Raw genomic sequence first — 144,179 nt, 5'->3', positions numbered from 1 at the left:
TTTTAATCTGTACATTCAGGGTGCGATTTGCCGGGCGGGGGGTGCATGGGATTTCCCCCTTTCTGGTCTACATATCCATGCCTCTGCTGAATTATTTTATCCCTGGTGGAGACAAAATGTATCAATTTATCAAAGTGATCAATGCTACTTCTCCAATACACCATATGTTACATACCTAAAATAGCAGTATTTTAAAGTAGAGCGTGAACAGTCTATAGTGCGATAGAACGATAAAATCCGAGTGGCAGTTGGTAGTTGTGTTTACAGAGCTCCGTCAGAGCTCCGTCCTATCAGCGGCAGTTGGTAGATGTGTTTCGCCGCTACAGAGCTCCGTGACACCGGCTACAGAGCTCCGTCGTATCAGCGGCTGTTGGTAGATGTGTTTAACCGCCAATACGTGACCATGAGCCATCCACAGGCACCGCCAGATGACGGTCTGTTCAGAGGGCCATGATAGATGAGTTTAGCCGAGAAAAAGTGAGCGTCATGCGACGACGACAGCTACGTTTAGGCACCAAAACAACTAGTTTTGGATTAAAACACTCCCAAGGAACGAACATGCGTTTCCTGGGTGAAAGTGTTTTGTTTTTTTCCCCGGGATGTGAGCAAACTGAGCAAGAATATTGAGATTGGCTGTACATTTAGACTCATTTTCGATTAACATCCATTTTTACTGCAACTATATTAGAACAAAATTTATAATTAAACATTATAAATAGCATAAGCACCGCACTTGGCACAAGAGGTATTTTGTAAACTGCTCAGTGAAAACAGCTGGTTTGGTAGTGCACCAACGCATTCCTCTGACCCCCCCTATCTTGTCTTCTCGGGCAGACATGCTAAGAAAACAGGTGTGAGCCTATTGCCTGCACACATGCACGCAGCTGGGATTGGGATTTCAATAATGTCATTCACTGGAGCTGAATAGGAGTCAGTAGGGGCCCCGCTCTGTCCTGCCCCTCTAGTTGACAGACGAGCAGCCGTGTCTTTGTGCTGAGCCGAGGGGCCCCGGATCACTCAGCAGAAAGGAGGAGGTGGAGGAGGAGACGGTTGGTGGGTTTATGGGGGTTTTAGCAATGGCAATCAACGGAGTCTGTAGTCACTTAGTGAAGACAGGAGGAGCAGGAGGAGGAGGGAAAAGAGGAGGAGCAGTGGCGGTTACGGTTTCGTAGGGCTGAAATAGTGGCAGCCGTCGAGCCTTAAGGTCATGTGTCAACTCAATGTTCGCCGCTTTCGTCATAGCAGATGGAGTTTTTGTGTGCCTCCTTTTTTTTCTATTTATTATCTGTTTCTGCTGTGCACCCAACTGTACTGTTAATACCGTACATCTTTACTGTTCCCATGTACATACGGTGAGCCTGTTTAAAATAAGCTTGTTTGCTGGCATCCATGCAAATGTATATGTGTACCAGTGTCTGTTTTTGTGCAGGGCAGGGGTGGGGGTGTGGGTAGTTGGGTGGCTCTGGCTGATCCCACCTGCTGAGGTCCATACAAAGCTTTGCAGTGTCGACTTGCCACAATGCTCCTGCTGCTGCTGCCCCTGCTGCTGCCTTGCCGCCTGCTCTCCAAGGATCTTTTTTTCTTTCAGTCTATCTGCTGCGACCATGATAAACACTTCTCTAAAAGGATCTCTACATCCAGTCTACCAGAGGTCATATGAATATTAATGCATGGCACACGCAACTGCTGCAGCTTGAACTGCTCCAATGCATCCCCCTTTACAAAGCTTAGTCTGGTTTTCCAAATCATTTACAGCTTGAAGCACAGCCACCTATCTAGTTAAAAGGTCAGACTATTGAAATCACAACAGCCCCAGTAGTCGCCAGTGCTTTCTGAGAGAATGTTAAATGAGCTAATGTTGCTACGCATGCATACTAGGGCTGTCAAACGATTAATTTTTTTAATCGCGATTAATCGCTGAATCCTGAATCCTGAATCCTGAATCCTGAATCCTGAATCCTCTCCTGGAACCATCACCTTATCGTGGTGGAGAGGTTTGTGTGTCCCTATGAACCTGAGGGCTGTGTTGTCTGGAGCTTTGTGCTCCTGGTAGGGTCTCCCAAGGCAAAGTGGTCTCAGGGGAGGGGCCAGACAAAGAATGGTTCAAAAACCCTATGAAAAAACGAGGTAGAGATGGAGTGACCCTGCCCGGAGGAAGCCCGGGGCCCCCGTCTGGAGCCAGGCCCAGATGGAGGGCCCGTCAGCGAGCGCCTGGTGGCCGGGTTTGCCACGGAGCCCGGCCGGGCACAGCCCGAAAAAGCTACGTGGCACCTCTCTCTCCAACCCATGGGCCCACCACCTGTGGGAGGAACCGCTGGGGTCGGGTGCGCTGCCACATGGGTGGCAGTGAAGGTCAGGGGCCTCGACGGACCAGACCCGGGCAGCAGACGCTGGCTCTGGGGACGTGGAACGTCACCTCTCTTTGGGGAAAGGAGCCGGAACTTGTGCGGGAGGTGGAGCGCTACCAGTTGGATCTGGTGGGGCTTACCTCTACGCACAGTCTCGGTTCTGGAACCATACTCCTGGATAGGGGTTGGACTCTTTTCTTCTCCGGAGCTGCCCAGGGTGTGAGGCGCCGGGCGGGTGTAGGGATACTCACAAGCCCCCGGCTGAGCGCCGCTACGTTGGATTTTACCCCGGTGGACGAGAGGGTTGCCTCCCTACGCCTGCGGGTTGTGGGGGGGAAAACTCTGACTGTTGTTTGTGCGTATGCACCAAACAAGAGCTCGGAGTATTTGGCCTTCTTGGAGACCTTGAATGGAGTCCTGTATGGGGCTCCAGTGGGGGACTCCATAGTCCTGCTGGGGGACTTCAACGCGCACGTGGGAAATGATGGAGACACATGGAGAGGCGTGATTGGGAGGAACGGCCTCCCTGATCTAAACCAGAGTGGTTGTTTGTTGTTGGACTTCTGTGCTAGTCATGGATTGTCTATAACGAACACCATGTTCAAACATAGGGATGCTCATAAGTGTACTTGGTACCAGAGCACCCTAGGCCAAAGGTCAATGATCGATTTTATAATCGTTTCATCTGATCTGATGCCGTATGTTTTGGACACTCGGGTGAAGAGAGGGGCAGAGCTGTCAACTGATCACCATCTGGTGGTGAGTTGGGTCAGAGGGTGTGGGAAGACTCTGGACAGACCTGGTAAGCCCAAACGGGTAGTGCGGGTAAATTGGGAACGTCTGGAGGAGGCCCCTGTCCGACAGACTTTCAACTCACACCTCCGGCGGAGCTTTTCGTGCATCCCTGTGGAGGCTGGGGGCATTGAACCCGAGTGGACAATGTTCAAAGTTTCCATTGCTGAAGCTGCGGCGGGGAGCTGTGGTCTTAGGGTCTTAGGTGCCTCAAGGGGCGGTAACCCACGAACACCGTGGTGGACACCGGTGGTCAGGGAAGCCGTCCGACTGAAGAAGGAGTCTTTCCGGGATATGTTATCCCAGAGGACTCCGGAGGCAGTTGCAAGGTACCGAAGGGCCCGAAGGGCTGCAGCCTCTGCCGTGAAAGAGGCAAAGCAGCGGGTGTGGGAGAAGTTCGGAGAAGACATGGAGAAGGACTTTCGGTCGGCACCAAGGTGCTTCTGGAAAACCGTTCGCCACCTCAGGAGGGGGAAGTGGGGAACCATCCAAGCTGTGTACAGTAAGGATGGGACACTGTTGACCTCAACTGAGGAGGTCATAGGGCGGTGGAAGGAGCACTTTGAGGAACCCCTAAATCCGACTAATACGCCCTCTATGGTAGAGGCAGAGCTGGAGGATGATGGGGGATTGTCGTCAGTTTCCCTGGTGGAAATTGCTGAGGTAGTTAAACAACTCCACAGTGGCAAAGCCCCAGGGATTGATGAGATCCGTCCAGAAATGCTTAAAGCTCTGGGTGTGGAGGGGTTGTCTTGGTTGACACGCCTCTTCAACATTGCGTGGAAGTCGGGGACGGTGCCTAAGGAGTGGCAGACCGGGGTGGTGGTTCCCATTTTCAAAAAGGGGGACCAGAGGGTGTGTGCCAATTACAGGGGTATCACACTTCTCAGCCTCCCCGGTAAAGTCTACTCCAAGGTGCTGGAAAGGAGGGTTCGGTCGATAGTTGAACCTCAGGTTGAAGAGGAACAATGCGGATTCCGTCCTGGTCGTGGAACAACGGACCAGATCTTTACTCTCGCAAGGATCCTGGAGGGAGCCTGGGAGTATGCCCAACCGGTCTACATGTGCTTTGTGGATCTGGAGAAGGCGTATGACCGGGTCCCCCGGGAGATACTGTGGGAGGTGCTGCGGGAGTATGGGGTGAGGGGGTCCCTTCTCAGGGCCATCCAATCTCTGTACGACCAAAGCGAGAGCTGTGTCCGGGTTCTCGGCAGTAAGTCGGACTCGTTTCAGGTGAGAGTTGGCCTCCGCCAGGGCTGCGCTTTGTCATCAATCCTGTTTGTAGTATTTATGGACAGGATATCGAGGCGTAGTCGGGGTGGAGAGGGGTTGCAGTTTGGTGAGCTCATCGCTGCTTTTTGCGGATGATGTGGTCCTGATGGCATCGTCGGCCTGTGACCTTCAGCACTCAGTGGTTGAAGGTCACACACTCGCAGCCGAGTGTGAAGCGGCTGGGATGAGGATCAGCACCTCTAAATCTGAGGCCATGGTTCTCAGCAGGAAACCGATGGAGTGCCTTCTCCAGGTAGGGAATGAGTCTTTACCCCAAGTGAAGGAGTTCAAGTACCTTGGGGTATTGTTCGCGAGTGAGGGGACAATGGAGCGGGAGATTGGTCGGAGAATCGGCGCAGCGGGTGCGGTATTACACTCAATTTATCGCACCGTTGTGACGAAAAGAGAGCTGAGCCAGAAGGCAAAGCTCTCAATCTACCGGTCAGTTTTCGTTCCTACCCTCACCTATGGTCATGAAGGCTGGGTCATGACCGAAAGAACGAGATCCAGGGTACAAGCGGCCGAAATGGGTTTCCTCAGGAGGGTGGCTGGTGTCTCCCTTAGGGATAGGGTGAGAAGCTCAGTCATCCGTGAGGAGCTCGGAGTAGAGCCGCTGCCAGTTGAGGTGGTTCGGGCATCTGGTAAGGATGCCCCCTGGGCGCCTCCCTAGGGAGGTGTTCCAGGCACGTCCAGCTGGGAGGAGGCCTCGGGGAAGACCCAGGACTAGGTGGAGGGATTATATCTCCAACCTGGCCTGGGAACGCCTCGGGATCCCCCAGTCGGAGCTGGTTAATGTGGCTCGGGAAAGGGAAGTTTGGGGTCCCCTGCTGGAGCTGCTACCCCCGCGACCCGTTACCGGATAAGCGGAAGAAGATGGATGGATAATCGCTTAATTTCTATAGTTAATTGCGATTAATCGCATATTTTATCACATGATTACAATTCTATTATTTTGCATTTCAGAAACGTTTTTAAGTACATATTAACAATCGAAAGCAATTCTTACCAGTGTATCTTGATTGGGAATCAAATGAATGCAAAGAATTAATCTAAACAAAGATTAATGCGATTAAAAAAAATTAACGCGTTATACTCGGCCCTTAATCGCATCGCGATTAACGCATTAATGCTGACAGCCCTAATGCATACAATGCCAGCTAGACATTTTTAGCATATATTGACAACCTATAAAAATTGGTTCAAACCTAAAACTATGCATGTCTCTTATGCTGGCCTAATCTCACATGTCCTCTCTAATCTAGCACGCGTGTCCCTGTGACGCACATTGCAATCAATATTGTCTTTTAATCTTCACTCATCTCTTTTTTTTTACTCTGCTATTCTTTCTGTGCTTAGTCTAGCATTACCTAATATTAGATTAGCTACCTAGAAACAATGCTAGTGTTAGAAGGTAGCCTTTGTTAGTTTAACGCAGGGGTCAGGAACCTTTTTAATATGAAGTGCCATTTTACAGTGTTCTTGTTAATCAGTGTGCCATATCAGCGTTACAGTTAGACTATCTGTTTAATCAGAGTTTTTTGTTGCACGACAAAAACAACCTTTGAATGTACACACGTTCCACCAAAACAATTTCCTTCCCTATTTTGCAGAGGCACCATTGCTCCGTCCAGTGCTTAGTGCCACCAAAGACAATTGTGATTGGTTCAAAGAAATGCCAATAAACCAGAGCACGTTTTTCTCCCATCCCGGAATGCTGTGTGGACTAGCCAGACCCTCCTTCGCAGCGCTGTAGAGGAGGGTCTGGCAATGCAAGACTATCTATCGTACTACTAGCTTGCGCTCAAGCAAACTTTATCCCAAGGCTTGATGGCAGGGCTGTTAGCAGAAGCCCTAGCATAGCTTCCTCGGCAGATGAGCAAGAAAAAACAACTGGTTGAGTGGCCAGGTCTGCAATCACCCCTCCTGACTGCAAACCGGTTTTCGATCCATTCCAGCTTCTTTGGTAGTCTCTGTTTCTCCATATTGTAATTTCACTATATGTATGTCTACTCTGTAAACATGTCATCTACTGCATGTCAGTTCATCCTGGAAGAGGGATCCCTCCTCTGTTGCTCTTCTTCAAGTGTATTCATTCTTCATATTTCTATTTTTGGGAGTTTTTACTTTACCTGAACTGAGGGTCTAAGGGTGTCACATTCTGTGCAGATGTAAAGCCTTCAGGCAAATTTGTGATTTGAGATTTGGGGGTATATGAAAAAAAAACTGACTTTACTTGACTTGTCGTCTAATGATGAGCATTTCCTAATGTTGAAATGCCCCATGCATTTAGTTTTATAATGAGTTAGCATCTTATTGCAATACCAGAAAGATGTGTAATGAGAGAAAGACCTAATCTAAAGGTGAGACTTTGGGGAATGTTAGCTGATAGCTGAAATAGTTTGATGTATCACACAGACACATTCACACATACATAAGGCCATCTAATCACCAGTTATGCTCCAGGCCAACTAACTAAACCACATTTCTAAACCTAATTTGAGCACAAGAATTCACAGCATCTCACACAGGCTTGGATGAGTCACTGTTGTTGCAGGGAGTGACTAAAAGCAATGAAACACGCCAGCTGCAGAGGTCTCACGTAGCAGAGTTTATTTTATAGATATGAAATATTTAGACTCCCTGTGTTATCGCTTACACAAAGAGAAGAAGACAAAGATGACGATGCAATGCATTAATATGCATAGGCAGAAAGCTATAATATAATGATTATATTCCCATTCATGATTATTTTCTACAAGGTATTACTTTATCTAAAGCATAAATGAATCGAACACGTTAAAAATGCACTGATTCATTAACCAGAGGATGAGTAAGGATGACAGGTGAGGTGGTAACCTGGTTATGTAGGCAGATCATGTCTGAGCCGTGACATCATTGCGCTGTGTGCTCTCTCTCTCTCTTTCTCTCTCTCTCTCTCTCTCTCTCTCTCTCTCTCTCTCTCTCTCTCTCTCACTCTCTTTTTCTGTCTCCATGTCTTGCTCTCTATTTGGTATTCTGCTGCAGCTTGGTTTGAAGTACGAGCAAGGGAGGGAATGAAGAAAGAGAGAGACAACGAGTGGAAGTGCATAATTAAAGAATTTGGGGGTGGGATAAAGGTCAAAGCAAGATATTAAAGAGGGAGAAAAAAAGTGATAAATGATGAAGATGAAGGAAGGAGAGGCAGAGAGAGGTGGACAAGGGAATGCAAAGACAGAAAGAGAGGAGATGAGCGAGACAAAGGGAGGGCTTAGGATGAGAGACAGAAAATTGTGCACCTTGGCCTCCCATTTTTATTCACCAAGGAGTACCTCTGGGAACCACCTGTCTGTGTCTAAATGCATGGATGGTCGGCTGGCTCTGTGTAGAGGAAGCTATTATACTGGTGTCTTCCTCTCTCTTGCTCTCACTCGTTGGCAAGGCAGATCCTCTGTGCTGAGAGAGGCACGATGCACACTGTCATACTGCCCTACTCCATCATTTATGCACTCCTTTTTGGTCTCTCCCCTTCTAAACCAGTCTGTTTTCACAAGTGTACTAACAGTTTCAGCCCTGTAGACCAAATGCAGGCTCGCAAAAGCCCCTCCACTATTCAATTAGATTTAATTGACCTCAGTGTGAATAAATGCCAATCTCAGTTCACCTCAAGGCACAAAATGCATAGCATATTTATTTGATTGCAACCCCAGGGCAAGGACATATGCATGCATTCACAAAAGCAAGGATAATCTGTGGCAATATCTATTCATTCAGCAATGAGAGGCCACTCTGCCTAAATATGTGTTTGTTCAGAAATGCAAGGACACTATTATACCTTTTCCTTTCAGAGTGGAGAGAAACACTGCTGTGCTGTTTCCAGTGAATGAATGCATATTGGCAGTCATGATTCATTCCTACCTAATTTCCCTCCTGCGTAGATCCGCTCTGATAACAGATGCATGACATACTCCCTCTGGAGCTTGTATTGATGACATTGGTCTCCCAGACTATTGATCTGGGTGGGGAACCTCATGGCCTTGTTAAATTAACATGTATTTTTGGGAATTAAACTCAAAATGTTTTATTCGATTAACATTTGGAATGCAGGTTACTTAAAGCAACTATAATAAAAAAAATTCATGACAATGGATTACATTTTTGTTTAAAACATAAGGAGTTAGGAAATCACAGAGAATTATCATCCGACAAATCAGTTATTGCAGGTTTACCACAACAATAAAGAGGTTAATGACAATACAGGGATTATTGCAAACCATATAGTAGCCTGTGGCTGGGTTGGTTCAGTGGGTAGAGCAGGCGCACATATACTGAGAGGTTTATGCCTCGACGCAGAGGTCCAGGTTTCGAATCTGACCTGTGACGATTTCCTGCATGTCTTCCCCCTCTCTCTCCCCTTTCTCGCCTAGCTGTCCTATCAAATAAAGGCGGAAAAACCCCAAAAATAATCTTTAAAAAAAAATATATATATATATATATATATATATATATATATATATATATATATATATATATATATATATAGTAGCCTAAGACATTATCGATGACAAACTACCATACATTGTCAAATGTAAGACACAAAGTAAATGGTACAAGTCTGGAATTCTTCTGTGCTTTCTGAATTGAAGCTAAAATGAATTTCTTGCAGTGGATTTCTAAATACAGTCACGACGTGTGAAGTAAGATTAAGGATTAAAAATTTAGCTCTGTGCTTCATTGGGGTCAAAATGTGAGGAATGGTTTGATCACTCAAGCAAAGCTAACAGAGGTATAGACTATAAAACAATTGGTGATTCATAATGAATTAACCTAAATGGCACGCCAGGTTGGAGATTAATTAAACATTCCTCAAATGCAATGAAATCAGCTGAACTTGATTGTACAGTGGCTACCTCTTTTGTTCTCTAAATCTAAAATATGTGCATGCTGACTCACTCTGCTGTGCCCTGTTCATGTCAGTTTTTATTTGAGGAACATGATGATAGTTTACAACTAAAACTGAAAATATGTCACTGATGAACATGCAAACATATGCCCAATATGTTAATCATTGCATCCTGCATCGCATACTTCAGAAGTGTTTTCCCTCTCTTTTCATTTGATGCTAAAATAACTAAATGATTGATCAATGTGAGTCAGGTTTCATCTACAAAGTACCTCAAGGCAAAAAGGTAATGCACTTCAGTTCATTGGCCTATACTGATGTCCAAGCTATATACAGTATATATGTGATGATTAACAGTGCATGGCAACGTTTACATACAGTGCCTATACGTAAGTTGGGTTTGGATGCATTATGTAGAGTCATGCTGCACACACACTCGCATCCTATTGACCAAGTTACAGCTGCTATGGCAACGGTATCATAATCCTCTTTTTCTTGTTGACTTTTTCTATGAATGAGCTGTAGGTTCAAAGAACTAAAGCAGCAATTGTTCAGATACATTTTCCTAACTTTCACATCTGCCTTCCATTGAGTTTCTACAGTACATTGAGTATTTTGTTTGGCATGCCATCCTGTTTTCATACAAGGGTTTCTGTCTAGTTAAAATTAAGTAATTTACTTTAATCAGTTCTGTCGTTCAGCCTCCTTTCCTCATTCCTGGTTAAGTTTTGAGATACAAGAGATACAGGAGTGGTGTTATTTACACGGACATCCACCACAGCTAGTGTGATATTGTAGTGCGGAGGACTCAATTTGTCAAAGGAATTTCATAAATTCAGTTACTTTATGTTTGTCTTTGCCAGTCACATGATACGCACGTCTTGTGATTTAAATGCAGGATGGCCAGCTAAAATAACAAGAAGGATAAAGACGGCCAAGTCAAACACCAGTGGGGCAGACCAAGCTAAAAGTGAAACCCTGTTAAATTCTGCTAAAGTTGAACTCAAAGGAAATGAAGTGAACCCCTGGCCATATTTGAGCGACCACTTCAGCTTCAAGTGCAAGAAAGCCAACAGCTTTATTATGCAGTGTAAGCTGTGTTTGCCAAGAGAGACCGAACTAGCAGCTTATAAAAACTCAACATCAAACCTGCAAAAGCATGGGTAACATTAAGTTAAATAATACTTGTACCATTCCATTGGTAGTTAAAAAGAAGTTTTCATAGTTTAGTAAGAGGCTTTGCTCAAATTAGCCAACAAGATCAGTGCATGACATCTCTAATGTTGGTGGACACTACATAAATTACATGTCAGTCATTCACCACTTTGTTTCTTTAGTGAGAAAGCCCATTCACTGCGCCATAAAAAAAACAGGCACTTGCAGTGACATTGTGACAGTTAGTCACAAGACAACTGCAGCAGCTGTCACAGCTGGAGTCTAAAATCCCCACTCCCAAACCTGGCTGAGGAATTCAATGTAACCGTTTGCCGACCGTTTTCCCCACTGTGCTGAATGGCCTTTGACATTATCTGAAATGTGGAGCTGAGCCAGAAATGCCATTTATAGACATAACTTTAACATGTAAATGTAATTTCCACCACAGACCCCCCAGCATCACATGTTTAGAGTTGCCTGAGAGAGTCGCTGGGAAGAGTTCACACCAGCCCGTCATAGATCACCAGCCCTGCATGAGGCCCATGATTCACCCAGGAAGTGTTAAACACAAACACACAGATAACACAAATCCCAGCAACACACACACACACACACACACATATCCCCCTCCTTCAATAATAAAACAGTATGGGGTATAGTGAACTGTGACGTGTGATGTGCTGCAGGGGTCTGGTCTTTGAGTATTGCACTGCTATTGTGCTATTTAAATAATTGAACGCTAAATTGCAACAATATAATTGGTCAAATTAAAACCACAGGATTAGACTAAGCACATAGATCAGAAAATTAATTGTTTTCTAGACTGTGAGCCTTTATTTTAAAGGCTAAAACAATTACATTGTTACGTTTAGTTGACCAGTGTACTTGTATAATGTGTCTGTTAATGCACGAGCTCCATTGTTTTTGTGTCGAGCTGCTTAATTATGTTACATTCAGGTCAATATGCCAACCTGTTGCGTGATGGGCTTGAGTTTGCCATATTATGCTTTCAGCACAAATTTACTTCTAAAGATTTAGATGTTTTAATTTTAGATACTTAAATTGTCTAAATACATTGTGTTACATTGTGGTACCATGTTTTCTAAAACTCTTAAAAGGTGAAACAAGACACACATTTTTTATCTCTCTGTTTATACAGTACAACGTTGTGCTGTAGTAACCTGTACATTAATTAGACAGCATTCTATTCAGAGTTGAGCTGTGGTTAAAGTACTACAAAAATGTTAAAGGTCCGCACAGTTATATTGCCTTACCATTCAAATGTGAGACAGGTATGTAAAATTACCAACATATTTACGTAACAAAGTGCATGTTTGAAAGGGGGGGTTTTGATTGCACTGTGGAACCAAAAACAGGATCTTCCAAAGTACTGTGTTTAGCTTTGCACCTGGGACTATAGAAGACTCAGCAAGGGGGAGGATCCTGGATGAAAAATTGAGGACCTAGTTTCTGGAAAATACAACAGAGAGAGAGAGAGAGAGAGAGAGAGAGAGAGAGAGAGAGAGAGAGAGAGAGAGAGAGAGAGAGAGAGAGAGAGTGAGTTATAACAAGAATGATGTAGAGAGAGAGGAGCAGGTGCTCACTGGAGAAAAAAACATTAGATACACTTCTCAGCAAAGTAACTATCCCATATCCCATCCTGTCTCTCTCTTTCTCTCTCTCACACACACACACACACACACACACACACACATAAATCACTGACACATTAATCCATGAGCTAAATGGAAGAAACGCAGTTATCTGTTGTCCAAATACTGACAAATAAACTTCAATGATTCAATTCAGAAAATACTTCAATACAAATATGATCATTGACAATATATGTTAACATACAAATCCACAGGACTGCACACATATAGGCACATATAAGGCAAATAAGTACTCAGAGGACATGAATATGGATTAAGACTGGGTGACTCACCAAGACACACACTCACAGTGTGATTATGGGTTGTCGCATTACCATGGCAACACATCCGGTAATGTGCTAATGCCTCATTTCTGTGAGTGTGTGTGTATGTCTGTTTGTGTGTTAGTGGGTGGAAGGTGACAGTTATGCCACACTTGCCCTTAATTGCAGAGTCAAACAGCACAGATATTTTCAATGTGACACGGGGGCTGCAATGTGAGAGGTTCATTGGAAAGAATAAAGTACATGTGGGCTACAGTGTGTTACTAGTTTTGTTAGTTGATACTGACTGTCAAAGTTTTCTGATGAAAACATGTATTCATATTTGAATATGGGCCTAAATATGTAGACATGCAAACGTGCAGCTCTGGGGCTACAATCACACTGGACTTCCATTTTGTGTCACCCTGTGTTTATGTTCAGTAATGAAAAACGTGGATGCCACGAGCCGTTAACTTAACGTTTCACATTGGTCAAAGAAATATGTCACTTTCAAAGTTGTTGTATCTGACTTACAAATTTTTTTCACAGTTGGGCACCCCCATTCTTAAACCAGCCTACTAAGCTCTGATTGGTCAATTGTTTCTCTAACAGCCGTCAGAGGGCACAACAACCAATAGCAGATGTTGCTGCTGATTCAGAGGTCTGGAACCAGATTCAGTGACAATATTAGCATTCCCTTCCTGTTGAATGGGTCAATTCATATTCTCACACCAGACACTGTTGTTGTCACTGTGTGTGCAACTTTTACGTCAGCGAATGAAAAATGTTAAAAGATAAAACGATGACACAATGTACTGTAGCATGGAACCCGGGCTTGATGGTACATACTGATATGCCTGTGTGTGTGTGTGTGTGTGTGTGTGTGTGTGTGTGTGTGTGTGTGTGTGTGTGTGTGTGTGTGTGTGGATGTGTTTGTTTGTTTGTTGCAAGATTGTGCATCCAATGCTTGTGCACTGATGTTTGCACTGTGCAATATGTGTTTGTCAATGTCTGTATCTGTCTGTGATCTCTGTCTCGTTCTCAGGCACAACTGTTGCAAAAGCAGACAGTGTGTGTGTGTGTGTGTGTGTGTGTGTGTGTGTGTGTGTGTGTGTGTGTGTGTGTGTGTGTGTGTGTGTGTGTGTGTGTGTGTGTCTCATACTGTATCAGTAAAGACTTGTGATTTACAAAGGCTTAGCTGACACTATATGGAGCAATATAACTTCCACAAGAGTTACTTCTAACTAACCTTAAAACAGGCAGGCACTTTCAAATACCTGGCAAGTGATTGGATGAACAATTTGTCTATCAAGTCACACACACCTAAACCATGCCCGCTGTGGCTGATAGCTCCTCACCGGACACTGATTGGTTCGGGGAGCTGGTAGATCAGGCACAAATGCATTACTTGAAGCCTAGTCTTTATCCTTGACGTTCCACTTCCGGGATTGCTTTGTTCCCGCCAGAAAATCCGCCAGATTTTACTCATTTAGGCCGGATATCCGTTGCCTTGGGCTTCCTTTGTGTTGGCATTTTAAACTCCGGTCGATTTATGGAGACTATGGTTAACCTTTTCTCAGCTCTCTGCAGGGTAAATCCAGACAGCTAGCTAGACTATCTCTCCAATCTGAGTTTTCTGTTGCACGACTAAAACAACTTTTAAACGCACATGGTCCACTAAAACAAGTTCCTTACGAGTCTATTTTGCAGCGGCTCTACGGCTTTTCTCCGGTGCTTTGCACCGCCCATGACGATTGTGATTGGTTTAAAGAAATGCCAATAAACCAGAGCACGTTTTCCTCCCATCTCCGAATGCTATGTGGAGTAGCCAGACTCTCCTCCAGTGTGCTTTGGAGGGGGGTCTGGCAAAGCGAGACTACTTGAAGCCTGACAACATGGATTTTGTGTGAAATGTGATCCCGCGACCCTTGCGCGATCTCATGATAGAGCGAGAATCCAGCTGCCGTGCAAGGTAAACTTCTAACTACCGTGCTGCTGAGAACAGATTAATTGATGACCACCTCTACTGACACCAGACCCACACACATATAACAGATGTATACAAGTACTAAAGACGGATAAAAATATTAACAACAGATCAGATCAGTCTTTCATGCAGGACTGAGTTTCGTATCCATCTAAGATTGGCTTGGAATTTCTGCTGCCTCTCAGAGTGGGAGTGCTGACTGCTGACAGGAAACAGTGCAAGAGAACATTTACAGCATGACACAGACTGATACAAACTCCCTGAACTGAACTTGATCCAAATCTACATTCGGGCTCAGGGTTAATTTATAACACTTTTATAGAGAGATACGTATCTGTATGCCTGTAAATAGCCTACCTTTCTTTGCGGACGAACAAAAAAGAAGTATAATTAACATGATTTAATAGTCCTTTCAGTTTTCATAAAAGCAGTTGCCATGACATTCTCTTTCAATGTTGTGTGAACAACAATGTGATAATAATTGTGTAATCCATTGTGTGCTTACAAAGACACTCCCAGGAAAAATCAAAGATAGAAAATAACCCATTAAACTATGGGAATGAGAGCTCCATAAAGTGTTTATTAGTGACAGCAAATATAATACGCTCCTGATATTTTGCTGGCTATTTGCGACCTACTGAATTATTGTGTAAAACACCTTTGAATTGTAGGCCTATACTTGTACAATTGTACTTGTGTTGTAAATTATTGTTTTACATTTATCTTATAATAATGATGTTCTGGCATATAATGCTGCATTATTATTATCTCTCATTTCCTTCATGCCTTGCCTGAGGACAGGTGTTTGTTGGATGGTCAAACAGCATAGGAAACCCCCCCTCCTTCCAGACATTTCAGACCTCAGAATGTGGAGTCTGCGTGTGGGAATTTCTTCAACTTTTCAAAACCAACAATCCGAGGTAAGAAAATAAGCAGGGTTTGAACTTCTCTCTCTAGATATCTGTTTTCCGTTTGTTACACAACTATTTCTTCCACTTTTTGTATGTACAAATGAGTACAATGCTATAAACAACATGACATCATGACTTCGCGTAAACATACACGGCCACTATCTGTACGCTTTTTGAGCTATCCGCATGTATGTCTACGCTGTATACAGCAGACATAAACATACACGCCACTTGGCGTGTTATCGCGTAACAGACACGCCACTTTCTAAAGCCAAGTGCCGTGTTATCTGTATGCATTTTGAGGGCCGTATACAGCGGACAGGTTGGGTTTAGGAAAAGAGTAACCGGTTGGGTTTAGTAAAAGAAGAAAGCAACTGTTGGGTTTAGGAAACGTGACACGCGGGTTGGGTTTAGGAAAAGAAGAACCGGTTGGGACACGCAGGAAACGTGACACGCGGGACACGATCCCCAGTCTCCTGGGTGAAAGTCCTGTGTTTTACCCATCCTCCACCTCGACCAAACCTCCCTATGAAGATTTTCGCCCTTTCATATTACTTGCTACGGTGTAAATTCACAGGTAGCAATTCACACGCAATCGCAAGGTAATGTAAGTCAATGGAGGCCAAACGGCATTGATAAACATGCTAAAAAGCGAGTATGCGTCTTGATAACATGCCAAAAATGGCATACGAATTGCCGTGTCATACATACGCCATTTCATGAGATCAGTCTGCTATAAATGTCTTCCAGGAGAGACTGTCAGATAAAGTGCACCATTATCCACATGTTCAATCGACTATTGCTTCTTGCCCATCTCTATGTTGGCCAGTTTTTCTCCCCATCGTTATGCCATTCGGAACACCTTTTGCCTTCAGTTCCTACAAACTACGTGGGTTTGAGCATACCTCGCTAAGAGATCTCTGACTCTCGGGTAAAGGTACTTTTCCATTGAATTCACATATGTTACTGGTGAAAACAGAATTTAGTCTAAGTAAATATATAAAGCTAATATAAAATATACTCATGGCCAAAATCATTTCATAGGATCTATCCCTCCTCTGGTCACAAGTTCAACTGAGGTCCCTCTGATTCACAAAAGTAAAACAAATTAAAGCTTGTGTGGAATGTTTGTGGTGGTGTTTATAGCGAATACTGTAATTTCAGTGCAGATTTTGTGCTGGGGAGCTAATTTAGATTTGCTAACATTCATACTTCCCTTAAAGTTGTGATACTTTTACTGTGTGACTAACTCAGTCTTTTCCTACCCACTCACTGTCCTTTCACTTCCCTTTTTTCATTCCCTGGAATCTCTTTTATCTGAAAAAGGTCACTAGTGAAGAGTGGAGTGTACGCCACATAAAAAACTATGAACCAGAAATGTAAAGCTTAATGAAAAATGGCCAAAAATCTAACATCTAACATTATTTGACCACACTTTCATGAGATACAGACCATAGAGTTTCATGAGCAAACAACATCAGCAGACCTTTATAAAATGAAATACCAGCCTTATCTGGCAGCTATCATAAAATACACTCCTGCCAACTTCAGCTATTTACAGTCGGCTGTATTTAAGTCTGACGCCAAGATAAGTGATGGGTTATATGAGCTGTTTTGATTGCCTTTATGTTTTTTTTTCTGGTGGTGCTAATTGTCCTTTCAATGTTATTTCCTACCATGATGTTGCAGTATTTATCCTTGAGGCCCACTGTTTTGTTTAAATAGGGAAATGCATGCTGGTAAAACCTGAAGAGAGATTACAGGGAAAGAGGTAAACCCCACAACGTCAAGCAGAGAAACCTTTTCTTTCAAGCAAAAACTTTCAAGATAAACTTCTCACTTCGGTTTTACCCACACGCCAACACACACACCTTCACAAACACATACGCACAGCTCAGATGTGGAAGATGGTTTTCTAGGATCCCCTTATTGAGAGATTGGTTATGAATACTCAAAGTGGGTTGTTCTGATGAAGGTGGCACCCGTGGGACAGCCCCGCAGTTTATTGAAATACATTGAAGGCTGTTAAGAAAAGTAGTGGAGGCTGTGATGGGGAGATCCAGAGCTGGGTAGCTGGGTGTTTTGCTGACTAATAGAACTATTGTTGTCCCTCCTCCACATTCACTGTTTGTGACAACTGTTTACCATGTTATTAAATGACAGAGTGACTGTCAGAATGTCCCTGTTTCAATAGTACTGGTGCTGTTACAAATAAAGTCAAATAAGTTACAGAAACTAAAACACACAATGGAAAATGCCTTCAGCTTTTAGACAAATTGTATTTACCAAAAATAACATTAAAAAACAACTACAGGTAAGGTTTTTGTTTTGTACACCACCCCCTTACTAAAACTAAAACTATGCTACTCGCTCATGTGATGGCCATGGAATATTGATCCTTGTAAAGATCTATAGCAACCTGTTTCTCATATACTGTACAATGAGCTCGGGATGGGATCCAAAATGGGCGGTAGACAGAAAAATAATTCATAGTGGTTTCCAAGCCAGTTTCAGCTCTAGGGGCTCATGGGTTCCAAGACCTCTCTTGTAGTAAAGAAAGTCATACAACTGTTCTAGCTGTCGGCACAGGACAGCTTGAAATATAGCACAATAATCCCATTATCACAGCTCGCTGAGTTTGCTTCCAGCCAATCAGTCAGGTTTTGGGTTTTCCCCCACATTCCTCCTGGATTAGATTAAACTTGTTATCTCTTTATGTGAATAGTTGTCAGCTTGCCTTGGGGTTTTATTTGTAGACAGTTGTATGTTGTACCGATGGCCACCAAATGCCATTTTTGGCTGTACGCAATTTTGTCACAAGGTTTTAAAATGTGCTTCCCAAGTACTGTATGTCATGACATCTGAATGCTGTGCCTTATTAATAGTTGGTTTACCTTTAAAAGAGAATCGCTTCCCTATTCATATTTCTATGTCAATTCACAGAAAAATGGGGATTTTATGGGCAGAAGTTCTATCTCATAAACAAGTCTTCTTTCTTTACTCTAACTACCTGTGTATGTAGGGGAATCACATTGCAGGTACTTCCCGTGTTGTAAATCAAACATTTCCCCTTCATGTTTCCAAAAATTAAAGCTATAATGCAGAAATAAATCTTTGCTGAACTTAAAGTCTTAACATGCACTTTTCATCTGAGCTTTGACACTTTGTGTCATGGTGAACCTTGGCTCTTTTCTGTGGCTCTTTGTGTATGATTGTGTGTATGTGTGTGAACACGTGTGTGTCAAATGATCCACAGTGTGGGAATTACCCTCTTATCAGTCTGGTCTGGTCTGGAATCTCTCTTCATGTTTGTTTTGGTTTGTGGAGAGCGGAAAGAGAAGCAGTGAATGAAAAAGAGAGAGGGGAACAAAAACCGGGACTAAGACAAAAAAAAAGTAAAATGTCTCAGCAAGTCATCTTACATTTTCTCTGTGCTCTTTTTTTTTCCTTCATTGCTGCATCCAGATCATCTATCTAATAAAGTGAGACGTATCTGTATGTATGTATGTGTGTCCATGTTTGGGGGCATGTTTGGGGGGAAGGTAACCTGCACGTCACACGCAGACGTCACATGCAGAACGCTTTACAGCAGGGGGGGGTGTTACCGCCTTTGACTCTTTTCCTGCTTCCAACGTTAAAGCCAGACACTATATAGTGTTAAGCTGCTTTGAGCTGCAGTCTACATTCACTTCTAAACAGAGGCAGAATATATCGTAATCTCTGAGATTATTCCTTCACATTACATTCTGAATCTGCAACGTTCTCTGTCAGGTAAATGTAAAGGTAAATGTAGTAGTACAATGTCTTCCTCTGATGTAGACATAGCCTACTCTGTAAGTCAGTAGTAGGCTATACAGTGGAGTTGCATATTATGTGGTTTGGGGTCCTTCTGTAAGTAATTTTGGGATACAATTTGGTTTTGAAGAATTCAACAAGTAGCAATACTACAAGCCAATCAATCGGCCCGTTCCAAACAGGCACATTTTCAACGGGCGCTGTACTAGTTTTAATAAATCAATAAAGCAGTATTATTTTATAACTTTGAGACCTTTTCTTCTCTCACCAGTTGTATTTTTCTACCAAAGTCTTGACTTTGATTTAGGAGCTAATGAAGCCTCCTGGGGGAGTTTTCAGACAACCCCCATATAGAAATGGACACAGCACAAAGTGTCCTATTGAGATGTGTGAGAGGGCACAGGGTGCCTTGTCCTACAACAAGCGCTTATTCTACAACAGATGGAGTTGTAGCTCAAACATACTTGTAGTAGGAGGCTTTTCAGTGTCTACATTGTCAAACAAAGTAAGCAGCCTTCAGAGATTGTAGGGTGAAAAGGAAAAAAAAAGCTTGTCTTGAGGCTTACAAAAACACTTCTCAGTGAAAAGGAGAAACATTTAGTTGAAAGAGGCTGGGCCCATGAATCTGACTTAATGATCTTGTGATCTGCTGGATCAAAGGAGTAATTATGCTTATACAGAGATTAAAATTGAGATTTTGTTTTAGAAAAATTCCAGGCACAAAATTCCCATGTGATTTTATGTTTGACACTTTATAACGTTTTGTCATTATTTGTCGTAGATGAAAATGTTCCAAAACCATGTTTTTCAAATTAAAACCTGTCATATTTCCCATGTGATACCACATGATCATCACATGTAGAGATTTTGACCAGGAATCGCATGGGTTTTTCCATACCGAGCTAAGCTAAATGAAACTACGCATGAAAGTTCATTTTTGATCTTGGAAACAGTAGTGTGACAAAACAATCCCAACTCAAGAGAGTTGTTTAACTTCACGTCAGGTCAACTTTTCCAGGTCAAAGGGAGCTTGTGTTCGGATTGTTTTTTTAAAGGTCCAGTGTGTAACGTGTTTAGTTGTTCATTATCAACATCTGTGTTGCCCGTTCACAAACTTGTCCTTTTTCATGAATATTTACCACCACCATCAATTCAAAGTATTGCTATTGGCTTGAAATTTTATATTTGGATTCGCATGATTCATGCGTCATCTTGAAATACGTTAGCCGGTAAGGGACATACAGGACATACTGCTCCGCCTTTCGCGTTTTCGCTGTCACATGATAAACTCACAGGTGCTGCTAATGCTGCTAATGGGTATCGTAGCTTCCCGGCCCCGGCAAGTTTGAAGAAGGAAACATGGAGGACCACACGTATTCAAAATCCAAATTTCAGGAACAGGAGTCTTCTTCTTCGCCCAGAAAAAGAAAAAGGATATTGAAAAGAGCAAGAGACCGGCTTTTTGAAGCGTGAAGGCTACCGTAGCTGTAATACGTACTTTGAACTGTGTGGTGTGAGAGAGTTGATTGCGATATATGATCTCAACGCTAGATGGGAGAAATTCCTACACATTGGACCTTTAAAGTACTATTTCCAAGATCAAGTAAAAAATAATACATGTGAAAAGTTCTATGGATGAAATTGTAAGCAGCTACTGAACTCACATATCTGTAGATCCATCTCTCAACTGATGAAAGGCTGTCAGCTGATGAAGAAAAAGGTACTTGGAATTTCTTTGTCGAAATAAACTCAATAAAGCCAAACCAATAACAACAATCTGAATTACACAAATGACAAGGGCTGGGTACCGTTCAAAGATTTTCGATACTGAGACTTCGATACCGGTTCCTGAACGATACTTTTCACCAAATTTCATAAAATCCATTTTAACAAAAAGAAATGACAACATTATAGCAAAAATCTTTTTATTTGTTTTTCAGCTCCTACTACGTGAGCCCCATCTCTGTGTGTAACGTAGAGTTTTTCCTGCGTGCCTCTACACCGTATAATGCTAGACAGCCAATCACCAGCATTATTAGATCTTAGTACATGCATGCTGCATGCTTATTGGCTCCCTGATGCTGATGAGATTTACTCCTTAGGTATTGGAATTTGGTTTTGAATGACGAGACATTTTTAAATAGTCAGTACAAAGGAGGCAATTCAATCAATGCCGAAAAAGTATAGAATTCTGTACCCAGCCAAATGACACCGAATTTATATTCTGAGGTCAAATGTGTGATTATAATTAACACATTCTATTTAAATCTATGATGAAAAACTCCCAGGCGACCTGAATGTGTCCATTGTCAGACCATTAGCATTATGATGATTATATCTGAAGGAAATCAGGTTAAAGCACACCAAAGATTATTTTGTACCTTAAAATAATGTTTCCAAAAACGTTTCAGTGGTTCATCAACTCATAACAGGGTGAACGGCACTTCTGCATCCGCTTTGCAGCCCTCTATCGGCTATAACCGCACTATGCAAGTTTGCCAGATCGGGTAGCGGATCTGTTGTTCGAATGATATTAATAATGAGACATTACGACAGCGGTAATGGACAATTCCGCTTCCAACCTGTAGGGGGACCGAAGAGGAAAAGTGCTGTTGCTTTAATGCAGACAACCTTACTGCCTCGCTTGTCTCTTTGATGACTTTGCTCATTCCTTTTATTCTGTTTTGGTGTCTGTCATGTGAGCGGTTGACCTGGCTGGTGAATGAACTTTCTCAGCTGTCATATGAGTGGAGGAGCTGCTGATCTGTCCATTCTCAATGATCTCATTCAGCCGGGGGGTGAGTTGTCCGTGCCATTATGCTTCCTATCACAAGTGTTGTTGACCACAGTGTGGTCTGAACGCTTGCTTGTGCTTCTCATGTGCTAAACTTCACTTTCAGTACATTAATTCAGTGATGATGGTGGGGGTGACGATTGATGACAAAGCACATGTCCTGAAAACAATAAAGCAGTTATTATTGGGATGAAGCACATCCATACATCAATCTCATACTCAAGCACATACTCGATAATCGATTCAAAGTGCCTATACAGATATTGTTACAGTGCAAGCCCAATAAATCCCTTTTAAAACTTAATCTGGAGACTCAGTGCATCCTCTGCATCTTCTGGCCATCTGTTTCCAGGCTGTGTGAGTTTCTGTCTTGTCAGCAGAGTCTCTTCTTAGCAAAGACATTAGTGGATTAACAGTCTCTCACACAAGGCACAAGGTGTCTCCACATTATTCAACGGTGTGGACATGCTGTTTCCAAGAAGATAAAAAAAATGCTGTCTCATGGGAAGCTGACAGAAATTGAAGGAATAATAGCAGTAGTCCAGTGACTATACAGTATAGTAAGTATATGTGCAGACGTTAACTCTTGAGTATTCACATCCTTGAGCTTGCTGATAAAAAAGATCAAATGAAAAAAGAGAAGAGGAATCAAGTTGCAGTTAACAGTGATATTCCCGGCAAACATTTGCATATAAAACCAACATACAGTATTTACATCTTGCAAAATCATTTTTCCTGAGGTGCAGCAGCAAAGTATGAAAAACAAAGTCAGACACAAAGTCAGATGCACCTCTGATTCACCTCAATGAGATAGAGATTTTGAATGAGAATAAATCTATTTGCATGTTAGATTTTTACATATTTCAATATGCAGCCAAATTCCCTGCTCAATGTGAATTCACAAGATTAGTTAATTCAGAGAGCATCAGAGGTGTTAGGGTCACACCTGTGTGAAGTAAACTGAAATCCTCTAACTGCAGCTGATTGCATCTTTGATGTTCATAACTGATGGAAAAAATCATGGAAATGTTTTTATTTAGCTCTGTCTCACAAGTTTGTTGTTGCGTGGGCGCTGTATTTGGCTTCCTCTGCACCTGACAAACAGGAAGCTGTGTGTGTGTGTGTGTGTGTGTGTGTGTGTGTGTGTGTGTGTGTGTGTGTGTGTGTGTGTGTGTGTGTGTGTGTGTGTGTGTGTGTGTGTGTGTGTGTGTGTGTGTGTGTGTGTGTGTTTACCACAGGATGTAAGATAATCATAGCTGATCTTTCCATCACACCCATTGTAGTCCCCCTCCCCCCCATGACTTTTCAACTCTATAAATATTTTTTGTCTCAGTTTCCACGTTGCCCCCCCAACACACACACACACACACACACACACACACACAGAAATGAAGGGCAGTCACAGCTCTGACTTGTGCTCAAAGGGCTGAAAGCCATCTGGACAGTTATGTTATCATTAGCAACAAACTTATAGGATATCAAAGAAGTAAAAAGCTACACTGATGTAGGCTTACTGTTTACATTCTGCTACCACTTGACTGTTTCATGCCATGTTCTGATGTTACTGTGAGCTCATAACTGCACTGAAACGTATATAGCATTTATCAAAATCTGAGTGTTTGGTTGACTTTTTAAAATGAGATTAAGTTTTATCCAAATAACTGTTAAACGTAAACTGTAATAAAAAAAAAAATGTGATTGACTGAAAGTGCATTTAACACAATTCAGACCCATTATAGAATCTGTGAAAATTGCAGAAGTGGTGAATCAGTTTGGCCACCACAGTTTTCAGCCAAGATTTATGAGATTTACTCAGTGGTGGAAAAAGTATTCAGATTCTTTTCTGAAGTAAAAGTACTAAGACCACACTGTGAAAATACTCCAAAACGAGTAAAAGTCCTGCATTCCAAACCTTACCAAAAGTACTAAAAGTAAATGTATTCATTGTGCAGCTAAATGTTCCCTGCCAGTGTTTTACTATTATATATGATGTTTTTGGATTAATATTACTACTGCATTAATGTGTATGTTGCGTTTTACTGCTGTAGATGTTTAAGGTTGTGCTAATTATCCTTTATGTACTGTTGGGTAGTTTAATCTACAGCAATGTATCATATTATATAGGCTCATTATACGTTTGTAGTGGCGCTGTCCTGTGAGAACCACGTATCTCTAAAAAGTCAGAAAAACAGCCCTGTTTCAGCTTTGTGACGATGCTTTTGTGACATTTTACCAGCTGATCCAAGAGGCTTTTTTAAATTGTTTATTTAGCTTAAGAGGTAGGATAATGTTCTCAACACATACAGGAACACTTCATCAAAATCAACACATCTGGAAATACATGGGGATGGGGAAGGGGATGAAAAACTGTAATCTGAAAAGTAACTAAAGCTGTGAGACAAATGTAGTGGAGCAAAAAGTACAATATTTGCCTCTGAGATGAAGTGGAATTGAAATATAAAGAAGTATAAAATGGAAATCCTCAAGTGAAGTACAAGTACCTCAAATGTGTACTTAAGTACAGTACTTAAATGTGCTTAGTTACATCCACCACTGGTTATGATTGACTGACAGCCATGTTGTCGGCAGAGAAGGAGGAAAGACCATCAAGCCAGCACGTGTAACTGAAAATAAGTATGGCTAAAATATCAGAAGGGATAGGATCTGCAGCACATTGTTAAAAGTACACTTTTAACGTTAAAATAAAGTTTCTGAAAAGAAAGAACAGAATAATTAAAAAGAGAGATCGAAAATGGGGAAAACAGAAGGAAACCAGGAAACTGGACACCTGAGATGCTGTGAAAGAACTGGGATTATTTTTGTGTTCCTCCTGAGGGAGACATACTTTTCTGTGTTAAGGATGTGGACGGGGAAGCCATAAACATAATAAAGCTATCTGGGAAATGAATGTGCAAGTCTGAACAATGCATTAGGATGTAACAGGTCTGAACGCAGAGTCGTGGGAAGGGAAAGGGTTTGATGAAACTGATGCAAATGATTCAGAAACGCTTGTTCCTGAGTGGAAACGAGTGTTAGCCTAAGAAACCCTTTAAAAGAAAAAAAAAAAAAAAAAAACACCCGGACACACTGACACAGGCCTTGGCTTGTGGCCTTGGCTGGAATTCATATGAGGAAAGAGCATTACAATGGCCTCACACACATTAACACACACACTGAATGGGGCTGGGGGAGAGAGAAAGCTCTCGAGAAAACAGAAGTTACTAATTAGGTAAAATTGGCCCTCAGCAGTTAGATGTCTGGCGGAATGCTTCCTCTCTCTCTCTCTCTCTCTCTCTCTCTCTCTCCCCTCATCTGTCTCCCTCCAGATGTTTGACTTCCTGGTACACTGACTTTGGTTTTAGTGCTGTTTCATGTTCTGTTGTCACAGCAGGATGTATTGTGGCTGCTCATTAGTGAGGATGAATAATGACACCAGCTGTAAGAGTAAGAAGTAGACACGGCAGAAAAACAGGACATATGGGTTAAACAGGAGACATGAGATACAGAATAGGTTTATTAAACAGATTTCAAAGGCCTCTATCTGTATATAGAATATCTTGGAACAGGAAGTCTACAAAAAAAACGGATATTTAATGTCCCTGTATGCTCTTTTCAAAAAACTTTCCTGAATGTGCAAACAACCGCAACTGACCTGTTAAATCATCAATCACTGTGTTGCTTGACCAAGTAAGGTAATTTTATTGTTAGCATCTAAACCTTTCAATATTCATGTTAAAAACAACATTGTTATCTGTAAACAAATACAGTGCTATGATACTACGGCTAAGTAGCTAGACTCTGAACAATGCTTCTTGTTTGTTTCCGTGTCCTCTATTCATCAACTGGTAAGGATGATGACTCTTTGCCATTGCATCATGCACGTAGCCATCACGTGTGAATCTATATCTTCTCGTTTTACAACGGATTAGCAGGAAACATTCACAGCCGTCGGCAAGAAATGTGAGTCTTGCTTTTGTTTGCTTCTGTGTGAAATGTTTCAGAAGTTACTTTCAACTTCGAGTGGTCGAGTCTGTCACCGGTATCATCGTAAACTGCATGGCCTATGTGCCTGCTAGAATGGACGGTGTAGAAACAGTAACTAAGGTGGGTTAGCGAGCGGTCAATTGCAGTTGCTGCATCTGCTTAAAAGCAAACAACTCTCCTTATTGATTATTTTAGGGGGAAAAGATAAAACTATAAAATACTGATGGCTGGTAGCTCATGGAAACATCAGGGATCATACAATGGAGCGGAGTTTGCAGTGAGGCATGTGTCTCCAGATCTGTCTTTTTGTTTAATATAATTTGATTTGACAAAGTGTGACAAAGACTGTAAACTGTATTTAAAGCTCCAAAAATGCTAGATTGGCTTTCTTAAAGGTCCCATGGCATGAAAATTTCACTTTATGAGGTTTTTTAACATTAATATGCGTTCCCCTAGCCTGCCTATGGTCCCCCAGTGGCTAGAAATGGTGGATAGGTGTAAACCGAGCCCTGCGTATCCTGCTCTGCCTTTGAGAAAATGAAAGCTCAGATGGGCCAATCTGGAATCTTGCTTCTTATGATGTCATAAGGAGCAAGGTTACCTCCCCTTTCTCTGCTTTGCCCGCCCAGAGAATTTGGCCCGCCCATGAGAGAGAGAGAGAGACATCATGGCTTTCAAACAAGCAAAGTGGCAGTTGGTCAAGGCCACACCCCCACCCTCCAGCTTGCCCCCCCTCTCTCCTCCTCAATAGTTACAGACACAGAAATGGCACATACTAAGGAAAGCTCGTTGTGGGACTGACTCTAGTGGCTGTAATTCTGCACCAAGGCTGAATTTTGGGAAAGAGACTTCAGATACAGTATTAGGGGACCACTGAGGCCTATATAAAAGCATCCAAAGAGCACCATGTCATGGGACCTTTAAAAAGGCCCGATTCGATTCGAAATGCTCGGAAACAACTGCACCTTCTTTGCTGAGTCACTGTGGTGTGCTCACTGATTCAGTGAAACGTGGAGAGAAAATTTCAGTCTGGCAGCACAAGAGTGGATGACATTCTCCTTTGTGCTTTTAATGTGAAACAGAGGGAGAATCGTAAAAAGGAAACACACTTCCTGTTAGACTGGTGTGTGACGTGCATAAGTGTGTGTAATGCACTCCTTGTTGCCTTAACAGGCAGGAACGTGACATCAGCAGCAGGATCCCGCATGAAGGATATGCCACAGCCAACACAAACACACACTCACATCACAGCCAGAAAAAGAAATGGCCAAGGGTCAGTGGAAGAATAACAGAGGAAGGGAAGGATGTCCCCTCCTTTGACTGCTTTTCCATGCCACCCACTTGGATTTACCTCACACTCCCGTTTTCTAAAATCTTACAGATCACAGTAAAAATGATGATTTTTTCCCCCTCCCCTTGTACATGTAAGTAAAGAAACTGTTCCACAAAGTAAGTGTAGCATTTATTAAATATCTACAATGTAGGTTATTTATCTAGACTAGGTTTCAGAAGATTTAGATAAGTAGGAGGTAGTGGAGTGAAACAATAACCGTAACGACACGATTATTAAAGAAAGAATGAAAGTATTTATATATTTGTGGGCATGAATAGTATACAGCATGAATATAAAACCCTAGGGTGCACCCTCTAAGTAGCCTAAGGTGTTCATATAGTGTATACAATGAAAATAAAATAAATAAAATACAATATTCAAAAGCCTTTCTTTACAAGGGTCTCACCCTTGCCTTTAGTCCATGGCATAAAATAAAATAAAATACCGTCCTTTAAGATTTTGTAGCTCTAGTTGGGTGGCTCGCCATCAAACTTCAAATCTTTCCAAGGAACCCAAAAAACCTGACCTGTGTAAACAAGGTCAGAATAACATAATGAAATATATGGTAACATATTATACATGAGTTAAGTACAGTGTATTAAACACATGTTACAGTACTCATTTCTTGTACAATTCTGCAATAAAATACATTTCCCATTCTAGCCATATGTCTTGATCTCTTTACACCATGCATACCAACAGTGTTAACCAGAACTGAAGCTAGATGCACGTGTTGAAAACATCCACTCAAAATATAGGAATATAGTTTACATACATACTGCAAATTACCTTCTTAATAACCCAAATGTATATTGTGAATGAACTTAGATAGACTATCTTTAATATAAAACCAAAATTGACATATTAATATGCATTAATATGGTAACATAAACTGAAATACATGATATGCTGCGTAATATCTGCATTAGCTTACTGTAGCATAGCACGCAATACTTCAATCACTTTGGCTAACTCACCAAGTTTCACGTCGGATAAAACACAACGAAAATCCCACACAACGAAAATCCCTCAAGGCTCCCTGGCAGCGGTACAGTTCCCAACGTACTTTTCCAAGTGTTTAGATGACATATGCATTTATATTTAGATGTTAATGTCCCTGTTATCTCCTCGTATCGGCCGCTAACAGGCTGGCTGTGTGCTGCGTGTGTAGTAGAGAAGCATCCGCTGTCACCTATCAATCAAGGATCAACTCTTGAACCAATGTTCTAATTGGTGCACAATGACTATATGCATTTATAATGGATTAACTAAGTTTTATTTTATTATATTATAAAAATAATATAATATATTCATATTTATTTCCATAATTTTTCTAGTGGGCTACATAAGCAATCCTCACAAAACCAACACTCGTAAGTGAAGAGTGGTACAGGATAGTGGGGGACCGGAAGAAATAGTTGGGTTTTCTGGTGAATTTTTTTACAGAGATATAAACATAACATGTTCAACAAAAGGCATCGGCAGGTCTTTCAGGTGGGTTTAGAGAATGTCAAATACAATTTTGCATTAATTTTGATTGGATTTACTGCTACCTAACTCTGCTGTTAAGGAAATGAAAAAATAAAGCCTGGGTAATGGATGACTTAGTTCCGAACCATAGACTGTATAATATTAATGGACAACGCATCCGGTTCGGCGAAGTGCTGCAAATGCGGAAGTGCCTTAAACCTGCATTCTATCTGAATTCCAGCAGGGGCGACACATGCGGTTGCAAAAGGAGGTCGGTTTCTGTAGAAGTCTATGAGAAAGTGACCCACTTCTCACTTGATTTATTACCTCAGTAAACATTTACATAATGAGTTTATGGTCTCAATCGCTAGTTTTAAAGTGCCCATATTATGAAAAAATCACTTTTTCTGGGATTTGGGGTGTTATGTTGTGTCTCTGGTGCTTCCACACACATACAAACTTTGAAAAAAATCCACCCATGCTGTTTAGAGTGAGATACGGTTTCTGAATGTGTCCTGACTTCAGTCTCTGGGTGAGCTGTTCAAAATCGGCACGGCTTGTGACGTCACAAGCCGAAACGAGCAGGCTAACCGCAACCATTAGCTCGTAGCGTTAGCATGCTAACGCTATGGCTAACGCTAGCATGCTAACGCTAGCATGCTACCTCGTTCTCAATAGCAAAGCACTGCTACAACACACACAAGTTCACCATAATCTACAAAAGAACTACTTACATGTGCGCCCTCATTTAGAAGTCTCCCAGCTAATCCTGCCTTGTAACTGACCGAAGTTGTAGAAACAGCCTTTCTTTTACTGTCTATGGAGCTAGCTAGCTGACATGATCTACATCTGAGCTACTGGGCATGTGCAGTGCAATCAAAGATAGTACAGAAGAAGAAGAAGAAAAGAGGTCTCACTCTGTAGCTAAAACAGAGACCAGCTGAAAAGAGGATCTGCAGTAGTGAGAGAGCACACTGCAGTACAACACAAATATGGTGTTTTTTGAAAATTAAACTATGTAAACCTATTCTGGTACAACCTTAAAATACAATTATGAACCTGAAAATGAGCATAATATGGCTGCTTTAAGTCTTCTGCAAAACAGAATGATGTTCATTTTTTGAATTACGGTCTCGTTGATTTTAAAATCGGCGATAAAGCAGGGGGTGTTTTAGGCCGTGGCTATGATGTGATTGCTAGTGAAAGTGTGTAACGTAACGTAGCGTGTAAGCAGCTCCTCCCTCACTACTCCCTCTCGTCTAAAATCGTCACATCTGCAACCAGGATGGCTGCGCCCGTAACGGCAAACTCGACAACTCATAGCAGATCTCCACAAACCAATGGGTGACGTCATACATGCTCTGTCCATTAATATTATACAGTCTATGTTCCGAACAGAGGCTCAGATCTTTATGCTGATTGGCTGCCGCTGTTGTCAACCACCATTCAAGACAGGCAGACAGGGGAGACGGTTTGCAGTATCATGGCTATTATAAATAAATATGAATGCAGCTATGAGAATTAGAAATAGCATCCCCACAGAACAGAATGACTTAAAAAAGGAAGCCCACACTTAAATATACGTAATAGATATTGATGATTTCTTGAAGTGACATTATGACAATTGCAGAGACTATATAATTAGTTCAGTTTTTATGCCCCACATATCTGGAACAGACTCCCAGAAAACTGCAAGTCCACTAAAGCTCTCAGATCTTTTAAATCAAGGCTAAGGACTTTTCTATTTGACACTGCATTTTATTAAATTAAGTAACTGTCCATTTCTTACACTGCACTGTAACTTTTTATCCTTGTATTTTATACCTGATGCTATTTTAGCTTGTTTTTATTTTCTGTTCTCTTGAATGAATGTTTTTAATTATTTTTAATTTCTCTTTAATGTTTTCTGTAAAGCACTTTGCATTGCCTTGTTGCTGAAATGTGCTATACAGATAAAGTTGCCGTGCCTTGCTGGCCTCGATGTTACATGTGTTTCCTTACACAGGAAATCATTTCAGACTTGGTGGTGGGTGGGTGACCTCACCATAAAAACATGATGTCATATAACATGGTAGGGGGATTTATCATCTTGTAAATGTGTGTAAGGTATGACAACAACATATTTCACAGTTTACATTGGAATAAAAGGTTAATTTGAGAATACTGTGTAAATGCTCTCCCACACGCGTATTGAGAGGACTCTCTGTGACGTCTGCTGACAGACTTTTCACCTTCCCTCATACTGTCAGTACACCTATTTCAACATCACTTCAGAAAGGATAATGGGGGTTTGCGTCTTTGGGAACTTTTAAAGGTCCCATGGCATGAAAATTTCACTTTATGAGGTTTTTTAACATTACATGTAATATGAGTTCCCTAGCCTGCCTATGGCCCCCCAGTGGCTAGAAATGGCGATGGGTGTAAACCATGGATGTATTAAGAGAACTGGATACAGTGTTCGGCGGGAAGCCCCCGTTCCAATGAGAGTGCTCAAAAGCACATAAAGCAAACATGGAGCTCGGCTCTTCCGCATTGTTGGCCCATAACGCTGGTTGGCTCACGATGGGCATGCGCACTAGCAACAATTTGTTTGCGTTGTCATAGCAACCGGTAGCAACATGCGCGTTCATGAGCTTCTCTGTCGTGTCTCTTACAAGTGGCGAACTCATGAACTCGCCGTTTTCATTGTCTAAAATATTCACTAACGTTAAACATTGTTTTCGTTGTTCCCGATCGTTTACATGCTTAGCTAAATAAACAATCGATGTATTTAGCTAGACAACCAAGGAGATTTAATAATTATGTTGTGCTACTAGCTAGCTACCTACTAACTAGCGCTAGCTAGCTGTTAGCCTGCAGTTTCGTGAACAGAGCTAATCCATGGCTTCAGCTCTCATCCACGTTACAAGCTTTACAGCATACAGCCCTCGGATGTATCATAAGAGAGAACCGGGCGATGTAATCACTACGTCTGTAGTAACGTTATGTAGGCATATAGCTAGTTATGTATAGATCTTAATACAGCCATGCTAGCTACCCCTGATGTTAGAAACTAGCTAGCTAGCCGATAGCCCGCCAGTTTGGGAAACGCTAATGACGTTACATCCACGTAGCTAACAGGCTTTACAGCAGCTACATACATACATCCCTGGGATGTATCATGACTTCATAAGATAATACCATGAACGTATTCATAGAACACATGGTGAATTACAACCATTAGCTATATCCATTATTACAGCTAGCTACATGAGCTAGGGAGAACAGTCATGTGAGCGGGCGCGCGCAGTCCTGCGGCTCTGCTCGCATCCACTATGCGCGTTCATCATGCCAAATTTAATAATTCTGGATTCGCTTCTAGTGAATGTTGAAAATGTTAAAAACGTAACATTTTAAACAAGGACCCTTTCAGTGTTCGGGCTGGTAAGTTGATATACCCAGAAACAAATGATCCGCTGAAATATAGACGTTTCTTTCGCCATGCAAAGGCTATGTGAAAAGTCTTTCTGGGCCATGGGGTGCAGTGCCACCGTTATCCGCTAAGCCCATGGTGGCTTTTAGACTCGGCGCTCTTCCTGGGGGCTTGGTGTAAACCAAGCCCTGGGTATCCTGCCCCGATGGGCCAATCTGGAATCTTCCCGCCCAGAGAATTTGGCCTGCCCATGAGAAAGAGAGAGAGACATCATGGCTTGCAAATGAGCGAAGCATGGCAGTTGGTCAAGGCCACACCCCCACCCTCCACCTTGCCCCCCCTCTCTCCTCCTCATTAGCATTTAAAGCTACAGACACAGAAATGGCACATACTAAGTGAAGCACATTGTGGGACTGGCTCTAGTGGCTGTAATTCTGCACCAAGGCTGAATTTCTGGAAAGAGACTTCAGATACAGTATTAGGGGACCACTAAGGCCTATATAAAAGCATCCAAAACGCAGCATGTCATAGGACCTTTAGTTACAGCCTTTTTGCATATGTATAACAATTTTATCATCATTTTATAAAGTTTCCTTTCTGATGAATTTTTCCTTTTGTCATCAGTCTGTGACCATTGAGTGTCACCAAGCTGACCCAGACATGTTCTGTCATGTCATAGTCTCCCTCCCCACACACTGCATAATCACTTTCCAAAGACAACATGACCTTATTTGGATAAACAGATTTAAAAAGCTGAATTTTAATCTCTCATTAGTAATACAGTAATTGATGACCCATCCAACTCTGTTAATCATGATTTTGTGAATTATTTGCAGGCATGATAATTTGACCAGAATAAAAGAGAAAGAAGGAAAGAAAGAAAGAAAGAAAGAAAGAAAGACGCTGATAATGCAGTCATATTGTTGAAGGGAGTGAGCATATTGCCATTAAGGTACAGTAGGTATTGCTGTACAGTATCTTACTGATACTGTGTTTTCTGTGATGCAGTATATTTCCAGGATGTATCCCAGAGTCCACATTCCAATTCCAATTGAATCTGATTATAACCATTTTTCAGCATCTTTTTTGCTTTCTCTTCATACACTGTGCTTTAGAAAAGCACACTTGAAATTAACATTATAACTGAAGTGGTCAACTTTAATATTACAAGATGCTCATGATATTGTTGGAGTCTGAACTGTCTATTTGTCCTGCATTTCCTAAAAATAACACTTGGAGACACCATACTGTAATATGTTTGAATCCCTGTTGATTAAGTTTGCATGGCATTTTTTTCTGTTGTCTCCTCTCCATGCTGTCTACTGAGAGCTTCTATTTAGTCCAAACAAGCTGCTGTTGTTGCTGGAAGCATAACACGCATTACTTCTTGTGAATTGGGGGATTTAAAGGCAACAAATGTAAAGGCTTTTATAAACTGAGTATGGATTATGGAAGGAAGAAGCAAAAGGAATATTTATGTCGCAGATTATGTCAAAGGTTATTAATCCTTGAAAACTGTTTTGACATGTAACAACAGTGAGTGTGGAGATGTGAGCGGAAGTCCGTAAAAAAAAGGATCTTATTTTCATTTGTTTGGCACCTGATTCATGATAATATACACCCCTAAAACGTTGCTGAGATCTAGGAGCACAACCACATTGCAAAAATGTTAGCCAAATGTATTTGAGACAAAAAGCTTTCAAAAGTGAAATTATGACCCAATTTTTCCATTGTTAACATCCATGACAGTTACAGACCAATGTAAGTACTCTACGTGCAGTAATTGTGTACACATGGATTTCCGTTGCGATGGGGGATAATCACAAATATTTTCAGTGCATTGACTTTCTTTTATCCTCAAATAAAGTGCTAGATAGAGTGGCTAAACTGTTGGCTGTGCGATCACCTGACCGCTTGTGTTTCTTGACGTGAGTAGAATGTTACCGTAACCAACAGATACAAAAGTAAGACACAAGTTAATGGGACAAATAACAGCAACTATCCTTTAATTTCACCCAAATTGGAGTTCTTTATTTTTGCTTGATTTTGGGGCACCTTTGGACCACGTATATTGAGGACTGCAGTTGTGTAGTATAGCATTGCAGAGTTAAAAAGAAGATAATGAGGCAGGCCTGGGAATATATTCAGAACATGGCAAGCTTCCCTCCTTTATTTGTACCTGCCAGTGTGAGCAGCAGATTGCATCAGTAACTTAGGACAGTTCATTTCTGTCTTCAACACTGAAACTTTCCTCACTATCTCTCGCTCTCTCACTCTCTCTAACATGGGCACAAATCAACACATCTGTTTTTGTATCTGCATGTCTCTCTGTGACGTAACGTTACTGTTTGCCCATTTGTGTAAGCATATTGCTAAATTGAAAACAGTCATACCTAGATTTGCAGTGCTGAAAGGCATACCGCGTCGAGCATAATAGCATAGACTTCAGAAATAATTTAACAGTAGAGATTCTCATTTACACCTCTGAGGTAAGTGAACAATTAAAGATGTGAAATCAGCACATTTTGGCTTCAGTTACATCAAAGGAGTCTTGTGATTTCTTGCTGCTGCTCCAGTTTCCAGCGTGCAATCCGAAAGGGATGTTTGATGATGCTTTTCTCTCTCCCTCTCTAGCTGCCAAGTGAGTCTTGACTATCTTGAGGCCGTTTTCTTTTGTATACACCTTATACAGTATATGGTATACACACAAACACACTCACACAATGCAAAACAACCCGCTAACAAGGCTGCATTGCCTCTCTGACTGTGTTCACGGTTAAAAAGAGCACTGCTGCATCATTACATCAGCTAACAGTGATGGCTGTGTGTGTGTGTGTGTGTGTGTGTGTGTGTGTGTGTGTGTGTGTGTGTGTGTGTGTGTGTGTGTGTGTGTGTGTGTGTGTGTGTGTGTGTGTGTGTGTGTGCGTGCGTGCATGTGCGCACGTGCGTGTGTGCATGTGTGATTTCTATGCGTTTGTACTGTATGTGTGTATAAGTAAATTTTGTTTATGTGCGTCCAAATGCGAAACAGTTGTGTTTATGACATGTGAAATCACAGATCTACAGTATGTCCATATTTTGGTATTCCATTTGTTAGGTGCTTGTTTTCTCATATTTCAACCTTCTCACTACCCCAGAATTCTGCCTGCAAAGAAAATCAATGATAGGAAGCCTTTCTTTTGTTTGTAATAAAAACCTGCACTTGCCTTTTGAAGGTATTCATGTCTATGGAAACTATTACCGAGAACATAGCGGAAATAAATGTGTCCCTTTCTTGCACAGATAATATAACTTGTTCAACAAGTTTGAAACAGTGACGCAAGACTCTTTGGCTACATCCACACTACTACTTTTTCTTTTTTGAACAGCGTTTTGAAACAAAAACAATGTCCATCCACACAAGCGTTTAGGCTCTGCAAACAGGAAGCAGATTGTCTAACTTTACTCTGCGTTGAAAATCATGGATTTACAACCGATTAAATACATTGGAGAAAGAACAACAATGGTGAAAAGTAAGACCAGGGATTTATTTGCTTGGACCAACGATGAGGTGGAACTGTTACTAAACGGTATGTAAGCCTAGCTAACCGATAAGACTGACTGACGTGGGATGTTGACGTGAGTAGATCTAGTACACTGTTTCATTGCAGTTAAGGGTTAAGCTACTTGCCAAGATGTCCATACTAAAGCAGGATAGTAGAGGATACAGAAGTTGGGGGAGGGAGGGGGGGGGGCATTTATTTTAATTGGTATAACTTCAATGAAAACCAGGGACAGATCATGCCGGTTTCCTTAAAACAAAAGAAGGTCATCTGCATAGTGTCCTGTAACTTAAAAAAAAAAAAAATGGCTGTAGAGCTCTGGACAGCCCTGTGCAGTACATCTGTAAGCCATTGGGAAGGCGTATACCACTGACATATCCATTTTAGGTTGTTAATTAAAAACTAGTTTTACCAAATAGGATAACGTGCATGTCATTATTTGTGTATCTTGACATAAGATAATTGACATCTTATCACCGACCACTATTTTTCTCCGAGATGAAAGGGAAAAAAAAAAAAAAAAGCTAAGTTTTAGTTGTTTCAAAGAGAAATTATGCACCAAATGTTACATAGCAAGAGGGTAGCATGATACAGTATTTGGTGTGCAAACTAAAGGCAAGACGCCAATTTCGAAAATCAATGATTTTCTCCAGTTTAAGAAATCAAAAGGTTTCAATGAAGTGCATAACATCATTTTTAATAAACTTTATTATTGTCCCATTTCCCCCCCAAATATGTTACATACAAAAAGGTGATTGGAATTAAACATTTTGTGTCAAGACCATTGCATTTACACAATAAATAAAAAACATGTATAAATAAAAAATAAATAAACAGGACATTATGTGCCAAAAAAAATACTCTTCTGAATTGGCAGATGGCTTTCACAATGTTGGTTTTTTTGAAAAGACATGTACATAATACTTGCATTCCAGGTCACAGTTTTTAGGATACAACTCTGGGTCGAGAAAGCAATGTAAACCAATAAGGATTACAGAACAACAGAGTAAAACTTTTTTTTCCCCCCCCATAGTAGATATTACTGTGATATATACTGATACCAGTTGTTCTAAAAGCTTATACCAGGTATTGAGAGTGTAGTGCTATTGGACTTACTTTTAAACTTTGCTCACAGTACAAATGTAAATCCCACCTGTAAAACCCATCTCTCAAATCGTGTTTGTATCCAGCTTGACATTCAAGGGTTGTTATTGCACAGACATCCCTCAGAAAGGCACTTTTATCCCCCCTCCCCACCCTAATTCTCCAACCAAACAAACGGTTTACCAGCATGTGTGGCACACACATTCACCTACTGCATTGTGAATTTAAAACTGATTTTTAAAGAAAATGCCTTTTGGTATCTGGTTAAAAACAAATAAAATATGACAAGTGGTAGTAAAAGGTTCTGCTTTCTAGATGAATTTATACAAAAAAAAAAAAAAAAAGTGCAAAATTGTGTTGCTCCCATAGCCCCTTTAGTATGCTGTGTACCACATCAGTGAAATGAGTTTCTAACTACAACAAACGACCAAAGTGATGGATCAGAAGAAGCAAATTATCCTTCTCCAAACCTTAGTATCACCATCATCAAATAAGGCCAGGAATGTTATTTGTGCATGTGAGGGCAAGATCGTAGTGTGATCCAATAGTTGGCTCAACTTTCTTCTTTTGTTTTAAAAAAAGAAAAAAAAAAAAAAAATTTGAATGTGCGCACCATAGTCCAAACAGGCCAGAAACCAACCGAGGTTAGGATGGTCTCTCACTCTAATCAAACCACACTTCTTCCCAAAAGCATCTCTCCTGTAAGATCACGGTTCCACTGCAAGTCAACAGTGTAAATTACCTTGCTGCTAAAATACTTCAGAAAACTGAGCCGAAAAGAATTCCAGCGGCAAGATTATCCTTGTTTCGTTGCAAGCAAATAAGACAATTTTAGTGTTTAGATACCTTTGAGAAACCATGCCTGGATTATTGGCTATCAGGGGGAAGCTGAAAGCTACAGGGTTGGTTGGTGGCTTTGAAAGATCCAGCCAAGAAGCAGTGGGTGAATGAGGAAAGGTAATTTGGAGTTTGGGTGTTCCATTTAGGCATCTGCCTGTGAGGAATCCATCCTTTCAGGACAGGTAGGAGTCTCTTATTTTAGGCATCAATACCTTCCAGGTGGATACCTTTGAGGCATAAGCTGAACAGGCACACACCCTTGAGACAGATGCTGCATTGGGCAACTTCCTGACTGCTTGATATTTATCAACGTCAATCAATTTGATAATCAGCTGCCTAAGCACCACTTTAGACAAGGATATTTACTCTTCTGAGCAGCCTTCCATCCGTCAACTCGTCCCAGCACTACCTTGAGAAATTCTATCAACCAGTCAGGCTGCCTTAGAAGAGGTGTAAACCAGTCGGGTCACCTCTATTGCATCTGCCAATCAGGTAGCCTGGGAGGCACGGAACTGTGCTATCAGGCGTCAGCATGGTGTTGGAGCAGCTGGACCACGTATCGCAGTCGGTGTCTCAGTTCCGAGGTGCAGCCCATCTCATTCAGCATGCTGAGGAGGTAAGTGTACGAGACGCGCTCCCGGCTGATGTAGGTGAGTAGGTAGGAGTCATCTGATGACTTGCACAGGATGATTTTAGTGTGGTCTGCGTAGAAGTTAACCTGGAAGGGATTAAAAACAGAGTGAATTAAGAAGAGGTTCATAATCACAAAAAAAAAAAGTGTTATCAAAGAGGGTAAATGGATTCTCTTGAAACGTACACTACTTGTTTTATAAATGGGTATCTATGACTCTAAAATTAATGAGCTTTTTCGAACCTGTAGCGTGCCATTGTTGAAGAGCATGACAAGAGCATGGTCAGTTTTCACCCACTGGAGCAGAAGAGGAGGACAACCTGATACTTGATCCTCACAATGCAGATCTCCACCCTGAAGAGGACAGAAAACATTAAGTTCAGATCATAGGTCGTCACGTTAAAATCGTCATCCAATTTGTTCTTAGACGGCTTTAAAATCTACAAAACTCAAAGTCACAAAAGCGCCTCGTCTTGAACTCGTTATGAAATCTGATGCATAAAGTAATTTAATATTTGATTATCCAAAATCTAACTAATGCAGCCTTCTAACTGCTCATACCTCCATAAGGTTCTGCTCCATGTAGTTGGCCATGAGCTCTACAATTTGTTTCTGGCTGCGAAGCTGCTCAGGTAGAGAGTCGGCAGGGAAAGTGAAGTATTTGTTGTCAGGCAAGCAGTAGTGGACTGTCCTATTAAGAGGGAAAGAAGAAAAAAACAAAACAAAAAAAACGTTAGTCATTTAATTTTAATTAATGATCAAAAGAAATTGTATAAGAATGTCTAGTTTGGCTATGTGGACACGCTATGCAAATATAGTTGGAACACCTACTCGACCCAATTCAGTTACTTGAAGTTCTAAGCACAATGTAAATGTTTACACGACACCTTAAGTAAATACTGTGGCTCTTAGCTACTTACTTGCGTTGGTCACAAAGACTGAGACGTGTTCCTTCGTTGAAGAGCACACCGATGCTTTGGTTCGAGAGCTGGTAGCCAAAACCATATTTGTTTGAGTAGTCGACCCATTTAGTCACCCACAGGAAGGACTGGGGCCTGGACAAACACGGTGGGTTTCTAGTAGCTGGAGAGATAAGGGACAAAAAAACAAACATGTTAGGGATTATGGAACAATTTCACAGCATATTAATATCAATCATGAGTAAATGGAGGACACAAATAGTAATGTTTATATTTCCAAAGTCGGCATTTTCCAAAAAAAAATGTGAAGTGAAAGCTATAAAACTTCTCGCTCTGGGCTACATGAGTCAGCAGATATTCAGAGGATGTGAAGAAATGGCTGAGGCTAGTTGATTAAAACTTGAAGAACGATTCTGCATCATTTGTAATTTAATGCAACAGAAAGAAAGCGATGGTCCATGTTGAAGAAAGCAGCCCATTTCTTTGGCGTGCCGTTTCAGTGCCCTGTGGCCAAATCTCACTGACAGCAGGTTTAAAGATGCTACTCAGAATTTCCATTTATTGTCTTGTGGTTTGACACATCATCTGACTTGCTAAACATGTCAATAATACTAATAATACCAATAATAATAAAAAACTGCCTTTGCAGTCTTTATAGCTCTGCCTGCTTTGTGCGCCATTACCTGCAGGCATGGTGGCCAGGCAGTTGTTGAGAACTTTCACAGCGGATTCAGACACAGCTGCAGGTGTCAGGGCGTCCTCACATGCTGGAGAGAAAACCAAGAATTACGTGAAACATTGATCACATAAGACAAAAAATAATTAAAAATGAAATGTATATATGTACTCAAAAGAAAAAAAGTTATTGGGGCCTACGTTCAGTGCTGCTGGCCGTGGTGCCCTTGAAGGAGCGAGAGATTGACTTCCTGGACTCCTCCTCAGCTGGAGTCGGTTCCAGAGGCACAGAGCTGACTACCTGACTGATGGGACAGGGCACCTGGGCATGACACAAAAGATATGATTAACACAGATGGTGACAACTTTTTTTTATAGTAAGAGCAGAGGACAGAAAACCTGACAAAAAAAAAAAAAAAAAAAAAAGTGACCACAGAGATAAAAAGAACTGCATGAGACTCTGGCAATGTGTTCTATTGATGCTTGTCTAAAATTAAAAAAAAAAAGTTATTTTACTGTATGCGGTTACAGTTTAAGTGTTTATTGCTGTTGAATGTGTTGTGCATCTTACTGCCATTGCGCTAGGGTGAAACTACTTTTAGCACCACAGTTTCCTTATGTGTGCATTGCAAGCATGCTGCAAGATGATATGTAGTTTCTGATGTTATGTTGCCACAAAAAGGTGTTTTTGAAATAATCTGGTATCACGTTTGTTAGCATGTCACGTTTTTCTGCGAACATGCACATTCAAAAAACTAACAGTAAATAGGTTCTTTTGACGACTACTTTGTGCAGTCAGTGTATGCTTCTTGACTAAAACCTGGTTTCTCAGCACAGGCTCATTATCAAGCGGACATAAAAACATTCACACCAAAAAGCAAACAACGTTGTTCCTATTGGGCTCTATAAATAGCAACTAGACCAGTCTGCATTAGGGATTGGCCAACTGCGCTTCCTGCTGTTGCGGCATTTGGTCTCAGCTCTGGTTCTGATCTTGTCAAAATGAATACATCCATGGGGTTAAATGTATGCAGCCGAGACTTTTGCCAAGTATGCAGTAACAGTTTTCAGATGCTTTAAAAAAAAAAAAAAACACACACACACACACACACACACACACACAACACAAACAGCTGGCCTCAATAAGTCTAATGCAGTTTCTCACTAAATAACACAAACAAACATTTTCCCTGAAAGGACTTCCGACACAATACAGAATCTTACACTGCAACGTCATGAACAAAGCTCAATAGCCAGAAAAAAAAACAAGAAATTCTAAATCCGTAAGGATGATTCCTTTGAAACGTCTGTATAATATCAGAAGCATAACTCACATGGCTGCCCCATATTCAGTTTGTATAAGCTGGTCTTCAAAGCTGGTATTTGCAATGCTACTATGAGGGGGTATTCTCCCTCAAAAACATTTATTTCATCCTATTTCCATTGCAGTGCCATTTATTTGGATGCAAAGCAATTATCTGCCATGGAAAGGTGTACTTCTGTACTACTTAGGGACTTTCATGACCGTATTAGTACCTGAATCTATCCTATTTAAGTAAACAAGGACAACATTTTTCTTCCAGACATAGGACAAAATAAAACAATGAAAAATATGTACCTCATTGGGTCCCACTGTCTTGTAGCTGATCTGCCTGCTGATGGAACATTTAACGATGCCAGACACCAGCTTGGAAATGTCTTTGTCATCTTTTTCCTCGCATGGAATCTTCTCCACTATAAACAAAAAGGTTTCTGCATTGTAGTCACAACAAATATGCTTTACCACAGGAGTGATACCTACAGTACCCGAAACTGAATACAAGCTGATTCTTAAGTTTAAACCTCAGTTTCCATGAACCAAACCAGATTAACGAGAGGATTTACAAAGACACTTGACTGTTGTGCTGCTGCCCTACCTTTCGCTTTCTTCTTGCCAAAGAAGCTTTTTGCCATTTTAGTGAAGAATTTCTTGGCAGGGCTGGGGGGGTGGAGCTCTGGCACCATCACACAGCTGCTGGGGGGAAGCTTATCAGGGGTGAAACCCTAGAGGAAGTAAAAGGGCAGACAGGGTTAGGAGGATGTAAGAGGGACAACATGATACGTCAAGCGCTGACATGCAATATTCTTTTCTAGTTTGAAGCACCATTATTGTCCCCTATCCACCGAAAAAACAAACATGATCTTAACCATTAATGGATGAAAGCTTTAAACCCCTTAATCGTTTCTTTAAACTGACTAAATTAGCATGACTTTTCCGTACTTTGGTGAAGAATTCGTGGTTGAGGATTTGATCCAGCGCGAGTCTGTCGCTGGGGTTTTTCTGCAGGATGCCTGAGATGAGTTTCTGTGCAGCGGGAGAAAGCGAGGCTGGCAAGTTGTACCGAACTTCCTTTATACACTTGTAGGTCTCCTTCAGGTCAAGAGTCTCAAAAGGAGGGTTGCCGCACATCAGTGTGTACCTGAATGGGATTAAGCAAGGCAACCGTTAATCAACTCAAAAGATACACAAATAACGATTCAGACTACAAAACAATTTTAGTGGTTAGGTACAACGTCCTCACTTCCAATTTGAGATAGGACTAAGCTAAGATAAACAAAAGATACAAAGAACATACCAATGTTACTTCACACGACTGGACAAAGCAAAATAACTCACATGACACATCCAAGGGACCAAACGTCAGACTCCGTGCCATGGCCCTGTCTGTTGAGCACCTCAGGGGCCAAGTAGTTAGGAGTCCCACAGATTGTTCTGAGAAAAACAAGTACAGGATAAACGCAATGCCTCAAACTACTTTCTGTCCTGTAGATGCATCATTGCAGAGAAGGAAGTAGTGGTTGAAGCATTTTTTTTCTGCCACTGTCATTCTTCTGGTATTCCACAGGAAGGTGTCAAACTGGTATCGAAACTATGCTCTAAGCGCTACATTCAACTGCCACTTGGAAACCGGTTTAGTTAGGTACTTTATTTTGGGGGTGGGGGTAGTAGTGGGAGGAGGAATATGCTTAGTAACTGATGTGATGTTTTAGGTCATTGTGCATTACGCAAGCCCAGAAAATGGTTAGGACTGTGATGTTCAGGTTCTTAGATGTTATGTATGTCTATACCAGACCTTTGTAATCACTTCACAAATTGTTAACTCTTTAAATTTCTATGAGATCTATCCATCCATCTTATAAATTGTTCACAAAAACTACTTCTAATTTTTAAATCTCACTCATCTAGTATTTAACAATAGTAAAAAAAAAAAAAAAACACTTTTTCCTCTGCTCGACAGTCTCCAGCTTGGCTGCGAGGCCGAAGTCTCCCAGCCGCAGCTCCATGTTCTCATTGACAAAGAAGTTGCCTGAAAGAGACAAAAACATCAGTCCAGTCAGCATTCCACGGATAACATGTGCGTGCCCCAAAGTCACAGCAGATTCCTGGGATGCTCGTTGAGTGCGAAAGCCACGTTTCGGTCACATGCTCACATACCTAGTTTGAGATCTCTGTGCAGGATCCCTCTGCTGTGGAGGTATTTGAGGCCGGAAATTATCTGTTTGAGGTAATATCGCACTTCTGGCTCTGTGAGCGTGTGTCTCGCCTTCCAAATGTGTGCCAGGGACTGCAGAGAGAAAGAGCGCAATGACTGAACTGTCAACCCTGCATCCGTCACTGTTGACAGCACAACACGTATCACACACACAGCCGCATAGAAGTTGCATGCTGCTGTAAGTCAGGTGGATGCCTCATCAATAATGAGGCTGTTAGCTTTGTATACTTTAACCATTGTAAATTAAATACATAGTGTGTATATTCTCTACTTTACCACTGAGGAGCAATACATGGCAAGCTGCATATAAGCAAGCAAAACACAGGCTGTACAGACTGTTCTAGAGATTTAAGTCTCACCTTCCGACTGCAGAGCTCGAGGAATATGTAGATGTTTTCTTGGTCTTCAAAATGATGAGAGAATTTCACCACATGCTTGTGGTGAAGGGTTTTGTGGAGCTCGATCTCATTTGTTATCTGTAAAAACAATGTGGCAATCTGTCAGTTTGTGTGCATATTTCAATCCTAACACAATTCAGATGTTGAAGTCCATGGGCCTCTCTGTGAGACATACTGGCATAATAAACATGCTTGATCTTGTACCTTGTCCCTTTGGTGTGGTTTGGACACCCTGCTCTGTGGAATCACCTTCACGGCATACATTTTGTTGCTGGAGAGGTCCGTCATCTCGTAGCATCGAGCAAAGCCACCCTTAGGGGAGACAAACAGGATGATCAGTTAAAAAAAAGCAGCAGGTTGAAACCCTGTAATGGCCATACATTATCTTGATATAAGGATTAATAGCTGTACAGCAATCCCAATGATTCAAACAATCATTTAGGCGAATTCTGAAAGGCTGCTGTGGAGATAAATTAGAGAGGAAATAACCAATCCAGGATTAAATCTATGAAGATGCATCATTGTATAATCAAGATGAGCATATTTTGTTGCCTCGGATGCTCATGCGTCTAACAACCGACAATCGACCCCTAATATGTTCACTGCCGTTTATTATTCACGCTTGTTTCTAAATGCTTTTCAAGGCTACATATGTTCCGAGGACATGAAGGCTGAGGCAGACAGAGCTGCTGCATTCATTAACCGTGAATTTGACAGACATTTCCAGCTCTGCGGCAGGCAGCGGAGGAAAAAAAAGACTTGGCTGGCTTCCCGACGCAGCGTATCGAAGACGAGCAACATGTTGATACAGCCGCTCCATTCACACATGCACTTACGGTGTCAAAAAGCATTCCATCGGCGATATTGTAAAGGAAGGGAGGCATGGCATAGTCGGGCAGACAAATCATAGGGTTAACAGTCATCTGAGATGTCAATAAAATGCGAGGATTCTTGTCTAGGCTGTAACAATTCTTCGGTTTTTATAAAAAGGTGTTGCCAATCATGTGTGAGAGCACATGAGCTGGGCACACCTTGCGCCTGATTCATTCAGCAATGACGCGCACAGCAGGGGGGAAGATTTGCCACATCCACCACGAGGTCATTCCCTTTCCCCGCATAGGTGTCACACCTGGAAAATGGCTAATAATTCATTTTAATCATAGACAGCTTCCGTATGGAACTAAAAACAGCGATTCGTAAGCTTCTATATCCATCTTTCGCCTCGAAAAAAAAAAAGAAAAAAAAAAAAAAAAAGAGCCCTGTGGTGAAGCGAGACAAGCACATGTAGAGTTAAAGCCTTCGTACCTTTCCCAAAAGCTTCCCTTTACTGTAGGATCTTCCCGTTTTGGAGTCGGTCACCACCTGGGCCAGCTCTGGTTTGATTTGTTCGGGTTTATTCCTGCTGGTTTTCACCGGGGCAGAGGACTGTTGGGGTCCACGCTCCGGAGCAGGCTTAAATAAATCCGCATTCATGGCGTGGCACGAAAGACGCTGCGCCGCGGTGAAACAACCGGTATCCATTTAACACAGCGGTATAAATAATCAGTTCGTGTAGATATCCCCTTTCGCTCGTTTTCTCAGTAGTTTGTCTAGTGCGTAACTGTGCGTCCGCCTCGTCCAACTGTATCCATCTGGCGTGTCTGAGGACGGCGTTCTCAGCTATATATATGGGCGAGCAGCGACGTCACGGAGCAGGGCGCGGAGGGCGGAGAAAGTTCAGATGATTTGCGCAGACAAAATCTCAATAATGCAACAAAAACACATCTGGAATGTAAGAAAATATGAATCAAACAGCTCATGAAAAAAGAATCGGTTTAAGTTACGTTGGTGTCAGTGCTGCTATGAGGCCAATGCCACGCTGTAACCCAAACAGTTTTTCAATGTTTGTCATCTTTAATTTACACTCATTGTTTATGAATGGGTCCATGGGACTGATGTGATGACGTAGAGCGTGACCCCTCTTTATTCTAATGCTAAATGCTCAGTAATATAAGCCTACTGTTAGGCTATAAACCTGGGCTCTCTACTGTTTGGTCTTTCATTATTTAAGGGAGATTGTAATGAGATGTAAAGCGTTCAAGAAATAATATCTTAAAGAGTCCATAACATGAATTGTGAATGATGAGTTCCAGTTTACCTCATTCACTCATGCATTGCAAGGTATAGCCTATACATGTTGCAAATTAATTAAACATATTAATTAAACAGGTCTAATGTAGACATTGCACAATACATTCCGAGCAGTCATGCGGCCATACTACCATGGAAGGTAGGAATGGTAGGTCCAAAATAATCATATGGCTCATACATTATTTAGGACCTACAAATCGTAAATATATTACAACGATTTTGATAATTTAGCAAAACTGCAGTGTTTTTTTCTTCAGGATCCTACAAAGTAAAAGCACAATCAAAAAATAAAAAAAAAAAAAAAATCTTGGTTCTGTGTGTAGGCTGTGTAAAATCTCCGAAGAAACCCATGTGAACTACTCATCACTGCTGCCACCTGGTGGACAAAACGTGACGTTGTGCTATGACTAGCTTCTTTTTTTTCTTTTAAAATGTTTTTTTTTTAATTGACATTTCGTTTAATGGGTGTAGCAGTATATCTTTAGATTGAAGCCAGCATTGAAAAGACAGCCACAATTCATTAATCGGTTCACACTGGAAGAAAATATGTTCAACCGTCTCAATATCGCTCTCACAGAAAACACAGGAGTTACTCTCCCAATTAAATTTTACATGTAGGAAGTGATTTGATGGACAAATATCATTTAATATTTTAAATGTCACTTCTTCGGCTTTTGGTGGGAGGGGATACGATAAGGATCGTTTCCTAATCTTTCTTGCCTCTTCATCACTGTAATCTTGGAGAATATATTTTCTTTTCAGTTGAAAGGGATAATATTTTATACATAACACACTCTTAACAAATTTGTTAGAGAACTGTTTGCTGTTCAAACTGACACCTTCAGCACAAAGAGGCCTCATCTCTGATATAACATTTGCATGAACCAAAAGTTGTTTGGTCATTGTTTTAAAGGGAATTGGAATGGCTTTTATTACTTTAGTGTATTCTCTAAACGAACATTGAAGACTGAATTTGTCACAGAATTCTGTATGGTTTAAAAATTCTCCAGAATCATCCATTAATTGAGACACATTCCAAATTCCTTTTTCCATCCAAGTGCCTAAAAACAATGACTTCCTATTGGATAAAATGTATCTGTTATTCCATAGGGGTGTATTCTGGGGAGTAAAATTGTGTTTATAAATCAAATTCCAATAGAGGAGAACTTGCTGGTGAAAATCTGATAACTTCGTTGGCAGTTTACATAGATCATAATCACTGTGCTATGACTATCTGTAAAAGCAAGACAGGGCCATGAACCATTGAAAGCTGTAGTGCATCACAAAAAAATCTAGGTGTTTGGACCATTGCTCATTTTATCATGTATACTATTTAAAAAAAAGGGGGTGAGCTCTGAACATAGGAATAAGTTCAGGTAGGCATGGTCTTGAAATAAAATACCAACTTTTCTACGATGCAGGCCTCTGTGAAGGCGTATCTAAATTATGATACACAAAAATGTAGCTCTTTAAGACATGACAGCATGCATAGTGGGGCCAGCAAGTCTAACGCATGGCTAGTTAAAACACAGAGTAAAATACTCTGACCTTAAAAACAGACACAGGCAAAGCAAAATCAGTTCAAGATCTATATTTGTGAGAACTTCATTAACAAATTGAGGGCAGATAACAATACATGTAAGACAATGACAAAAGCCAGGGTAAATAATCAACATAAACATACATTTTAGATATTCACAACAGCTGGAGGGAAATAGGCAACTTCAACAGTGCTGTAAATAGGAATTATAGTGGGAAACTGTCTAACACTATGAAAATCCAACAGTCATATTAAAGAATTACAAAGAATGTGTTTTAGAGCATTACACTAAGCAACAGGAATGGGTCAAATACATTAAATCTGTCAAACACAGACCTATGCAGTAATGTGAATTATTACACTGGATTGATGCATGAGCAGTAGTCTTTGCAGCTATCATTTGAGCTATTTATGGAATGACAAAAAAAAAAAAAAAAAAAAAGGCTGATATGAAGACATTAAAAGAAGCCAGAAGAGCCCTTTGGTTATCTTGGTTAAAGGAATATGAGCATGACTTTGGCAAATGTACACTTGGAAACAGCTTAAATATGAGCTTAGTTTAGTTGCACTGAATTCTGCACAGGAGCAATATTAACATGATGTCTCACATATTTAATTTACCCAGGTCCAATTTAAACTATGAATTACTAACAGACATTAATCTCAAGAAAAAAACAACTGCATTTGTGGTCCTTTAACCCATCAAATCTGACATAAAAAAAAAAAGGTGATGAAATGTGTACATCTTTTGCTGTTAGGTTGCCATCTGCTGGACACTGCCATTATGCTTGTACACATATTTTCCACGCCTTCATGGTCTATGACTCTCAGAACATCGGCAGCCTGATTTTCAAAGCAGGGGCAAAATGAGGCCTTCCGGGACTTAGACATTAATCCTGAACCTTTATTTATGAGCTGTACACTGAATTTATAGATTTTGTTGAAATATCCACGTAACATTTAATATTCAAGTCATGTCAGGTGCATCCCTGGCAGCTCTCACTTGGTCCTGCTGTGGACATGCAGCGAGGGCAGTTCAGATGTCCATCATGTCTTCTCCTCCTCGAATTTTCTTCTCTTGGGACTCTGACCAGGCTTTGTTGATGGTTCTCTTCATCTCGTCGTCTCCCTCCGAGTAAATCTTCTTCAGCATGGTCATCAGTCCATCGCTGGGGTCTGCACTCTCATCAATATTGGGCTTACTGTTGGGGTACAAAGAAAACAATTTGTATGAGTTTATCGGCTGGGATTACAGCTGGGATTCTCATTCTGTAGCATGCACCCCGGCTGCATTATATACAGTGACACCTGGCTCACAGACATGGTACTGCACTGCAATGTCTCAGGAGTGTGGTTTGGAGTGTTTGGCCAGATGTGTATGAGAAACCGGCAAGACGGTCATTATAGTATTTTTACACAACTGCTCACACCGGTTGTGTCCTTAGCTACTGACAACACATTGGCATTAGTAGTAGCAGTGGTACTAATTATACTTGTCATCATATACATTGCACAATACCTTGTACAAATAAATTCATAGGAAGCATGCAGTGGCCTTTTGAAATCCCTGTGTTGTGCAAATTACTTGAACTAGATTGAATCAGTATTTTCTTTTAACTTACTCTTTGTCTTTTGACTGCTTTTCCACTGTTGTTAGGCACTCCCACTTCTTTGTTGCCTGTTTCTTGCACATGACCAGGACCATGTCTGTTTTTATCTGTTGAAGGGAGAAAAGATGGTCACAGGCCTTTCAAAAGCCAACAAGAATCAGTTGCTCTATTTTCTCCCAGAAGTAAGCAGATTGAGCCAAGGGTACAATGCAAGTCAACACTGAGCCTGAATTCAGCAGTACTGTTGGTAAGAAAAGATTAAGAAAAAGACTACTAGATGCCCACATTTCTCAAATTTCACATCTTTAAGTTATTCGCGTAATGATATTTGCGCCGCTGCCACAAATTTGCGTCTTTGCATTTACTTTGTATGCAACGGCGCCGCCGAAAACGCGGGCGGTGTGAACGCACCACAAGAAACATTTAGCGATTGTACTTAGCCATAAGCACTTGATAAATAAATGTAGTAAATCAAGGATTATTACGGCAAGTTTGTTTTGGAGTCTTTCTGTGTAGTGGTAACAAACTGCTTAATGCACATTTCTGATACAGACAAAACAATACCAGAACAGGTTCTAGTGTGTGCTCAGGGTTTTCCCTGCCATTACACGACTTATGCGCACTGCCTAAGCATTTTTTGCACACCACCTAAGCGCATGAACGAAAAAACAATGTGGAGAGCATCTGGATGACAAGCTGACTGACGGGCCGGGCGTCTACTCGTTGTCTTCTGCACATGTGCCGATGACTCGCGTACACAGGGGCACAAACAGTGTCACAGCCACACACAAACACCATGCATGTAGCGCACACACAGCGAAAACTGCAGCCCGTTAGCGAGTGTGCGGTGGAGAGAGCGAGGGAAAAAGAGAGAGGGAGGTGGGTTTGTCGCTGAGTATGAAGTTAGCAGTAAACGCTATAGCTGTGAACGTAGCAGTGCAGCAGTCTGTGTACAGTTTGTGTCGTGAATAAATGTTAACACTTCTCATATATATATATATATATATATATATATATATATATATATATATAAATTGCCTTGCCTAAGCTTTATGCAAATAATTGCATGATGATGTCACCAATAAAAAACCCTGCTAACAATCTTTATTTAAAAATGTTTCTGAGAGAGGTGTAATGAAACTATCAAGATTCTGAAATTGATTTAAGATGCAGGCTTAAATATTGTAATTATTCTGGCCCATTTCCTGCTTCCACTTTCTATAAAAAAAAAATTAAAAAAAACCTCTCTAGTCTAAACTTTCTAGTCTCAAGTTTATTCTTTTAACTGATGAATAGGCTTTATTCACCTTTTTATAGCTGTCCTTTTCATCGATTGCATATAACAGGTTGAGAATTGTCATCTGATGGTTCTTTCCATCGAGATCCTTTACCAACACAGACAATGACCTGCAAAAGAGAGGATGACCAAATACAATTAATTGTATGGTTGGGTACATGATGAATAATAAACACTATATATATAGATAGATAGATAGATAGATAGATAGATAGATAGACAGACAGACAGACAGACAGACAGACAGACAGACAGATATATATATATATATATATATATATATATATATATATATATAATATATTGATTACCACTGTACCTTTCTGTAAAGTTGACCTCCACATTTTCTGATGGAATTTTGTGTACATCCTTCAATGTAAGGTAAATTTTGACAAATTTCTCTGACTGGTCCCACGCTAAAGAGAAGAAGGCAAAAGTGTGAACAACATTCAAATGCTTTTCAGCTCTTGCACACATCTTAACTGTACTTTCTCACAAATGACAGTGGTTGTCTTACTAAACAACGGCACCATACCATAGCTGTTGATCTTGACTGTGTACGCTGCTTTAGAGGCAGCAGGGCGGTCTGCTTCTCTCATGGCTTGTTTCTCCTTCTGTTGTCGTTTGACTGAAAGCTCCTTCTCCACCTTCTGCTGCTCCTGCTTTAGCAGCTCCTGCACTCTTTTCCTCTCTGCCTTCTCCAGGAGTGAACCCAGCTCCAGCAAATCTGCCTCCAACTGGTTGATCTGTATTGGGGAAAGAATTAGACCACTGAGAAATGCACGTTCCTAAATTCGACCATTTAAAGGCAGTTGGACAGAACATATTTTTTTAGATAATGTGTCAAAGCCCAAACAGATTATTTTACCTCATTCTACATTCCAAAACTGAAACTGTTTTGCTATTAGCTGATCAACAAGTCATGTCATATCTCAAGTTAAAAATACTAAGCTTTTGCTTCACAAAGGTCGCACATAGTGTTGACTGAATTTCATTTCAGTTACTGGTCAGAGCGATACATCAATTATATGACCCCTGTTTGGGGTAGCCTCTGGGAAGCATCAACTGATCTTTTTTGTATCAGCTAAAATAATAACTTTAGTTAGTGAAATAACATTGTTAAAAAAATTATTTAACTTAACTAGTTCCAGCCCTGCTTATAAATTATTTTTTTTGTATTTTCCTCTTTCTGCCCAGAGTCTTAGCTATCTAATGCAAATCACCCTGTAACTGGAAATGTAAAAGTATGGCTACACTCAAGCGTTTAACACACTGCCATTATTATTATTTATAGGCCTAGTGATATTTATGGCTTGTGAAATCAGTTAGCTGGAAGAAGTTCGATTACATTAACGTTATAACGTTAACTACACATGAGGGATGCTAAAGTAAATGGTAGTCATAAGATGCCAACTTACTAACTAAACTAACGTTAACTAACGTCGAGATGGATAGGATATGATTGTCCCCTATCCTTAGTTACCCGATGCACTCGTGGCTGTCACTGTATTGAATTTCAGCCAAACATTAGCTAAACGTTAGCCTCTCAGTGAATCTCTCCAAATAATGAGCTTCGACGTTAGCTAACGTTAGTTATGTTGACAGTACGTTACGTTGCTAGAATGTTCTAGAATGCTAGAATCTACTCCAGTCAATGATAGCTTACTGCTTGCAAGCAGATTCTGCTAGCTAGCTCCTGACACATGCCGCCAGACATGCACGTTATCTTTGGCAAGTAACGTTACGCGTTTAAGTACGTTCTGATTAAAAACGCGCTTTCTTCTTAACGACATAACATTAATATACTTCTTAAAAATAACGTAGCACTGCTTAGAGCGTCACTTGAATCATGTAACATATCGTTAGCTAGTTGTAGCTAAATTCAGCCACCTCAACTAACGTCAACATTAGCTAGCTAATACCATACAAACCCTAGTTTTGCCCTGTCGGCGTATATTAAACTGAATCAAAACATGCTGTTTACCTGTTCGGCAAGATCCATTCAGGCTTTATAAGTTATGTTAGCTAGCTAGATTCAGAATGTGAAATGTGATTGTGTCCTCTTCCTGAGTGAGTCTGCACGTAACGTTAACTTGCTTTCACCAAAGATGATCTCCTCCTCCTCCTCCTCCTCCTACTACTACTTCTTCTTTTGTTTCATTGGCGTGCTACAAACATGATAGGTGCATGCATGGCTGTATTAAGAGAACATGCCGCCACCTAGTGTACCGGTAACATCATGACGTGTTAAACAGTCAACAGTAATACAAATAAAACCATTGTAAATAATTCTGGTTATTAAACCTGTTTCAATTAAATAAAATCCCTTCAACCTGTACTTGTTTTCCCCTGTCTCTTAGAGTCCTTCGATGCTCCACTCCCATTCTATATCTACCACCCTGTCCTTCAATCTTTCTCTTTCTACATTGAACTTCCTACAACCTATCAGCATGTTACACCTTTCGTTTGCAGTTACAAGTCTCAATTTAGCTGACGCCATCAAGTATAAAGTAGCACTGAGTCCTGTATGTCCTTATGTCATTTTTACAGTCTATGGTCCTAATCTTAGCCTAGAACAACTGCTTCTTCTTTCCTGCATGCACCTCTATTTCTCACTTTGACAGACTTTTGAATTTTGTAATAATCTCTATCTCTATATTATAGTTATTCATGCATTTATCACCTCTCGGATTGATAATTGTATTTCGCTGTATTTTGGTTTGCTCCACTCCACCGTCTCCAGACTCCAAATGGTCCAAAATGCAGCCACTACACTTCTAACTGGTAAAAGGAAAAGACAACACATCACTCCTGTTCTGGCTTAATTACATTGGCTACCAGTGAAAAACAGAATTGATTTTAAAATCTTACTATCTGTCTTTAAAGCCTTAAATGGACTAGCTCCACAATATGTTATTGACCTGCTCACTCCATATTTTGCCCCCAGGTCACTCAGGTCATCCTCACAACAGATCCTCCTAGTCCCTCATTCACGCTGCCAAACCAAAGGTGACCGACTGGGAACAACCTCCCATCCCACATTAAGGCCTGTTCTACGATTGAAAAATGAAAAAGATGAATTTAATTTAAAGACCCACCTTTTTTTCACTTGCTTTTAGCTTTTAGCTGCTTTCTACCGCTTGACTCATCTTTTATTTCTTTATACTGATTTTTCATCTTTTGTTGATTTAATTCCCTCTCCTAACATCTTCTTTACTTGACTTTGGTGTCTTAATTAATGTCAGTTGTTTTGTATTACATTCTGTATTGTTGTTTTAATGTACTTTTTTCTATTGAAGTCTTTATTTTAGGTGATTCTTTGGTGGGGTAACTAACTTCTTTAACCACATTTGTATTAATAAGACTATAAAATATAGCTAGTCTCTGTATCAAATTCTACATTTTGCGATAAGTATAATAAATAAATAATAAGACACTTGTAAAGAAAGGCTCGTAATGTACAATAATATTTATTCATCCATTGACAGTTGCTCCTCCAAGGAGTCCCATTATCACTGCTCTTTAAATAGTATGTATTATGTTGTTTTTCATATTTAGAAGTGCCATAAGAAAGCAAAAGCAACTTACTTACTGGGACACACATAATCTACAGAATGGATATATTCATGTCATTTGCACATACAAAATTCTGAAGGTATGCTGCAGTGATCTCAGTGGATTCACTTTACACATTAACACCTTCCTGGCTTTTGAGGGTAGTGGCGGAACTGTTTCATTATAGTCAATACCACTAAAAACTCCAGACACTAAAAAGGCCAAAACAAGTCTGTATTGAATGCTGTGTCCTGCTCTCCTCATAATAACCACTGAAACAGCCTGTTTTTCATGATCCAATCCGACTGTAGTGTCCAATGGACCCCCTGTCACCACCTGGCCCTCAGAATCCCAGACATCTGGTTGTGGTCAGCTAAGTGACGGAAGACAATCCGGCTCAGGCGCCACCTCCGCTTCACTCCCCGAGGTCTTGAAGTCATAATACACCTGTTGCGTATTCTCACAGGGCAGCTGTCCCTTGGTAATGCTGCAATTTCTTTATCTGCTACCTCCTGCAAAAAATTTTTAAACAGTTTAGGAATGCAGTGTTTTTTTATATCTTGGATGTTGTTTTTTTTAATGAAACATCTCCGATAATGATCACAGAATATTTGATTATGGTGAAACTTAATAAATGATAACATTGCATTTTTTCTCAGTTCTACGAAACACTGACAAAAAAAGTTTGAGTAGAAATATTGCTTTGTACCAGAAGCTCTTTGGGTAGGATGGTGTTCTTCCGTAGTGCATTGATCCGCAGCCTCTCATCAGCATAGTCAAAAGCCATCTGTCTTCTCTTGACATCCCTCAGCATCCTCCAGTCAACGTAGTAACCCCTCACCTGCTCCACCGCCCCCCAGCAGCTCCTCAGGGCCTGCACACAGTGTTACGGCAGTTGTTATTGACAGCTAATATTAGGCCCCTGGGTACCACACAGAGTAAATAGCTCGAACTGAGTTTCTTTCAAGATCTGAGCATAACGTTGCAGGCTATTCTTAAAGCCTTTTAGTATTTAGTAGAGTGAAATCACTGGTCACTGACATATGTAGATTTACATAGAGATAATATGACTGCAGCTCCAACAAACTTATAGGAATACTAAATCCCTACCAATGTTTTTCTTGTGATCACAAGGTTAATCATTTGGATTCATCCGCACTGTTGTGCTACGGACAAGTACAAGGTCAGCAGCATGGGCTTTTGGACTCAGCTCAGCATCCCCTCGCTACTCATCCTCATTGTAGCATCAGTTTCATCAAATATACCTTCGTTCGCATTCATAAAACAGACCGCCTTTACAGAGACTGAGTGGTGTGACGTTAACCTATGGGTGTAACCATAGACTGTATATAAGAAGGGTGTAACAGAGCAGGAGGTAAGGATGTCAAGAGTCAAGACACCGTTAGCTTCAGAAATGACTTTAAATCATTTCCACTTTGCTCTCACAAGTTTTGTCTGTTGCAAAATAAAAAAAAGTTTCAATTTTAATCCAAACCGGTCAGACAATTCCCTTGCTATTAGCTATTACGCTAAATAGATAGTTAAGTTACTTAGCAACGTTTGTCACTAAGTAGGCTAACTAGCATTAGATAACGCCAGAAAGCTAGCTAGCTAGCTAGCAACTAGTAAGACCACTACCTTACACTGAAAACGCTGCTTTCGCCATTCTTCTGTCAATGATATGCAATGCAGTCTTAATGAGAAACACTTAAAACACAAAGTATCGCGTTATAATAGGTAAAGTACCTGCTTTGGGGCGCAGACGGTGGAATAAAGGGCATTTAACCCTAAACATGCTATCCTGTGGGCTGCCATATTGAATGACGTTGTGCAAAACCACCGAAGGAGGATAATAACACACTGAAACATCGCCACCTATTGACCAGGAGTGTGAAATGATGAATGGAAACACATCTTCGAGTTGTGTGGATCAATCTATCTATCTTTTCCATTCAACGTTGCAATCATCTTATTATTACGTGATTATGTTTTGCTTTATTAGAGTTTGAAATTTCAGATAATGAATAATCAAGAAACTATTTGTAGCCTAGCCTAATAAGCTCATAATACCTACTGTTGGACAAACTGATTATGTGGCTACTACAACTTTATTCTGAGACATTTGATTTAAAGATTAGATTTTGTGACGGCATACTTGAGTTCAACACCACTTTTGTGCCCTTTTGCATTTTTGACTGGCAATGCGAGACTAGTTGACTAGGTGACTTGACCAATAGGAGTCCCAGGTTGGGACTTGCAGTTTTAGACCCTTGTAGGACTACGTAAGAATCAACAGGTGGCAGTGTCGTTGCATGAGTTTAAGCTCATACTCTCTCTCACCACCCAAAAGGAGTGGGGTCTGTGGGGTCTGTGGGGTCTGTGGGGTCTTTTTGATGCTGAATCTAAACCTTATGTCTGACTGAATTTCTATTCTTCAATCATCTGAAACCCAGACACATATTTTCTCCCCTGACACCACTAACAATTAAAGTCTTGTGTTTTAAGGAAGTACATATATAAAACAGTACAGGTTGGTCTTCTTTCAACATATGGTTCAGCGGGGCATTGTCCTAAAAAGATTTTATAGAAACAATTTAACAATCGTTCCAGACTCCATTAAAGTTTTCTTAAACAATCCCCATTATTTTGGAGCCTTGAGCTAATGCCATCTTGGCTAAATATTAACACATGACAAACTGCAGGCAGTGCTTCCTCTATAAAGAGCAACATTATGAAGCAGGCTGGAAAATCTGTACAGGCTTAAATTAAATGAAAAATGATAGTCGACAAAGTGCATCTACGTAGCGTAAATAACATATAGTGCTGTTTGTAAACCTGATAAAAAAAAATATAGCATCAGACCAACACCGCAAAGTATTAAAATACATTTGTTGTTGCATGAAATAACTTGAGGTCTTTTATATTCTCAGTTAGTAGGCAACAGATATTTTCAAATCCCTGCATTGTGCAACTAGATGGTTGTCAAGCAAGAAAAAAGTTTTTGTTCAGTTTTCGAGCAGCATTGTCATTTGACAGCAGCTTGTAGTTTAACTGCTTTTTGGCCCTCAGTTGGTTTTGTATTATAGTTCAAACCCCTGAGGTGGCTGTTCCAAGATGACCGGGAAGGCAAAATCATTCCCTCTGTAATTTCTTCTACCTCCATAGCAAAGAGATGTCAAAGGCTTGAGAGGTTCTGAAAGGTGACCTTCTACATTTCTATGTATTGTAAAATGATGATAAATGCCAGGTTGGCAGGTCTTTGTGTTGCTTTGGCGAAAATACCTTTCTGCTGGAGGAGTACGTTCAAAACTGGCACATGCAGTATGGAGTACCTGTACTTGAGCAAACGTATGCATGATAATCATGCTGGTCACCTGCATTAGACAAAACAAAGACAACATGTGAAAACAATGAGAACATGTGGTATAAGCAAGCATCAGCAACTGGAACAGTATTTTTAACTGTCACCAATGCTTCTTTGAACAAGGTATCTATCCCCAGTTAGAAACAATAGAAAAGACACGCACATATCTTGTGTCCACTGAGATTGGTAATCTGCAAGTGCCTTTATCATTTCAAGTGTTACTTGGAAAAAAAAAATATTTCTACAGTAGAAAAACACAAATAGAGCCGCACACCCGTTAAAAGTATTTTAATGCTTTAAGTAGTGACGTTTCGAAGTCTGAGGAAGAGCGTGGTGGCTCTATTTATCCCCAGTTACTCAATATGAACAGCTCTGCAGTGTTACTTTTTGACAATGTAAAGAATGGGTTTATGAGGCTTACTGTGGCTCAAACTGAATTCAATGACAACGGCTATCAGAAACTTGTGTGTATCCTTGAGGGCTATGTGTTAAGGGACCAATGGAGAAAGAGCATCGAAGGAAATCCTTGATACCCGGACTTTTTACATTACGAGTGGATAAAACAAATGACAGTAGAACAACTAGTGCAGTCTCGTCAGCTGGCTTTAAAAAAGCAATTGAATACAAAGTTGTCATGTAGACAGGTGTCTTAACAGCAGTGCAGTTTCATGCCTTCCAGAGGATCAAGATCTCAGGCTGGATCATAGCAAATACTTGGGAGAATTGGAAACAAAGCCACGCAATAGAAAACTGATCTGATTCTGAGATACGATATGATACAACTTTATTGTCAGCCAAGGCTGAAATTCTTTGTGCATCATCAGATAGGTTAAGATTACTCAGGGACACAACAGACAAGTGGCCTCATCCATAAAAATGACAGCAGTGCAGTGAACAGTCAAAATGATGTAACTGAGGCTAAGACTATTAAAGAAGAAGACATGCTTTTTTTAATCCGCCAGGGGATTTGAAGTGTTTTCACTGTTATTATACAAATTACACACAGGGCCGGAACACAGGACCTATTCACATGCATCAAATGGAGAGATGTCAAAGCAGTTGGGGGGTTCAGTGGCTTGCTCAAGGGCACCTCAGCAGTGCCCATGGACGTGATCTTGCACCTCTCCAGCTACCAGTCCACACTCATGATGCACACATTGGTGTACAAGGACTTGAACTGGCGTCCCTCCGGTTCCCAAGCCAAGTCCCAACGGACTGAGCTACTGCCGCGTGCGTTGGTCACGTTTTATAGTGTAGAAGCACGAACTTGAAATGTATCATGAATTTGATTTATACTGACCTTCACTGCCTAAACCTACATACTGTATCAAAATAAAACCATGTTAAGGGGAGTCTTTATAAAGCCCTGCAGTTAGGCTCAAAGGAAAGCTCTCTGTTTCCACTAAGTTATAAGAGAGCCATTTGCAACCAGCTAACTTTTTCTGTGTTCATCAACTCCACCTTCTGCTATAATGGTTTAGGCCAGGGGTGGCCAACCAGTTAGGTATAAAGAGCCACAAAAAAAAACACACCATAGCAAAAAGCCACACAACACATGCACGTCCACACTACAACAGCAACAGTGTCTTCCAGATCTGATGACAGTCATAATACATAGCAGTTTTCATAGTTTTTTTTCTCACTTAGATTGACTCAGTGGGAAACCTGACAGTCTTTGTTATCCACAATCCTTTTCAGGTCTTGCTTGAACTCGGTTGTGGCCACTCGAAGCAACTCTCTCACTCATTTGTCACTAAAGGGGCTTTCAAACAGTCGGATTCAGCAGTGAAAGGATTAACGAGGAAGGTGATCTGTGGCCGCTGTTTTTCCTCAGGTTGCAGAATCTGTCCTCAAAATTCTGATCATTATTTTCCATTTTAAAATAACTGGCAAATGTATTGGCAGTATTGGCAGATGCATTCAAATGTGTTTTTTTTTAACTTATCTGAAATACTGTATGTTTCAGAAAAGTTAAAAACAACAATCAACCAATGACACAGCCCCCAGCCACACAGTAAGAGCCTCACAGGAGCAGGCAAAGAGCCGCATACGGCTCAAGAGCCACAGGTTCGCCACCCCTGGTTTAGGCATTCTGGCATCCCATCCTAAACAAGATGAATCCAATACACAAGGGTCTTGTGGCTGAACATACCACATGGAGATGAAAATGTGACAGGGCGGTGTGTTTTCTGTCCATTTGGTTGTTTGGGAGTGTTTGACATAATTTGGATTTCAAAGGGAGGGAAAGTGGCATATTTTGATTATTGCTAATGTTCTTATATGACTGCTGCTGAGCAGTTTGAAACAAAGACACACACATGTCAACAAACTCCAGGGTAAACATGACCGTGTCTGCCACCTCTGTTCAGGATGACATCATTATAAATACAATTCAACTTGTGAGCAATAAACAAGCTGCTGGGTGGGCTTTCCCTCTCTCGACCTAACACTGTACAACATGACCATCCTGTGAACATAAATCATGCCCACATAATTACTGTACCAGTCAGGAGCAAAAAAGTAGTGACATATGTATTAATAAAACTTAACAAAGCTTAACTTTGGCATCTGGGAGGGAATGGGATCTCACTTTAGACGGCTCAAGGCCAGATTATAGCATCACATCGCAGCATGTATTCCTCTGGTAGATCAAGTATTTGAAAGCAGTTTTGAGTGAATTCATTTTTTAGCTGCTTATATTTCTATACCATAACATAATATTATATAGGGCCATAATGTGATGGAAGTCGGCACAGAAAACAGAGGTGTCATGCCTTTTTGAAAAACTTTGGACTACCTAATCTTTGCTGTATAGCCTGGCAATGATCCTGATATTATAAAACTTATATAACCAAGTCACGATTTCTAAGACAAGCAAATGTTTGTATATTTTCATAAATGTAAATGGTTGACTATCCAGATATCATTTCTACATTAACAAAAAAAAATGTTCTTACCTTTTTTAATCTGCTGGTTGGGACAAATTACTTAAATGTGTTATTGTTTAAAGCAGGGATCTATAACATGGGGTCCGGGACCCCTAGGGGGTCCTCAGAGTCAATGCAGGGGGGGACCTCCAAATATTGTTAATTTTTGAAAGTTTTTTCAAAATTTAAAAAGTCTTAACATGAATCCAACATATTATTGGCAAATATAAATCCCCACTGATGATAGGCTCAATGGCCTATAGTCAAGGTAGTCACTAAGGCCATGCCACATGTACGTATGTTTAACATTAAAACATGATTTATAAAACCATGGCAACAATTATTAGGCTATTTGAATAGCTTAGTATTTTATGCAAAACATGTATGTATTAAGGCTTTAGGCCACCCTACATGTTATTGTAGGCCTAATTTAAACTTCATTTTATAAAATATATGTAATAGGGGGTCCTTGCTCCAGGTCTCTTACAGTTAAGGGGTCCTTGGCTTAAAAAACGTTGAAGACCCCTGGTTTAAAGGGTGAATTTCTGACTTGTTGACAGATATACTATTTAATACTGTAAATGAGCCGATTGTATTCATGTTGGATCAATCTACAAAACGTGTTTATTCTTTTTCTCACAATATTTATTTACTTTAATTCAGCGTGTGCCTATTTTTTATCTACGCCAAGCACATTATAGTCACTTAATGTCAAGAAAGTGTTATGTCTTGACAGACCAGTCTATACAAATGTGGTGAAGTGATTACAGTCCATTTTAAACATTCCACTCTTTCTATGAGACCATAATCAAATGCATACAGTACCTGGTGCAAAGAGGAAAAAAACGTAACCGTGAGACATTTCCTGTATTTCTCTCGCTGGGTAAAATAAATAACTCTCTCTGTCCTCGAGATGTCGTAAACTTCACAAGCGGAGCCACAGTTTTTTAAGCCTTCAACTGGACCGTTGTTTTATTACGGACGTCTCTGACAAACTTTTTTGCCAAATGAAAAGAAGCAAGCACATGTTACAGTATTTAAAGGTGATTTAATAAATCATTGACAAAGCAAACCATTCAGACTGGATTTTTTTAACATGGAAAACTCTTATTTAAACCCTGTATAAGTGTACCTTAGGAGAAATGGAGTCAGCAAAATTAGGGGAGAAAAAGATATTATAGGCCCTCCAGCACTTTATAACTAAACACACTACGGTATATGCAGTGTTTGACTTTTATGCTACATTTAAATATGTCTTAATGTCTTGATTTTTAAAGCTGCATCTTACACATTGACATTAGGTTACAGACACTTAATGAGTCTTTAGCCATTACGATACCTTCACTGACACGTCAGCATGGGAACTCCTTCTCCTCTTAGTAATCAGTGTCCATTTGGAGCAGATACAGCTCATTTAATGGGAGGCCATGACCTGACTGACTGGGCCGTCTCTGCTTTCCAGACCCAAGGAATGCTTCCCAGAGGAGAGAGAGAAAGAAAAGGAAAGAGAGAGCTTGGTCAAATTTATGGCACGCATGCAAGCTCACATCCTTAATGAATTCACACATACATTTAAAGGCAGAGAATCGCACATGAATACAGACCTATCACAGCTTTCAAAGAAAACCCTCTTTAGTTCACTGCATGTTTTTGCAAATGCAAATGTGCAAAGGTCACAGGGTCTTTCCTAGAGCTAGGACTGTTCTGCCTGATATAAGCAGTTTCCCCATGAATAAAAATGACATTCAGAATGATATACCAATTGAATAAATGGATACAAATGAATAATATCATCAGATCAACTGACACTTTGTATTGTGATTTAAGTAACTAATATGTACTAATTAATACTTTATAATTCTAGAGTAAATTTAGTCAATTTCTTAACATGTCTTAAAACGTACATTTTATGAAAGGACAATGAGTAAATAATGTATTTACTCATACCAATACATTTACCAATGTCAGGTGAAACTTTTAAGCAGATGAGAAAAACAAAACTGACCATCACGTTTTGTTTTTTTACTTGGTCATCACTAATGCAAAATTTGCATAGTCAAAACTTACAATTACATGTTTCTATTGAGGTTATAAGGGTTTCATAACAGCAAAGTTTGTTGGTTGTTTGGATTTAAGAATACTTATTTTCCCAGACTGCAATAATGAAACCATTTGATGAATTAGTCTGATGTTTAAAGCTGTTGTTTATGAGTTATGATGTTTTCAAAAATGCACAAATACAAAGTACATTCATTTTTAACATTTGGGAAATTGTGCCTATCAAACACATTAGATTTTAAAGTGGAATAGTGTGGCCATCAGTCGTATGGATGATTGTCTCATAGCATCTGTTTTATCATTTTCTGGCAGATATATTACCAACCTAATGTTATCAATCACAATATTGTAAGACTTGGAACTGAGTCTTTTGGGTCAAGTAAAAATGATGAGTCCCATCTGCAGATATGCAGCATTCACTCATGCCCCACTGAGGGGAGGATTTTATAAAACCAACCACTCTTCCTCCCACATTCAAGAGCTGCTCCACTTTGTAAATAAAATGTTTGATGCATAACCTCATGAAGAAAAACATTAGCTGGTTTGTGTTTTCGTCCACTTCTGTTTTTGCCCATTTCAGAGGATATAAAGACATATGTGTAAAAGCCAAAACGTATTAGTCCCTTGATTTTATTGCTAGGTGTTGATGTCATTGTCAAGCAGAAGAACAGAAGTACTTAAAGATGAGATCTGAATTCAAACGAGACCAGTTACTTTGGAGTGTAGAGAAAATAAGAAAGAAACAGAGAGGGGGGAGGGGGGAATAGACACATCTGTGATTATACTTAGGTACAGGACCACCAGTGCTTGAGGAAGTGTAGGCCGCAAGCTTTGAAAACAAATCTTTCTTGACCCAAGAGAATCAGGTGAAGGGTAACTCCTGGTGCCGTTTTACAAAGCTGTAATAATTTCCTTTTTGTCAGAGTTTGTGTTAAATCATTTGGCCTCACTTGTTTCATGTTTGTGTATGAATCACATTAATACAGGAAGAACATGAGTTATTTAGAACTCCCTATAAAAGAACAAGATGACATGAATAGTGTGTTATTTGTCACTGTCACTCCGTCTGTAACCGAGTACTTGGAGTTTCCAGTGGAGACCCTAAAGGTCTTGGCCTGTCGGTTCAAAGGTTATCTTTGTTTTTACTGTCAGCTGAAATCAGCTATCTCACACAGAGGGGATCATTTTTGTGTGTGTATTTGTCACAAATGCAGCAGTAATTCTGTGATGAATTATTAGGATTGGGTTTCTTATTTATTTTCATTCTTTTGGAAATCTAAATTCCATGGGTAGTTACTTTTATGGAAGCGGCCTATTTGTTCCATTGATGCTGTAAAGCGAGCATCAGCCACAAATGTTGGAAGTGACAGAAAGTTATGCAGCTTTACCTGCCCGAGCTTGTCTCTTTTTAAATTCTCATGTTGTCTCTCTTCTCTGAGGCAAAAATAAACCATGTTACGTTTCTATGCTTTGTAATTCCAGTAATACTATGTTATATAGCCCCTAAAATTCAAATAATAAAAAACAAACAAAAAAACATCGGTGAGTCACTGAGATCAAAAAAGCAGTTGCTGGGTTATGTAAGCCGGTGGACCGGAGGGGTCAGGTCTCCACACGGCGCCAAAGACAGGATGACCCGAGCCTGAGGACTGGTATTCACATCAGCCAGGCAGGAAGCTCCGTAACAGCTGTTGACACCAGCTCATCCGTCAGACTGCTGCTTGACTTGCCTTGTCTGTTCCAATTAACTCATTTGCTAATTAATGTGCTTGCACAGACTCCATGCACATGAATTGAAGGACTCATTAATTATCATTGTGATGGCAGGTTCAGCTGATTTTGTGAATTGTAGTGTATATAAATGCCTAACTAAGTGGCTTAATTCTTCACTGTAGTTCATTTTTCCATGTGAAAACTTGAGAGAACAAATGTATATGTACGTTTTTAAAGTTGTGATCTAAAGCAGATGTGTACTGTATTAATGACCCTACAGGTCTGAGTCAAGACCACAGCCGTTGTTTCATATCATTGTCATATTTTTTTTTTTGGCCTTTACCATATGCTGTATAACAAAACATAGCCCACATTAAAAATAATCTTTGAAAGTCTGAAAGCCAGATGTGTTGACCGCTCACAGTAGTTAAACAACATTAGCAGATAATCACGACATAGACGAACAATTTCTGCCTTTTTTTATACTGTGTGGTTGACTAAGAAACAATGAAAAACTGAACAGTGTTTTGCATCAAAGTCAACTGGTGACAGGGCAACAGCGCATAATTTATGAACATGTATATAATCTCTCTGTGTGTGTGTGTGTGTGTGTGTGTGTGTGTGTGTGCGCACTTTGTGTACCCACAACTTTGTTTGTATGTGCACAGTGTAGTAGGCATCAAAGAACGCCAAACACACACATAAGGGCTTTGAAACACATTCATCAAACCTCCATGTGGCATTAGTTTGTTTTCCCTAAATAACTTTAGGCTTTATCTACACTGCAGCCTCCAATCTGATCTGCTTTCCACCAAGGTCACACACGTTCAGCTTACACCGGTAAAAAATAAAAACAGCCTTGAAGACATTTCACAAGTGTAAACATGCAGAATGTAGCATTGACGCCAGCTTTGGCCCAGTTTCCACTGATCTGATCTTGTCATTTCCACGTAAACAACGATAAAACATGTTGTCCCTCTTTCTAAATGTTCACACGGGAATGGAAAAAAATCTACTTTTTACCACAATAATGAAAAAGTGTCAGCTTTGAGTTGTGCTGTGGTAATCTAGCCTAATAACCCCGAGACGAGCCAGACATCTAGTCTTTAAACATATTTCATGTGTTAGATATCTGCGAGTGCTATTTGGATCCGTCCATCAGTTCCCATTTCGCACAAAGCCCTTTATAGTGCAGCTCCCTTTCAGATCAAATCAGCCCTCTCCATCAACAGTTTCCAGATCCACAAGGAAACATGCAATCAGTAATGTTCAGGTCCCCTTACCACAGTTAGCCTGTGGGTGATTAAATATACCATGTGGTTCAAAGAGTAGAGTTAATGTGCTTTTTGCATGTTTACGTGAAAGGATTCAATGAAGGTTCATGTTTAAGTTACAAAAAGTGGTTCTTTGAGCACAGATACAGTAGACATTCAGTAGTTGCTGTATGTATAGTTGATGCAATCAAAATTGTGTTACAGTACCTTTGAAGAGTTTCCAGTTTTGGTGCTAAGCTAACCAACTGCTGTCTGTAGCTTCTTATCTACCATACAGACATGAGAGATCAATCATCTTATTTAAGCAAAAATATTAATGTGTTTTTCTCAAAATGTTGAAGTACTCCTGAGAACTGATACCAGACTCAGAAATATCAAAATAGGCTACGACAACACCTTTTTCTAACCCATAATGGCTATTTGAAAATTGTAATAGGTTTTCTAGTTTGCAAATGTGTAACTTACATAATAAACTGCAACGATTCAGGTTTGTGTGTGACAGATGCAGGTGCACCTTGCTGTACAAATTAAGATATTTGTAAGAAAAAGCTGAAAACTTAATTCTTTAAAGTAGTTTGTAATATTAACAAATGTCTGAAGGAGGTAACACAATGATGATTGAGCCTATGGCTCAGTGATGAAAGCCCTTGCATTTGCAGTTTAATGAACTGGGTGTCTGGGGCGACATTCCCTGGAAAAATCACAAGCGGCGCACAGTTAGTGACGTGTTCCATCACCCAGCAGTGGTTGGTCTGCCGGAGAGGGTGGGCGGAGCTACCGCAACAACTTCAACTCACAACTAACTGATGTCACACAGACATGTTTGGCTATCTGGCGTAGGCTCAGTCCTTGCGGCTGTGGGTTCGACCCACAGCCTTTTGCTACATGTCTTTCCCTTCTCTCTCCCCTTTTCAAAAAAAGTGAGATCCAAAAACACACCTGCAATTACCACTTATCGCGATAGGTGCCGCCAAAGAGAACTAAATAGAGAGCTTTGAGATAGTAACATTAAGGGGGCGCTATGCAGTTTTGGCAATTTCTTCGCTGTTTTCTCGCTTTTTGCTCGCAGGTTTCTCTATAGCGCTCCCCCTACAGCTTCAGAATAGATATTTGTCAACACTGTTAAAAAAAAAAACTCATTGGTGACTCTCCCCATAGACAGTATATAAGAGTGGACCAACAGATCCCGTTGCTCTGGACGGAGACCAGTGAAGGATATTAGAAGCACTTTTCCAGTGAGCGCCGAGCGTTACCGCGCAGCCTCCAACTGAGAGAGACGACGTAAATGTGACGTGAGCAACGTGTCTGAAAGTTGTAAGTCTTCTGGTAGCTGTGCCGAGAGAAATCTCAATCATTCCCAATCTTGCAGAGACGGAGAGCGTAGGTATATGTAAGGAGATAACATAGGCACAGGCTAATTATTGCTAACTAAAATGCTAGTTAACATTAGTAATTAAACTTAAACAGCTAATGTAAGTCGAACTGCCTGCGAGCTTCTCCTGTACTATACGGTAATTCCTGTACTATGCGACAGTAAGTCGCGTGGTTATAACACAATCGTTAGCCTATTTTTTTGTCTCAGTTCTCCCCATTCTGTGTTCATGTTTACTTGTCTGACTCCTCGCTCGGTCAGTCTGCTGTTTCCTCTTTCTCTGTTCCTCCGACAATGCTTTCCTAGCTTTCTGCTTCTTTTTTGCCGGCTCAGCCATGACGATAGTGTGAAAAACTCCATCGCTACCTTGTTCTTATAGCTAGCCGGTTCCTGTATGTGTGCAGTGCCGTAAAGCAATTTGTTACATCGCGAGACCCGATATCACACGATACTTCCTGATGCTGAGGCTGGCGGCCTGCCGGCCGAAAGTTGCAAGGGTGGTTTTTCTGCTCACAGGCGCTAGGGGGAAGCGAGACGACCACCATTCAACGCGAAAAAAGTCATATAACCATTCCAATGACTCTGAAGCTGTTCAGTTAAGGTAAATTAAGCTAAAAAAAACTGCATAGTTCCCCTTTAAGGTAAAAGTTCGTAATGATAACACACATTTGTTATAAATGGCACACAGTAATAAATAATGCAGTTGTTAGCTTTGTTAATAACATATTTGACGAAGCCGGTAATGCCAAGTACTAAAGTATCATGTTAATAACGGCAGGACATTAGGCAGCTAAAATTCCTTTTGTAAACAATGCTTGCAAGTTCTCACACATGGTTGATCTAACTAGAAATATATGAGCATCAGGAGGGCTGCTATTTATCCTAGCTGGCAGGAAAAACAAGAGGATAGCAAAGATCTGCAGCAGGCGAAGAGGAGTGGACAATAAATTACTTCCTTTATTTAGCAAGCATTCAAACTCAAATCCAAAACATGCTGAAGAGAACATGTCGGGAGGGAAGATCAAGGTATGTCAGCAATACTCATCACTTCATTAATTCTATCATAATCACTGCACAGTCATTTGAGTCTGATATAACTTTGTTGAGATTTTTTTTATTAGAGCTCATGATGACTGAGACAGGAATGCACTGTAAAATGTTATTACACTATTACATTTTTACACAACAAAAATGACGAGAAGCTATGGAAATAATTTGAAAATAGCATTGCCCTTTTGTAATGAGGTTGTACAGTTAAAGTGAAACTTCTAGTTTTATTGTAACTGTTGATGTTGCTCTCCTTGTAGCCTCATAGGAAAGAATGTGGCATGTTGAGGATTTTAACGATGTTTTTTTCAGCAACCTTGTAACTATTGTTTCCCTACCACAAAGTCTTAACTTAGCGTTGCAGGATGCTTCCTAAACTGTAGCATAGCAAACAGCTAGCAGCAATACCTAAAGACAACAGCTATGAGAAGTTATCTGCAGTTTACAGGCAACTGAAGGGTTTTAGTGTACATCCAGCATGGCTTTGTATTTACTGAGTTCACTAAAGAACATGAGAAAAATGTAAACCACATGCCACGACCAACCCTGCTAACCAGATCCCAACATAATTGAAAAGTAGATGCTGAAGTGTTGTCTGAGCCAATATTTTCCACTGTCATCAAGAGAACACAAGAACCAAGGGAATTTATCATAATAAAGTGTTGTTGTCATTGTCAGCCCACCAGTAATTTCCAGACATTTTCCTAAATGTGTGCATTGCAAATCTGTCAGTATCTATTACCAAAAGTTCTCTTACTGAAAGCGTTAATTTATATGGAGATGTTTTCCATCCAGCATGTAACAGCAAGTGCATACTAATAAAATAAGGCAGCCTCATCCATCACAAAGAGTAAGATAGGCTGCTGATGCAAAGTAAAGGTATTTCAAATTTAGAGGAAAGCATCACAGGGGAGAGGAAGCAGATCCAACTCTGTCTCACATGCTGATAGTTATAGCTTTGTTTTAATGAGGACTCCAAGCCAGCAAAAGATAGTAAAATAACCTGACAGGTGAAGATGGTTGAAATCACACCCTGCTTATTAGGTACAGGTTAGATCAATGGAAGTAGACCAGATGTACAGAAAGTGGGTTGACCTTTAATTAAGCTTTTCATGGTTTGCATTTTGATATTGTCACCTTCTGGTCTGGCAGAAAAAGAACAGCAATAACTTGAAGGAAAACTGAATGTGTGTGGGCACTTCTAATAAGAGTTCAGCGAGAGGGAACAGAGTACAGACATGCATCACTTTAAAGAAAACATAATATAAAATTCAACCTGCTGTGAGTTCTGTGGGAGCTCTGTTACATCTGCTGCTAATGTGGGGTACGTTTCCCGACATGGGCTGAAACCAACAACAATGGGAAACAGTCCCATTTCCCTAAAGATTTAGTAACATGCATGAGATAGTTTCCCTGTACTGTAAATGTCATCACCTCCCACCCAGCATGTTGTAGCAACAGACGAGTGTATGATTGAAGTTCAATGTGCCGATTTGACATTCTGTGTATCCTTTATGTTCACTGAGATGATATAATTCTTGTTTTGTTAGCAATGATCAACACATTTGTTAAGTCTAAATGAGGAAGGAGAGATGAATGGATAGGTATGCCCTAAGCAATGAAGAGGTGGATTGATTTAGCATGAATGAAGTGAGTGAGGATTGAAGACAACCTAAATTCTTAGTTGTATCATTTCATGCAGAGTTACTATTAAACTACAGTCGGTGAAGTTGTAATTCCGGAAGAAAGGTGGAAAGAAGGATGTTGTTTTTTTAAGGTTGTGATTGGTCGATACTTTCTACCAATCCACAAAGGGCCAAAGTAAAAAGATCTTTTGATGTACCGAATGGTCCCAAAATTAGTAAAAACACTTGTGGACAAGTTGTCAGCTGAAATAGAAACTTAATGCTCGTTGACATTTTTGACAAACATGTTGACAACTTTGCTATTTGAGTTATTGGTCAGTGTGTGTGTGTGTGTGTGTGTGTGTGTGTGTGTGTGTGTGTTATTGCATTCCTCTGTGCTGGTTTGGAATCAGTTTGCCTATGTCCAAATCAAAAAGAGACAGTAATTGGGTCTAAACATTTGAAGCTGATCTCAGATAAGCAAGTGACAGTCTGCTCACATCTTTACTCTCACACACAGACATGAAGGACACAAGTATTGGTAAAAAGACATGCCGACCAAACCAACATACACGCATTCCGGACATGCAAACTCTTGCTGCCTATCAGTATACCAGAGCACGTGTTGCATGTAGTAGCATTTATGTAGTAGTAGTAGCAGTAGTAGTAGTAGATGTCATAGTATTGATGAGAAATACTGCATACTGCTGTTAATGTACAATGTGACTCCCATTCAAAGTCTCTGTGGGAGGTCTATGGACCTCAGACAGACATGAAAGCAGTTTTCACGATATGCAATGCCATATAACAGTCATCAGTCATTGATTTCCATCCAATTCGGTGAGGGAAAATGTTTTTGAGGCTTAAGTAATGGGGATATCAGATCAGTCGTCTTCCTTTCTTCTTCTCTTTCTTTCATAAAAGTCTGATTCCAGGTGATTGTACCCTCCAGTCTGTCAAAGTTAATTAATACAGTTCCACATTCATCTTTCTAATGAGAAAGACCAAAGAGTTTTGTACTTTTGTTCAAAAGAAGAAGAAGAATCTCTAGATGAAATGAAAATTCAAGGCAATTTAATTAATCTTTGTAGTCTGTATTCTCTCAGCACAGCATAACTGAAAGTGCCCTAGTTTCATAGCTCTCTGATCATGGACATTACTAGGATGGGTAGAAAGCTCTGCTGCAGCACCAAATCTGAGGCTGAACATTACATGCACTAATGTTCCAAGGTTACATCTTAACTTCTAGAGGATGTTTAAACCCTCTGTAATGAGTGTGTCATTATGGAGCATCCGGTGATTCATTCATCTCTTTCCTCGGTCCAAGGAGCAGTTTGCTTCTAAAAACACTGCAGACCTAGCAGAATGACAGATGTTATCTTTCAGGAGTTATGTTGCCTCTCAGTGCAAACAACATAATCCTTGCTCTTTTTGCTTTTTTTTTCTAAAAAACTGGCAAATATACTATTAAAACACAAATTGAATCCATGCCTTACCCATCATCACATCTGCCCAACACCAAAAGGCAGACAGACAAAGTTAGCAACTAGTCAAAGTAGTGTAGCATTTAGATGCTAAAAGGCAAATAGAGTCAAAGACCAAACAGAACTAAACCTAAAGTGAATATTGGACAAGAATAGGACTCAAATTAACATTAAATGAGCAACAGTTTGCCAACAAGTCAGCAGTATCATCTTTGTGAAAGTGTGTGAATATTGTGAAAACAGCTTGTTGCCCTGCCCACAAGTGGCCAAAAAATGGATCATTGCAGGTTTAAATAATTATAATTATCATTGGGAACTGCCATTAGAAAAAATCCATCTTTCGAGACAAGCAAACAAGAATATGTTCTAAAATGTCCAAGTGCCCCTTTAAGTAAACCAGTTTGCATTCATTTGTATTTATGGCCTATCAATTCTGAAAAAAAAAAACCACTTTGTCTTCATTGCATGTCCTTTGCTATTATTGTCAAATTGTTTGTCCTTATTATCTGTTATCATTTACAATAACCAGCCGTTCAGCTGCTCTCTTGGTTTTCATGTATTGCTTATTTCCTTCCTGTGTGCTAGTGCCAAGCATCTTCATTAGATATTTGGTAAAAATGACACATGGACTAACATGTCAAAGAGTGCAGTGAAAAGTTAAAGCAGCATTTGTTCTGTACATGGCCCCTCAGCTTCAGCTCCAGTTTCACTTCTGTGTCCACAGAAATCCGAAACCTTTTATATTTAGAGACAAACAGCCGCTGTCAGCGTAAAGTATGGCCAACCTTGACACCTGGGGTCTCTGGTGATGGTCATGATGGTAGATGCTGATGTGTGTGCTCTGTTTGTATGCATGCGCGTAGCCACCTGCATGATTTCAAATTTGAGTGTATAGATGCTTAACAGAAAACCAAACTGAAACAGAATATTTGTTCTTTGCGTGCTTTAAAGTGACCATACAATGCAGTCTGAGGGGATTTTTGATCGAGACGCTTGGAGGTTGGTGGTTTTTCTCATAGCTTAAAGGACTTAGCCTGCCATGTATCCCCACAGCGGTGGCCTGTACTTTGATATCACAGTACGCAAATATTAAATCAAATTAAGACTTTTTGGTTTCTCACTGCCATTCATCCGACCAAACAATAAAGGCTCTAAAGGAATCTTATGATAATTATCACCATTTTCAAAACACCCACACCCCCAGAAGGTTTTATTCCAGGAAAAAAATGCTGCCATAGCAATGTCATTTTTATCAAATGTGTCCTTTATTTTAAGTGTTTTCCTATGCAGATTTTTAAAATGTATTTTGTCAAATATAACTCCCCAATGGTTCCCTCCATCCTAGGCAGACTCTGCGTTTTTCTTGGCTTAAGTCTTGCTCCCTTGAATCAAACCTTTACCAGTGACTGTGTTTAAGACCCTATACTCCTTCTGCTAAATACATTAATTTCAACCTCCTCGCTACACTAACCAAACACAAACAGGGAGGGGAAAATGTGTTATTATTATAAAACAATATTATTAAAAAGTGTTACAATGAAGAAGCAAGGTAAGAGGCAAAAAGAGTAGTAAATGCTGCTCATTATCTCTCTCCTCCTCTTCTCCCTCTCCTTTTTCATTCTATCACTTGAGGAGATGAGGAGAGGAGACACTCCCAAACTAACTGCCCATTGGCCTATAGGCATTTGGGAGAGATTTTAGCAATAGAAGAGGGAGGGACAGAGCAAAAGTCACTGGCAGTGTGGAAGTCTTTGAATCATTGGCCCGGGCCTGTCAACAGGTGGCAGAAGGAGAGGCTTGGTGACGCTCAGTCCTTCAGAGAAAAGAGAAAGAAAGAGAGCAGAGGAGAAAGTTAAAGAAAACCCTCAAGGGTAAGGCAACCTTTTCCTTTTGTCTTTCTCAGTGATTTAAGCATGGGACTTAATTTGTACTGTCCTCAATATGTCTTTTAATTGAAGGATTTAGTTATTAGTCCAATTAACCTGTAGGTGTGTGACGACTTAAAATTGTACTGGTAGGTTTTGTTCAGTTCAATGTACAGTAAGGTTTAAAGTCATTTATTTGATGACATTTCTAAACATGCAGTAGACCAAATGGAAACAATGACTATAAAGAGAAAATAAAAAAAACTTTGCCGACAGTTGTTAATTTTGTTGTGCTAGGAAAGCGCTCTTGTTTATTTATCCCAAAAGGACCAATCACGTGTTTTCTTCCTTTTCCGTATTGTTTCTCTCTATTTATCAATTTATTTCACATTACAAATTCCGTCTCAGCTATTTCTCAGCTTTTCATTCTCTCCCATCTCCATTCATCTATCACTCCCTTTTTTCTCTTCATCCCATGTCCCACCTCGTTTTTTCTATATCTACCGGGCTTTGAACACATGGGTGATAGTACTTGAATGAAACAGTCCATATCTGTCCATATCTGCAGCCTTTTGCCCCGACTCTGCTGTTAGTTACATGACAGTCTAAAGTTTAACTTGACACCTGGAATTGATAAGTGTCCAGGGACTGAAGCTGTTCGTTTGGGTTGAACTCAATGATAAATATTGATATGTGATGGAGTTTGACACACTGAATGAAATGATGTGAGCGTTAAAGTGTAATGTTGTGAAGTGTGACATGTTTTTCTGCATGCACAAAATCCACTGAAAGCGCTATATATTGTTCTGGGGTGGATTGGAAAGTAACTAAGTACATTTACTCAAGTACTGCACTTAAGTATAAATTTGAGGTACTTTTACTTGAGCTTTTTTGTTTAATGCTACTTTATACTTCTATTCCACCTTTCAGAGGCAAATATTGTACTCTTTACTCCACTACATTTATTTAACAGCTGTAGTTACTAATTACTTTACAAAACACAAAACTATTTTATAAAATATGTTTTGTTGTAGATTAAACCACCCAACAGTGTGAAACACTTTAAATTTGAACAACCTCAACCAACTACAACATTAAAGCACCACTAACTGTTAATGCATTAGTAATACATTCTGCAATAAATAACAATAATAATAGTTCCTTCACCACTGATGTTTTAATAGTGTGTTTGCTGAATGAGTCATGTAGACTATTAAAATAAGGAAAATACAAATGGGTATTTTAAAAAGTTTCAATTTTAGTTAGGAACTCTGAAAACATTTGGAAATTTGGATCAGTTTAAATCTAGTTTGAACTTAATCATAAATGTTCAGGCAATGATGTGTAAATCAACAGAGTTATTTTCCCTTGGGAGCAGCTGTGACAGCTTTTAATTTCTGCAAACATGTATTTGGGTTATTTATGACTTGTATATCCAGTTCCACATTGTAGATAATCCTATATTGTCTGTCAACAAAGCTGCCAGCACTAATTTTCCTCTATGATAATAACATAAATATTTATAATAACTATGAGCTGGGGTGATAGATATTCTCACAGGACTACCGATTCAGTAGATTTACCTTTAATGCTACTGTGCTGGCTCAGGGAATACACAGAAGCCCTCGCAAAATGAGCTACAGATGTGGGCCCTCAGCCATGCAAAATGATAGAGAGAGGGATACAAAGAGAGAGAGAGAGAGAGAGAGAGAGAGAGAGAGAGAGAGAGAGAGAGAGAGAGAAGGCTTTCATGGAAACCTCACATCTCCAGTTTTTTCATTTACTTTCACTGATTGAAAATGGCCCCTGGGCACATGAAAGCCACTCTAAACACACTTTTATTATTTTAAAAACATATCTCTGTCTTAGGCTTAGGTTTCATTAATGCTCAGGTTGCGTTATTTTTCTTTCTTTTCAGTTGGTTAGGTTTTCATTTGACAGCCCCACTAAGGGGTATGGAGCCTCTATGGTTCTGATGAAGCGAGGGCCTTATCGAGGGCTACTTGTGGTCTGTAAGGCAGCGGGAGGCAGACAGAATTGTGAAGATATGAGCTCTGCTCTCAGACGATAATTGCTTTCAGCTTTGTTTTATTCATTTTAGTTTCCCCGTTCTGTTTGCAAGCTGCTGCAAAGGAAGGAAAAGAGGAAGGGAAAGGAAGTCTACAAGTTTGCAACCGCACGTAAAGTCTCGACCTAGCTGCTCCTCATTTTAAACCCTCCCTTCTTTTCATCATCAGGCTTGTTGGTTTGCTCCAATGAGATTTGTCTCGAGTTGGAACGTGGCGAAGCAGTCGGCCTTTTGTCTGAGGCTTAATGACTCTCTAGGGAGGATAGGGTAAATGTGACCAGACAGACCAAGTCTTCTTCTTCTGCCTATTTCTCTCTGTGCGTATCTGTATTCCCAATACAAGTATTTTTTTTTCTACAGCTGTTTATCTTTGTTTGACTCATGGTCATCCCCTCCACTCCCTTTTTTATCTCAATATCTTGTCAAGAAGCCTTCAGTGAAAGGTGTCTGGATCCAGACAGCATTGTCTCTGAGTGATTAAATTGCTGTTGTTACATGTGGAGGCAATCCCCCCTCGTCTGTAAGCTATAAATGACAGGTTTCCCACGAATACTGTACACACATGGGCTTCTTTCTTCCATATAAAAGACTGAACACACATCCTAGGTAGTCAACAAACATTTTACAGGCCCATTGACATAGCTCTGCTTTGACATAGAGGAGTTATTGTCAGGAAGGAATTTTTAAATGTCTTTATGGACATGTTGAATTTTACTTGAGAGGGTTGGAAGCCAGGTTGAAATACTATCTGGATGGCCCATGTGCTGAGTGAGAGCGTCCTTTGGACTGAAGCAATTATTTTTCCTGCTTTAGTCTTCTGCATGTTGACTTGGAGTGACTAATGACAGTCAACTGCTTTTAGATCATGAATGTGCTGGACACTGATGCCAAACCAGAGTTTAACATCTTTATGTTACTGGTCCATCGGAGAACATCCAGTTAATGCCTTCTGTTTTCATAATAATTGAGCGAAAACCTTCTGTCCTGCTTTGTCATGACAGTCAATTAATGCTGCATACATCCAGTATTTAATTCAGTGGTACCTAATCTTTCATGTCATTTCGCTGTCCAAACACCATCTGCTCCCCTTCATCCTTTACTATATATTTTCAAGAAGAATATAGAATGCATAATATACTAGAGGATATACGTCATTCCATCCACCCATCCACCAGCCGTGAACCCATCCATTCATCTTTCCTCTAATCCATCCATCCGTCCATCCACCCTTCTGCTAATCCATCCATCCATCAGCCATTAACAAATTAAGCAATGTACCCATCCATACTTCCTCTAATTAATCCATCCATTGATCCCTTAAACTATTAATCCATATATCCATCCCACCGTCCATCCGTTTATTTATTCAACTCATCCATCTATCTACGTATTCATCAATCAATCAATCTCTTAATTTATGTATCCATACTGTATATTTATCCATTCAATTAGCCCTCCATCTATCCACCCATTCATTGATTTATTTATCCATCTTTTACACATCATCACTCATCCATCCATTTATCTATCTATCTATCTATCTATCTATCTATCTATCTATCTATCTATCTATCTATCTATCTATCCATCCACCCATCTATCTATGCATACATTTATCTGCCATCCATTTATCATCCATCACCCATCCAGCCATCATCTATCTCTCTGGCAGTAACTTTCAAATGTGATTGCCCCACTTCACTCTCTATTCCCCATTTCCTCTCTCCATCAATCCCTCCATCTGTCTCTCTTTTCCACACCAGGACATACTTAGCACTCAGTAGCGGCCCTGTGCTATGCTTGGAAGGTCACAGTGCTATCGTCTCCAAGAGAAATAAGAAAAGGGCCTGAAAATGGCAAGCATCAAATAAAAACCTTGACAGGGAGCTATAAACATGCTTGTTAAGCATCTCTGTGCGCCAGTGCTCAGTGCCATTTCACATGGCTATAGTATACTGTCTATAATAACTGCTCGACTGTCACTGACTCAAACACAGTCTCTCCATCATTCCCTCTCACCTATTCACTCTCTCTCACTTACTTAATCTCTCTCACTTTACAGTTTTTTTCATTTCTATTTCCCTTACTTTCCATTTGTCTCTCTCCATCTCCTTCTCTTAATGTCTCTTTTACCTCATCTCTGGTTTGCCCTCCAAAGTCTTGGCTATTGATAAAACACCCACTATAGTTTTGGCCACCACATATAGAGTCAAAAAAGCAATTCCCCAGTGATGTCATAGCTTGGATTTCTTGCACAGGCACCAGTCTCCGACCTCAAGCTTTTGACCAGCAGTAATCAAATAGACAGTTAAAATAACCAAACAAGGTCAGCTGTATTGAGTTTGGACAAGTTAGAAATGGGTCATGGTAATTACATGTCTATTTAAAGGACTTAAGACTTTTGAATCACAGAACTACTTGAGTTACAACCTGTGCAATTCATCAGAGAGAGGATTCATAAGCCAAAGATTATTTTACTGAATACAAACTGTGTCCAATTGAGTAAGTTAAGTAGCTTTCCACCTTATGTAGAGAAAAAAAACCTTTGCATACTCAAAAGATCAGGTATTCTCACTTACTCAGAATCTCTGTTAATCTGATAATGGTATCATTGGAGGATTGGCAGGTTTAGATCTACTTGTTGACATTTTAATGTTCTGCCGAATGCTACTGTGTCTAGTGGGATTTTAAAAAGGTATGTCTCTCTCTGCACATTACTTTTCCATCTGTTTTAGTCTTTGATGCTCGAACGAGCAAATGTTTTGGTTTCCATTTGGTCAATTTCTACTCTTCAAAGTTGCACCTTGTCAGCAAACATCAGAACAATTTTACTTAATTACAAAACTATTTTATTCAACTTTTGTAGTTCCCACTGAAACATTCTTTGCTTAAAATAAGAAAGAATGAGCAAATGATTTCGTCTTTCATCACCATGTCATGTTAACAATGTCTGGGATAACACTGTTTATCTTTCCTGTTTCTGTCTTCTATGATTAAATACAGTATGTATGCTATATTGTTAGAACTTTGGGGTTTTGCAGAGCATGCATATACAATTGAATAATCGTGTATGATTTCAAACAAATCCAACATATTTATTTCAGCATATATGCTACTGTATATTGCTATGCAGTTTCCAACTGTCAAGCATCACAGCAGGGACCACATTTTAGTAGTGAGCTTCCTTCTCAGCCACTCTATTAGGGTTTGTTTCCATAGACCACACAAGTTCAGCACACTTAGATCAGAAGTTGATTCTGCCGCAATTCAAACTTTTACACCAGAATGTTAAATTCAGACCAAAGTCCAAAAACAGACCTTCTGAAGGTTTAAACAGGCCTACTATTTTGAAACCATGTAATTTGGCTTCTCGGGGAAGCCACTTACTGCTGAAAGGTTTTAAGTTCACATTACATCACTGTCATTAGACACAATGACATCATCACCGAGGACAAGTTTCTGAAGCTCTGAAACGCCTGACTGAGCACAATTTATGGTTTAGAGCAAAACGATCTCTGGCAAAGTGATGACTGCTCACTTTCTGCTGCCATACTGAGGAATGAGAGCACAATGCACACACAGACACACCACAGTGACACAATGGTTCAGGTTTCTTGAGATTAGGTATACAGCAGCGTGCCCCAATTAATGTAATGTAACTTATGCATTGTCCAGACTGTAATTCTGTCCTCAGCGCTAACCCTATAAAACTGAGTGGAAAGTACAAACATGACCCTCTTTCAACCCGGAGACTCAGGTCCAGTCAGCCGTGACGACAAACATCTACAGTTTCAGTAGTCTGTTACACATAGTTGATGCCAAAGATCCAATCTCTACAAAATGTATGAACTCACACTAAAAAAACAGATGGGATATTTATTTCATCTCCATATGAGAAGTTGTGAATCTGAAAGTGAATTTGATTTGCCAAACAGTCAGCAGTGAGGAGTTTAGTTTTGTTCCTATTGATGTTTCTAATGTGTAAGGTAAAAACAACTTTATCTAAATGAATAAGCCTTCCTTTTGGGAAATGTGCTTATGAGGTGAGCAGTTCTTTAGCCGAGCTTAGCTTACCTTCAACCACAATTTTGTTGTTTTCTATCCTGGAACAATAACTGCTGTTCAAACCACAAACTACCCATCTTTCCTTTTTACTATTTCATGGAAACTTATGATACTCTTTTTTTAGTTTGGAAAGGGGCCAGTCCCTACTTTCTTTGAGTTATCACAGTTTTAAAGGATTACCTTCCAGTCAGTGATCTGCATGCTCAGAGATTCTGTCCAATTTAAAAAAAAAAAATAAAAAAAAAAGACATTACAAAGAGGTTACCTAAATGGTGTTTTTAGACAGATATAATTTATTGCATTACATAGTTACACTTGAAAAAAAGATTGTGCTTTCTGGTGGCTCAGAAAATACCCCCCTCCACACCAAAGAATTGTGTTTTTCAGTAAGATTGACAATTAACTTATCTTTTCCTCTAGCCATGACCACGAGACTCCTGTGGAGGGCCCTGTGCCTGCTGGTCCTACTCTGCACTGTGTCACCCTTCGGCTCCGCCACCAATCACCCGGACCCCTCAGCCCCAGAGCAGGGAGTCACCTTCAGCCATGTCTATAAAATCGACATCCCGGGAAGCTCCAGTTGTAAACTTGAGCGTCTGCCAACCCAGGACGAAACAGGTCATATACAAAAATGAGAATTAGAGGGAGAGAGAATGCAACTGAGAATAATTAAAGAAGGGAATTGAGTGGTGCATGAATGAATGAATGTGTATGCAGAAAGCTCAGAATATTGGATGGAAATCTAAAAAGAACCAGAGTGGAAAAAGTTAACTGTTTTTGTAATTTTCAACACAGAGATATACAATTAAATGTCATGTATTTCATTGGGAAGATTATTATGTTAAATGAATGTAGTTTGGTATTGGCCATACAGTATTTTACCGATTACTAGTATTTTTACAGGTGCACATTACTGTAAAAGTTATGGTTCACCCTTTTTGTGACCCGTGGCGGTATCTACAAATGAAAAGGTTGAATGTTTCTCGTATTTTGTAGGTCTGCAGACAGAGACCACTACGAATGGAGAGAACGACATCATCTTCAAACATAACATCAGGCTGCAGACACCAATGTGTGACTGTGCGGAATCAGAAAGCTTCAAGTCACTCTTGTACAGAGTCAACGGGCTGGAGGAAGAAGTCAACTACCTAAAGACCCAGTGTACTCAGGGATGCTGTGGAAGTGGTGGGGCTGGAGGTAAGCTGTGCTTGACCCACAATTCATAGGGTAAACAAGTGGAATGAGGAGTTTGCGGTAGGCTGCAAGCAATCCTATTTTACATCCTGATATCAGCATATTTTATAAGAGTCATTGATTATATCCTATACTATATAAAACAAATTTGAATTTCCCCTTGCAGAATTAACAAAGTATACCTTATAAATAATCCACCTGCCAACAATTCAAGAACACCTTTTTCAACCTTATCTTCCTCAAGGAGTGGACACAAGCTGCAGTGGCTATGGTACCTACCAACCCGACACCTGCAGCTGCCTCTGTAACCCAGGATGGGAAGGCCCAGATTGCTCAGTGTCCTCCTGCCCTGACGAGTGCAATGACAACGGCCGATGTGTGGATGGGAAGTGTGTGTGCCATCAGGGCTACACAGGAGAGGACTGCAGCCAGCTGATGTGTCCAGACAACTGCAATGATAAGGGACAATGCGTGGATGGAAAATGTGTGTGTTTCCCGCACTTCACCGGCGAGGATTGCAGCGTCCAGAAGTGTCCCAATGACTGCATTGGTAATGGCCAGTGTGTGGACGGCCAGTGCATCTGTGAAGAAGGCTTTTATGGCGAAGACTGTTCATTAGGTAAGCTATTAAATGCTTAATAACACAAACGTCTCTAACTTGTGAAATTGGTGTTTTCGAGGCTTGGTAATGTGTAGGGAGTACTGCAGGGCTAGCTAGCTAGCTAGTTGGTGAACTATTGCTAGGTTAGCTAACGTTAACGTTATAAACCAAAGAGCATAGAAGTATAGAAGTAGAGGTACTTCTATACTCTTTGATATAACTCACGCGCTAATACACTAGCTAGGAAGACAGAAACATGCTAACGTTAGCAATAGTCAGTCACAATAATTTAACGTTAGCTAGCTACGTCGCAAGTCTGTCAACAACAGTTAGCGTAGCTATATTTTCTCTGTATTGCGCATTTTACTTCACTTTTGTTATCGGGATTGTAGCTAAGTAAGCTCACTCAATAAAGAGTTATGAAAGGGGGATAAACAAGCAGGTTTGGTTAGCTTGCTAACTGAAAGTTAAGCTAGCAAGGTCATTAATGTTAAGTTAGCTCCGTCGCTAATGGGCAATACGTTCACACTTCAAAAAACGTAACATTATGTTTATTATCGAATCCTGTCTCATTACTATCAACAAACCTTTTTTGTAGAACAGTTTGGACCCCGACGAAGAGGGTTAGGCAAAATAAAGTGAATGGTGCAACACAGTGAGCTTATAAACTATGATAGCTGCTCCATTTTGGGCTATCTGTTCACTCAAAGAACATGGCGCTTCCTGAAGATGAACTTGAAATATTCATGCCGATTCACTTCGCCCCTTGTGTGTGAATGAAATTCAATAAAAAATAAATAAATGAAAAAATTATTTCACCATGCATTTTGCCGTTTTATATGTTGGTGTGACTGGGTCTTAAAGTGGACTAAATTTGCATTGCACTTTGGGGGAAAAATAATAATAAAATAGCATATTTCCCAGCCCATTTGATTGATACCTGCAGGTTTTGTTCTTATCATAGCTACCAGCAACATTTTTGATGTGTCCCGTAGAAATGAATGGTGTCTGAGTAAGCATATTCTACCATAGTCTTTTTATGGGTGGATTATATATCTGGGCTGCAGGCAGCATAATGCTTTTTTATGACCCATTCTTGCATTTAGTTTGAACTGTGTTTCTCATGAGAATAAGATTCACATTTCATCTTTTTTATTTAGTCACCTCTATGGCTATGCTGACATTAAGCTGTGAATGTTAACTGCCATCTCATGGAAAACACAGATGCTACAAGGAGCTCTGGGACCATTAACAATATAACACTTGCCCCTAAAGCCCAGTTCACCTTCATATACATATTCTTCCTATATCATATAGTAAAAACTTTTAGGATCTCCCTGAATTAATTCTAAAGACTAAAGGCCGTTTTATGGTTCTGTGTAGAATCGACGACGTACCCCCGCAGACCCATCTGCGTCTACCATCTGCTGTACCCTACACCGTAGCCTGACCCGCACCTCTCGAGAAATGTAACTACACGTCGCAGCCACACACGTCGCTCGGCCGTGGCTTGGTAGCGTTGCATTTTCCCTGACTCATTTCCTGGTTCTCCTTCTCCATAAACATGAAATCAAGGAGAGGGTTAACTTTTCCTGCTACAGATTTATCACCGTGGTCAGAAAGCCCAGGGGAGACACTTTGTTTCTCTCACTATGCCTCTAGAGTCACAGCTTGCTCCGAAGACAATTGCCGTCACTCTCTCACTTTCTCCCTCACTCTATCACCCACTCCCCCCACACACACACATGCCGGCTCGAGGCCCATACCAAAGTACAAGTAAACAAAGAGTTTCGCGATTGACCCTCCAGAAACCACACACCCCCTAGCTTTCTGGCGGTGAAATGCACCGCAATACAAAGAAACACGTTCAACCCCGACGCAGAACTCCGAAAGGGTCACAACGCCGTAGGAGCGACGGCGTAGCTACGGAGTGGAGTTTACGCACAACCGTTAAACGGCCTTTACAGCAATCAATTCATGCTTGTATCAGCTTATCTGCTATCATTTGTTTGATTCATGCAACAACCTTGGCTCATCAACTGATAAGCAATTGGCCTCTTTTACAGCAGCCATTTACTTTCATAATAGAAAAGTGTTACTAATAACTTTAATGATGGCTCCGTTCTATTCAAGTGTTCCAGTAAGCCATGACAATGACCCAGTGGGCCAGCTTGCTCGCTACCATAACCCTGAAACCAAAGCAGCTAACTGAAATTCTATTCAGCCTTTATTAAATCCACTTAGGTTTAGCTTTTAACATTTGCAAGTATATAAAATATAAATAACTACAACTGTATAATCTGCTTAAACATTACAGTTTTGAGTCTAACTAATGTTGACAACCTGCAAAGGAGATGAACATAAACAAAAGCATAAGATATAAAATGCTGAAAAATGTTTCAGACATATTGAATTAACAGCTGAAGCCTACTTACTTTTACACCTTAGTTTAATAAGCTACTTGCTCCAAATACTGGAGGTGCAGCAAAATTTAAAGAGAAAAACCGAAGATGATAAGCTTAAAATGTTGATATCATGTAGATACTGTAAGTTAAACTGGGAGTCTCACCTGAAATTGATGTGATACGATCAGCTCGATAAATTTCTTTAGAGAAGAGTTGCCCCTCTGTTTGTGTTGTTGGGCTACACTATATGTAGCCTAAATGTTTTGTACATTGCTCTTTGTAAGTAAAAAAGAACAAGGAGAGATAAAAGGTATTTTGCCCAGTGGAAGATAAATCCAGAATGAACCGCGCTACTGGAACCCTACTGAACCAATAACACTGCTGCTACTTTCCACCACCCCTACTCTTTCTTATGTTTTGAGGCAAATATATCATGATTATGATAATACAATTACTTTGAGATCTCCCTCAAAGAGCAGTCCTAAGTGTCTCTGACTAAACCTAAAGTTATGGCAGTTATGATGGCTGTAGTGACCTACTTCTGGGGCATTCAGAGAATCTCTCCAACAGTTATTTCAGATAGAGCAGCTGATGGGGCCTTTTCAGTGGGCGGACCATGACCACTGACTGCTATGGTCTCTGGGCAACATATGACATCAGGTCACATACAGTAATACCACAGGAATACAAAAACACCCATTAGTCTTTTGGGGCTCCATCTGGCTTTGACCCCTTAGAAAAATCATCACCTTTCCTGCTAAATGCACTGCTCACCAAACTGCTATTACAGTACTGCCTCAGGAGCAGAGTAGAAAATTGCATTTTATGGCAATTTAAGGCCACGCAAGCAGAAAGGTGAGCAGCAGCAGCCAGGCATGGGCAGTTTAATTCACTGAGTTCATACTGTGACAGTTATTTCTAAGGATATCTTGAAGATTCAGTACAGGTGAATGGAATGAATGAATTTTACAAAGAAGAAACTTTAAAATGATAATCTATATATGGCAACCTTTGGCTATACGTCTATGGCATTTCTTCCTCTACATTTAACCCAGAGTACAGAGCACATTTTTAAAGCAGGGATTTTTAAACTAAAAAAGCTCCACAACCAATTTCAGGTCCTTCACAGTAGCAGGTCAGCTATGTCAAACCCTCGATTGTGATTTAGTTTCTTCAAGCTGTGTTTTGCTCTGCACAGGCAGAGCATAGCTGGAGACAGATCTGTAGCTTCGTGTGTAGGTGCTGTTGAATGGAGTCCAACATCAACAGTGGCACCAAGTCAGAGGAAAAGTCAGGAAGGAAAGAAAAGTGGGAGGTAAGAAAAAAAAATACATAGTGTTGTTTTTAGGTGTTAGTAATAGTAGTGGTAATAAGCACCGGGAGAAGAATAGACATTTTTTTGTTTTATGTGGCTACTTGCCATTTTAGCACCTTGATGATGGATGTCAATCTGCTCCCTGGGTGATGACATGACTGTTATATATACTGTATGTATAGTGAAGTTTCATTCCATGCCATCAATGTTGAGATAGCTTCAATCTTTATTTGTATCTCTAGTATCAAAGGCAGATGCCATGTGGTTTAGAGAATCAGTGAGGCTTTAACAATGAAAATATTGTTGTAGCCTGAACTCTTGTCTACTAGCTTAGAGTAAAAAAGAGGAAAGTAGAAGCAGAAACTGTATCCAATGAGATAATCTTCATATAAAGGGGGTGGGATTAAAAGTGTACATAGTAACTTCTTTAGAGCTCTATCAACACAATGCAGATGCTATTTTTGCTGTTCTTATTGTAGCTCCTTTGACTGTCTCAAAACCATATTTGGCTCTGTTTTCAAGGTCTGTGTGTAAGTGAATTTTCTCAGAGACTTGATTCACATGTCTAACATTTACAAATGGATGGGATAGATAATAGGACACAGAGGAACAACAAAAATATTGACTGAATTACTATTCCATCTGTCCGTATTAACATTGATACTTTCATTGTGCCTGCTCACTGCAGATTCAAGAAGTCCAAACATTTTGTTTCAGTCATATTTTTCTCAGAGAAGACACAAATCACTATTAGTTTCTACTTTTTCCAATCTTAATATGTTAATTTATTCACCCCAGCTGTTCTGAGATATTATCTGAGGGTAAAGATTGTTGATAGTTGTGCCTAGAGTAGTAACAGGGGGATATTAACTGCTACTGGATGGAAAAGGATTGCTACATTTAAGAAAAAACATTAAGCTTCCTGACTTCGCCTTGTGGAACGGCATCTGAACCTGTTGTGAATTCCTTCTCTGCCAAAGTTATGGTGGCCTCCCTCACCACCCAGCTCACATTTTCCCCTTGGAATTTGCTTACATTTGTGTGTACTTCTCGAAATGTACCACCATCTACCATTTATTTCCCTTCACAGTACCCACAGAAAGTTCTTCTTGTTTGTGGAAATCCTCCCTCCCCAACACTGCTGACTTGCTGTCTTCTGTCTTTTGGCTGCTGTTTTGTTATTGTACTCCACCATAGTTTTATACCTTCCGATTCGCACCCCTGCCATATTTTTTCCATGGTCTCCATTGAAGCCCTTTAGCCTTTTATAACCACTAAAAAGCAATATTCTTTTTCCCAAAAGGCTGCACTGCCTTGCCAAGTAAAATAACAATATTGATCCAACTGTGACCAGAAACTTAAGGATTGTTTATTAAGATGTATTATCTACAGTATCTCAAGCAGGTTTCAAGTCCATACAAGCTGATTTCCACTAAATTGAGATGAAAAACAGACAAAACAGCATCACCGATCTGTTTTAACTGAATATTTTCCGGTCTAGCTCAGCTAAAATCACCAAATCCGTCAGCGCTGTGGAGATAGGTCTGGCAATGCAACACAACCGGTGTTATCTTCACTTCACCTGTTCAACTGGCTTTAGCAGTTTAGATAACACACTTGACTGTCCTGCTGTTACAGACTAGAACTAACCACAGTTGCCTCATTCAGTGACTCACAGCAGTGCTGTCTCCCCTATTTGTCTTGAATAATCAGTATCTAAACATGTAATAAATCATTTATAATAACTATATTATGCCTCCTATTATTGTAATAGTATGTTACTTTACATACTCATCCGTATTTTTGTTGTTCTTGTACTGCTGCAACAGCCACATTTCCCTGTTGGGGATCAATACAGTTTTACCTTATCTTATAATGTAGTTGCAAGTGGAGCTAAGTGTTTATTGTATATTTGTTAGCAACTGTAACTCCTCCTGTGGACACATATAAGTGGAGGCTGTTGTATAAACAAATATTGCATGACAGTATAATAAAACACAGTTGTAATAATATAAAATATAAGATAAGATAGACTTCTATTTATCCTGAGGGGAATTGTAGCCATTTATTACATGTTTACATACTGATTATACATGATTAATAGGGGGACTTAAAGTGTTACAGAGAACATAGGTTGTCACGGTCTTAAAGTAAATGTATTAAGTGAAAGACTTGCAGAGAAAATGACAGACGGAAGCAGTCAAGAAAGCAATTTAAAATGTCTCTCTCTGTCCCTTTCTCTGTCTGTGACTACCTCTCTTTCTATCTCAGTCCTCGGCCCTCAGGATCTGCGGTTGGTCCAGCTAACCGACGTCTCTCTTCTGGTTGAGTGGGAGTCAGTCCGTGGGGCAGAGTATTACATTTTGACATATCATCCCAAAGATGATAAGAGTGCCCTGGAGCAGGTAGCTTTTTGTTTTTCCTTTTTGTTATATTTGTAGGTGTATTGAATAACGGAAGTAGCATAGAACCATATTTTTCATTTTGAAACACCTTTGTTACAACCCACTGTATCCTAGGTCCGGGTTCCCAACACAGAGAACTCCTACCTCATCACAGGACTCACTCCTGGGGTCACCTACATTGTCCAGGTGTATGCCGTCATCAAAGAAATTCAAAGTGAAGCAGACACGATCGAAGCTACCACAGGTGAGCACAGACCGCTGTGAGCAGGACTAAAAAACAACAATAAGGCCTTAAAATTAAGACTCATGTGGCAGGGAGGCCAGGTATGGTCTGCAGGTCTGGGGGATTTGAGGTCAAATTTAAGTGCGCTCGTGATGACGCCTGAGGCATGAAAACACTTAAACGTCAAGCTCTTAAATGTTTCGAGGAAGGAGGTGTTGCAGATTAAGAATCCAGATTTTAGGAAAGAAAATACACGCCAAGAGTCTGAGGCTTGATAAGGGCAGTCACATGTTTAAGCTATATATTCATGCATAAATGAACAGTCTGTTCCACTTATGCTAAATTACTTGCAGTGACTTGTGCAAGTTTTTTCCTGTATGTAAATCCACGGTAAATGTTTTTGTTTTTTTACATAAATACAATGCTAAAAAGCAAAGAACAAACTGAAGCCCGTCATTACTAAGTGTTTCATTAAGTGCTGGTTTGTTAACCATTACATTTAAAGGTAATTACAAGGAAATTACTTCACGGATGTGTTTAATGGAAATCAGACATGCTCACTGATGTGGTAGCGGCAGATGTGAAGAGAAACAGATTAATAGACATCATTGCTGGGCGTGAGCGAGATAGACCGACAGAGGGAGAGATTGAGTTTGACTCTAATGTGTGGTTAGCCTGGTCAGCCATGGAAAACCTCACAGAGCATGGCATTCCCATATGGCCATGCGAAAACACGCCATCATCTGGCTTTTGGTTGTGTGAGTAGTACACAGCATGATGCAGACTGTTACATAGTTAAACTTCAAAAGATGATCTACTTCAAAAGAGGGTTTAAGTGAATGTTTTTCTTTTTCCCTTGGAAAAACCCAATAGCTGGCATAAAAAATTGCTAACCCTTTTCATTTGGTACCAATTGCTTTGTTTGATGGTTCTGGTCTTTTTTCACCATGTGCTGAAATTCATCCCTCCTGGCTATGCTAGTATCCTAAATGGTACCTATCTGTTCACACAGTTACATGTATTTCATCAATATTTATCAAATGGCATATGTGTGAAAAAGCCTTTAGTGCTTCTAATCTTTAGAAAAATACCCCTGTCTGGGTATGGTACAGTATGTATAATAACTCTGACTCACAGTGTCATAGAGATGGGTTAAACCAGTGGTAATGTGTTACACCACATAACCTGTGCTTAGAATATGTGCATATTTTTCACGTCTTTGACTTTAATTTTAGTAACATGGGCCAAAACATGGCAGAAAAACAATAATACAAGTGCATTATTTACACTGTCTATGCTATTACAGTTTTTAAGAATTTTATTAAATGAGATGGAGTATTTTTTAAATCATGTAAGACGAGCAATTAGAGGTGTGATGAGATCTCGTTCCACGAGCTGCAATATAGTATAATAGCGAGATCACCGTGCAGTTTGTTTAACTTCCGAGACAGACAGGTGTTCTCAAATTGTCCTGGGGACTCTCTGACAGGCACAAGACAAAAGCGTTCATATGTCCTGGTGACAGACTGACAGGCTGAGGTTGTAGGGCAAGGCAACTTTTAGTCATTTTATGAAAAAAGGTTGAACAAATTGCAACAGAAGCAAACTCAACTGATTTTGTATCCTCCATATGTCCTGAGTAAGGAAAAAAAGCCCCGAAGAATCCCATTAGTGGAAAGTTTAGAAAAAGACCCAAATATAGCTTATTCATACGCCTATTCATTCCTTTTCTCAAGTGAATGGGGTAAAAATGTTAACCTTTAGATATCGCCATGAAAATTACTGAGTTGATTATTTACACCAAGACAAACAAAAACTGTATTACAAGTTTTTTGAAACTGTTTGTTAACATGGGCAAACGGTGCATAATCTAATTACGTATGTGCTAATTTGCATAAATACCACAACAGATCTAAACATTGGGTATAGCCAGGTGAAAATGTCTTGTTGACATTTTACAGTAAAATACTTTTTGTTAAAGTCTGAAACCCATTTAGGCTACCCATGAGCATTAATACATAGAGGCAGGAAGAAGTACTTTAAACCAGCCTTTATTAATTATTATTGCAGAGATGGGGTTTGGGGCTGGGTCAGTGGGACTGTTTCTGGGGGATGAGTTAGAGGGAAGAACAGGAGACAAGGGTATGGAGAATGCAGAAGACAAAAGGTAGGTCCTGTTCCCCATCTCTGCAATAATAATTAATAAAGGCTGGTTTAAAGTACTTCTTCCTGCCTCTATGTATTAATGCTCATGGGTAGCCTAAATGGGTTCCATTCAGACCTTAACATTAAGTCTTTTACTTTCCCCTAATGGGATTCTTCTGGGCTTTTTTTCCTTACTCGGGACATATTGAGTATACAGAATCTGTTGAGTTTGCTTCTGTTGCAATTTTTTCAATGTTGACCCCCATTTTTGCTTAAAATGTCTGGACTGTTTATTTCTATAGCACCTCTCAGGAACAAGACAATTTAAAGTGCTTTACATAAAACATTAAAGAGCAATTGTTAGTCATGAAAATAAAACAGGCTAAAAAAGAATAAGAAACACATACAAGAATTAAAGTTACAATGTAGTGTAAGAAATGAATACTTTTTTGATTAATAGCTTGTAGGGACGGTTTTGGGAGAAGAGAGGGAGGCTGCAGTTATTAGGTCTGAAGAGGTTAGTTATACAGGAGAGAAGTAGGGCTGCAACAACGAATCGATAAAATTTGATTATTAAAAAAGTTGGCAACGAATTTCATTATCGATTCGTTGTGTCGCGCGACACGCCACTCAGTCGCGGAGATAAAAGCAATTGAGTTGAGTGCCGTGCGGAGCGGAGCGAAAGAAAAGAAAAAAGAGCAGAGTAGAGGAAATACGGAGAGAGACCGGAGAGACCCTTAACGTTGTTCTGAAACATGGCGAAGGCAGAGAAATCAGTACGACCTAAGTCATCCAACATGTGGGAGCATTTCACACTAAATCAATCGAAAACGTGTTAATTGCAAGATAAGCAAAAGCGACACGGCATGGCACAGGCGCACCACGGTGATGATTCAGCACCTAAAACGTAAACATGTTGGAGTCCTTGATGAGGAGGAAGGGAGTTCAACAGCAGGGTAAAGTCACTACAGAATCCTACTTTTGTTCCGTTTTGAAGTGAGGGGGTCCTGTATCTGCTCTTTGGGTTACTTACCTTTACACAACTATTATATATAACTAAAACAACAAGTATGTATGTAAGTATGTATTGAGTTGATGTAAATTAATGCTTTTTTGTTTTTTGTTTTTTTTATCCGATTCATCGATTAATCGAAAAAAATAATTGACAGATTAATCGATTATTAAAATAATCGTTAGTTGCAGCCCTAGAGAGAAGCCATTTGAGTTTGTGGCAAAAACTTCCACAGTGTTCATTTTTTCATTTTGTGACTTTCAATTGAATAAAAGAGTATTTGTCATATTTCTTCATTTAAGTGTTCTTCAAAATAGTGGTAAAATCTCGTCTCGTTCTCGTGAACCCAATCTTGTGTCTCGTCTCGTGAGCTAAGTCTCTCCTCACATCCCTATGTGCAATGCTTACATAATTATTCTATATCACAATGTCTCCATACCCTAACATGTTAATAATGGAGTCGTTCTGTGCTGGCATTTGTTTTACATACTTGCATAAAGTTCAGTGTGCAGTTTTCCTGAAATGTATGTGAATATATTATACACAGTATGAGGTAGGACAAGGTGTGATTTATTTATTTTGATTAGGGCTGTCAAACGATTATTTTTTTTTTAATCGCGATTAATCGCTGAATTTCTATAGTTAATCACGATTAATCACATGTTTTATCACATCATTAAAATTCTATTATTTTGCATTTCAGAACTGTTTTTAAGTATATATTAACAATGGAAAGCAATTCTTACCAGTGTATCTTGACTGGGAATCAAATGAATGCAAAGAAAGTTACTTTATGAACTTGACTTTAAGATTTGTATTTGTTTATTATTTATTTACTGTAAACAAAAGAAAACCGGTTAATGAGACAGCGTTTGCACTTTGCAGCTGTTCCTGTTGGGCTGCTTTCTCCGTGTCGTACAGGCTGTGTATGCGTGAAACTACTGTCCCCCTCGACGGCAATGTATAAAACGGGTCAGAACATGCCAACCGTAGTACGTCTTTAAGACCCGAGTCTTCTACGATGCTGACAGGTCTGCAGTTAGTTGCCACCCATTTCGCAAGAGCTGTAGTAATTTTTTTGGATTTGGTTTCATCAACAGGTTGGCGAGTAGCACTCTCCAAAATAGTGCTTTGCCTGAGCCCGCTAGCATCAACCTGAGTCACGTTAATTAGCTCGTAGGTGGTAGCTCAAGCTTGACGTGCTTCGGTGATATTTTAATTTGGCTTTATACAACGTGCATGTGGCTTTCGACTTCTCTAATGAGCTGTCCAGGAGTTTTGGGAAATAAAAAGCGCCGTTCAGAATTGTGTTTTCTGCTGTCTTTCTCCATCATGCCTGCAGCCTGCAGCAGCAGGATGTGTTACGAGGAAGTATGGCAGCTTGATGATAAGTAAAGGTGTGGCACAGGGTCAAAATAGTAGCCTGTTAGGCTCGACAGGAAGCAGAATGAAGTGTAAAATAAATTAATAAATGGCGGCATGTGATTAATGTGATTTAAAAAAATTAACGCGTTATGCTCGGCCCTTAATCGCATCGCGATTAACGCGTTAATGCTGACAGCCCTAATTTTGATATAGTAAAATAGAAATTTTCTATTATCACATTTGGTTATGAGATGGCCAAAAGGGAAATTCCTGTATGGACTCCTCCTCCGGAAGGTCACATTTCAGGGTAAAAGGGATTCATTGTCTAGCCCATGGACATAGTAGCATAGCAGAGAAGATGCTTGTGATTACAGGGGCTTTAATGCAGGCTTTCCAGTTTAAGGGTCCCGTCTGTAGGTTACTCTCATTTCCACCATGCTGTCCAACACTTGTATCCTTCCCAGATGTCTCCGCTATTGATGGTATCCGAGTTCTTGGCCAGACAGAAGTCTCTATCCAGGTGGACTGGAAGAACCCATCAGCTGAGGTGGATCACTTCAGGCTCAAACATACTGACCCGGCAGGACAGGAGGAGGAGCTGAATGTACAGAGGAGCCAAGAGGCGCGCACCAAACACACTATTGTTGGTAAGTGTTGTAATAGATAGAACACAAGTTTGCACAGAAGGGGTTTTACATACATGCAAAAACGCTGAAGCCCCTGAGTATACTTGTGAATTTTCTTGTTAGGCCTTAAAACAAAGCAATGTCTATTGAGAATCTTCATCATAGATTATGTCCTCCGTGTGGACACAAGTTATGATCAGGTTAACCAAAAAGTGAATTTCCTTCTCAGATAGTATATTTGATGGATTTTTAGGCCTGACCAGATACAATTATCCAGTTTTTGCAAAGGAATAAAAGTAAGAAAAGTAAACATGGTATAATGTTGTAACAGAAATATATTGGAAATTAAAAAATGTGTCTTCCTGCAGGTCTGTTTCCAGGAACGGAGTACCAAATCTCAGTGCAGGCTATCAAAGGAACAACTGAGGGAAAACCTTCCTCTGTCACTGGTGCCACAGGTCAGTGTCAACATATCAGCGCCCATGAACCATTTAACCTTATGTGTTACTCAGTGCAAATTCTGTATATTATCAGTAAGCACTAGGGGTGGAACGGTACATGTATTCGTATTGAACCGAAACGGTACGGGCGTCTCATTTCGGTACATTAATTTACACGGAGAATACACGGTATGTAGCCCCGCCTTAGCTTTAAAGCTCCCAACCTCCGCCTACATGCAGTTTTTTGTCAGGTCGAGGGTTCAGTGAGTGAGTTAGAGCTAGCAGCACTAAGGACGAGTAGCCTAGCCTACGGCGAGTGGTGGTGACCCACAACAGTTAGAGGACCCGCCAGCCTTTTTAAGATCGCAAGTTTGGGAAAACTTTGGTTTCCCAGTCAGTTACAGTAGTACAGGCGAGAGAGTGGTGGATAAGACGAGGACTGTGTGTCGTCGTTGTTCAGCAGTTGTCCGGTTTGTGAGTGGAAATACATTAACATGCTAACGCACATCTGACGCCATCACTCAGATGTGCCAATCACTGGAACGAGACCAAAAAAAAAACTGTCCAACTTCTCCTCCCTACAGTGCCTAACCAGCCTTTAGATACAAATAGGGCCGAAAAAATCACTGAAGCAATCGGAATTTACATGTCATCTTCAATGCGCCCGTATTCATTCGTAGGTGAACCTGGCTTCAAGTATTTGCTGTATGTACTCGAACCTCGTTACGACATGCTATCGCATCCACACATGAGGCAAACTGTAGTCCCTTCCATATACAACCAAACACGGACGTTGATGGAGCATGAGTTGTCAGCTGCACCTTTCGTTTCACTAACGACTGATGGTTGGACTTCTCGTGCTACTGAAAGCTATCTCACGGTGACTGCTCATTTTATTGACTCTGAGTGGGAAATGAAAGCGTCAGTTCTAAAGACGCGGCCCCTGTATGAGCAGCACACAAACACTCACCTAGCTGAGAAGCTACAGGAGGTCGTGGCCAGTTGGCAAAGGTATGCTTGTCGCACTTAATAGCAAGAATACTTTCTTTTATCTTTTGTGGGGGAAGGTCTCACCTAAGTAGAATTTTTTTTTTGTTATTATTCTATGTAATTTGCACTTCATAAATAAGAGATGCTGTATTTTCAGTTTTATAGCTGATTGTCTTATTTTGTTTACAAGTTACTAAGGGTGCTCCGATCAGGATTTTTCAGGATCATATTTTGAATTGCTTTATTAAATTATGTTTTATTATTAATACATATTTTATTAATATGATGTATTTATTATGTGTCAGTAGCTTGTTGGTCTTTACATTGGAAGTTAATTTCCTATCCTGGCCTGGGACACACATTCATACGGTTTGATAAAGGACTTATTGGACTTTAACTTATCATTGATTTTACAATAACGAGTGTAGCTCATGGATGTATTAAGTGTAGCTGTCCTCAATTTAGGTCATCCTGTACGTCTCATCTCCGGTTTTTCCTGCATCCACCGTGTGTGTGTGTGTGTGTGTGTGTGTGTGTGTGTGTAGGTGTGTGTGTGTGTGTGTGTCGTCAGTCGCGGGGTAGAACTGAGCAGCAGAGAGCCAACAGGATTAAAACGGCAGCAGCTTTCAAGCGACTTAAACATCGTTACAGTCTACATTGACGTTAAAATGTAAACAGGTTGGCAGGACGGTCTGAAATGTTTTGCACGTTTTTCGCTGTACGTTTTGTCAATGCGCCACTTGTTTGAAAAGTACCTTCTCTTTTTCTTTACTTCGCCCTCAACAGCTTGTACATCCATAGCTACTGCTGACTCCGCGGCGGGCCTCTTAACACCGGGGATATGTCGCCACATTTTTTAACAGATAATTTTCCTTTCGTCTGTACCTCAGCTCAGCTAGCTAGCTAGCTAGTTACACGGCGTCCCGGAATAGCGCTGAAAACTAGCTACTCGACTATGCGTGGTCAAAGCCCCGGCTGTGAACGGTTTAATTTCCTGTAAGTTCTTCACAATAAAAGTCCTCCGTTATTTTGGTATTTGAATGTTTTTATTATGAAGCAGCAAAATCCGGAAATGTTAGGGATTCATTAGCAGTAACATAACGCGATTCCTATAAGCATTGTGCATTGTTACTTAGCAACAGCATTCTTTGACAAAAAATGTCCAATCCATTACAAGGATACAAGGCTAATTTCCCACCTTGGTTCCGAGGCACTTTTTTTGACCAACTCGGGGAGACTGATCAGTCCAACTGCTTTTTCTGCCAACGGTCGGCCGTCTGGTTGGTGTGTAACTTAGCTGCGTATAGAACATTTTCTCACGAGTAGTGCGTCATCTGATCGGCCTATCTGATCGGCCTTTATGGAGACCACCGATCAAACTATTTAAAGCCTTTATCGGCCGATAACGATTGGTTCCCGATCAATCGGAGCACCCTTACAAGTTACAGATGGAGTCTGGAGATGATGTGGGGTACTTATTGTTTACTGTTTACGTCTTACTTTACACACTTCAGGCTGTTGCAGCTAGCTCAGGGGATAGACTGTATGACACTAGGTGGTACAGACATGCACAATAAAAAAAAAAAATTGCCTTCTGCATTTTTGTTTTCTTTTCCCTCCATTGTACCGAACCGTGATGTCTGAACCGAGGTATGAACCGAACCGTGACTTCTGTGTACCATTTCACCCCTAGTAAGCACAAAATTGGCCCAATTTTCCTCAAATGGACTACCGCTGGACAGAAATTGCAGAGACTTGCATTTGTGCTACCACTGACTGTGTCTGAATAGGACGACACTTAAAATGATAGATCAGGTACTTGTGCAAGTGAAACACATTAAAGAAACAGCGAGGATATCCATATTCCATTTATTTTTGAATTGGGTGCAGCATCAAAGACAGCTCTTAGCTCCAGTGGTCAGAAACCTAATAGGAAAAACACATACTCTGTCATACACAATACTGACATGTTATGATACAACCTGGTATTACCTTCCACACACAGCCAATGATAATAGCATAATGAATCCAGCCAGCAAGGAGCACGGTTATGGGTTAATGATGGAGTGCTTGAATTTATAACCTAATCTGGACGGGTTGTAATGGCTGTAGTGAGCCGGTTCACCAAGAGGAAACATGATATGAATGGTGTAACGACTACAAGATGCTCCCTGATGGTTGAGGTGAGAAGGTCCATGATTTGAGTCCATCTGGTAATGTTGGGTTTTAGTGGTGTGGCATTGAGTTTGGTCTAACATTTGGTTTTATGATGTGAGGAGGAATTCATTTTACAGTTTCACTTATACAGCTGGTCATGACATTCAGTTACTTTAAAGTTATTATTTAAGTGACGGACCAATGGTCCACAATGGCACGACAGGTCTTCAGTTTCTCCCATTATTCTGCTCATTTATGCTTTGTTATATATGCCTTTCATCTCTCTTCCTCTCCTCCTTCACCTTAGCTCTCGTCCACCCTCAGAACTTACTCAGCACAAAAGCAGTCTCCAGGTTGATGGCTCTTTGTTTTTAGACCCTGAGGCAGCCAATATAATGGTTTTTAGTCATCAGTGTTAGCTTGGTTTTTTTCAAAACTCACCTCTCTTCTTTTGCAGCATTTTGTCAGGTATTCAAGGGCCCCTGTCACAGCTAATCTTTCTGTGTGTGAGTGTGCCATCTACTTGTGTAGTAATTTTGTGTGTGTGTGTGTGTGTGTGAGTGAATGTGCTAATCTACACCAGACAGACAGTGGGTTGTCTCCACTCCAGTAGCTATTAGGCCTGCACGATTCAGGGAAAAATATGAATCACAGTTTTTTAGCTTAGAATTGATACCACAATTCTCTGCCACAATTTTTTTCTCACAAAGTGTAATTCAACATGTCTTTACATAATTAAAACATGTCAATCAACATGCTGCAGCTACAACTTCAGTCTCTAGAGAAATGGAGTTTGTCAATTGCCAATTTAAGTACAGTATCAAAAACGGAATGATTTCTTAGCACACTCTTGCCTTTTATAGAATTAACATTCAACTGGCCAATCAAGTAGGTTACCAAAAATAGAAGTTTAAAGCACTGCGCTGAATATGGCCCTGAACATGGCTCTATGGGACCTCTTGCCTTGTACGGCTTCATCATATTGCACTTTGTGGTGATGTTTGAGGTGCTGGTAAAGATTTGTGGTGTTACCTTGCGGTGTTGCAACGAGGGCAAAGCATGCTTTGCAAATCACATCAGACTGACCCTTGCTTCATCTTGCTTGAATCCAAAATACTTCCACACCACCGAATGCGAGCCTTTTTTCGGAACGAGTTCGGTTTGAGACTGAGTGGTTGGCTGATTCTCGTCACTAGTTGCTGGGTTTTCATCAATATTCATTTGGTTTATTTCCGAACTACTGCGCTCGCTCGACGAGTGAAACACGTGACTAAAAGGCGCTTTGTCATTGGCCGAGGTTGAAATCAAAGTAATTTAAAAATTAAATTGTGAACCATTGCAATTTAACGATTTATTGTGCAGGCCTAAGAGCTACAATCCTTAATTTTAGGTATTGCATGAAAAGGCTTAGAGGTGATTGAGAAGGATAGTCCTCAGCTTTGCTTGCCAGCAAGGATGTGCTGGATTCATGATGTCTGGCATAGCGCAACAGAGACCACCACACTCCCCTATTATCTCCCCAAACATGGTGTTTGCATTGGGCCGGAGTGGTTATATGCAATGAGAGATAAAGGGAACATAAGGAAAAAATGTAGAAAAGAGCAATAAAGAAAAAGAAACAGTAAGTGCTATGGTTGCAGTAAGAAATGAGGGCCAAACTAGATGGCAGAAGGGTACTTTAAAACAACATTGAATGCACCATGAGCTTACGAGGTGCAATTGAATGCATCAGTAAATTCCGTCAGTGATATATTTCAGTGATGTTTGAGTTTTTTAGTTTTTTTGAGCACTTTTTAATTTTCCCTGTTGTACTGAAAACATACCGAACCGTGACCCCAAAACTGAGGTATACACTGAAGCGTGAATTTTGTGTACCGTTACACCCCTAGTAGATACTGGTCCTTTAGGGTATCGGTACCCAACCCTAATAAGGATACAATGAGAAATCAAGAGCAAAACTAAGACAGGGTATACAATTGAATGGGTCACAAAGAGGTCATTTTGGTAACATAATGTAGCAGTCCGTACTGTATTACTGTGTAGCTACTCGTTATGATATGAATGGTATGGTTTGAAACTGAGCTTTTGTCCGTCAAGGCTAAAACCCTACTCCTGTAGAAAGACTATTTTCGTACTAAATTTTACAATCTGTCTTCCACTCTTTGTCACTTTTCTCTTTCTCAATTTCTGTCTTAGTTCACCATCGACATGTTTGTTAATCATGTACCTGTTCTCCATACAACCAAAACTGTATGCAGTAGTGATCCAACACCATGCCAGTCGTGGTCCCTCACTCTCTTTCAGTCTTTCCTGACTTGCCACAACTTAAAAATGCTAAATAAAAACATAAATTAATAAATAAGCCAGTGTGGGAATGTATCTGTGTTGTTTCTTCAAGATGACAAAGTTAGTCAAAATTTAAACTTTACTTGTTTTTATTGACAACTCTGTAAATGGTGGTGAAATTGGTATTCACTATGGCCTTCATGCACATATGCATCCAGTGTGGCTTAGAGTTTAGATTCTCGGCCCGAGCCCAAGCCCGACCCGAGCCGTTATTTTCCGCCACTATCCTCGGGCCGGGCCTTTGATCAAGCATTTGTGTTTTTTTTAATCATTACTTTATTAGCCTAATTGGGTGGGGAGAAAGCTATGCCATAATCAGAAATATTATCTATATAGGCTATATTTAGGCCAAAGTAACAAATGTGTCCAAAAAGTTACACAAGTTGGACTACAGTTACAAAATGCAACACGTGTCATGCGCGGAGTCTCCTCCTCTTGCACACATCACACCGGGGCTGCTGGGCTGTATGGTGTAGCTTAAGTGCAACATGGAGGTTGAGGATGTAAAGAAAAAAAGAAAAACAGGAGAATTACCTTTGAGCAAGTTTGGAGGAAAGAGGTATGGAACCATTTTAAACAAGTCGTGGTCAGTGACAACATATGTGTGGGCTTTGTCGCGTGCATTAGGCTAAGTGCGGCACGCTGCTCGCCTATGACAGCAAATAAAACAGGGACTTGGATGATGAACAGACACATGAAGCAGGCTCGCCGTGGCAGAAAAGATGATAGTCAGCCTTCAACGTCCTCTTTTGTTACTTCTCCAAGCATGAGGGCGAGGCAAGCCCTCACAGAGAAATGCGTTGAGTTCAAACAACTCTGAATTGTAGTTGAGAACGTCAGTTATAACGGCCCACGTATTAAAAAAGTGTCGGGTTGAAATCGGGCTCGGGCTCATAATTACAGTTAATATGTCGGGCCGGGCCGGTCTCGGACACAGCGTGCACGGGCTCGGGTTGGGTCGGGCTTGATTTTTTGGGCCACATCTAAGCTCTAGTGTGGCTCTATAAATCATCTTCTCTCTACCTGTGGTATGTTGGAATTATGCTGGTCTTGCAGCATATACAGTCTGTCTGTGTGTGTGTGTGTGTGTGTGTGTGTGTGTGTGTGTGTGTGTGTGTGTGTGTGTGTGTGTGTGTGTGTGTGTGTGTGTGTGTGTGTGTGTGTGTGTGCGCGCGATTCTGTGGGTGTCCTTTAACTGCCAAAGTAAAATGATTCAATGACAGCTAACATGTAGAAAAACAGTCAAATGGATCTCTACTTGGAGCAGACGTTTCACAGTCACTAACCTGCCAAACGATTATAAGTCGTATAAACACAACATACCATGGCTGCTACTGCTGATTCAGATTCAGTAAAGTCACCACCAAGGTTCTGTATAACTAAAAGCAGATGGACTTGTCTTTGGTAGAGGAGTTGAATGTTTAGTCTTTATGTTATCTGGACAGAGTTTAGCACCTCATGTGGCCCAGTGGGAGTACCCTGTCTGCTCAGACTTGTCCATCAGTGTTTTCCGAGAATAGGTGCCAGAAAGAAATGACAAGTGAAAATGTGAGTAGGGACTTTTTAAAAAAAAACTAATGATGAGAACTCTAACCCTTCTTTGTCTGTTCATTATATTGGTGTGGTAAGATACAGCTCTATCGGCCTGTTCTTATATAGATGTACATCTATATGTATGTAGCAAGGTTCAGGTACAGGAGCGATTATGTTCTCATGTGTGGTATTTGGAGGAGGCTCTGCCATTTTTGCCCTATTTTATGGCTACATGCTGTAACAGCTCTGTCTCCTCAAAAGTTAGTTTTTTGCATTGTTTTTTTTCAGAGGTAATAATATATTGATTAGGGCTGGGTCTGGCTTATAACCTCAAGATATATACGGAGGCCACGATAAGTAACGCAATACACATTAATTTTGAAAATTTAAATTACAATGTCCTCCACAGAATTTACTACAACAGCTGTTCGTTTATTCTCTTAAAATTAAGGCCCACAAAGATTTTAAAAGTAAAATAAAATATTCTGTTTCTAATCCCAGAGTTATTAATAAATGCAACAAAATATACTTACATTTTTAAACTTAACATGCTTCAATGAATGTTTGAATTGTGAAGACACACAATGTTTGTGTAATGTGGATTGGCCTTTGTGATTTGACAGCATTACTACGGTTTGATTTGAAAAAAGAAACAAAAAACTCTGGTCTAATGGTGTGAAATTTGCATGCCTGATAGTACAGTGAATGGATAATGAGCAGATAATTTATGATGGCAAAGGGGGCCTTTCATATCATCCATATCGTATGTTACTTCTAAATGTAGATGTGGCAAAATAGACATGTCAGTTCTGTCATAAAGAATTATGAGCTGCTTACGGTACAAATAGATTGTTGGATAAACATAACCAAAAGCCCGTGGCAGCCAGAGGATTTCACGACAAAACATATGTCACACCTGACATAATGTAGTGTCTAAAATAATGGCGTCCATTGACACATATTTTCCCTCGGCTCCATCCGCAGACATACTGATTGGCTTCCACTTTACGGTGAGGCTGTAAATGATGAAAGATGGCATGTTGCTGTGCGCCTTGTGGTCGATGCCTCTGCTGAACATGCCACCCATAATGGATAAGCTGTTTTCCAAACGACCAAAGCCACAGCTCGTGTTCTGTAGACCGGTAGCCACTGTCGCTATGCAGCTAGTGGGGTAGAACGTCTGGAGAAACTCAATCCATCACACACTGTAACTTCAGAGCAAATGAAAGGCGCCCTCAGAAAGTAGTAGTGCTTGGAAAAAACATCTACCATATAGAATATAACATATAGAATATATCAGACAGCCAAGACAGCAGCTATACTGCCTATAAGAGCCTAAGGAACTGCAGAGGGTAACAACGTAGCACCAAAGAGGGAGAGGGAAACAAGACATACAAGCTTTATTCGGATGGTTACTAACCAAATTTAAGTTAATTTGTAGTGAGGGATAAAAAGCATTAGCAGACTGTCCTTGAAACTGTCAAAAGGTTTTAACTTTTATAGTTCATTTGGGCTGTCTGACTGTTGCAAATCAATTTACAGCCCACTAATTGAATTTACTTTTATTAAATTAAGAGTAGCCAACATTGCTTTGGGTAAAAAATAAAAAAGCAGGGATCTTGCGCTTCAGACTGACTGTAGCAAAGCAGTATTTGTATAAAATGTTAAGATTTACCAGTGGTTGTTAAAATGGTCTGCTGTTTTCAGGCCTGTTTCAGTCCAGCGTTGCCTTCACTGGGGACATACAGACAGAAAGCACTGGTGGATGTACTATTTCTGGCTGTATAGAGAAAACAATACCACTATGGATGTTGCGGGCAAGACTGTGTGGTGATTCGACTGTTACACCGTGAAGTGGGCAAGTTTTGCCTTGGCAGCCTTAATATATTGGCTATTGGACTATTACGTGTGCAAGTTTTAAATATAATCTCAAAGCCACTGAAATGAAATTACAACTAGTATGTGTGACAACCACTTCCCAGTTACTGCCAAATTACAAGATGCAAACACAATCTGCCTGGTGGCCCATGCTGCCTGTGTGTCAAGTCATACTCACACAATTCTGGTGTGAAACAGTGAAATTATTAGATGTAATAGTAAAAAGTAGACCGTCTGTGTGAACATTCAGCATGCCACGAAATATATTAAAACAAAGGTGGCAAAAAATCGAGTATGTTTTGAACAGACCAAACGTAGTACGATGATGTTAGATTGATTTGGTACACGTAATATAAACTTTTTGTATATTGAGAGGTAATGTTGTGTTTTATAGTCTCCAGTATAGTATTCAAAGAAACCAAACATATAGATGGATGCATATATGCTGTGTCATTGTGTATGTGTAGTGATAGACACTTTCTGGGCTCCCTAGTAGCACTCACTTAAAGGTCCAATGTGTAGGAATTTCTCCCATCTAGCGTTGAGATCATATATCGCAATCAACTCTCTCGCGCCACACAGTTCAAAGTACGTATTACAGCTACGGTAGCCTTCACGCTTCAAAAAGCCGGTCTCTTGCTCTTTTCGATGTCTTTTTTCTTTTTCTGGGCGAAGAAGACTCCTGTTCCTGAAATTTGGATTTTGAATACGTGTGGTCCTCCATGTTTCCTTGTTCAAACTTGCCGGGGCCGGGAAGCTACGATACCCATTAGCAGCATTAGCAGCACCTGTGAGTTTATCATGTGACAGCGAAAATGCGAAAGGCGGCGTAGTATGTCCTGTATGTCCCTTACCAGCTAACGTATTTCAAGATGGCGCATGAATATGGAGCGTCGACCCCAGTTCATGCGAATGCAAAATGTAAAATTTCAAGCCAATAGCAATACTTTGAATTGATGGTGGTGGTAAATATTCATGAAAAAGGACAAGTTTGTGAACGGGCAACACAGATTTTGATAATAAACAACTAAACACGTTACACACTGGACCTTTAAGGTACTTAGACCACTGATTGACCTCTCATTTTTAGGCTTTGGAAGAAACACTCAACCCTAATAAAATGCGGCTATTATAAATTCTTTCTGTGGTTTAGGTCATGACAGACTGTCAAGCAGTGCAGCCACAAGGACAGAAAAGTGACAACAGGAAAAGAGAAGAGAGACAGAGAGGGGGTATAGAGTTAGACAGCTGCATGGTTCCTTTCTTCTCCTGGATGCATCATCAATCAGTTTTCATGATGCAGACTGTGCACTGACACAAGACTGACCTCCATTGAGCCGCTGCCACAGAGGAATAATCCTAAATGATGATTGCTTTTACATTGCTCTTCACTTCCTCTGTGTATTTCGTACTATGCCTCTTTGACTCTTTTATTTTCTCTTCCTTCCTCTCTTGGTTGCTCTCTCTTTGCTTTCATTGAGATTCCCTCGACAAAGACTAACACCCATCCATGCACATGCACCACCCACTGCTCTGCCTGTGTCTTCCATATGTCTCCTGTGATTCTTTAAGCCCACTGTCTGTACAAACAGGGGCTCTGTGTTATCTGCTGTGCTCCTGTGTCCTTGTCCCACTGCAGCTCATCCTGTGCAGCTCATTGACCAGGACCAGACCATGGGCTGGCTGCTGGTGATGTTCTTTTGAAGAGCTTCACAGAGCTCTTCCTTTGATACATTAGTTCATTTGTCATCTTCAGTGTCCATACAAAGAAAATATGGATAATGAACTTGACGCATATGCACTCTGACAGCTGATTGAAAAAGAAAAACAACAATCAGTGACATTTCTTCAAAGTTCCTTCATTCCAAACATTGCTGCGGACTACTGCTTACGCTCAATTGCAGTTCTGGTTTTTACTCACCTCACTTGCTTCTTCCTAACACACCAATTCAATGATGTTGTGTAAGCGAGAGTCCAACCTCAGACCCACTCTATCCACACTTTACATTAAACTATTGCTATACTGTGCTCATCCTGCCCTATGCAAACACATTCCTGTTTTGTTGAGACTGTCCTCCCAAGAGAAACAACTGCATCAGTCTTTTTAGCTAACAAAGTATGTTTATGTTCAAGTGACAAAGCCCACGGGTGGCCTTAGTATTATTATTTTGCTTGAACATGATTGTCCCCGAACCTTAACCACGTGATCATTATTTTAACCATAAGGATGAAGGTCCCCTAACCTTAACTAAGTAGTCATTTTAACCCAAACCATTTGGTTCGGCAACCTTAACTAAGTACTTATTTAACCCAACCCATGATCTTTTCCCTACATTATTAGAAGGATATGTTTCCTGGTTTCTGTTTTCTGAACCGTGAGTGCTGTTAGATTGTGCTTCTTGCTCAACTGAGTTTCTAGAGAAGTCCTCGTTTTTTATTTGTCTGCTTTTCTCTTATTCCTTTTTTTAATCTCTTCTTCTTCAGACATTGATGCTCCTACCAACCTGGTCACCACTGAAGTAACAGAGGACACTGCCACAGTTTCGTGGGATCGTGTCCAGGCAGAAATAGAGGGCTACATGTTGAGCTACACTTCTGCTTTGGGCTCCAGCACCGACATCCCCGTAGGACGTGACAGCACCTCGTACAGGCTGGTTGGCTTGAAGCCTGGAGTTCTCCACACTGTCTACATCTGGGCCTTCAAGGGAGACAAAGTCAGCAGGAAGAGTTCAACAGAAGCTGAAACAGGTAAACTTTGAATGGGACCCTGAATGGGAATTGTGTGTCTATAATTAAATAAGATAAAGAGATAAATTACTAACACTTTTGTTTAAACATAGTTGTAGATGTAAAAACAAACATTTTAACCTGTGATTCTCAGATATCTCAAGTGTTCCTAGGCAGTGCGGTTTTTTCTTTCTTATTTACAGCCTTAGAGCAAAGGGAAAGATGTTTTAAGTGGCTCTTTTTCTTACGCTCCTTTGTGCAAACGCTCTTATCTCAAATAGCCCTTTTGTACAATGCAACCAATCATTTCCCTTTGATCTTCTGTGCGTTGGTTTTCTGCACAATTTCCTGGTCTATTTTTTTTTTTCTATTTTGTGGTGGCAAAAAGTAAAATAGACATTTTACACTTAGGCAAAGAGGGGTAAGTGTGCTATCTACCAACATGGAAACTTGAACTCTCACAAAAAGACTATTTAACATAATTAGGCACCTCATTTTAAGGCATTTAGTTTAGCCTGGGGCTGAATGTATTAAAGAAGTTTGAGATGAGCCATTTTTGCTTTAACAAAGGCAGCGATTTTGCTTCTCCTGTCTCTTCATCTTTGCTGTTGCGAAGGGTAGCAGCTGTTGCTGTCTGCTTGCCTTTATGTCTCTGAAAAGAGGCAGCAGAAGAACGCTTTTGAGGACCAACTGGCGCATATCCAAATTGCTTTAGAAACCAAAACCTTTGAGACATTTATATATCAGCAGTAAAAGAAGAGCTAGTTCTCACATTTGTATTGATGTCACTGTTAAATACCAATAGTATAAATGTTTGATGTGTTTTGAGATGTGTGTGTGTGTGTGTGTGTGTGTGTGTGTGTGTGTGTGTGTGTGTGTGTGTGTGTGTGTGTGTGTGTGTGTGTGTGTGTGTGTGTGTGTGTGTGTGCGTGCGTGCGTGCGTGCGTGCGTGCGTGCGTGCGTGTGTGTGAGATGGGTAAAAATGGTTTACTGCTTTGAGTTTCTGTTTGATGAATATACCTGATGTCATTTTCCATTTTTTTCTTCATGTTTATACACATTTTAAATTTGTTTTTCATTTCTCCTGGTCTCTTTTGATGAGGGAAGCAGACATTTTAGCTCCAATAACCTCACTCATACATCAACCAGTGGGAGTGCTCCTGGATGCAAATATCTGAAGTGGCTTGAAACTCACTTTGCTAGCTGGTGATGTTAGCAAGTGTGATCTCAATTACCTATAACAAGAGTGATATGGGAAGAGTAACTATTATTATTATTATTATTATTTTGTCATGATGAGGGACGGATGTGTCAAATTATTGGCTGTATACATGTTGAAATCTTCTATTTTCAGTGTTGAATGGGTTGCACTTTTTTAAGTGGACACTACCTTACTTGTTTTGGGAGAATACAAACATTCAGAGCAGCAAAGACACAAGATACATAGGGGATTCATCTAGTATTTTACAACATCAATGGTTCTGATTTGAAGTGTGTGGTGTCCTGTCACAATCTATTGTTTGCAATAGTAGTTTGCATGTTCTAATGTTCTAATTAACATAGCTCATAGTATACTCATACTGTAGTAGACCTGCTTACGTAACAATGTGTTTGATGAGACATCAAACTTGGATTTTTTTTATCACGTGTCAACAGAAAGGGAGAGAAAATTACTAATTTTGATTAAAAGACAAAAAAAAAAACAGTCAAACCCCTCCAACACCTTGATCCAAGTTTGACGTTTCTACCCTCTTACACATTGACTGAAGGTTATGTGTAAGTGGTAACCACATCTTACTGAATTGGATCAGCTGTGTGTAGTTGTTTTTTTGTTTGCACTGGATGTAGTAATGTTCTTTAGTAGTCTATACTAATCATAACTCCCCTGCAGAGCTGGACGCTCCTACTAACCTCTTAGCCCGAGATGAAACAGAGTCCAGCTTCAGGGTGTCCTGGGATCCCACCCAGGCTGAAATTGATGGCTACGCCCTAACCTACAGCTCCTCTGAGGGCTCAAGTGAGGAAATCCCAGTCGGGTCTGACAGTACTTCATACATGCTGACTGGCCTGAGGCCTGGTGTCCCCTACACTGTCTACATCTGGGCCATCAAGGGGAGCAAAGTCAGCAGGAAGATCTCAACAAAAGCTGAGACAGGTCTCAAATCTATGACATTCTGTTCAAATCCAAAGCACTTAATTATCTGACCAGCTAATGCCAACGATTGGGATTAAATGCTCATCTGCATGCACTAGTATGTTTAGGCATCTTAAAACTATTTTAACCCATATGTTTCAAAACCTTTTTATTTTCTTAGATGGTAACATGACCAACACCTGGTTGTTATATGTAGCTTTCAACCATTGTGTTATAAGTCTATTACAAACACCACAACTCTCTCTCTCTCTATATATATATATATATATATATATATATATATATATATATATATTTTCTTGGAGTAAGTTGATGGACTGGTCTGTAGTGTGTAGTTTGCATCATTAATGTATTAATATCCTCTACTAACATCTCCCTCTAGACCTGGATGCTCCCGCTAACCTCTTAGCCCGAGACGTGAAAGAAACCAGCTTCAGCGTGTCATGGGATCCAGCACGGGCCGAAATAGATGGCTACATTGTAACCTACAGCTCCTCTGAGGGCTATAGTGGGGAGATCCCAGTGGGGCCTGACAGCACCTCTTTCATGCTGACTAGTTTGAGGCCTGGGGTCCTCTACACTGTCTACATCTGGGCCATCAAAGGAAACAAAGCCAGCAGGAAGATCTCGACGCAAGCTCAGACAGGTCTCAAATCTACCATTGTCTGTTAAACCCACCAATTGAAGCCATGCCTCGATTGAAATACACATCTCACATATTCTTTTGTTTGGCAGTGTTTATGTTTAGCATCATATCTTGTAGTTATTTTGACAAGACAACTCTTTTGTAAACGCCAAAAGAAAAATGTGTTATTCACTTGGTAGACCAATCAGCTTGTTTGTTTAAAGTAGTTTCCAGTGTATCCATCCCCCACATCATCCACCTTCTTGCCAACTTCTTATGCGGGTCACAACGAGCAAAGCAGCCCATCCTTTTCGCCCAATAGCCCATTTCCAGCTCTTCCTGAGTAGTCCCATGCCAGCTTCGATGTGTAATCCCTCCGGCATGTCCTGCGACTACCCTGCAGTCTCCCCTCAGCCTCTAATAAGTTGTGCATAAGGAGGCACTCAGGGCCATTCTTTTGAAGTGATCAAAACACCTCTACCTGCTAATCTGGAAGAGCAGCTGCTGTATTCATATTTCTCTCAGATCAATAGAGTCTTCCCTCTGTCATGCAGACTGAGATCAGCCAACATGTCGGGGAACCTCATCTCAACCTCTTGTATCCAACAATATGATCAGTTTCTTGTTTTTTACCACCCAACCAACGTTTGTGGCCACAGATGAAAGATGGCTTGAAGATTGGCTCTTTGGCTCAGCTGTCTCTTCATGATCTGATATATTGTCTGCATTGCTGCACTCAATTCCCCTAATGTCTTGTTGTTGCCCTACAATCTAACTTGTGTGTAAAATCCCAATTTACCTGGATCCTTAGAGCAACTGCCTAATTATCTGAATATAACAAGACACCTTTTACCAGAAGAGGACATGTGAAGGCCTTGAAAGACTCTTTCCTCATTTTGACAGCCTTCTTCGCTCATGCTGTCCACTACCAGGTTTCTTGGGGTGAGCACTCCTCACCTTCTAACCACAGCTCCTTGCAGCTGCATCCATGATAGGGATTTTACACAGAGTTCATTATGTATAGAACCTATTCATGAAATTTTGGGCTGGAGTTGAGTTAAAATTATGTTGGACCGAGATACCAGGCCTTTTTTAGCAAACCCAGAATGCCAAATGTTCTGACCAATCTTAATTTTCCTCCCTGCAACATTCAAGTGCAACAGACTCCATCCACAAGGGGAAACCAGGATAGATAAGATTAGATTTAGCATTGGATTAGGCTCTTTTCTCTCTCTCAGAGTGCACATTATACGAGTCGCAATGTGCTTAGTCCGTAACTATTTGCCTAACAGGTATTACCCCCCAACTTCCAGCATTTCTGGCTGAGTTGCAAGGTTCCCCTGGCCACAGGGGCTGTCATTCCAGGCAGAGTTTTCTTGACTCTTGCTATAACCGTGACTCCTTATGCAGAACTTGGCGCTCCAAATAAACACTTGGCCTATCATCAGCGTGTCATGAGATAAAGTGCAGTCAAAAATTAATGGACATAAATTTAGCTACAGTTCTGATGAGAGTTCAGGCACAGAGACACCTCTTGGATCCCATGCTGTCTCTTAAAAGCTTACTGTCTGAGTCCTTGTGTCCTTTACATCATCTACATTTGGGCAGTGAGGGTGGGCAAGGCTAGTGGGAGGATTTAAACATATTGCATCTCATATGCCGTATATATAAGCAAGGTATCTAATTTTTTTTATGATGCGATATATGAGGGTAAACATCATTCTTCTCCTTGTAATTACCATCATATTACGAATGTTTTCAGCCAATGCATGCCAAAAGATTTAATTTGTTCGCCTTTAGGTGAGAAATGAAACAATACATTTTGTAGTTTTCATCAGTAGTTCCTATAGTTTGCATGTGTAGTGTATTAACCACCTACACTAACATCTTCCTCTAGAACTGGATGCTCCTGCTAACCTCTTAGCCCGAGATGAAACAGAGTCCACCTTCAGCTTATCATGGGATCCAGTCCAGGCAGAAATTGATGGCTACATCCTAACCTACAGCTCCTCTGAGGGCTTTAGTGAGGAAATCCCAGTCGGGTCTGACAGCAGGTCTTACATGCTGACTGGCCTGAGGCCTGGTGTCCTCTACACTGTCTACATCTGGGCCATCAAGGGGAGCAAAGCCAGCAGGAAGATCTCAACAAAAGCTGAGACAGGTTAATACACAACAAATAAGCAGGATTCTCTTTTGGTAAATAATAAAGCTCTCCATTCTCTGGAAATGGCAATTTAACATCATATAAAAGGTATTTTTTGACAGAGGCAGTCTAGATGAAATCTTATATAGCATACATACCAAACGTAAGTAACAAAAATGTCATTTGGACAGATTTTGAATTTATCTTTTTTTATTAGGCATAAAAATGCTGTGCATGGCCCATAAGCACCACCACTGTGTTTTAAAAATGCCTTTATCTTAGCCCAAAGCTGTCTATCAGTAACGAGTTCCAAGATTCTTAATGCTGATAAGAATTTTCTGTCAGTCAGGGTCTCCTACTGTACATGCGTCCGTAGTTTGGGGGACTATTGGATCTATAGCAGTAACGGGTCACTATCTGGAGCAGTGTTATGTACAGATATAGAAAAGTTGTAGCCTTTCAGATAAACAAGAATACAGTTATATTTTAGAGTTGTTAAAGAATCCCATTATTTTAATTAATGCTGATAAACAGCATTGAATTGGGTTGTGGATTTCTGCAATTGTGGGTGTATATTAGCCTACTTTAATATTGTTTTATGTGACAATACTGGATACACTGGTATTCCCAGGGGTCGAGGGTTAAGTATTAGAGGTCAGTGAATACATCTGGGTTGTTTCGTTGGGACAGAAAGTTACATGTGGAGCTTTTTAATATATCAATATAACCTCCAAAACTAAAAATAGAAAATAGTAATTCAGTCAAATTTAAATAATCTACCACATTTTGTAGACACCTGCTTATTAAGCTAACTTGGAAATTGCTTTTTTATTCACTTTATTGATAAATGTTATGTTTGCACACAAAACAGCAATCCATTAATTCTTACGTCATATGACCTTTGATTTATTAAGCTGTAAATGTCTTACAAAGTCAAAATTAGTTTACTCTAAACTTCAAAAGCACCAAAACTCCTGCTCTGGCAGGAAATGTTACCCATAGGCCACCCCAGGTCACCGGGTATGCCAGGTATGTTAACTTAGTGTGGAGTAAAAATAGCAGCAGCAGCACATGTTTAACGGGTTACAACAGGGTATCTTTGTGTGAGCCAGATCTGTAAAATCACCTGGGAGCTTTAAGTGAAAGCTGGATCTTTTTCAATTAGGCAGCAAATGGCCGAGTTTTGATCTATAAACTTGTCTCGTCGTAAGTCATTAGAAACGGTGGTAGCTACAGACCAACGTGGTGCTCGGTTCAGATAGGAAAGCCATTGTGTCAAAAGATATGATCTGGGACACATAAAAGTATGTGTTATTACATTTGAGATTTTATCGGACCTTGTAACAAGCACCATTAATGTGTCAGTTAAAGCTGTTTCAAACAAACATCAGTGTGCTTCACAGACTTTTTCAGCTGCATTGCTTTCCACTAATGCTACCACGATATGCACTAATGTGTCACTGTTCACACTTTACTCCCATTACCTTGTAATTACTAGATAAAGAGGTTTAATTTTTCAGTGATAGTAAAACTGACAATTGGACGATTCCTGAATATAAACAGAAGGCAGTGTTTCTGCCAGAAGTAGACTGAAAGTATGAGTCTTGACTTTAATAAATAGTAAATAGCTTGGGCTGATTTTGTACATCATGGTGACATATGCTTTCTTTAATTTCTTGAACCATAGGAGGTTAAGGCTCCCACTGTTACAGCAGCCGTCTTTGTGTCAGACAAATTATTTCAGCGTGTGTCTCAGGTCAAACCTCTAAAGCATTTAAATATGGCAGAGGAATAACTGCCAGTTTATCTGCAACGGCAAATTGTAACTTTGCAGGCGGCTGGTAGTCATCTGGTGTCGTGCTTCAGGTGAAGAGGCTGAAAAGCTAGTGTCAGATACATGAATCTTGGCCTTGTCATTGAGGTAGAGAAAGGGAATAAAAAGGGATGAATACTCCCCGCAAAGTTATGTCCGTTTGAGAAACACTGCTTTTGCATGTGAGTATGACAACGGTTTGTACTGAAGCACAAATAAAGTGTTTGATTAAAATCATGATTTAACAAAAACATCTTTAATTAAAGAGAATATATTCACTCACAATTGATTATTTGCCCCAGTTTTTGTGAACAAACTCAAGTAAGAGCAGCACCAAAAATCCTCTGTTTACCCAATCTAGACCCGAGTTGATAAGATGTATTAATGAACATACAGTATACAACATGTTCTTGTGCTGTAATCTACTCGATTTACACTCCAATCCATAGATATTGATGCCCCTAAGGACCTGAAGGCGACAGATGTGACGCTGGAGTCTGCTTTCTTGACTTGGGTTCCTCCTCTTGCTGACATTGAGGGGTACACCCTCAGCTACAGAGATGAGGATGGGAACATGGAGGTAACTTAGCCATATTTTCTAACCCAAATGTATTCACATATGCCACAACTGAAGTATTAAGCTCTTTGTCTTACAATTTGTTAATACAGAGATAAGCTTTCTGTATCTGGGTATATTTGCATTTTTTTTTTCATACAACTGTTACATTAAATTATGAAGAACACCCTCATATGGAAAACTGAGTTTGACTGTGTAGGAATATGCAAAACCCTTTTGTTCTGTATTGGGTAGAACTGTAGTTCCTTTGAGTAATAAATTATATGGATATTAAACTATACAGTGCAGGGTTTTAAGTCCTGTATTTACAAGCATACAGATACAGCTTTTTTTTTTACTGTTTAAAATAGATTGAGGTGACAGTAAAGGTGTATGTTCAATTTAAGCTCTGTAGAACGTTGACCTCTTGTGGTCAGAATTAAAATGAATCTACTGGAAGTACTCTATTTTAAGTACATGGATGAGGTGATTGATCTTTTACTGGAATCCTTTTTTAAGATTTTATAAATAATGAGGAGCAGACTTAATGCCTGTCTTTAATTGAAGCTCAAGACGATGTCATCTCTCATGCAGTAAGTGTTCAGTAAGATTAGCTGAAATTGATATTTATTGGGTTCAGATGGTTGAAAAGAAGCTTGGAGCCAGCGAGAACAGTTTTGCTGTGTCCAGTTTGGAGATGGGGAAGAGATATATTGTCACCATCATCGCCTACAAGGAGAACAAGAGGAGCAAGGTGGTAGAGACTATCTTCAGAACAGGTCTGTGCACTACTCTGCTCTTTCCTGATATGGTCTTTTCTTTTTTTATCGTTGTATTGTGTCACTTTGTCTGACATTTATTAGGTTATGTTATTCTACGCTGTAACATTGCATCACATCATGAGTATTCAACAATAATAATGCTGTCACACCTCTTTCCTAGTTGGCCTGATGTACCCCTTCCCCATGGACTGCGTTCAGATCATGAAGAATGGCAATAGGAAGAGTGCTATCTACACCGTCTATATTAACAACGACCGCTCCAAACCAATTGAGGTTTACTGCGACATGGAGACTGATGGAGGCGGCTGGCTGGTACAAATTACTGATAAACTGCACAGACCAAAATATGGAAAACTATCTTTTAAATAAGGTTTCAGAATATTATAAATACTGTTTGTTTTTGTATTATTATTTACAGTAATGTTTACTATGTGGGCAGAATTTATATCAGTAAATAATGAAGGAGCACTCCACCTGTGAAAACAATTATTATATAATGTCTTCTTTGGCTTTTCAAAGTCTAGAAGTTTATCCTGATGATGTCCACATGCTGTTGGGTTGCTTTATGGTTAATGTAGGATCTAGTTTTGTTTTTGGAGCTAATAACTAAAAGTCAAGATAACGACCTCTGATGCTTCGATTTTGACCATTTTTAAGTCTGAGTCCCCCAACTGTATGGCAATGCAGTGTAATAGCTGGATTATCCAGTTAGTGAAAGTACAAACCCCAATTCCAATGAAGTTGGGACATTGTGTAAAACGTAAATAAAAACAGAATACAATGATTTGCAAATCCATTCAACCTATATTTAATTGAACACTACAAAGACAAGATATGTAATGTTCAAACTGATGAACTTTATTGTTTTGTTTTTTTTGCAAATATTGACTCATTTTGAATTTGATGCCTGCAACACGTTCCAAAAAAGCTGGGACAGGGGCATGTTTACCACTGTGTTACATCACCTTTTCTTTTAACAACAGTCAATAAGCATTTGGGAACTGAGGACACTTATTGTTGTAGCTTTGTAGGTGGAATTCTTTCCCATTCTTTCTTGATGTACGACTTCAGTTGCTCAACAGTCCGGGATCTCCGTTGTATTTTGCGCTTCATAATGCGCCACACATTTTCAATGGGAGACAGGGCTGGACTGCAGGCAGGCCAGTCTAGTACCTGCACTCTTTTACTACGAAGCCACGCTTTTGTAACACGTGCAGAATGTGGCTTAGCATTGTCTTGCTGAAATTAGCAGGGACGTCCCTTAAAAGGCTTTGCTTGGATGGCAGCATATGTTGCTCCGAAAGTTGTACCTTTGAGCATTAATGGTGCCTTCACAGATGTGTTATCCATGCCATAGGCACTAACACACCCCCATACCATCACAGATGCTGGCTTTTGAACTTTGCGCTGATAACAATCTGGATGGTCCTTTTCCTCTTTGGCTCGGAGGACATGACCTCCATGATTTCCAAAACAATTTGAAATGTGGACTCGTCAGACCTCAGCACACTTTTACACTTTGCGTCAGTCCATCTTAGATGAGCTCTGGCACAGAGAAGCAGGCGGCGTTTCTGGGTGTTGTTGATATGTGGCTTTTGCTTTGCATGGTAGAGTTTTAACTTGCACTTGTAGATGTAGCGACGAACTGTGTTAACTGACAATGGTTTTCCTGAAGTGTTCCTGAGCGCACGTGGTATCCTTTACATAATGATGTTGGTTTTTAATGCAGTGCCGCCTGAGGGATTGAAGGTCACAGGCATTCAATGTTGGTTTTCGGCCTTGCTGCTTACATGCAGAGATTTCTCCAAATTCTCTGGATCTTTTCATGATATTATGGACTGTAGATGATGAAATCCCTAAATTATTTGCAATTGTATGTTGAGAAACGTTGTTCTTAAACTGTGGCTGTCATTCAGTTGTTCACAAAATGGTGAAATTCGCCCCAACCTTGCTTGTGAACGACTTTTGGGAAGCTCCTTTTTATACCCAACCATGACCAATTAACCTGTTCACCTGTGGAATGTTCTAAACAGGTGTTTTTTGAGCATTCCGCACCTTTCCCAGTCTTTTGTTGCCCCTGTCCCAGCTTTTTTGGAACGTGTCATCAAATTCAAAATGAGTGAATATTTGCAAAAAACAAAGTTTATCAGTTTGAACATTGAATATATTGTCTTTGTAGGGTATTCAATTGAATATAGGTTGGAAAGGATTTGCTAATCACTCTATTCTGTTTTTATTTACGTTTTACATAACGTCCCAACTTCATTGGAATTGGGGTTTGTAGTTGACAGTTATTGCCACTGGAATTTTAGTGATGTAGATGATAACTAACATCCTAAAGCAGATAGTATGAAACATTTGAGTAACAGCTGTCAGTGAACATCCTGTGTTCGATGCTTTCAGGTGCTCCAACGACGTACTGTTGGCAAGCTGGACTTTATGAAACGCTGGAAACAGTACATAGTCGGTTTTGGCAACATGACAGAAGAGTTCTGGATTGGTGAGCACTGTTTCTCTGCAGACATTGAAACATTAACATATGAACAGTACTGAAGTATTTCTTCTTGCTTTCACATTCTCTGTCTGGCTGTTCCCTCAGGTCTGGATAAGATATATGAGCTCACCAACACTCCTACTCAGTATGAGCTGAGGTTTGACCTGGGACTGGGCGCAGAGAGAGCCTATGCTGTATATGACAACTTTAAGATTGCACCGGTCAAGCAGAAGTTCAAACTCACTATCGGCAAATACAGTGGGACAGCAGGTAGGCCTTTTGCCGCCAATATCTTTCCAAACTACCAGCTATACAATAGACAGTACGTGTAGCTTTCAAAACTTACATTTTCTTTACTCAAATAGAAGATGGTATAGAGACAAAAAAAGAGGGCAAGAATGGTAAGGAGACAGGCTGAGAGTGGGAATGGAGGGGTTTTAAGCAGTAGACACCCAACCCATAATTCTCAAGGGTGCTGAGAAAGCTAATACACACCAACAGTAGGTGGGCTATTTGTTTCAGAAACTTCTGTTCAGTCAGTTATAGACAGGAGCTATATAAGGAAGGTGGTCTCTGAAGAAGGCAGGGTTTTAGTTTGCTTTTGAGCCAAATAGATACAGACGCACAGCAAGTGGGGCGCTGTGTCTGCATATACCACAGTGTGCTGCACAACATATACTGTATCTCTCTATTTTTGGCCTTTTGTTAAATTTCTTCCATCTGGGAACACATGGAAGAAAAAGAAGTGATCAGCAAAATCTAAGAATATATTGTTGATAGAGGAAGGTTGAATTGCATGCAGATTCTGAACATTTAAAGTTCCCATATTGTAAAAAGTTAGATTTCCATGTATTTTTGATTATAAAGCAAGTGTAGTTGCCTATAGAGAATGGGATGTCAGAACCATTGTATGTGGGTGGGACAAGACCCACCCACTTTTTGGGACCAGTGATATCGGACCAACTCACTCTTCAGTGCATCTGTCCGTTTTACTTTTCAGAGCGCCGTCAGATCCATTCCACTTGAGGAATGCCCAAATTCATCAAACTCCATTCCGTGTTTTAGCTACAGCCTTGACTTCCACGCTACTGCTTCCTCAAATAAATTCCACTTGGCTCATTCAGAGTCCACATAAACTCCATTCCGTGTTTTCACTACTCACGCCTTCTGCTCTCCCACGACACATCATCTTATCATGCCTGCTGCTCAGGTGGCTCTCGCTGTAAGCTTACAAACTGTCACTAAATCAGGGTTTTTCCTGCATAGAGAAAGTTTTGGCGCCACCCCCCCAAAGAGGTTTTAGCCAGCGCCAAAGGAAAATCACGAGCGCCAAAACGTCAGAATCAGGCGCTGATTTGACTGAATCTGAACTGAAACTGAAATATTAGCTGTATGGAGCTAATGATATCTCCGTTTGCAGAGTGACCCTGGGTTCACATGCATGCCGAACCGTAGGGGCTGTCCGTTACACTACCGTAGGCCTACCGGCTATTCAACATCACTGACATTTTTTTTTTATCAATATTTCAAAATAGAAAACATTACACTTAATTATGTTTTGTAATCATAACACTTTTGTATTATTGTACAAATTAGCTACAACAGTAAGAGCAGTTACCTTACCTAAGTCACTCCTAAATTTTTCAACTAAGGAGCAAAGTGCTGCTTGGGAAAAAGATACGGTTATGCCCTGTTCATACTAATCAAAGGAACTGGACTTTGTGGTCAATTGTAGTCGAATGCGAAGACCCCTTCCCTTAAATATATAAACCCCTTCCATTAAATATAAACCATTTGTTTTGCATAAATTAAGAAGTTTTCCCCATAAATGTGTGCCTGAAAATGTATCAGTAGGAAATGAAGTCTTTGACGCTCAAAATTTCATGTGGGAGGGCCCCCAGACCCCCCACTTCATTCTGTCTCCCCTAGAGGCCAATTCTGAGCCAGTAAAAACCCTGTGAACATGCTGGTATTTAAGTGAATGTTCATTATTTGTTCGCCTGTTGCTTTTGAAGGCATCATGTAGTCTTAGGTGCAGAATTGAATTACAGTACACTTACAGATGTTGTTATAAAAGTTAAAAGTTATCTGACATTTATGCTAGGTACAGTAATGTTAACATCAATCAACCAGTGTCAGCAGCTCTTTGAATCCTGTTCAATGAGAGAAGCTAGTTGTACCAGTGCTATGTGTTGATATTAAAGCCAAGCTGCTACTCTATGGTAATCTTCACTGACTAGTAAGGGAGGACCTACCCACTTTTTTTTTTTGCTTCTGACGCCCATGCTATAGAGACTGAAAGTATCAAAATGCTCAATCCACAGAGAAATTCCACAGCCCGCATTCAGAAACTGTGCCTTTAAACGATCTGTCAGGTCTTCCATACGGTTGTGATGTCATAACTATACTATATATAGGTATAGGTATAATAGGTAGAAGGTGCCGCTACAGTGGCGTTACAGTCATTCCCCAGCTGCAATGATGGTGCAGAGACAGAAGACCTGGAAACACTTAAAGAGACCAATCAGAGCAGACTAATGCATGCTTTTCAGGAGGGGGGGCTTAAATAGACAGGCGCTGAAATGGGGTGTTTCAGACAGAGGGTGAATATAGGGTATATTCAGACAAATATAAGAAAAAGAATGTGCTTTTTGAACAACAAAAAGCATATAAACGTGTTCTAGTAGAAACCAAAAATTCAAGTATGAACCTGAAAATAAGCATGATTATTGCTTGTTAATTATTGTTAATGATCCCCAGGTGATGCTATGACCTACCACCAAGGCCGACCCTGGACTACTATTGATAATGATAATGACATCGCCCTGGGTAACTGTGCCCTGACCCACCGCGGTGCCTGGTGGTACAAAAACTGTCACCTGGCCAACCCCAACGGAAAATGGGGAGACAACAGGCACAGTTTGGTGAGTGAGCAGGAAGGCAGTCCTGCATTGGATTATGCATGATGGTCATAGGGTGCTATCCTGCCATTATTGTGGATCTGCCAATGTGGTTTTAAAAAGGGGCAGCTAGTAGAGTGGTTCATCCAGTACACAATGCATTATAAGTGTATTAAGTCATACTGTTCTGTCATTGACAGTAATACTCTTTCTTGGTCTTGATGGTTTAACATTAAGGGCAAAGTATTGAAGTTAACTCTTCTGGCATAATGTGCCTTCTCACCAATAGGTGGCACTGATAGTATTATGTGATGACAGATTTATACTAACCCAAGTTACCAGTTAACAGTCTTTGAATCCTTGAGATGGCTATAGGCTGTCAAACATCATGCCTTCACTCCATCCTTGCCAGTAAGTTATTTTATTTATTGAATTAATTGAAAGTTTAAATCTGCTTCATTAAGTTTAGCTACCGTATACTGGAGACTTTGTGTCCGTGAATAATAAGTGGATCCCCTGTGTTTGCCATGCTGAATCCCCTTCAGCTCAAAATGTCAACGTGGCAAATGAAATTTTCAGTGTTCTTAATTAATTCAGCAGTCATTAGGGGTTTCAAGGAGTTCTGCTGTGTTTTTTCTATTCATTTTTCACTGTGCATACCTCTAGCTGCTAAAGGAAATACAGTTAGTAGTTGTACATCTACCACTCACAACAAATTGCTTCTCTTGTATTCATTTGAAACTGCTAAAATTATCTCAGATAAATTCATCATTCTTATTTGGGGTTCTTTCTTACAAAAAAAATTTAAAAAAGAGTCTTGACCGGGAGGCTGTTCCCTGGTCTGCAATCAAAGACATCTTCACCCCAGCCCACTCTTAGTTGTTTTGTTTTGGATTGTCGAGATTGTCGCAGAAATCGCCTGAATCCATCAGCAATGATAAGAAAACACATTTCTCACACCAGCTATAAACCATAAGTGTTTTTTACCAGGATGATAGGGTAACAACAACAGTTATTATGAGAGTGTGCTACTAAAGAAAATGCCAGGGGATTTCTCTGCTCTGATTTCATCCATAATATTGCCGCTGCAGATGTCTCCCGCACTGTTTGGTGGTGAAATGCAATAACAGTCAAAACAAGTTTGTACTCACATGAAATGAAGCCTGAGGCTGGTGTTTATTAGTGTTTGTCATTCTGCCTGTCTGTCATTGCCGCCTGCCTCTTCTGTGACTTCTGTGTCCCTCACCCTTTTCTTGTCTTTCTCATTTTCCCTCTCCCTCCTCTTTCATCACTCCAACGTCTCCTTCTAACCATACTTTGCTTTCCTCTCTTCAATCTCTTTCTCGCTAAATCTGCTGTCCTGCTCTCAGGGAGTGAACTGGGAACCGTGGAAGGGCCACCTGGTGTCCCTCGACTTCACCGAGATGAAGATCCGTCCTGTGGGAGCCTTGTCCAGCAGGAAGAGGCGATCGCTGATGGCCAGAGAGAAGAGCAGAACCACAAACCTCCAAAAGAAATAATGGAGCACCTCCCACTTAGAGCACAACAGTCATCATAAGTCCCATTAACCTGCCATCACGCTAGATTTTGGTGTTTCTGTACATATGTATATGTCCCCACTGGTCTACATGCCTCTGTGTCTCAACTATTGGACAGTATTTACACTTCTTTGGGCAAGGAGAGAAATACTCATAAGCAATAGTAACTTATTATCTGTTTGTACTGTATACAATGAAATTCATCAGAAATTCCTTGGTTTAGTGTGATTGTGGGAAAGTGGTGAATAGAAAATTGCCTTGGAGTTTTGAATTGAACATTAACAAGTTTAGTCTTATCAGTTATAATGCAAATATTTTTTTTTTTAAATTCCTGTTTCACTGATTCTGGTAGTAACCTCAATTATTAATTCAGGAAACCGTAGATTTAAGTTAAATTGGAAACCTGCATTCATTTTAACTTTCTTTTTTAAACCTCAGGGCAGCAGCCCAGGTCATTTGTATTATATTTGTTTATTTTATGTCCTATGAAGAATTTGAGTAGCAGCTTTTCTTGTGTATACTACTATTATCATAACAACATCAATGTGAAAATGGCTTGTGTGTTTTGTTTTAAGATCAATTAGTGTGAGTTTATTGACTATGAAGTTATCTGGCTGTGTCTCATTCAGCTGTCACTGCCGCAAACACTGTCACATCAAATTAGTGTGTGTCAGACAAGCCAGAGAATAACAATGGATGGCCATACTGCTCCTGCTTTACATTCATATTATAGGGACAGCGCATATCAATCAATGTGATGTGCCTACATCAAACGTCAACAAGGATGAAGTTTACCCCATCCCCAGGGATCTAATGACCAAACTCTTATTTTCAATATGGAAAGCTGAAAAAGGTTATTAATACTGCTTTGACTTTGACTTTAATTACGTTTTTCTACACGTTTATTACGAACTGCTGGTTTATGAGACAAGCAGCACATCAATCAACATTTCTGCTGATCTGCCAGAATTGATTGGCCCTGCTCCTCATAAATTTTGTGTTCACTAAGATGTCTATTTAAACCTTCATAGCCCATAAGGTTTTATTCCAACAAATCCTCAATCAGGAGTTTCAGTCAGAAATGAGGACTGTCACTAAGGAATTTAAAAACCTGTATATGAGACTTTAGTTTTACTAATTGTATTGTCCGACTAACATTATAGGTGGTCATTCGTATTCGTGCCACGCATTTCACACTAAGAAAATAAAGGTTTTGTTATATGAAGACATTGTCATTTTTTAGAGCCTTAAGGGATACAGGATAAACAAAAAAATGTATAAGCAAATATCTTTTTGCAGAGGTGGAAGTTAAACGTTTACCATGGGAATGTTCGGAGGAGGGGGGGTTATATATGAACTATTACTGTAGTGCTATATTACTGTATCACCACATTGATCCATCTTGAGATAACACAAGACTAAGCATCTACAGACGTGCTAGCAGGTCTGTGAGGCTGCACTAGGCAATCTGAGCTAAAGGCTAACATCCTTTTATTATGAGAGCTCTCTTAAAGAATAGAATCACATTTTCCTTATGCAATTTTAACATAACTGTAGACTGTTGAAAGCCTCATATTAGCTTCCGTTGTACTTGAACTGAATTTTGTCCCCAATCATTTTCATTGAAACTGCTTTAAGAAGGGATCTCTTCACAGCCAGTCAGGGCAGGAGAAGCAATTACAGCAACCAGTAACCCTTTTGATGCACTGTACATATAAGTCCATCTTTTAATACATCCATGGCTCACAATGACAATTATAACATGCTGATTGAAGGCAATGTTTACCATGTTTATCATCTTTAGTGTTAGCATCAGCTAAAGCCAATGGATGTCATTAGTTTGCAAGTATTTAATATTATTTGGACTAATTGAAATTTGGACCTGATGATGGCACTAGATAAAAAGATAAGGGATCCTCAAAGTTATTCAAGTTATTGTGTGAAGAAACCTGTATCAAATTGCATTGCAATCCATTCAATAGTTACCAAATTCATTAGGATTTATTCTCTGGGGACCACGATGACATTTGCATCTGTGTTTGTCCAACTATTACAGTTTTGACACCAGTGGTGGACTAACAGACTATGCATATCTAAAGTTCAATGATCTACATGTCAAAGTCTCCTTACAAATCTCAGTTGCATTACTAATTTGACAAAATCATCAGTTTATTAGCTTTTTGCCTGAGTTTTCAACAACATCCCAGTATCTATCATCAGTTTGCTCAGTTTGAGTTCACATTAATAATCTCTTATGAAACTTGGATGACACCTTACAATAAAACTGCTCAGTGGGTGCTGACACTCTTCAGTTGATTTTCACTGTCTAGAACTGCAGTGTTCCCACAGTGCAACACTTTCATCATACTGAATTGAGCAACTGTACTTGCAGAATTCTGTATCTCATAATCTGTAGATGAGCTCACTGGCTGTCTGGACGGGAACCATTTTTACACAGCTGCTAAAAGTGTATGAAAAGCATATAAAAAACAAATTACACAGTTTTAACAAAATAAGTTACAAATGTAAGTTATCTATTCAAACACTGCACCACTTCTGAAATTGCCTTTCTTTCTCACATTTTTTTGTGTTTATTCATCAATATCAAGTGAGAGTGTGAGGAGGTTTCATGCCTAAAATTTGGCAGCAAATATTTCTAGCATAGCATTTCATTTCAGCTTTGAAATGAAATGTTTCACAAAGCTCATTAATGCAAAGGGCCTTTTTTAGCCACAGTGATGGCAAATTACTTTAAGGAGATTGGTTCCTGCCATTGCTCTGCAAGGCAAGTGGTTTGCTTAGTGCCAGCATAAACAGAGCAGGCACAAAGAGCCCTCTTACTATCTGTAAGTCTCCTCTACATACAGTATACAGGACAGTACAGTATAAGCTTGCAGACTTACACATCTGTCTGCCAGTGTCACTTTGGTGGACACCTAGCCTTGGGTTCAGGGTGATGTGTTGTTTCCATGAGAGAACTTGGTAATGTTGTAACAAGGGAGTGTTTGTTTTAAGGGGTGGAGTGTAAGCTGTTCATGGAAAGAGAGAAGTACAGACCAGACAGAAGAGCAGAGACTTTAGAATTAACTTCTGTTTGTTAAAGCTATAGTGCTTAGTTTCTTCCACCCCCATGAGAAATTCTGAGATATGACAACAAAACTGTCAGCGCGTGCACATGATACAAGCCTTCCATGATCGGCCACAGCCCCCCCTACTCCACGCAGTTGCTAGTAGTCAAGGAGGACATGGAGGATTAAAAACACATGATGGAAATTATCGTCACTCGAGTTTCTGCGCAGGAAAGTCACCGGATGCCACAATCTTCTGAACATAGCCATACTGAGAAATACTTAGAGATTTGTGTGGAGCTGATAGCTTTAATTAGCTTTGTAGCAACTCATTTGGCAATGGCTTGAATGTAACAGACATTCATTAATATCAAAACGTTACGCACTAAAGCTTCAAAATTGTCACTCAAACACAAACAGATACCACTGACTTACCTTAAGATCATGGTGCAAAGTCTTGCGTGATAGACAAGGTCAGGTGTGAGTTTAATTAAGGCCCAGACAGAGCCGACGGCCAAATGTCGGCAGAAAAGGCAGTTGGGCTGATCAGTCTCCCCAAATTGGTCAAAAAAGTGCCTCGGAACACACCAAAGCGACGAGACGTAATATGTCTCCATAAAAGCAGGCGGCGCTAATCTGTATTGTCACCCAAAAATGAAAACCGGCAGCTGATTGGACGAACGCGTCACGTGGGTCTTGTTTCTCCGGAAATTCAAAGCCAGACTGTCATGGCGGCTTGTTCAGAATACGATCTGATATTGTACTAAAATAGTTCACCGAAACGTGTTTCTGAAAACATTTAAAGCAAGAAATAGGCCATGCAGTTGCTGAATCTGTCTTCATTTCAGATCAACATAGGTCAGTTTAAAAGATTTTCGTCAGATTTTGAGAGACTCTAGTCACGCTCATTCTGCTCCCCGTTTCCGGGTTAGCACTCTACCAATCAGATGGGTCATTTGAGTCCGACTGCCGGCAGTGCCCGCCCCGCCGATTATACATGTCACATCAAATCGGCCAAAATGAAGGCCGACGCCCCCTCGGACGGACGACGGCACGGAACACGCCGAACAGACTTGAGGCTCTGTGCGTCCGGGCCTTTAAACAAAGTTTCTCAACCAGATCCATGCACCCCTAGTGACCCTTGTTGGCATTGTAGGGGAGCTTTTTGAAATAAATAGGCCTACCGTATGTGTATGGATTTGTCTTGATTTTTTTTTTGATTGATTGATTGGCCACATGAGGGCAGAGCTCCAGAGAGTTATAGGCCAAATCAAAGATCCTCTAAACCGTCTGTGGCCGAATGTGAATGTTTACGTTTGCTGAACATGTTCATTATACATCCATGGAAAGTGTTAGGGGCGTGTGGCTTGTGGGCGTGGATGGGTGTCGGGGGTTGCGGTCGCACCTCGGCCGGGGCTTGCAGTTAATGAACAGTACTATCAATGCACAACAATGCAATCAAATTAAGGATGATGTCATTATGGGTTAAGATTAGCAATGTTGCATATACTTTAATCACTGGTTTAATGCAAGGGGGTAAGCCGCTCTCTACAATGCGTAGGTCTTATGGCGCCATTTGATGCTAACAAGCACTCATCCCCCCCATTGGCATTACATTGACTGCCATTCATTTTGGCGCCACTTTGACAGCGAATAACTTTACATCTGAAGCATTTAAAGACTTTATTTGTCCATTGTTTATTTCTAAAGAAACACAACAATGTAAAAGGCTCCATTACCTTGTACCTCACGTTATGGCTCCGTAACAGGCGTTTTTGTAAAAATAGGCTAACGATTGTGTCATAACCATGCAACTTACTGTCGCATAGTAGAGAAATTACCGTACAGTACAGGAGAAGCTCGCAGGCAGTTTCGACTTACATTAGCTGTTTAAGTTTAATTACTAATGTTAACTAGCATTTTAGTTAGCAATAATTAGCCTGTGTCCATGTTATCTCCTTACATATACCTACGCTCTCCGTCTGCAAGATTCGGAATGATTGAGATTTCTCTTGGCACAGCTACCAGAAGACTTACAACTTTCAGACACGTTGCTCACGTCACATCTACGTCATCTCTCTCAGTTGGAGGCAGCGCAGTAACGCTCAGCCATCACCGGAAAAGCGCTTCTAATAGACTTCACTGGTCTCTGTCCAGAGCAACGGGATCTGTTGGTCCATTTCTTTTACTGTCTGTGGTTTAATGCACCACCCAGCTAAGTGACCCAAATCAAACCCATGCAACCACTATGTTGCCTAGCATCATAGCGTTTTGTGTGTGTGTGTGTGTGTGTGTGTGTGTGTGTGTGTGCTACTCACAGTTTCTCCTTTGCCTAAATAGAATTGTGATTGTGGACTATAGGCCTATTGTTGATTTATTGTGCATTTCTGTGTCTGCCTTGGTGATGTTTTATTCTGCTGTTGAACGTCAGGTTATCTAATCTATGTGGCTTAATAATGCTTGTCGCACCCGCTGTGGTGTCCTTACACGTTTTATTTATTGTTGCACATTTTTGTTTGACTTTTGTCCTCTCTTATGGTTAATTCTGAGAGTCTGTACAGTGAGTCTATACAGAGGAAGTTGGTTGTGTATATATAATTGATCATCAGCTGTAAAGTGCTGTCTTTAGAAGAGAATTTACTGTTGGTGTTTGGACATGAGGGCTCTGCGGTGTGATGCTGTTCCATTTGTGTATAAGTTGACATTTAATGCAATTTATTGTGTAGCTTATGGGTGTTCTTTAATTTAACAGTACTATCATATATCAATATTCAGCATTCCCTCCCCCCCTTCTTTAGTTAGTTCTCCTTCCATCCCTTGCAAGTAGCACATCTTTAAGCAGCCTATGCAGTAAAGATTTTTTTTTTTAAGTGTTAAAAATGCAGTCAACACATTGATTGTTGTTTACAATTTATCACACCTGGGCTAAGCACATCAGGTCAGGGAGGAGGATACACTTCCTATCGAATGTGAGATGACATACTCTACTCCCACCCCAGGCCTTAAAGAATTAAAGAAACACACATTTACATGCTGAGATTTAAGTTATGCTAATACTTTGACAAATAGGTTAACAATCAGGATCCGTGAGACAAAACCATTTCCCAAAGTACATGTCTGAGCCTTAAAATTGTCAAAGATGAATTGCTCCCCAAGCCAAACTGATTACTTGCATCAAATATTGCTCTGCTACGGCCATCAAAGCGATGATGAAAATGACATGTTCATGAAGATCACTAGAGGCCCAAGTGCTTATTAATTGAATTGCCTCTGCAGCTTTCAGTTTTGTTTATTAAAACAGTTTATACCATAAGAAACCTTCCTCCGCCTCTTTTATCTACTCATTTCCATAATTCACTGCAGTAAAAGTGGATGTAGTGCAATTGAAGTGCAATGGAATTGCTGTATTTGAATGCCCCACAAACAATTGCGTCTCTTTGTTGTTTTTTTCTCTCACATTTCATTGTCCCTGTGGTCTGAATAAGCACAGTGTGTTACCATTCTGCAAAAATGACTCCTATGTGCATTGGCTGTATAAATTGCATTTTTGTGAGCATGTTGTCTGAGTCTTGGCAGCCACGTTGGATGAAGACGCCTGTGCAATAGTATATGGATGATATATTCATACACAAAGATAATGACTTTATGTCAGAAACAGAAAGATGAAATTTCACAACTCTAAAAAAATACTTTATTTCTCTCCCTTTCATCTTCCACATTGTGCTGTTCTTTATCATTGTTTATCTATATGTAAGGATAAATTATGCATGCAGAACAAAGCCCAGCCAGGCATATAATTAAAAAAAAGAATCACCTCAGCATTTTTTCAACTGTGGAACAACAGAAAACATGCCTAAATATACAATGTCATGCATAATTGGATGGGATCAAACAAGGACGGCACATTTGCTGTTCAAACAGATGACAAATCCTCCCACCTCCATTTCCTCTGATCACAGCAAACTGATAAAGGGAAAAAGCAAAACATGTTTTGTTTTTTTCATATTCTTAACCCTTTGACCCCTGCTGCGGATTTACATACTTCCTCTAGAAAATATATTATAATCTGTTCAAAGTGAGAGAAGTCAAAACATAGCGAGGTTCAACATGCCGAATACTGCCAAACAGGTGTTAAGAGAAAAGTGTGGATGGTGTGAACGCGTTAACAGAAAACAAAGTGATCTCTTTAATGCAACCGGCACTTTAGTAGGATACACATTAATATTACAGGGCTGTATGATGGATTGGAAAACTGATGATGAGTGTCAGTAACTCATGGTCAGCTGGTAAATGATTGCAGCAGGGAGGCAACTGAGATTAAATGAATTAAAAAATATAAGCATTCATGTATGAATATTAGTTGAATGTATTTAGTAGAAACAGAAAATGACATAATCCCTGTAATAATGAAAAAAAAGGTTCTCAACCTGGGGGTCGGGACCCCCAAGGGGGTCGCGAGATAATTTCTGGGGTTCGCCAGATGGTTGGGGAGAAACAAATGTAATACCATATTCTAGACTGGGGAATGATGTATGAATGATGTAGAGCTTCACTTGTAAATCAGGAGGTCCTGGAACACAGAAAATAGTCTAAGGGTGGGTCAGGGGGAGAGAAAAAGTCACAAATGCATCAAAAATCGACAGAGCCTGAAGCAGATTGGACAAGGCTAGGTGTTAGCTGCTAAAACTAAACTGTCATTAAACCAAAGCATTATTTGTTTACATGTATTAGCATTCACAAAAATCACTCAAAATCAGCAGGGAGGAGGCGTGTAGAAACAGCTGTTTACACCGGATTGCAGCGCTCTTTCTCTCATTGAGGGGGGGTGAGGGGGTCGCGAACATGACTTGGGAACCACGGGACTAAACAAACAAGATGTTACATGGTAATTAAGCTATTAATTATTATTTTGCTTTGGACAGAGCCAGGTAGCTGTTTCTCCCCGTTTCGACTCTTTGTGCTAAACAAAGCTAACCAGTTATATTTACCATACAGACTATGGCGGAGCAATATGTACAAAATCAAATATCATAAGATTTTTGACCAAATACCAATATCAATATTGCGACGAAATTGTTGGGTTGACTATTGGTGCTTTTCACAAAATATTTACCCAATGAGATTTATGATAAATAATCATCAGTATTATGTGGATACAATGACTGGGTAAAGGCAAATAATAGAACAGTTAGAACAGTTACTGTCACTTTACTGTAATGCAGCCTTTAAAACCAAGGAAAAAAAACACTTTTGTCATATTCCGATATCCAAAATCCAAGACGATATCTAGTCTCATATCACAATATCAATATAGTATTGATATATTCCCCACCACTAATACAGACTCGAGAGTGGTATTAAGCTTCTTGTGACTCTCGCCAAGAAAGCAAAGAACAGTATTTCCTAATCTTTCATATTCCTTATTTTTTATCATTATTGTTATGCTGTTAAGAAAGCCTGTCACTGTTGGTAATGATGAATAGAAACTGTTAACTGACTGCAAATTTCTCTCTGGCACATACAAACCACATCAACATGTTCAGCCAATGCCTGAACATGTTGATGATGTCATTTCTTGGCAAACCTTTCAGTGTGGGTGATTCCACCTATTAGTGATACATTGCTACATACTGTAGGCTTTTATTTTGCAGAGGAAGCTTTTTCAAAATTAAGCTCAGCAAGTACAGTTTCTCTCTCTGAACATGAAGCAGAAGAGACAGACATCAATTTCCACATGGGATTGTGTCTGTCTTAGCAGTAATGAAATGTGTTGCAAGACTGTTTTCCCAGCAGCACTTGAGCAACAAGATCAACTTAGTGCCAGTGTAAGCTGCCTGAATGCCTGAACATGAAGAGGCTTTGAGATGTCACGCACTTAAACACAAAATATGAGCCTTCAGACACAATCCACTTGAAGCCCAAATCTTTGATTATTTCAAGGTTTCTCTTTGAATATTTTGAAAATGTTTAGTTGAATACGTTCCAATTTGCTTTGAATACTCTATAAATCCCGTTTTTTTGGACCACATAACTTTGAAGAATATTCATTAATAGTTTGATTTAGAGATAAAATTATCATTGTGTTTTTTTCTCAAATGAACGTAATTACTGTAAACATTATTGATATAAACAAACCTGGACCCGTATTAATCAAACTTCTAAGAATTTGCTTAAAAACTCTCTAGAGACAAGTTAACTCAAGAACTCAAAGACAAGGATCTGTCAAATTGCTTATTCTTTGTTTAAAAAGATCTTTACATTTTACTCAGTGATATGATATGTTTAACATCCTTAATATCTTTATTAATAATAAACATGTGGAATGAACAACTCAACAACAATCTTATGATGTATAGGGGTGAAATAATAGGAAATGTACATCAGACAATATAGGACCACGCTGACATACACATACAATGTTAAGAGCATTTAAGTTGTAAGAAATTAGATAAATAGCTTTTACTCTTAAGTTTGTTAAAAGTAAAGTAAAAGTGACAATTATTTTATTTTTATTTTTATTTTACTTAAATCTAAAACTTTAATAAATACAGGCCCAGAAAAAATGACTGACTTCCATATGGTTGCTGTCTAGTGGTAATCAGTGCATTAACAGTTATGTCAATCAATGTGGGAAGGATAACATATTCCAAGTTTATTTATTTTTTACTTTTTTGGTTTTCCTTCCATTTAGATTATGAATTGTGCCTTTAAAGGAACACGGCGACTTATTGGGACTTTAGCTTATTCACCGTATCCCCCAGAGTTAGATAAGTCCATACATACCCTTCTCATCTCCATGCGTGTCGTAACTCTGTCTGGCGCACCCACCGCTAGCCTAGGTTAGCACAGATCCTGGAGGTAACCGGCTCCATCTAGCCTACTGCTCCCAATAAGTGACAAAATAACGCCAACATTTTCCTATTTACATGTTGTGATTTGTATAGTCACAGCGTGTACAAATAACAAGGTCACATGAGACACAGCCATCTTCTAACCGTACACATACTGGGAACTATATTCTCAGAAGGCGAAGCACTGCTACTTGGGCGGAGTGATTAGCGCAACACCTGAAAAGTACCGTTGTTACTCTCTGCTCCTCACCACGGGGCTTCTCAGGTGCTGCGAGCAAATCACTCCGCCCAAGTAGCAGTGCTTCGCCTTCTGAGAATATAGTTCCCAGTATGTATATGGTTAGAAGATGGCTGTGTCTCATGTGACCTCGTTATTTGTACACGCTGTGACTATACAAATCACAACATGTAAATAGGAACATGCTGGCGTTATTTTGTCACTTATTGGGAGCAGTAGGCTAGATGGAGCCGGTTACCTCGCGGTGGGTGCGTGAGACAGAGTTACAACACGCACGGAGATGAGAAGGGTATGTATGGACTTATCTAACTCTGGGGGATACGGTGAATAAAGTCCCAATAAGCCGGCATGTTCCTTTAAGGCACACTTGACCTGAATAGGCCTACTGCAACACTCAAAAACCAAAACTAGTCCTGTGGCCTAGACTGTATTATATTAAGCAAATAAAGTAAGAAAAGAGGAAAGAAATCAAACTTATAGTTTTCTTTCAAATGTTTTGGACGACAGTGGCTTTTTTTAGAAAGTGAGAGTGAATCATGAGTCTAGATTGCAGCCTGAATGTAAAAAATGTGCAGTTTTACAGCCATCAGAACACTGGGCAGACCTTACATTGGCTCTTTCTCCCAAATACAGATGCAATGAATTTCACATGGAAGCTCTAACACACACACACACACACACACACACACACACACACACACACACACACACACACACACACACACACACACACACACACACACACACACACACACACACACACACACACACACTCTCTCTCTAACCCACTCATAAACAAACACATTTCAGTTATGCCTCTGCATATTCTTCCTTTATGTACCACACACTAAGAAGCTCATACAAAATGTTGTAAACATTCTCCACACATAACATCATATGGATACAAAATGACAAGTACACTGACTGTACACTGTTTATATGTTTCAACTATATCTGTGCCCATTACAATGTGCCGTCCCATTGGTTTGAACCATAGACTGTATATAAAAATGGTCCACGCATCTCCACTTCCTCCCACTGTACGGAAGTGCCTTCTTGTTATTTTGGAGCCAGAATCTGCGCACTAGTTTTCCGGCGGTGGAGCTGCGGTATTAAAGTTCCGCCCATACTGCAGCCAGCCACCAGGGAACGATCGAGATGTTTTGGCTTCACTTATACAGTCTATGCATCAACCCCTGGTATGTCTTTTGAGTCCAAGCTGGTGAACTAGGATAAAAAAAAAAAGAAAAATAATTTCTTACTCCATGGCCAGGGCGACCCTGTCAGGTGTCAACGGCCCCGTCTTGACAGAGATCCACAAGTCTTCAGTGGAATTCTTTTTCTTCTTTGTTTCTGACCTTGCGGTTGCCATGGCATCTTTACCACAGCAGCAACAGCAGCTGTTGGCATGGCGACAGCAGCAGCAGTGGCAGCACACCACCAAAGTGGTGAGGAGGACCAGCAGGGGAAGAGTTAGGAGGACCACCAGGCAGACTGTGTTGTACACCCCCTGATTGTGTTTTTCTGTAGCAAAACTCCAAAATTGGTTGAAAAAATCCTGGATGCTGTCTGTTCTTCCATCCATGGCGTTCGGATACGGAGCTGTGAATCCTTTCAATTGAGTCTGTCTGGCAGTTTTAATAAATCCTTTAGAGGGTTGTGAAGTTTGCAAGTCGGTAAATGTGCCTGTTAGGCAGCTGCAGACACCCAGCTAATTAAGATATGGTGTTCATTTAAGTAATTTTACGGAATCTGGTTCCAGCTTTAAAGTTGTATGTTATGAAGTTTTACTCTTTAAGAAAACCTCAAACATCTACAGAGCCAACAGCTGTCACACGTCAGATAATTTTAGTGACTTGACATTGAACTTTCATGTGCTTCTGTTTTCTACTTCTAAAGATCAGAGTTTACGGCACTATCTGATGAGGCATGTGTATGCGCTCAGGCTTGTGTTGTTTATGTTAAATGGAAACACTGGAAGCATGGAGGCTGACTTCATGCACGCCTCCTTTCTTGAAATGCCCTGTGAGGTGGTTACAAAGCCAGAGCGTTCTTTGAACAAATCCAAAAGACCAAAAGCTCATTTGTTTATAACAAGGTTTTCTTTGAAATCGCCCAGTTGTGATGATCTTGATGCAAGATGAAAAAGCCAAAATCTGCACTTCAGCCAAGTTTGTTTATGCTGCTTAGCATTCCTCTAACTGTTTTCTTTCTGGTTGTCTCCTTCACTCTTCTCTTGTCCTCTTGCCCTTTGGCTTTCAGTATGATTTTGTAGAGCCGTAGTTCAATTTGGGTGTGTCTGTGGAACGAAAGAAAGAGAAAGTGAACATTGGTTTCCAGCAGACAGCTCTTCCTCCCTCCCTCTCTGCTTTCCCTGCCTCCAATCCATCTTTCTGTCTCTGTCTTTAACATCTCTGCTCCTGCTCTCTCTCCCTCTTGTCAGTGTCAGCTTCAGATTTTCAGCTTTCCCCTCATTAATACTGCATAGGAGTCATTCAGGATTCAGGGCAGATCAGTCTAAGAGTCCCCCTGAGAAAGAAAGGGGCAGCAAGAGAAAGAAGAAGAAGAGGGGGAGAGGGAGATTGTGTCTGAGGGAAGGCCAGACCGAGATAGAGGTAACCAATCTTTCTAAAAGACGGAGAGTGTCAGGAAAAAAAGAGACACAGGAGAGAGGTAGGCTGGGGAAAGACCTGCTGCAGGAGATTCATCTAAATATACCTGGCTAATGGCTCCCATTGGAGGAGACACTGTAGATGGGGTCTGGCTTAAGTTTTCATAAATGTCTGATTGTAACATTTTCCTCTGGCCTCGGATGAAATCTCCTCCTAATAGCTCTCCAGGAGAAGAATACACGAGGCAAGGTGCTTCAGTGGGAGAAGTAGGTCTGCAAAAGAAAATGAAGTCGTATTGTTCCCTTTTTCTCTGAGACTGTTTGATTAAGTCTGAGTTCTTGAGGCGACGTCTTTATTTAAACGGTGTTAAACATCTGCAGTTTTTCAAATGATTTCAAACATCATTTGACTCAAGTATGTCCCCTAGATTCTCTGTAGTCACGGCTACAGCTTCTTTGTATTCTAGATGCAGGAGGGAGAAAAGATTTTCATCTCACATTTGGCTGCTTCTTAGGCAGAGAGATGAGAGAGAGAGAGAGAGAGAGAGAGAGAGAGAGAAAGATGCACCTGCAAGTGGAGAGCAAATAGATTTGGTGTGGCTGTCGGTGTGCGTTGCGTCTCATGTGTGAAATTGGTTTGCCCGCAGACAGCCTGCTAACTTCCCGCCCTGTTCATTTGCTCAACAGGAAGCTGAACACTTAAAGCTAAGAAGGCAAGAGTCATCTGAAATGTCAAAGTGAGAGTTGAGAAATAGCTGTCTCACTGATCTAAAATAAATCACCACATTTGACACTGTGCTTTCTCTTTGCCTATTTTATATTAAAGTTAAAAACAAGGGCACATACACAGCTGTGCATTTTAGGCCAAGCATCGCTGGGCCTCATAAACCATAGAAGTACATGTTTGTTCTTGGATTTCAGGTGCAGGCTACCATTGAATCTTTTTTAATCCTTACATGACTTTGGGTTCACAGCTACTCTTAGCTTGAAAGGCTCACAACTTTAACTCTGTTAAAATTTGCGCTAAATTTGGGTCTTGAGTATAAACTATGCACATTTTTGGGAGCCATAATGGCTCTACCACATTATCGTTGGTAATTTCCTTTGCTGTAGGTACATCTTGTTAGGATGAGCTTGGCTGAGCAGCAGCGCCTACGTGTATGCTCTGATCTCCCTCACATTAAGAAAACAATGTCAACACGACAAGCCAGAGCCACTGAACAATAAGTCTGTAGGAGAGAGACAAAGGCCGGGGGCAGCAAAGAGGTGTGATCTAGAGATGACTAACAATGCATCAGTGGTAAGTCATCAAATGGAATGGATAACTCACCAAGTGTTGTGATAATTTTAGTCTCTGGTCAGAAAGAATGGTCACTGTGAGTTATGTCTAAAACGTTTCCCACTCACCGGCAGAGAAAATGTGAAACAGGATGTTAGATCATCAATGTTATAATCTAATTTTATCTTTGCTATGTGCTCGCATACAAAGGCAAGAAAAAGATACGTTTTTTATTGTATAAAAATAAAATATGTTCCGGCTCAAGTGGTTTCAAACTATGTTCAAACCTTTCTTCAGGTAAACACTTTGATTGCCAGCCAAGAGTCTCTTTCGCAGCAGGCCATTTGCAGTACTGTGAGAGTAAAAGAGGGTGTTCACCCTATACATGTTGATGGCAGAACATTTTTAAAGTCAATATAGCCATGTTATAATGCAAGAACATTGACTCTAAATACATTTAAATATTTCCTTGGTTCATATTATCTCATTGAGATGACATTCTAAGACTCTGACGGGGTACTTCACTTTCTCATGACATTGTGCTCTCCTGGAACTATCTATATACAGGAAAAGGCCACTCCTGGGGCACACAAAGCCAGGAAGGGGCTGAGAAAAATGTTATGATTGCACTTAGTTAGCCCCTGCAGCTTTTTAAGGAACATGTGCGACCCAAAAGACAATGTTGTGACAGAAGGCAAGGCAGCAATCTTTAATGACTTGCCCCGAGCACACGGTCAGAGCAGATCCCGCATCATCAGTCAATATTAATACACAACACTTGGACACATTCAGTTTGACTTGAGTCAGCCACCAACAAACCTAAAGCCGTACTTGTCTGTTTGTTTTTTGCTGAAAATGTCTTGGATCATAAGTGCAGCTGTTTTGCTGGAATAGCTACAGGCCAGCTGATAGTCTGGAGGAGTGCAGTTCTCCACAGTGAGCAAGTGCAAGTGCACAAGCCCATTACAGTTCAGACTTGTGTCAACTCGATCCTGACTGAGTTGAATGAGCAAAGTTGAGGACGTTCTTACAGTAAAGAGCATGAGGAGGAAACTAAAACCAACATCAGCAAATGTTTAAGCCAAACAAGATCCATTGAACGGAGCAACGGAAAGTTATTCTAATTGATTGATGCAGCAAATTTAGAGATTATGACAAGTGAGAAACTTCTTCATTTTGTGAACTAAAATTTAAATCAAATGGTTTATTTTAAAAAGTCAAGAACATAACTACAAGAGTATGTTTTAGTGACACTCTGCAGCACTCACAAGCAGGAAGAAAGTTATCTCCATATCTTTGTAACTTGTCAAACATCCTGTTAAATCAAATCACTGTCAAAACAACACCTTTTTAATAAGAGTCTGTCACTGTAGCAGCACCTTTCGCTTCTATTTTTTCAACTTGTCACACAACGATGAGTATCAATAGCCTATATGAACCACTCACAACAGTATTAGAGTATTTCAAGTTACTGGCACTCAAGATCTCTTACCTATCTTACCTTACTGTGAAGTGGCAGGTCAGCTCACCCCTCCTGTTTAATCCAGTCGGCTGCTCAAACTTCTGCTGTTTCTGTTTTGGCATCTGGCTTCTGCTCTGATCTGGTCCCCCTCACCCATACATCTTGACAAGTCTTCACTTTCTGTTCCTGTTTCCCTCTCTACCCTTGTTTCCCCTCCTCCTCCTCTCTCTGAGTGAGTGTGTGTTTTGGTCACAGCGTCACTGCACCCTGCCCACTTCTGTGTAAGAATGGGCCCTCTGTCTCTGCTTATGTGTTTCCTGCATGGGGAACTGGATTCTTGTGGTTGCTTTACCTCACTCACACAAGCACTGAATGATGTCAGAGAGCGAGGGAAATTTAGGTAAACTGAATATGAAATGAAATCATAAGAAGCCTTTATTAACTGTGTCTCAAAACAAACTCTTTGGCTAGGATATTAATAAAAAGGGTCCTCTAACAGTAGATGCACAGATTCAAAAACCTAGCCTAAGTTGCAGGCAAGGTTGCAGCATTTTACATAATAACACTAAATTACAGCAAACAACTACTCCACCCATCTCAGAGTCCCAAAATAGGGATAAAAAGGGGAAACGAAAGCTGTTAAAGTGTGTGTGTGTGTGTGTGTGTGTGTGTGTGTGTTGTGAGTACCACCAGGTGTGAGAGCCTAAGATGCAATTGAGGTATGAAAGAGTGAGGTCATGTGAACTGCACACACACACACACACACACACTTGCCATGCCTGTGGCGATGTGGTCAGTGCCCTTTCAGTTCAGTCACGCAAAAGAGGATTTTTATTCAAGTAAGAAAAAAAGTGTTCTACTGACATTAAGTAGCAGTCTATTTATTCTCCTCTTCTGAAAAGAGGAAGTTTTGAGTGCACTGGCTTGAATACTGTACTCACAAACAATAGAATGTGTCCTTGTGAACATAGAGTAATTTTAAAAGTGGTTAATGTGGGCGCGCATAGACAGGTCACGTAACCTCTATTAATTTCCATTAGTAAAATCCTTCTCTGATGTTTCTTTTAAACCTATTTTGTGCCACCACCACATGATGCTGTGTTAAGCAGTCGTGGTCATTTGTATTTCTAGGAGGTCAGTTTTTTTCTTTTACAGAGTCGTCCTCCAAATTCAACTATTCAAAAATGTAGTTAGGTTTTTTTTTCATAATAATGAAATGTGATGCCCGTTAAGGTAGCTGTGAAAATATCAAGACAAAAATGTATGTGTCCTTCATCTGAAATATTATCAGATCACCACTTCTTATTTTATATGAATCTACTGCTACATTTTGTCTGATAATCTTGAAAACACACTTCCTCACCATCTGACTGGCTGAACTTGCAGCGTTTCCTTTCACTGCTACGGGGTACAGTTACTTGAAAATTGATGAGACAAGCCTCGCCATGTCTGCAGGTGTATCTGTGCCATCTTACACCCGCCTACATACACACACACACACACACACACACACACACACACACACACACACACACACACACACACACACACACACACACACACACACACACTTACACACAGACAGACTGGCAGGGCGCATAGTGCTACATGGTGAAGCTATATCACAGCTGCTGTTGAGGCACTACAATGTCCAGTCACCTCGAGCAAGTGTTGATTAATGACCTCAGTGTTGCAGCACTTTCCTTGATGGAAATCCTTCTTTACAGTAGTTTATATGAAAATTATTTCACTATATATTTCACCTGCTGCTTTTGATTGCTACTGCAGACATACCTGCATGTAGACATTTCTATGCCATGCTGGGGTCATTAAAAAATCTTAGATTTTCAACTATGAGAAGACGTGAGGAATGATCTGAAAAAGCTGTCGGATTTTATGCGACAATGTGCCTTTTCAGGTCTGACTTTATTTTGTTCTTACATTATAAGGACCCTATTATACCTTCCCTTTCCTCTAAGTATGCCTTGTGTTCAAATTACACTGCAGTGACCCTTGTGTGCATCTCATTTCCTCCATGGAAACCTTACTCAATACATACTTAGTTGTACTGTAATGGGCGTAGCTCAGCCTCCCATCTGGTTTATAAGAACCTTATTCTCAGTTGAGCTCACCTATGAAGGAAAGATCAAACAATACATCCCTTTATCCATCTCGGTGTGTAGCTGAACAAACTGCATGAAAGACCAGTGAGCTCACAGTGGATCACTGATACAATCATGACAGCAAAAAAAAGTGACTGTGACATTACCAGTAGCATTAAAGAAAGCCTCATGGAATTACTGAACTGTGCAAAAGGGCATTACAAATGGCTACGACCTACTGGTTCTGCCAACACACACTGAAATATGAGTGGGTATGATTCTAACACAGTGTACTCTGTGACTTCTTGAATGTGAGCGCTAATGAAAAGTGACTAAAGGGTTGCTGTAGTGGAATCTGACAAGTGTCCAGAAATAGTCTGCTAATAAAACCAGTCCCCCCAGAGGCAACCCTTAGCTGTGATTCAGTCCTGTGAAATGTTTGGGCCCAGTGCCGTGAAAACAGGCAGAGAGCAAGACGGGCGAAGACTTGATTAGTCTATATAAGGAATTGCTTCTTGCGCTCAAGAAACGCCAACATTGAAGAGCTATTGGTTGGCATGTAAACTTAAAGCTTTTACAAGAGCACCTAATTGCACATTCCAGCTATGAGGTCAGTCTGAGCTATTTTAACATTTAATTACGTAATAATCTCAGCATAGTTATCATATGACGCAGGCTGTATTCTGGGACAAGACATTTATATCAAACATTTCTTTCTCGGCTTGTGAAGAACAGAACTTATCTTAAATTATTCTGCTGCATGAATAAATAAAGGGTGACACTGTAAGCTTGTAGTAAATGAGGTATTTTCCAAAGTGCTTAAATTTAATGAGTGGGGACTTTTAAGTTCCTCTTTGCTCTCCAGTACTTCTATATACAGAAGAAGCAGAATGAGACACTGTGGGAAAAAATAGTCACTCAAGCTAGCTAACATTTAGAAGAAGAAAAAAACAGGAAGAAATACAGAGGACAAAAAATAGATGACTCATAAAGAAACTGATAGAATCAGCTGAGAGATAGTCTCTGAGTTCAAACAGGACACGGACAATTGAGTGTTAAAGCAATTCTGGGAAATACACTTGCTCACTTAGAGTGGTATCAATCTCATCATCTAACTCTGTAAAAAAAACATATTTTCCAAAATGTGGAATCTTTTTTAAAAAGAGTGAGTGATATACATGATAGATGCAAGATATATATATATATACAGATAGAAAGATAGATAGATAGATAGACAGATAGATAGATAGATAGATAGATAGATAGATAGATAGATAGATAGATAGATAGATAGAAGTCTCTGAGTTCAGACAGGACTTGCACAGTTGTGTGTTAAGGCAGATTAATGCTACATAATATTTGCTATGTCATTATCTTTTACAAACAGACTTTGACTGCTGTTTCCTCCTAACAGAAATGTCTAATAATCTTACAAGACAGACAGTGGCATGTGATCATGGGGTAACCAAGAAGTACAATAGTGCACTTTCCCCTTTCTGTTGTTGTGAGTTTTTGAAATGACTTATATGCAGAGTCACAGCCGTTTAAGTAAAAACGATAACAGAAATGATTCAGTCTGAAGCATATTATTGACACAGCAAACAAGCCTAATTAGTTCACCTTTCAGTGAGAAAAAAGAAAACGTTTCAACCTCAATTCATATCAACATGGCAGTAATTAAAATCTTCTGCTTGCATTATTCTCCTCACTGTGTTACAATTTCTCATCTCTGTGTTTTCTCAGTATCCCCTCTCTCCCAGGTAATTGTGTTAATCAATGTCCCCTGTTAACAAAACCGACTGGTGCCTGACATCAGCCAGAGCACTGGGCTTCAGTTTGTATGAGTGGCTCCAGTAAGGAAGAAAACCTGACTTTTTACTCACTGAGCTAAACCGAAACATTAAAACAAACTTGCTTTTACATTTTGTTCCCTGATAGTTATGAAAAAGGTGTCCTAAGCCTCAAGGAAGAAATTTCTCAACCCAAACCTTGTGACACTTTAACTTGCATAAGATAGACATGATTATACACGTGGTTTGGGTAACCATGAGGCTTTTTTAGCATTGCAGTTTCTGTATCTGAAGTTAAGATGATGAGATAAATCTTTTTTTGGCGAGAGTTTTTCCCTTTAAGCATTCAGACTGACATTCCTGCCATCCTTGTTTATTCCAGGTTCCAAAAACAAATAAAGTTGACAGTCTTACTCACATGCCATTACAGCATGATTTCTATTCAGTTACATTCAATTCAAACTGTGCATCAATGCGTGTGTGTGCATTGAATTAAGGCTGTGATGCACTCTCAAACAGCGAATGTGAACTTACTCTCTCAAAAACACACATTTAAACACACACTCCTGCGCTGTGCCTTCTGCAAAAAAAATCTAAAAGTCTTGAGCATGTAACATGTGATGTGATAAAGTACAGACTCTCTGCTGAGCTCAACCCTCAGGTCACTGCAGCCCTGAGAGACAGTGTCATATGTGTGTCAGCTCTCATATCTGAATGGCTTCTGAGGACTTTGATGTAGTTCAGCTGATGCAGAGGGGGGCCATTAAGAAGCGCTACTGGCACACTGCAAAAATCAAACTCCATTTCCCATTTGGCCTCAAATCATGAATAGAAAATGGCAAAACATTTCTTTAGAGCAGAAAAAACAAAATGGAGACAAACTCTCACAACATAGTCCAGAAGGTGAACACAGTTAGCTAAACACACATGGTGGTTATAAAAGCAGGAGATAGTTTGATATTATGTTAGTCTATGTCGACGATGTTCCATTTATGGGATAGTTCCGGTGCCGCCGAAGGATCTGCCGGATGTCCCTCATTTTCGGCCGGATGTTCCTCACCTTCCGCTTTCTTTGTGTTGGCATTCTAAACTCTGGTCATTTTATGAGGACTACGGTTAACTGCTCCTCAGATGTTTTGCAGGGTATATAGAGACAGCAAGTTAGACTATCAATATCAATACCAATCTGAGTTTTCTCTTGCACGACCAAAACAACCTTTGAATGTACACGTTCCACCAAAACAAGTTCCTTCCCGAGGCTATTTTGCAGAGGCATCGTTGCTCCATCCGGCGATAAGAGCTGCCCAAGACAATTGTGATTGGTTTAAAGAAATGCCAATAAACCAGAGTACGTTTTTCTCCCATCCCGTAATGTTGTGTGGTTTAGCCAGATCTTCCTCCGCAGCGCTGTGGAGATAGGTCTGGCAATGCAAGACTAACATTATGTAAATCAGTGAGACCAGAGGGTACTTCTGCAGTAACCAAGGAGTTCACAGTAACATTGTGGAGACGTATAGACATTTTGATTTGATCATATATAATCACATATTTGTGTTTTGGAGAAAAGTGATCACACAAATAGGATTACAAAAGTATTCACAATAACTTATCAACTAAGGTAGTCTGACTACACAACATGAGTCAGTTGCAAGCTGATTAAAACAACAAAGACTAGAGAAAAGTAAGAGAGAAAAGACAACACAAAGCTAGAAAAGTAATAGATGCTGTAAATTGTGGGAATATCCAGTTGCTGCTCTCCAAATGGTATAAGTACAAATGCACACTTTACCTAAAGAAAAAAGAGAGACCAAGCCTCATCAACAATACCAGGATGTCTAGCTATGGATTCACATACGGCTAACTATTATCTTTGGGGAAATACTATCAAACTATTTACTGAAGCCATACCATAGCTCAAAGGCTGTGATACTTGGGCCCATTTGATAGGGCATGGGAGTATGTTGGACAAAAAAGGTTGGAAACCCCTGTTGTAAATTATAAATCAAATATAACAAAATACCAAATGTAAGAAGAAGATATTAACAATGTTTAACAGAATAAATAAAACCACATCTAGGCTTCTAAAATCATCTTAAAATAACATTAACTGTGTAACCAGTTTTTATAGTCTTTATCATTTGCTTTTGCTTTATTTTTTGGTTAATTTCTGCCACCCCAGCTGTCAGTCTGACTGATTTTCTAGTCATAAACTTACATCTGAACCATGTCAACTCACATCTACATTTACAGGCCGGCCCATTCAAGGTAGAGTCATGAGTGTGATGCATTTAGTGGTTGCTGTACTGGTTGGGTTTGTGGATGGATAAAGCCTGAGCATCTGCAGAAAATAAATAATTATTCAAAGGGAGATTAAATCTAAAATATATGTAAGTGTACGGGATAATTGGTCAATCAGTATTAGTCGAGAAAAACAAAGCAGTCTCATTAAGCAGTATTACGGCTACAGAGTCTCCATTCATGCATTCATTCATCAGTTACAAGTGTTCCAGAAGGCTGAAAACCATAATGAATGGTTAGACAGATTATTACAATAGGCGTTTTTCTCTTCTTCACTTGGAATCCTCTAATTACAATGAACAAACAAACAAAAAAATGGCTTAAGTTTTAGAATGTGATGCTCAACCAGCACATCAAGTCTTACCTCACATTCGACTCTGCTGAGGTTGTGAAAAGTTAAGTCTTCGAGCCTCTATGAGGCCCTGTGCAGGCTCCCTCACTCCAACTCATGGAGCTTTGAGCATCAATAAATGGCTGATGAAAATCAAGCTGCTCACCGACAGGTTTCCCTATTAAACCCCAGTGTTTACAACCCCATCACAGAGAGCGTGTAACTGGGAGATCTGGGTTGCACCTCCCTCTTATTCAGATGCCTGCAAGGGCCTGTTAACTTTCTGGGTTCAGTGAGATGTAAAGAGGCTCTAGGAGCGCATGGGAGGCTGAGGATGGCTCACAACGCCGCTTTTCATCAACTTCACCCCGTCACCAGCTCTGTGCTTAATCCTGTAGAGAGATGTATGTGTGTATGTATGTATGGGGGGGTTCTCAGACGTATGAGGTCGACGTCTGTCCATCTTTGGTTTTAGACGTAGACATTTCTCTTGCTGGGAAGCTTTTGTTGCACTTACAGTACAAAAGTTACAGTAACGTAACGAGTTGTTGTCAACTCAAGTGATATTTTCTTCACTTGTCTTCTGCCTCGCTCTGTGTGTGTGTGTGTGTGTGTGTGTGTGTGTGTGTGTGTGTGTGTGTGTGTGTGAGTGTGTGTGTGCATGTGTGTGTGTGTGTGCGTGTGTGTGTGTGCGTGTGTGTGTGTGTGTGTGTGTGTGTGTGTGAGTAGAGGAGCTAAGCCCCGCCCTCAGTGAGAGCAGGGAAGATGAGAGAAACTAGTGTGACCCTAATGAGCAAAACCCAGTAAACCTTTCCCACTGAGCTCAGATGAAACAAATACACAAAAATATGTAAATAACATAAATAAAATAAAATTGCTTCTTTCAATGAGGAAGGCAATGGAAAGGGAAATACTGGTGTTTAGCTGCACTAAATCACATTTTCTGACATTTGTGCAGCATTTTCAATGTTTTCATTACTATGTAAGGAATCTTACTTCATCTTTGGGGAAACAAATTATTTTACATGAGTTTATAGTTTTGGATGTACCTTTGTCACAATAAAAAAAGTAATTTTTGTACTTAATTTGCTCATAGAAAATGAGTAGGTTTTGCAGCTTGGGAGACTTACAACAAAGCTGATGAACCATAGAAAATACAGTGTTGAAATCATGTTGTTATTAAGATACTTCTGTCACTGTCAGTTATGTCGAGCTACACTTTCTCTTTGAAAAATCTTCTTTTAAGCACATGTAGAAATAAGGGATTAATGTAGTTCCAAATAGCCTAAAAGTAGTAATTGCTACAATGGAAATAAGTTAGGTAAGTTTTAAATACTGTAAAATGTAAATAGTTAAATGACTCAAATTAATAAACATTTTGCTCTTAATAATATTGAGATGTGAATAGTTTGAGTTAACAGAATAAAAACACAGAATATACCTCTGTTTAATTGGTCAGTGAGTGACAGCCGTTGTACTGTAAATGGCAATAGGTGACACTCATATTGTATCATGCCAGATTAATTACACAAAATAAATATGTAAACTAATATAATGTAATTAATGAAAATCAACGTGTAAGAGGTATCTTTTTATGCAGTTTGTGGTATTACATATTGTTTTCACGTTCAAATCAACTTCTTCTAATTTGTTTCGAGATGAGATTACAGGTTCAAGTCATTTTTGCCACGCAAGCAGGTTCAGCTGACTGTGTGTTCTGTGGATTTGTTTCAAAATCATGTTCTTCCTGCTGTCTGAGATCTAATTACTGGCAGCTATAATGTGGAATATCACTACAGCAAGTTGCATGCTCAGTCACCACAAAAACACATACAATACATTATTGATTTGAACAGAATTAATCTAAACATTTGTAATGCCGACAGTGTCAGCTGCCCCAGGTCTCATCTGGTTTACTAGATTACCCTGGATCAACATAAAAAACTTGGTTCGCGTTCAGGCTACAGCAAGTGAGAAGAAGGGAGGAAAGTGTCAATTTACCCCATCTGCTGGTTGGAATACAAGGCAATATTCTTACTGTATTCCATGTGTACTAATTTATGATAACTGCATGAAGAAAAGAAAAGAAAATAACATATTTTATGGAAAAAGTTGAACAGCACTCTTTATGCACAGGCAACGGTGTGCGATATATGTCATGAACACAGCCTTCCCTGCACTGTATAAACCCAGCAGACCGTGGCAGCATAAACACAGCAGGGTTTGTAGTCTCATAAATGAATTATACAGTAATCATGTTGTGTCTTTTCAGTTGTGCATCCTGATAAATGTGGCCAGTTTTAGAGTCAAACCACTGCTCCCGATGCAGCCCTGGCATTGGTTAAAGGACGAGTTAGGCACAGTGTGTATTTGTGTTTAGCAGAACGTGGTGTCAATTATTAAAAAGTTTTATAACATTGCAGGGAAAGAGGAAAAAAACATGTTCCTCCACATGCCTGATAGAGAACCTTGCCAAACTGTGAGCATTGTTTTCATGACGCAGCCGTTCATGGGAAGTGTTTTGTTTTGATGAAGGCTGAACATGAGTTTATCTATCTGACCTTTACTACACTAGTAGTGCTGTGTTGCTCATTAGGGTCTGACTCTAATATATTCACAAACTTCATTCAGGCTCATTTTTTACCAAGTTCTTTCTGCTGACCAGACATTTCAATGGGTAATTAATGGATAATTTGAACATGCAGTAATTAAACAATAAATCTCAAAACTGCTGAATTGAGGGTTTGTCTTCTGTTTTTTGTGATCATATCTGCAGCTGCTATAATGCATGTGTGTGTAGTTGTGCATATTTTTAAGGCATGAGTTTATTCACACCAGTCCTGTACAGTATATCCTTTTTTTTTTTTATTAAAACATATTATTATGATTATTCAAGCTTGACTAACAGTTGGTAGTTTAAACTGGAGCACTGTTCCAACAGTCTTAACATCAAATGTGTTCAACTTTCTTAGTAAAGGCCTACATTTGACAACTGAAGTTTAGCCAAACACAACCTATGCAGTTGAACCTAGGGCTGCTCGATTGTGGAAAAATTCATAATCACAGTTATTTTGGTCAATATTGAAATCACGATTAT

At 40.2% G+C, this 144,179-nt stretch overlaps 5 protein-coding genes and 1 long non-coding RNA gene across 12 annotated transcripts; 1 reads left to right on the top strand and 5 right to left on the bottom strand.

Moving 5' to 3' along the window:
- Positions 1 to 36,274: 36,274 nt before the first annotated feature.
- On the bottom strand, positions 36,275 to 45,334 carry plk3 (polo-like kinase 3 (Drosophila)). The gene is made up of 15 exons (XM_031294336.2): positions 44,996 to 45,334; positions 43,895 to 44,002; positions 43,652 to 43,768; positions 43,235 to 43,364; positions 43,019 to 43,106; positions 42,416 to 42,511; positions 42,020 to 42,218; positions 41,676 to 41,802; positions 41,378 to 41,493; positions 39,961 to 40,081; positions 39,768 to 39,851; positions 39,085 to 39,247; positions 38,726 to 38,855; positions 38,408 to 38,518; positions 36,275 to 38,251 (listed from the first exon to the last, which is right to left on the bottom strand). The coding sequence occupies exons 1-15, from the start codon at positions 45,209 to 45,211 to the stop codon at positions 38,054 to 38,056; spliced, it is 2,004 nt and encodes a 667-aa protein (XP_031150196.1). The 5' UTR covers positions 45,212 to 45,334; the 3' UTR covers positions 36,275 to 38,053.
- A 2,061-nt stretch (positions 45,335 to 47,395) lies between these two features.
- LOC116046121 (calcyclin binding protein) lies at positions 47,396 to 52,411 on the bottom strand. 2 transcript variants are annotated; one of them, XM_031294339.2, is made up of 7 exons: positions 52,252 to 52,411; positions 50,803 to 51,013; positions 50,587 to 50,683; positions 50,278 to 50,377; positions 48,983 to 49,077; positions 48,378 to 48,562; positions 47,396 to 48,344 (listed from the first exon to the last, which is right to left on the bottom strand). In XM_031294339.2, exons 1-6 carry the CDS (start codon positions 52,267 to 52,269, stop codon positions 48,397 to 48,399), a joined length of 687 nt encoding a protein of 228 aa, XP_031150199.1. In that variant the 5' UTR covers positions 52,270 to 52,411; the 3' UTR covers positions 47,396 to 48,344; positions 48,378 to 48,396. The 2 variants fall into 2 exon arrangements, with proteins under 2 accessions (XP_031150199.1, XP_031150197.1); XM_031294337.2 differs by having other exon boundaries at positions 47,396 to 48,562.
- Positions 52,412 to 53,718: 1,307 nt separating this feature from the next.
- Positions 53,719 to 55,706, bottom strand: mrps14 (mitochondrial ribosomal protein S14). The gene is made up of 3 exons (XM_031294335.1): positions 55,569 to 55,706; positions 54,532 to 54,696; positions 53,719 to 54,334 (listed from the first exon to the last, which is right to left on the bottom strand). Exons 1-3 carry the CDS (start codon positions 55,689 to 55,691, stop codon positions 54,152 to 54,154), a joined length of 471 nt encoding a protein of 156 aa, XP_031150195.1. The 5' UTR covers positions 55,692 to 55,706; the 3' UTR covers positions 53,719 to 54,151.
- An 11,723-nt stretch (positions 55,707 to 67,429) lies between these two features.
- Positions 67,430 to 120,273, top strand: tnn (tenascin N). 5 transcript variants are annotated; one of them, XM_031294333.2, is made up of 19 exons: positions 67,430 to 67,556; positions 79,105 to 79,302; positions 79,681 to 79,881; positions 80,123 to 80,497; positions 86,471 to 86,604; positions 86,719 to 86,848; positions 91,814 to 91,996; positions 92,344 to 92,433; positions 103,804 to 104,067; positions 105,938 to 106,201; positions 106,584 to 106,847; positions 108,724 to 108,987; positions 111,232 to 111,362; positions 111,979 to 112,117; positions 112,281 to 112,432; positions 114,524 to 114,620; positions 114,720 to 114,884; positions 117,375 to 117,538; positions 118,885 to 120,273. In XM_031294333.2, exons 2-19 carry the CDS (start codon positions 79,107 to 79,109, stop codon positions 119,032 to 119,034), a joined length of 3,363 nt encoding a protein of 1,120 aa, XP_031150193.1. In that variant the 5' UTR covers positions 67,430 to 67,556; positions 79,105 to 79,106; the 3' UTR covers positions 119,035 to 120,273. The 5 variants fall into 5 exon arrangements, with proteins under 5 accessions (XP_031150193.1, XP_031150192.1, XP_031150194.1 ...); XM_031294332.2 differs by lacking the exon at positions 67,430 to 67,556 and adding an exon at positions 72,376 to 72,557; XM_036005693.1 differs by lacking the exon at positions 67,430 to 67,556 and having other exon boundaries at positions 79,106 to 79,327; positions 79,679 to 79,881.
- A 6,582-nt stretch (positions 120,274 to 126,855) lies between these two features.
- LOC118495799 lies at positions 126,856 to 128,900 on the bottom strand. The gene is made up of 3 exons (XR_004898238.1): positions 128,023 to 128,900; positions 127,453 to 127,454; positions 126,856 to 126,866 (listed from the first exon to the last, which is right to left on the bottom strand). It is a non-coding gene; the product is annotated as an uncharacterized LOC118495799 (long non-coding RNA).
- A 1,084-nt stretch (positions 128,901 to 129,984) lies between these two features.
- On the bottom strand, positions 129,985 to 134,829 carry LOC116046115 (uncharacterized protein KIAA0040). 2 transcript variants are annotated; one of them, XM_031294329.2, is made up of 2 exons: positions 134,601 to 134,829; positions 129,985 to 131,508 (listed from the first exon to the last, which is right to left on the bottom strand). In XM_031294329.2, exon 2 carries the CDS (start codon positions 130,792 to 130,794, stop codon positions 130,468 to 130,470), a length of 327 nt encoding a protein of 108 aa, XP_031150189.1. In that variant the 5' UTR covers positions 130,795 to 131,508; positions 134,601 to 134,829; the 3' UTR covers positions 129,985 to 130,467. The 2 variants fall into 2 exon arrangements, with proteins under 2 accessions (XP_031150189.1, XP_035860845.1); XM_036004952.1 differs by lacking the exon at positions 134,601 to 134,829 and adding an exon at positions 131,928 to 132,306.
- Positions 134,830 to 144,179: the final 9,350 nt, after the last annotated feature.

This window comes from Sander lucioperca, chromosome 9 (assembly GCF_008315115.2).
Source record: "Sander lucioperca isolate FBNREF2018 chromosome 9, SLUC_FBN_1.2, whole genome shotgun sequence".
Taxonomy (NCBI): domain Eukaryota; kingdom Metazoa; phylum Chordata; class Actinopteri; order Perciformes; family Percidae; genus Sander; species Sander lucioperca.
Note: the sequence above shows the minus strand (reverse complement) of the source record. Positions and strands in the feature narration are given on the sequence as shown.

Excerpts from the sequence above, each read along its gene's own strand:
- plk3 (XM_031294336.2), bottom strand. The coding sequence starts at position 45,211 with ATGGATACCGGTTGTTTCACCGCGGCGCAGCGTCTTTCGTGCCACGCC. Across the intron at positions 44,003-44,995 it reads AAGGGAAGCTTTTGGGAAAG|GGTGGCTTTGCTCGATGCTA; the intron begins GTACGAAGGCTT and ends GTCTCCCCTAAG. Across the intron at positions 43,769-43,894 it reads AACCACACCAAAGGGACAAG|ATAACAAATGAGATCGAGCT; the intron begins GTACAAGATCAA and ends TTGTTTTTACAG.
- LOC116046121 (XM_031294337.2), bottom strand. Across the intron at positions 50,378-50,586 it reads GAGGTCAACTTTACAGAAAG|GTCATTGTCTGTGTTGGTAA; the intron begins GTACAGTGGTAA and ends TCTCTTTTGCAG. Across the intron at positions 49,078-50,277 it reads AAAAGGACAGCTATAAAAAG|ATAAAAACAGACATGGTCCT; the intron begins GTGAATAAAGCC and ends TCCCTTCAACAG.
- mrps14 (XM_031294335.1), bottom strand. The coding sequence starts at position 55,691 with ATGTTTCAGTGTGTTATTATCCTCCTTCGGTGGTTTTGCACAACGTCA. Across the intron at positions 54,697-55,568 it reads CCGTCTGCGCCCCAAAGCAG|GCCCTGAGGAGCTGCTGGGG; the intron begins GTACTTTACCTA and ends CACTGTGTGCAG. Across the intron at positions 54,335-54,531 it reads TCCTACCCAAAGAGCTTCTG|GAGGTAGCAGATAAAGAAAT; the intron begins GTACAAAGCAAT and ends AATTTTTTGCAG.
- tnn (XM_031294333.2), top strand. The coding sequence starts at position 79,107 with ATGACCACGAGACTCCTGTGGAGGGCCCTGTGCCTGCTGGTCCTACTC. Across the intron at positions 108,988-111,231 it reads CTCAACAAAAGCTGAGACAG|ATATTGATGCCCCTAAGGAC; the intron begins GTTAATACACAA and ends TCCAATCCATAG. Across the intron at positions 117,539-118,884 it reads GAGACAACAGGCACAGTTTG|GGAGTGAACTGGGAACCGTG; the intron begins GTGAGTGAGCAG and ends TCCTGCTCTCAG.
- LOC116046115 (XM_031294329.2), bottom strand. The coding sequence starts at position 130,794 with ATGGATGGAAGAACAGACAGCATCCAGGATTTTTTCAACCAATTTTGG.